This window comes from Leptodactylus fuscus, chromosome 6 (assembly GCF_031893055.1).
Source record: "Leptodactylus fuscus isolate aLepFus1 chromosome 6, aLepFus1.hap2, whole genome shotgun sequence".
Taxonomy (NCBI): Eukaryota; Metazoa; Chordata; class Amphibia; order Anura; family Leptodactylidae; genus Leptodactylus; species Leptodactylus fuscus.
This window is the reverse complement of record NC_134270.1, coordinates 37347969-37492147: the sequence shown is the minus strand read 5'-3', so window position 1 is coordinate 37492147 and position 144179 is coordinate 37347969. Positions and strand designations below refer to the sequence as shown.

Sequence of the window (144179 nt, the reverse complement as noted above, 5' to 3'; positions counted from 1 at the left end):
TAAAATTTGAGGCCAAGATATGTTGATATCTGTGTGAGGGCTCGGTAACACATTGATGGCAGCTGAACAGACATGGGGGAGATGGGAGATGCTCTTTGAAGCTCTTTAGAGATAGTTATTATTTTTAGGACATATTAATGTGTAGCGGATGGTACAGCATCTTACTGTGTGATCAGCAGACTGACCTGTCAATTCACACACCAGCTGGAAGTCCCTGGATCCTATGTAAGTCTATGAGCGCGAAACATCCAGGCTTTCATAGACTTACAAAGAAAAAGTGACTTCCAGCTGGTGTGTGAATAAGTAGGTCAGTTTGCCAATTACATGACCAGCCGGGGGAACATTCAGCAGCAGAATAACGTGAATGGTGAGTCCAGTGATTCACTGAACATTAGTAGTGTGCCCTGTATTGCAAGGCTAAAGAACAATGACTATATCCAGAGTGGGGCTTTAATCCAGGGCCAGACAAGCTCTCCAGGAATATACTGTAAACTGACACTTGTACAATAAATGAAGGAATTTGCTTGGTATATATAGGAAGCCTTGATGATGTCATCAACAGACGCAGCTAGGTTAAAGGGATTCTACCACTAAAACACTTTTTTTTCTAGTTACCACGTCGGAATAGCCTTTAAAAAGGCTATTCGTCTCTTACCTGTGGAAGTGATCTCCGCCGCGCCGTTCGTTCAAAATACCGGTTTGTACCGGTATGCTAATTAGTTCTCTCGCAGCGATGGGGGCGTCCCCATCGCAGGAGCAGCGATGGGGGCGTCCCCATTGCAGCTCGAAAACCGACCGCAGCGCCGCCTCTCTGGTCTTCGGTGTCCTCCCCTTGCCTCTTCAGCATCTGTCGGACGCCTGCGCAGTATGCTCTCTGTTCGGCAAAGCTTGCCGAACGTACTGCGCATGCGCGAAAGTGCGGTCCCAGCCATAGTGCGAGCACCGCACTTTCGCGCATGCGCAGTACGTTCGGCAAGCTTCGCCGAACAGAGAGCATACTGCGCAGGCGTCCGACAGACGCTGAAGAGGCAAGGGGAGGACACCGAAGACCAGAGAGGCGGCGCTGCGGTCGGTTTTCGAGCTGCAATGGGGACGCCCCCATCGCTGCTCCTGCGATGGGGACGCCCCCATCGCTGCGAGAGAACTAATTAGCATACCGGTACAAACCGGTATTTTGAACGAACGGCGCGGCGGAGAGCACTTCCACAGGTAAGAGACGAATAGCCTTTTTAAAGGCTATTCCGACGTGGTAACTAGAAAAAAAAGTGTTTTAGTGGTAGAATCCCTTTAATTCTGCATAGCAACAGAGCCAAATTTGGGAAGAATTAACCATATTAACCATTGCTTTGCTGGTGCAGAAGACTGTGCGTGAGCAGCAAAGGCAGAACCACCCAGGAGTAAGTCAGGAACCAATACCATTGAGTAGGCCATTAGGATCAAAAGGCAACCTGCCAGTGAGGGGAAGCTGAGTGTGTTATACATCAAATCCCTCATATTATTTCATCCTTCAGGGCAATAGATTAAACTATATTCATTTATATGCAGCATCCCAGAGTGCTACTGCTTCATGTGTTTGTCTGTTGTGCCTCTGGGTTATGTTGGTATATCCAGTCTTTTATGTTATGTCATTGTGTGCAGCTGTCCCTTTGTTATTCCCCTTCACTGTTTAAACCCTTGCCTTGGTTCAGCCCTGGCCAACCACAGGCCGCTGGGCAGGGTTGTAGAAGACCTGTCTCTATGAAGACTCTTGGACCAGAGCTCAGTTATTTCCAGTCTAGACCTTGTACAGTGGAGAGTGTTCCTGCATCCCAGCAACTGGACTCTGGGCCACCGGTGGGCCAATACAGCCTCAAGGAGGACTACTTTCTGCCCTAGGCTCACCCAGAGACAGCCCTGTGTCGAGGGAGCAATTTTCCTGGATCTTGCCAGCTGTGCCAGGAAGAACAACAGAGGACTCTGACAGGAGGAACCTATTTGGGCCTACAGTAATATCCAGGTACCCAGATCCCTGTCAGGGCTCCCTGTTCCAGTATTAGCCCAACATCCTCGGTAGGGAGTGGTATGAGAGAAGGAGTAGTTGTGGTGTTATTTGTGGAACCTGTAACATCTCTGGCAGCCTCCTAAAGCCAAGGATTGGACATTGCGCTTCTACCCCCATCTTCCAGCTGCTGTTCTTCCAGCCAATTTAATAAACAGTTACTGGTTTTCACTGCACATCTGGACTCCTGAGTCATGTCCGCTTCACCATCAGGGCCCTTCTGAACCCCACCACACCGGCTCAGAGAGTGCCTCGGGGGAATACTACAACTACCTCCACCATCCAGTAGAGCTGCAGGACCCCCCAAGACTGTGTCTGGCCCTGGAGTGGGATTGGGGTGTGTGATGAATGGCCCAGAGTTATGGTAGGGGGGGTTTCACTGCCTTCTCAGATAGATTTCCCTTTTGCCTTGTTAATTTACTTGACCTGATTAGTAAAATGCCAGAGAGAGTGTCCAATTGTCCAAGCCTAATTCCTCCCTGGAGGTAGCTTGGCTCATCCCTTTGTCTCAACCTGGGCATGGCATTATCAGGATTGTGCTAACTTCATTATTTTTAGCAGGGGGTGTCTGGGATCAGTGGACTGAGAGCCTTGCTATCGCTGAACTGATCGCAGTTTTACCCATGGCAAGGCCAGGTAGGCCAGAGGCTGGGTCAAAGTGGCTTTGGCGAGGCGAGATCCTTCACGGGGGGGGGGGGGGGGGGGGGGGGGTTGACCCTGTGTGCCATCCGTGGACATGCCATGCCTCCTCGATCCCTTTCATTAAATGAATAGGAGCCATGGAAGTACAGGCTGCAAAATAGGACAAGAATAGGACCTGTTCTATATTTTGCAGCCTGGACTGTGTGCCCACACACAGAAATGTGAAATTCACAGTTGTGTGTATGGGCCCCGTGAAATACACTGATAGCAAACTGACCATGGCCACAATCGTATGCAAAGGGCCTAATACAAATGGCACAGCACTAGGAGCGAGCTGTAGGCGCTCTGTGTACAATGTATGGTACAGTATGCCATCAGATATTATACATACCCTTAACAAGTCCATGAGCCTTTACTATATGTCATACTGAAATCGGGTGGCCATCTTTCTTTGAATAAGTAGTCCTAGCTGGTTGCTTCCTATGCCCACAGGCTAGTAGGTGAGCAATGTCACTGGTCTCAGTAGGCACAAGAGTATCACCCGCTGGCTACACCATCTGCAAATACATATCATGAAGAGATCAGGTATTAGTGACTATGATATACAGTCTAATGAATTATATTACCATGGGAAATCTGGATTTTAATATACAGGAGTTTCCATTTACAACTGAAGAGGAAAAATCGACACATATTAATTAAATGTAAAAAGTTTTTGCAGCGCTCACGTAAAACAAATACATTCACAGTGTAGCTCTTACTAATAGAGATGTCATCTTCAGCCACTTGTGTCTACGCTTTCATTGTAATGACAGCCCTGTTAATTATAGGTGAGGACCACAAAGATTGTAGAATTAAGCTCCACATAATACTGATTGCACATTAAGACTGATGAGCAGAGAAGAAACCTCAATGCCCGACGTCTACAGCAACTACTTCAACCTGATCTGTTGCCCTGTAAACAGTGCATTCGGTTCTGCAGCGATGTGCAAAAGTTTTAGGCAGGGGGAACGGCAAAGTAAGAATGATTTTAAATATAGAAGTGTTAATAGTTTCTGTCAGGGCAGAGATGAAACATTATATACATTAGGAGGACAGAGATGGGGCACTATACACATTAGGAGGACAGAGATGGGACACTATATACATTAGGAGGACAGAGATGGGACACTATATACATTAGGAGGACAGAGATGGGACACTATACACATTAGGAGGACAGAGATGGGACACTATATACATTAGGAGGACAGAGATGGGACACTATATACATTAGGAGGACAGAGATGGGGCACTATACACATTAGGAGGACAGAGATGGGACACTATATACATTAGGAGGACAGAGATGGGACACTATATACATTAGGAGGGCAGAGATGGGACACTATATACATTAGGAGGACAGAGATGGGACACTATATACATTAGGAGGACAGAGATGGGACACTATATACATTAGGAGGGCAGAGATGGGACACTATACACATTAGGAGGGCAGAGATGGGACACTATATACATTAGGAGGACAGAGATGGGACACTATATACATTATGAGGGCAGAGATGGGACACTATACACATTAGGGGGGCAGAGATGGGACACTATATACATTAGGAGGACAGAGATGGGACACTATATACATTAGGAGGACAGAGATGGGACACTATATACATTAGGAGGACAGAGATGGGACACTATATACATTAGGAGGGCAGAGATGGGACACTATATACATTAGGAGGACAGAGATGGGACACTATATACATTAGGAGGACAGAGATGGGACACTATATACATTAGGAGGGCAGAGATGGGACACTATACACATTAGGAGGACAGAGATGGGACACTATATACATTAGGAGGGAAGAGATGGGACACTATATACATTAGGAGGGCAGAGATGGGACACTATACATATTAGGGGGGCAGAGATGGGACACTATATACATTAGGAGGACAGAGATGGGACACTATATACATTAGGAGGACAGAGATGGGACACTATATACATTAGGAGGACAGAGATGGGACACTATATACATTAGGAGGACAGAGATGGGACACTATATACATTAGGAGGACAGAGATGGGACACTATACACATTAGGAGGACAGAGATGGGACACTATATACATTAGGAGGGCAGAGATGGGACACTATATACATTAGGAGGGCAGAGATGGGACACTATACATATTAGGGGGGCAGAGATGGGACACTATATACATTAGGAGGACAGAGATGGGACACTATATACATTAGGAGGACAGAGATGGGACACTATATACATTAGGAGGACAGAGATGGGACACTATATACATTAGGAGGACAGAGATGGGACACTATACACATTAGGAGGACAGAGATGGGACACTATACACATTAGGAGGACAGAGATGGGACACTATATACATTAGGAGGGCAGAGATGGGACACTATATACATTAGGAGGGCAGAGATGGGACACTATACATATTAGGGGGGCAGAGATGGGACACTATATACATTAGGAGGACAGAGATGGGACACTATATACATTAGGAGGACAGAGATGGGACACTATATACATTAGGAGGACAGAGATGGGACACTATATACATTAGGAGGACAGAGATGGGACACTATATACATTAGGAGGACAGAGATGGGACACTATACACATTAGGAGGACAGAGATGGGACACTATATACATTAGGAGGGCAGAGATGGGACACTATATACATTAGGAGGGCAGAGATGGGACACTATACACATTAGGAGGACAGAGATGGGACACTATACACATTAGGAGGACAGAGATGGGACACTATACACATTAGGAGGTCGGGGGTTACATGACATTCATCTATAAGCAGCCTTAGGGGGAGTTCACATGGAGTAATGTGCCACATGATATGGCACGTATACGGTGTGTGAGATTTTGAGCGCCTATACGCTCCCATTGATTTCAATGGGAGCCGGGATCGTATACGCGGCATTATTTTGCAGCGGTGATTTTGCGGCCGCAAAATCACGGCCACAAAATAGCGCCGCGTATACGATCCCGGCTCCCATTGAAATCAATGGGAGCGTATATGGCCCGCAAAGTCTCACATGCCGTATATGTGCCACATCACGCGGCACGTTACTCCGTGTGAACTCCCTCTTAGTTTGTAGCTCTATCATCAAGACTTCTGGTCAGAAAATATGCACATGATAGAATCTGGTTCTGATAAAGCTGTGTTGGTGAAGTTTTCATGATCCACTTATTGATGGCTTATTCTTAGGATAGGCCACCAGTATTAGATCGGCAGCATAAGACAGCCAGGACCCCTGCAGATCAGCTGTTCCAAGACAGTACAGATTTTATATGATTTGTAGCGACAGGTATAAGTACTGCAGCAATGACCCATGGACGTGTGTGCGGCACCCAACCCCACTGCTGCTTGGCAAGTCAATATCAATCGAGGAAAGTGGATAAGCCCTTTAAGGGATCCATGTCACCTGAAGTTGTCGTCAGCTGGTGTTTTAGAGAAACGAATATCAGAAAGGACTTTCAATAATGTTCAAACATTTCTTATTAAATCAACTAAAGCGTTACAAAGAAAAGCAGAAGAAAGAAGCAGTTGGCGAGCGATAACCCATATGATAAACAACATGAGGAGATGAATAGAACATATCAAAGCTTCTTAAACAACATGATATCTGTGCATGTAAGATCCAAGAAACGAGCACAAAACAAGGAAGGGGGAGCAGGAGGAAAACAAACGGAGAAAAAGTTACCCAGCAATTGCATGGAAGGAATGGAGGAAGATCTAGAACGTAACTTGACTTGTGGCGCAGCGTATTAACTCATTTGATCGGTTTCCACGACTTTGTCGTCTTCTGTGTTAAGATATCACGGCACAGAAAACGTCAAGTTAAACATTGCTGCACCTGTAAGAAAACAATATCTATGATTTTCAAAATTGTACTTTTTTTTTCTTTTAATTTCCAAATTCTGCAAAGATGATTGACTTGATGTAACCACAAATGGACTGAAGGTGACTCTTAACATAACTTTAGCTGATTTCCCCTTTGTAGGATCCATCTCTAATTTTATGTATTGCTGGTAGGAAAAAAATTACGGCTATGACATCCCATAGATAGCACAGGATATTCAGATGCAGAAACAACATGGAGGACTATATAGGGGACTCCTTAACAGTATTGATGTGAATAAAGCTATTGGGCTGAGATAAAAACTTACAGTTTAGTTGCAGTTGCATCTCTGCCCTGTCTGCCATTATCTTTCCTTCTCTCTCATTGGGCCACTCCCCCCTGCCCATAGACTTCTATAAACACATGCAAACTGATATTTCTTTTAACTTGCAGTCTGTCTTGGAAGAACAGAAATTTAGCAGAGTGAATGTCAATTTCGGAAGGAGGGAAGGGGACAAGAAAATAGTATGATAAGATATAAGATATAAAACACATTTTCTTATGTTCACTTGTACTAGTAATTTATACATTTGATGGAATTTATTGCCAAATTACACTACATACAGAATCGTATGCCGCCATTCGACCTGTTCATGTGAGGGTCGCTGCCTAATAAACCAGGCGCCTTTGCGTCCATCACATGACCAGGACAGGTTTTCACCCTTCAACATTGCACCTTAAAGGTTTCTATTTACAAAGATCTGAAACACTCTGATACATTATTAGATGTAGTATATAAGAAACCAGTATATATTTTTCCTCTACAATGAACAAGCTTCTTTTTCTGCGCTGACATCTTTTCCAAAATAATAATGCGAACACGTGCGAAGTGATACAACACAAAGATATGTGCGGGTAGATAGACAAACAACACAGCTGCACATAGAGGGAAACATTTTCATACAATGGATCTTCTTTAGACATGGCCTTCCTAATAAACACATTAAATAATAGCTTGGATTTAAGCCATCAACCAGCAACTAGAAGAAAGACAATCAAAATGCGGAGAACCTGTGCAACAGCGCCACCCACTGGTAACTTATAGATCACGCCGAAAATAAGCAGCTGCATATGGGGTGATATATCAACATAAAATCTGGAAATATGTCACCCAGGAGAGGAGGTGGAGGGACTATTTGCTGCTCTACATTTTTGACACTTGTGTATGACAATGTATAAGAATATTTTATATATGTCGCAAACACTATGCAAAAAAAATCTGAGCGGTGATGGGTAAGACAGAATTATAGTTTTTTAATTATAATATATATATATATATATATATATATATATATATATATATATATATATATACTCTAACTTGGGTGGTTCTAGATTTATGAATGAAAGGGGTTGCAAAGAGACCCAGGTAAAATGAATAATGATGATGGATCCACAGGATATGTCAGCAGTATCAGATCGATAGGGGTCAGATTCCTAGACGCCACACCGATCAGCTGTTTTGGCTGCTAAAAGCCAAATACAGGTGTACGGCCGGAAGCAGCTTTATCAAGTGAATGGGCGCAGAACTGCAGTTCCCAGCGTTAATGCTACAATGTACATAACTCCATATACTGTATACAGCTTCCTACACATACACTAGAGCACAGCCATGCTTCCATTCACTTCAATAAGAGCAGAACTGCTTCCAGACATATATATTGTGTATGGTTACCGGCAGCTTAAACAGGTTTTCGTTGTAGTGTAACGATCTGATACTGATGACCGTGACTACCATCAGTATCCATTTCTGCTTGGATCTTGGACAACCCCTTTAACAGTGGCATAACTACCGGGGTAGCAGCGGTAGCAGCTGCCACAGGGCCCGGGACATTAGAGGCCCGGGGACAGCTGCTACTGCGGTGTTTTGTTTTTTTCTAAATAGGTCCCGTCACCGGCTGGAGTAACTGCAGACAGTAACGGGCCCTATTCACTTACCAATCCTGGCAGAGGCCGGGATCAGTAAGTGACACTACGGGCCCCACAAACATCATTATTATACTCAGAGGTCTTTTCAGAACCCCGAGTATAATGATCAGAGGCCCAGGAGAGATAAAAGAACATAAAAAACCGTGTTACTTACCTTTCCACGCTCCTGCAGGCTTTCGTCTACTACTGTGAGGTCCCTGACGTCACATTACCGGGGCCTGCGTCCCAGGTCACGTGATGTCCGAACGTCAATGAAGATAGCCGACACCACCGAGGACTGCAGCAGATAGGTAAGTGGCAGCAGTTTTTTATTCAATTATTATACTCTGGGGTCTGAAAAGACCCCAGAATATAATAATTGTTCATGGGTGTACACAGTGGGACATAATACTGTGTGCAGGGGCCACTATGGGGGATAATACTGTGTGCAGGGGTCACTATGGGGGATAATACTGTGTGCAGGGGCCACTATGGGGGATAATACTGTGTGCAGGGGTCACTATGGGGGATAATACTGTGTGCAGGGGCCACTATGGGGCATAATAGTGTGTGCAGGGGCCACTATGGGGGATAATACTGTGTGCAGGGGCCACTATGGGGCATAATACTGTGTGCAGGGGCCACTATGGGGGATAATACTGTGTGCAGGGGTCACTATGGGGCATAATACTGTGTGCAGGGGCCACTATGGGGCATAATACTGTGTGCAGGGGCCACTATGGGGGATAATACTGTGTGCAGGGGTCACTATGGGGGATAATACTGTGTGCAGGGGCCACTATGGGGGATAATACTGTGTGCAGGGGTCACTATGGGGGATAATACTGTGTGCAGGGGCCACTATGGGGCATAATAGTGTGTGCAGGGGCCACTATGGGGGATAATACTGTGTGCAGGGGCCACTATGGGGCATAATACTGTGTGCAGGGGCCACTATGGGGGATAATACTGTGTGCAGGGGTCACTATGGGGCATAATACTGTGTGCAGGGGCCACTATGGGGCATAATACTGTGTGCAGGGGCCACTATGGGGGATAATACTGTGTGCAGGGGTCACTATGGGGCATAATACTGTGTGCAGGGGCCACTATGGGGCATAATAGAGCGTGCAGGAATGTGGGGGAGGCGGTCTGGGGGGGCCCATGTCAAAAGTTCGCCACGGGGCCCACCATTCCTAGTTACGCCACTGCCCTTTAAAGTAGATAGCTTACATAGGTAACTCCTTTCCATATACCCCATATATTAAAACAGAAACCAAGTATAGTAAATGATATTTTGCAAATCTTACCCATATGCAGTATAAATTTTCAACATGGAAAAAAACAGCTTATTGTGGATTTTCAATTGAGGAGATGCCATGTGTGAATAAAGTGGATTTTGCCACTCTCTGTTTAGCATCTACAGAAAAAAATCCATCATACACAGAAATAATGCTACATCTAGAATTCACCTTGGACATTACGTCATATCGGTGCCAATTCTATAAGAGTTATGGTGAGACATACTATCATGAGGATTCTACCAACATGCTCTTATGCGGTATTTTAGAATAGGGGTTTTTTAATGCCAGATAACATGGGCTTAAAAGGACTGGGAATGGGGGTCCTAACATACAAAATTACACCCCCAACAACTCCTGGGCCATATTGCTTGACACATAGGACATGCCTTGACAAGCCGATGTTGTAACCTAGTGGCCATCTGCAGGTATTTCTTCATGTAGTAGAGACTAGCGAGTACCTTGGCGGTGTCACAACTGGAGCGGCAGGGGATCAGTGAGAGGTAGATATCATATTCTTTATATTAGGAGTCAGATCTCTACTCTGACCACTAGTAAATATGCTAGAAGCCCCCTTTAAGATTGAAGTGACTGGTGGCATTCAATAGATAACTGCACTAAAATCGTCTGTAACAATAATGCCAGAGATGTAACTAATACAGGATAATAAATACAGTAATAAAGTATAACGCTCCATCATGATCTATTTTTAGGAACCATATTTAATAGCGTTTCTTCTGACATTGCTTTCATGGCGGGCCGGGAGATTTCCAGAGCAGTTAATGCTTCCTCTATAGGGAAAGCCGGGAGCTGTCCACCCTCTAGTGCTGAATTTCAATAGGTGCAGCCTGTGGGAGAGTAAATCATGTAACAAAGCTCGGAGGAGGAATTATAGTTCAGTGAGAATAAGTACAGCAACACGAGCCGCTGATCTGACAACAGATGCCATGGCGTCCCTCCATTGGCCAAGAAACTACTTTAAAATACAGCTGATTTATGGAGACTCCATTATGCGGAAGCTCGGTGCACGGCTTGGCAAACAATGAAGGGTTAAATCATAAATTTGACCATGGCGAGGTAGACTGTGAGAGGTTTTTGGCGGCTCAGTGAGTACATTTAATTAAGAGGTCTTTGACCTACTTGTCACGACAATGAAATACATTTGCAGTGAAATATCACCAATATTGTTGAATACTATTTAGGTACAGGGCTAATCTAGCAAAAGTGTGCAAAGGCTTTACCTTCTTGGATTAAAATGGTAAATCTAATAGACATTGAAGTGTAGTGTCCACAGGTCTGGTCTTAGGGGTGCACCCACTGGGGTGCTGTAAAGGTGCTGACGGGCAACCACCATTGAGTCAATGGCAATATGACTATTCCCTGTGGGCTCTGCTGTAGCCAACACTGCTGTCCTGTCTGCCCTCTCTAATCTGCCACCCAAACACTAACCTTCTGCATCATCAGAAGGTGCCCACCAGTGGTGAAGGCCACACAGGACAACGGGGTTCTCTTTACTGTATTAGATGCCGCAGAAACACCATATATAACTCTTCAGTGAAGTTACAGTTGTAAGATCAGGCTACAAGATTCCAGGCTTGGGCAGTGAACAGCGTACTTCTACAGATGTGGAGGATGCACTCCCCACCACCAGAGAACCCGCCCTCTCACTCATGAGTGTCCTGAATGGTGCTTTGGTTCATGAAAACAGTTGGTGTTTCCCCAGTTAAGAATCTGCTCCACTCCACAAGCTGCCGACCACCATCCAATCTCACCATATCTCAAAGAACAGACCATCAAGTTGTTCTTCTCTCCTACAAGCTATCCCTTGGCACAATGCAGAGTAATGAATGTGCATCCGAATTGCTATTTAATGGGGGATACAAGTATTTATTACAACAGACATGTCAGGAGAGGTGAGAGATCCCTTTTAATTATCTTAATAGATCTAATAAAGAGCATTTATAAGGAGCATCACCATGATAGCCCTCATCATCACCATGAGTGCCCTGAATATCACCATGAGTGCCCTGATCATCACCATGGGTGCCCTGAGCATCACCATGATAGCCCTGATCATCACCATGAGTGCCCCGAATATCACCATGAGTGTCCTGATCGTCACCATGATAGCTCTGAATATCACCATGAGTGCCCTGATCATCACCATGATAGCCCTGATCATCACATGATAGCCCTAATCATCACCTTGATAGCCCTGATCATCACCATGAGTGCCCTGATCATCACATGATAGCCCTAATCATCACCTTGATAGCCCTGATCATCACCATGAGTGCCCTGATCATCACATGATAGCCCTAATCATCACCTTGATAGCCCTGATCATCACCATGAGTGCCCTTTTAACAACATGAGTGCCCTGATCTTAAGCATTACCCCTATTAATGCCTAGGTCAAAAATGAACAAAGTGGCACATGGGTGCCGCCATGTCGGGGTGGATTGCTGGACCCTGGAACAAGATCCATGGATGATGGACGGGGGTCTATTGAAGACAGACGGGGGTCTATTGAAGGTTCCCAGGCTTGTTATTACATTACTTCTATTACAGGATGAACTATAGCAATTCTACAATGTATTGTAAAGCGTTAGCATTATATTGTATTAGTGTTCAGAACCCCTAGGGTAAAAAAAAAAAAAAAAAAAAAAAAAAAAAAAATGTAAACATTTAAAAAATATATTAAAAAAATAAAAAGTCAAAAACCAAATCCCATCCCTTTCCCTATAACATAATGCCACAGCAGGAAAAAAAAAAAAAAAAAAAAAAAAAAAAAAAGAACTGAACCAACTTTTTTTTTTTTTTTTTTGCTGTTTTGCTCTCCATTGTCCCTCAGGAAGATGGCAGAATATTTAATGTGTAGAATATAAAATGTTAATAAATATAGCAGATATTACTTTCTATAATAATTTATTAAAAAAGAGATTTAAAGAGACAGTATTAAATTCCGCTTTTAAAGGTCAGTCCCGCCAGCATGTCACTGTCGTACTAGTCATTAATAAAAGATAACCAATTATCAGTTCTGTTCATGCAATGTGTGCAGGGACTGGAGGAGACCGTAGAGCAAATACGTGGAAGACAGGGAAGAAAGAGTTAACCTAGAACTGAATTTTTAAAAGGAAAGAGTGCCTGCCTCATCTGAATATCTGAGGAGCCGCCTGAGATCTGCAAGGTACCTAACAAAGATGCTCATAAATCAGGAGAGCAGCAAACAACAGCAGAGAGCGGCAACATGGAGAGGTCTGTGTCAGGAGCAGAAAATCAGTGCACGCGATAAAGGAAGCGCCATCTAAACACCCTGCAATACAGTATATTCCTGCAAACCTGCACAGGCCTCTGTGTCCTCTACTGGAGAGGATATAGATTTGTGGCTACTGACATCTGCTGGTGACCATACCCAACTGCAGCAGGACTAAGAGAGGCCGCACAAAAAAGCTGCTTATAAAAATAATAATACGGGTTTTTTAATCTACAGTATATAGTGTCATTATGTTGTATTGTAGAGGTCATGTAAAGACAAAATGAGCTATTAGAGTAATAAATCAATTGGCACAATAGCAATGAGGACCCTGCTCACAAGAGCTTACAATCTATTACAATTTTATGCCCTTCACAGGTGGATATTTTTGCATTTGTTTTTTGTTTTTTTTTGTACCCATTTTTTGCATCTATTAAACAGATTTTCTGAATGGATGGAAAATATGTAATTCTTTCTGGCTCCAGCTATTTTACACTATTATATATAGTTATACTGTAAGATCTTAAAGGGGTTCTCCTCCCCAATAAAAGTGGTCCTGAGCCCTCCATTGCTCTTCACTGCAGATATGAGGGGTGACTGAGCATGCAGACACCCCGCCACTCCAATACAATGACCATGAAAGCAAGCAGATGGCCATAGCCGTAAACCCTCTCCCAGGAACCATCACTTACTTATCCCGGTTCGGGGCTGGAGTAAATGTTGTGTAATCTCTGACACCCAATTCTTATATATGAAAAGCTTCACCTTTGCAAGTAGTCTTAATGAAATGAGTAATATCCTACAATTTTATGTCTCCAGCTCCTTGTAGCAAGCCGCAGCCAACAAGCAGCTGCAGGACTTTTCAAAGAACGTCCACAGAGGTTTCGTCTGCAGGCTTTCTGTCCTATTATACCTATAGGGAAACCGCTGCGGATATTTTTCTGCAATGTGTGGATGGGATTAGCCAGAATCTCATCCACTTTGCAGGTATTGTAAAATGCAGCATTTTTGCAACGTGGGGCCCCGGCCTAAAGGGGTTTTCCAAGTTAATAGATATTAGGATATGTCATCAATATCAGATTGGTGGGGGTATGTCAATTAACCTCTATAGACTTTAGTTTAGGTAAATTGCAATAGCATACATTGGGAATACTCCACAAATTTTAGTGAGGATCCACTTACCCTGGTCACATTACTCTTCAATTTGAACACCAACTTTAAGGAGCTTAAAAAGGGTTTTTAAAGGGATTCTTAAAGGGATTTTCCAGGATTAAAATGTAGCTGACTTATTCTAAAATTACATCATTGCTAATACACAGAGAAGGCAGCAAGAAGCACACAGCGCTGTTCTCTATGTAGTGGTCAGATGAAGTACTGCTGATTATATGAATGGGATCTTAGCTGCAGAGATCTAGACCAGCCCCTATACACAGATCAGACCTGTCTGCTTCCGTCTTCATTCTCCGCATATCAGCTGATAAGTATAGCTAATGGATGGGGTGTCTGGTATTAGACCCCTAACAGATCTGATATCTGGAATCTGTGTTTATGAGCTATCATCATACTGTTAGCCCAAACAACCACTTTTTTTCTAGAGAACCCCATCCACACATTGCAGAAAAATACATGCAGCGGAAACGCTACAATTTCCAAAACTGTTGTAGTTTTGGAAATCGCAGCACGTCAATTATACCTACCGAAATGCTGGCAGTTTCCCTATAGATACAATGGAAGCAGAAAATCCGTAGAGGAAACCTGTGAAAAGCGCTGCAGAAAAAGTGCAATGTCTTGCCGCTGCGGTTTTTCCCACACTGCGGCCTGCTAAGTGGAGCTTTAGCCTTGCTTTGTTTTTTGAGCCAAAGTCAGGAGTGCATTTAACAGAAGGGAAACGTCTTAGAGATTCCTGTTTATTTCCCATTCCTTTTCAAGCCACTCCTGACTTTGGCTCACAAAACTAGTAAAATCTGCAACAACAAAAAAAAAAATACTTTTCTGCAACGTGGGACCTCAGGCTAATGCAGACATTGTAGAACTATTTCCATAAAGATTTATCATTAGTTGTTTTGTGGGAAATCCAAACCCCTAATTTCATTCAGACCAGATCACAATATTAGCTAAGACCCCAGACTTCTAAACTCTCTTCGACCCCGCATCACTGAACTCATTTAGACCCCAGAGCGGACCCCTAAATTAATACAGTCTTCAAACTAGACTCCTAAATTAATCCAGATTCCTGAAGAAACCTCAGAGCAGACCCCAAATATTAATTTAGACCCCTATGAGAAGCCAGGCCCCAGATGACATCTCTAAAATTAACCAGACCCTACACCAGTTTGTAAAATTTGTCAGATCCTATTCAGATCACTACAATTGACCAGACCCCAGACCAGATCACTAAAATGAATCAGTCCCCAAATTGGATCACTAAACTTAGGATGAGGGCCCACGTTGCGGACACACAGTGTTTCTTGTTGCAGATTTTGTTGTGTTTTTTGAGCCAAAGCCAGGAGTGGATTTAACAGAAGGGAAACACCTAAGAGATTCCTTTATATTTTCCATTCCTTCTGATTTATTATCATTATTTCTCCTAGTTTTCAGACTTAAGACTAAGACCCGACAATATAGAAAAGCTGCTTTTTTTGTTTCAGATTTTTGTTGCAAACCAAGGAATGGCTACAATAAAAACTGGAAGTATGAGGGTAAGTTCATACAGGGTTTTTTGGTCCGGAACCTGAGATTCCGGACCAAAAACCAGGTAGCTGCGACTGAAAGCTGGTGCACTGCTCCAGCATCCAGCCGTACACTCCACTCCGGATTAGGCCAAATGAATGGGCCTAGTCCGGAGGAGGGTGTGTCTTCAGGCCGAAATGCAAAGCGAAACAGCCTGAAGAATGAGCATCTCGCTTCTTTTTCCGAGAGCTGGAACAAACCAACTCCCAGAAAAAAGACCTGACCAGCTCCCATTCATTTCAATGGGAGCTGTCTTTTTAGTCAGGATTTTGAGGCGGATATGGCCTCAAAATCCTGACCAAAAAACTCTGTGTGAATTTAGCCTAAAGGTAAAGGTTCTTATACTTTTGTCTTCCTCTCATGCCCTCCTGGTTTTGGCTCAAGAAAAGGCAACAAAATCTACAACAAAAAAAGCAGCTTTTTCGCAACGTGGAGCTTAAAAGATTTCTGAAATATACGCAGCAAGGAGAAGGTGTAGCTTTGAGTACAGGGGAGGCCCTGATGAAGGATATATTATAATTTGCATCCTTCCCCGTAGCAGAGATTATCTACACTCATATGGAAACCCCCAGACTCGATGACTATGTGGGGTCCATACAGCTGGTGTCCCTGGTACAGATTTGGGTTGGGTACCATCACCTTACACACTGGAGACAGGTACAGCACTGTCTATAAGCAACCATGTTTATCTAATCCTGGGCAATCCTTACTTTGTTTAAGATGCAGATAAAAGGCTTTTTTTTTCTCTGTATAGCCGTCGCCTTACATCCAGAAGTTCAATTTTTCATGTTCCGATCGCTTTTTAGCATCTAAAACATGGCAGCAGAACAGACTTCTTCATCGGTTTTTAATTAGCTGGCGCTCAATGCGCCGCTAAGGAGTCTCTCGTCTCCCATTCTGAACCTGGGTGTATGTTTACAGCCTACAACAAAGAGCAAATAGAAAAATAGCAGCGCCTGCTCCCAGGTCCTTATGTTCTGCCGGTATCATCCAGGTATACGGCTCAGCTAAATGGCTTTCCAGCCTTGGGATGAGCCTTCTGTGTTTAGTTTCGGCTTTCCGCCTGTTGTTTTATTATTTGCAGCACTGTGTTCCACTATCATAAACTTTAACCAGTTGTGTTTTGGGGTAATTTCGGGATGTCAGAACGCCTGCAACCATATCTTCATTTGAACGCTGGAGTCGGAGTACGGCACCCAATGGAGAGGCGGATTATCATGACAAATCATGAGCAGCTCCAGCCTGTCACAATCCGCCGGGTCCCTCCACTGACAGCTGTTAATTACTTTTAAGCTAGTCCCTGCCTCCATTCACAAAGTGGAATCGACTGCCAAATATCCGTGTCAGCGGTTCCCAGCTATACCCACTGCAGCAATGCCAAGATGACTTCTTTCATAAGAGAGACATTTGTCTGTTTGGGGATTTCTTGCTAACATTTTGATTAAATTAACTTGGTCATAATTATTAATTACATTAAGGGGAAGGCTTCATATTAGTTTATTAATCCAGTCCAAGCTAATTAAGTCTAGGAGTAAGTGGCAAAATCTAAAGCTCAGTTCATACAGGGAAGTTTTGGCCATAAGTTCAATGGTGTGGGTCTTTTCTATACTGGCCAAGAGCACATTGTAAGTAAATGGTGATTTCTAATGACTTCCAGTTGCAGTCCTTTGTGTTCATACTACGGCCTAGTGTCTCAGTCCAAACCCACAAAGGGATGTAGTTTGGGTCAGCCGATCTGTGGACAGACTGGAACTCTGAGTCGAAATAAAGGTGCACAGAAGAGTACACAGAACACTCCGCGACTGCTGCTGATCCACTACTATATCCCCACCACCACCACCACCACTCCCTCGCTGTAATTCCCTATTCCCTATACAATTTCCACCGCTATTCTGTTGCACAAAACTTACATGATAATGGCGCAACAGGAACGCGGTGGCAATTGTAGATGAGACACCGATCAGTGCACCCTACATTTAGTTTGCACGGAACCTCTTCCTGATCTACTGTTACGGCTAATTCACACAGAGTTTTCTGGCAGCGGATTTTGGTGCGGAATCTGTCTGAAAAACCGCTGCCATTGACTTCCACTAGTTGAAAAAAGAAGCGAGCTGCCCTATCTTGCCGCAGATTCTGTGGCAGAATCAGCTGTGGCGTCCGCGGCATGAGGCTCTCTCCAGATTAGGCGCTTTCTTCGGGCCTAATCCGGAGCGGACTGCCATGACGGTATGCTGGTGCAATGTACTGGTATCCCGTCGCGTCTAGCCACGCGGAAGTATTCACACGCGGAATGCAAATTCCGCCGTGTGAATGTACCCTTAGTAACGAAAGCCATTGCCAAAACCTCACCACTCTTCTACTGCACCTGGACTTTGTAGATCTGTGACCAGCCAGGGACTACAAGGGGGCATTTTATCCATGTAACCCCCACCTTGTGTAAATCCCTGCTGGTGCAAAAACAGTAAAGCACTTGTGTGAAACTGGTCTATGAATGATCAAAGGGGGGAGTGGAAAATAAATGGAAACCAGGGAAAGAGGGAAAAGACAAGAGAGGGAGTGGATTCTAAAAACCGTAAAAGAAGACCAAGGAAAGGAGAAAAGACATGAGAAGGGAGTGAAAAACCAGAATAGTCATAAACTATTTCCATTCTGAACTCAGATGGTGCTAAAGATGGGGTAACTTTTGTCCAATGGCTTTGTCTGGTATTGTAGCTCAGCCCAAATGGAGAGATTGGGCTCCATTTCCAGGTTCAGTCCAGTTTCTGGACCAAAGAAGTCATACCCTGTAACGTCTTCCTGTCTGAAACACTTTCGCCTGTTCAGCTTGTGAAATAAAGATGAAAATCTCTTTTTTTGTTTTTTTTTAGGACCAAACCAATTAACGCTAGGTTTACACTAGTGTTCGGGTATCCATTTTTTGGTAACCAAAAAGCGGAAACCCTATCTGCTTAAAAAGCAGTTACCCATGGAAACTGCTAAATCCTATAAACTATCATGGGGTTTGCCGGGTGTCTTCCTGAAATCAGTCCAGAGGAAAGGCCTGCTTGCTAGAATGGAGGATGGAGTCCCCAAACGCTAGTGGTAACCAACCCATACATTTTGTGCACTTGCACGGCCTACAGATGAGTTTCCTAATTCAAGTGTTAGTGATGTTTTTTTTTCCATATCTAGGGAAGGTAAATATGTCATCGCTTATCACTATAAAGCAGCTCTGTCAACGCTTACACACCTGCACAATACACACCAGTCACATTATACGTTCTCATAGTGGTGCTATAGTGGTATATTCCATATTCATGTGCGACATTTTTAGATCTATATTGGCCATATATTGGTTCTGCTATCCCATCAATTCAATAACAATAGTATAAGAGCTGTTTTTAAGGACTTCACTTGGAACTTTTTTATTTATTTATTAAAGGGGTTATCAACTAAATCCTTAGCTCTTTAAAGAGTTTAGCCAGGAATTCTCTAGGTATGGCCTATTCTTAGGATAGGCCATCAATATCCAATTGATCGGGGTCAACAGGTGGCTGTTTCCTATAAACAACACAGGGAGGTTCCGACATGTCATTTTAGGGTCCCGAATCAAAACTATACTTTGGGACTCCTGTAATCAAAATTTTTAGACCACACTCCCTCCCCCCATTTGCATGGCAAAACATTCCCCTTTATTGGCCACACACAATATAATGCCCCATATACTGGTCCTCACAGTATATTACACTTTTACTGGCCTCCCTACAATATATTACTCCCGCTAAATTGACCCCCAAACAGTATACTGCTCACAAGTTTGGCCCCATACAGTACATCACCACAATTTTTGGCCCCCACACAATGATTATAACAATAGGTAGCAGCCATTATTTTACTCACCCTGACCCTGAAGAATGACAGGATGTTATGTCTGGAAATTCTTCAACATTGGGATGTACTGGACAGAAGTGGGGACGGGTGAGATACCAGATGAAATAATACAATAAAGTCAGATTTATTAAAATAATACCGTAATGCAACCCGGCATTCCAGGACACCACACGATTGGATTGCAATCCTGCCCCTAAGCACAGAACCTGAAACTGAAACAGTTTGCTCTATGCCCTGTATAGTGACCAGTCACTGGCTCTCTTATTGCCCTATTAGTGGCTGAGTGCTGGTACTCCATTAATTTCAGTGGGAGCTGAGCTGCAGTACCCAAGCTCAACCACTAATAGGGCAATAGGAGCAGAGCTGCAATACCAGCACCCAGCAACTATACAGGTCATGTATAGTGCGAGTATCTGAAACAGCCCAGAATAGTTGATCCATGCAGAGGACCGTCCAGGTTGTTAGACTCATTAGATAAAGTCACCACAGGTCCTTGAAGCTGAAACAACTGCTGCTAAGAACACTGAGGAAGGTAAAGGGGTATAGTGACTTGACTGTTAGTGGGGGGACAGGTATATGACAGGTGGGGGCTATGAGAAGGTGTCCTGCTATATCAGCCCCAGGTTTCTGACCTATGTGTGCTTCAGGGCGGGTCTGGAGTACGCTTCAGCCCAGGTGTGGGTCATAGGCTTGTTACTGGGCCATAAAAGACTGCAGAGCCTGCACTTCAGGGCAGATCCAGGGAGTGAGAGGAGGCGTCTGGGTCTGTCCTGTTACTCTGAGTCCGGTGAGACTGTATCGTGTTTGTTGGTTTGTTCATCTGGCTGTTAGAAAGCCACACACATAGTTAGTTTATTATTACTGTTTAGTTAGTTGCTCAGACAAGCAGGATTTTGTTCCTTATTGTTTTTCCTGAAGTTTAGGTTGTATTGTATTTGGCTTACTTTGTGCCTGAAGTCAAGGTTTATTTATTTTCCTGTTGTTTTCTAAATAAACCTATTTGCACCACATTTTGTGTCCCTGTCTTTGACTGGTTGGGTCTGTACCACTGCTTCAATTAAGCTAACTTCCCCACAGTGGCTATAGGTAGCAGACTGGATGAGAGGAGGAAGGAGAGCAGGGGGACATTCTGACAAAACATCTAGGGCAGAAGACAAGGGGTTGGACAACTCTGATGAATCTGAGGTCACATGGTAGCTCTGAATATTATTAGAGATGAGCGAACACTGTTCGGATCAGCCGATCCGAACAGCACGCTCCCTTAGAAATGAATGGAAGCATCTGTGACGCTGACTTTGCCGGCGGCCAGCCGACATCACAGGTGCTTCCATTCATTTCTAAGGGAGCGTGCTGTTCGGATCGGCTGATCCGAACAGTGTTCGCTCATCTCTAAATATTATCTGTGGGCAGTAGAGAGAGGCTTCCAGTTTACACAGAAACCCATGCTAGAAAAAGAGGTCACACTTTGATCATGTGACTTACTAAGGAGGTGAAAAGCAGAATAGTAAAAAGCATTGTGAATAGACAACTATTACTATTGAGGGAAATGTGTGCCCCCCAATGTCCCTTTCCTTGACTTTGGTTTTTCACTACACTGGAAAAGTTTGGTCCTTGATTGGTGCCACTCCAATGATATTAACCTCTCGTGTTAACCAGAGGTGCTCGATAGTGTTTTTTTAAGTAGTATCACACACCTGCACCTGCTTTTCCACCATAGTAATAACTAATGGAGCGAATGAATTACAGGTTACACTAAATCCTGTCCCACAAATTACATATATATATATATATATATATATATATATATATACATACACACACTCACAGGCCACTTTATTAGGTACACCATGCTAGTAACGGGTTGGACCCCCTTTTGCCTTCAGAACTGCCTCAATTCTTCGTGGCATAGATTCAACAAGGTGCTGGAAGCATTCCTCAGAGATTTTGGTCCATATTGACATGATGACATCACACAGTTGCCGCAGATTTGTCGGCTGCACATCCATGATGCGAATCTCCCGTTCCACCACATCCCAAAGATGCTCTATTGGATTGAGATCTGGTGACTGTGGAGGCCATTGGAGTACAGTGAACTCATTGTCATGTTCAAGAAACCAGTCTGAGATGATTCCAGCTTTATGACATGGCGCATTATCCTGCTGAAAGTAGCCATCAGATGTTGGGTACATTGTGGTCATAAAGGGATGGACATGGTCAGCAACAATACTCAGGTAGGCTTTGGCGTTGCAACGATGCTCAATTGGTACCAAGGGGCCCAAAGAGTGCCAAGAAAATATTCCCCACACCGTGACACCACCACCACCAACCTGAACCCTTGATACAAGGCAGGATGGATCCATGCTTTCATGTTGTTGACGCCAAATTCTGACCCTACCATCCGAATGTCGCAGCAGAAATCGAGACTCATCAGACCAGGCAACGTTTTTCCAATCTTCAATTGTCCAATTTCGATGAGCTTGTGCAAATTGTAGCCTCATTTTCCTGTTCTTAGCTGAAAGGAGTGGCACCCGGTGTGGTCTTCTGCTGCTGTAGCCCATCTGCCTCAAAGTTCGACGTACTGTGCGTTCAGAGATGCTCTTCTGGCTACCTTGGTTGTAACGGGTGGCTATTTGAGTCACTGTTGCCTTTCTATCAGCTCGAACCAGTCTGGCCATTCTCCTCTGACCTCTGGCATCAACAACGCATTTCCGCCCATAGAACTGCCGCTCACTGGATGTTTTTTCTTTTTCGGACCATTCTCTGTAAACCCTAGAGATGGTTGTGCGTGAAAATCCCAGTAGATCAGCAGTTTCTGAAATACTCAGACCAGCCCTTCTGGCACCAACAACCATGCCACGTTCAAAGGCACTCAAATCACCTTTCTTCCCCATACTGATGCTCGGTTTGAACTGCAGGAGATTGTCTTGACCATGTCTACATGCCTAAATGCACTGAGTTGCCGCCATGTGATTGGCTGATTAGAAATTAAGTGTTAACGAGCAGTTGGACAGGTGTACCTAATAAAGTGGCCGGTGAGTGTATATATATATATATATATATATATATATATATATATATATATATATATATATATATATATATCTGCTCAGCAACTCCAGACCTGTTAGCTTCCGGTCACAGATTGGACTGAATTTTTAATGTGACAGATTCCCTTTAAAACTGAGTTTTTATTTTTTCGTGTTGTTTAGCTAGTTGTATAATGTTGGTATATAATCCATCCTGACAGCAGACGTCATCGTGCATAACTAGCCATATGTCTGTGCTATATAAAGCTTTCAATAGGATTCTGTAACCCTTGAAATATTTGGAACTGCAGCTCTAGAGATGATATCACCGTCACGAAGAAAAGTCGCTATAACTCACAGGTCTCCATCACCCAAACTTATGTGACGTGCGTGAGATTTCATGACATACCGTAGAATGCAAGACTGCGCTATGAGCTAAAAACTGAAATTGTGGGGGAAAAAAATCTATAGACATAGATGAATCCTATTGACCTTTTGTCAGCTATATAAACCATGGCTGCTCGGTTAATTAATTGTCCTCCATTAATACGAGTATCAGCGGCAGGAACAGATAAGATGAAATGCATAGCGCTGCCTCGGCAGTAGTCATATCTGAAGATTTGTAGGTACACAATGCAATTGGGAGCAGAAGATGCGAGAACTCCCGAGTCTGGATAAATACAGTTTTTTGCCCTATCTGGTTTCTGTCAAGTCAGAATTTATCTGTCTGGAAGTGATAGTGATAAGCAATGAGCTTCAGATCCCAACTGATTGAACAGGCAGACGGTAAATTATTCACATGAATGTAATGAGGATCTGACATTAACGCATGGAAGGAAATACTCTACACTGCGACTTTGGAAATGGCGCCTCGGGATAATAATAGAAACAGACTAATATCAATGGAATGATTATCAGACGTATAGAGATATAATATACACCACCAATAGGATGTTCAGTATGGTTCATAGCAGTCAAAGGGATTTATATTATACACAGTGATATAGATTGTGTACTTAAAGGGGTTGGCCAAGATTCGGAGCAAACGCAGGTACAAAGAAAAGAAATAATCCATTATCTAGTCCCAGTTCCCTTTTACCCCCTGCCAGGGTGAAACCAGAGAGACTCACATGACCACTGAGACCAATCAATGGCCTCAATAGGCGATGGTAAGGAATCAGTGACATAGAGGAGTGACATCACCAGTCCCTTTCCTATGACCACTGATTGGTCTCAGCAGTCACGTGACCCTCTCCGCTCCTGGGACGGGAGTGACTGGAGTGCCAGTGATAGGTGAGTAGGTCTTTACAGTGACATAGGCTACTGTCGATTTTGGGTAATTCAGTTCGCTTGCTATGTCCCTTAAGGATCGACCATTTCTGTGGTACCCCACAATTACCTATTTCTCGAAATCAGACAATTCTGCACTTCATGGCATCTTGCATGCGACTAATGCCAATGCTATTTAATGGTAGAAGGTATGACGTACATAATGACCGCAGATATCTTCATTTGCATGGGTGTCCAAATACTTATTGGTAGACAGTGTATATCCTGGAAAACGCCTTTAGGCTCACGCCCCCATGCTGTGGAAACAACTTTTTTTGTTGCAGATTTTACTGCAGTTTTTTGTGCCAAAGCCAAGAATGACTATAATAGGAATTTATATATATATTTATATATATATATATATATATATATATATATATATATATATAAGAAAATATACTATTCCCTTCTTCTCTATCCACTCTTAGTTTTGGCTCAAAAAAACACAGCAAAATCTGCAACAAAAAAAGATGTATATGCGCAATGTGGGGCCTCAGCCTTAAAGGCACTTACTTAAAGCATAGATACTGGGTGCAAGCAGTTCTGCTTATATTACACCGATGAGGACACCCTATCTGTAAATTTCCAGAAGGACAAATTCAATATATTATTGCAACTTGCTAGCAAAACCCTTAGGTTAAGGCCTCATGTTGCAAAAATGCAGTTTGTTTTGATGCAGATTTTGCTGCAGTTTTTTGAGCCAATGCCAGAAGTGGATTGAGCAGAAGGTATATAAGAACTTCTTATATATTTCCTATTCCTTTTATAGCTGTTCTTGGCTTTGGCTTTAAAAAACGCAACAAAATCTGCAACAAAAAAAGCTGCATTTCTGCAACGTGGGACCTCAGCCTTAGGGTGCATGCACACTGAGTAACGCCGAGCGTGTATGAGAGCCGTACACGCCAGCATTACAGCAGACTGCCGAACACTTCCCATTCACTTCAATGGGAGCGCTCGTAACAGCGGCGTTTACGAGCGCTCCCATTGAAGTGAATGGGAAGTGTTCGGCAGCCCTGCTGTAACGCCGGCGTGTACGGCTCTCATACATGCCCGGCGTTACGTAGTGTGCATGCACCCTTAGACTGGTATATCCATCACAAGCATGAAGTATAGCCACTTAGATAAAGCAGCTCATCTTTTAGTATAGTACAGTAGTTTATTCTAGGATTAGATACAGAGGCTTAGTTCTATGTATGGTAGATTACCTTTATGATGGCAGATTTAGATACATCAGTTCAGCTCTATGTATAGTAACTTATCTCTATATGTATGGTAATATACTTCTGTAATAACAAAATCAGATACAACATATTAACTTTCGTATCGTTGTATGTCTCTATAAAGGCTCATGGTGGCTCAGTGGTTAGCACCGGAGTTCGGGTTTCAAATCCTGCCAAGGGCAACATCTTCGAGGAGTTTTATTTTCTCCCCGTGTTTGCGTGGGTTTCTTCCGGGTACTCCGATTTCCTCCCACACGCCAAAGACATACTGATAGGAAATATAGCTTGTGAGCCCTATATGGCACTATCATTTATTGATTTTTTTCCCATTTTTGGATTATTGTGTGCACTACTAGAGGAATAACCATTCAAGTCTACGATTAAATCGTATGCGTCTGCTTTCTCTTTAACAATATTGAATCCATTAGTTGTCTCCGCTACAACAGCTGTTAGACAGAGACTCCAAATATTGGAGCTGGAAAACATGTCATTAAAAATTATGCTAATAAATAGCTGGATTCCATTCTATCACAGTCACTTGTTACATTCCACAAACATCTGTTCTGTAATGGAGCAAAGAACAAATACTCGCTTCTGAAAATACTTCAAAAACTGACTATAGAGACGCACTTCTAAGTATACGGCGAGTAATTGTCAGACTGGAATGTAGGCTTCATGTTCTGAAACTTTACTGCGTCTTTTTAGTATAACACATCGTTGCAATATAGCAATACATTGTTATCATTATATGTATCAATTTATGTATTAAGGAATTAAATGGTTAATTTGTATTCAAGGACTGTAAAACTTTTGATACTCAACAAGGACACCATATAAATATCCATTAGGCTAAGGCCACACATTGTGGAAAAGCAGCCTTTATGAACACCGGCCTCTCCAAAAATAAGATGCACACCCGTGTACCAAAGTGGTGATCAACACCAATAAATATGTCGGTACAATGTGGCAAGGTAGTTGCGGTGTTCCCAGTCTTCCAGCTCTCCATTCTCCAAAGACAGCTTTTTGTAAAGTTATCTGCTCCCCTCCAGAGGACTGATCACTTTTGTACTTCACCCATGCACACATTGTTTACAGTATAAAAAGGAGGACAAACCCTCAATGATCTATGGGGTCAGGTTGAAGATGTAATGGACTTTTTTGGTTGATAAATATTTTCTGCTGGATTTCCTTCTATAGCCTAGTATTCCCATCTCAGCCACTACTTTCAAAGATAGGATTACTGTTATGGTTCTGTGTGTGTAGATATATATATATATATATATATATATATATATATATATATATATATATACACACATACATACACACACACATACAGTATATATATATATATAAATAATATTTTTCAAACTACAGAACCTCTTAGGCTGCAAGACACTGTAGCAAGGTCCACAGGCCCAATGGTGGGCGGCTGTATATCTGAACAGCATGCTATAGTTAAACTGAAAAGACACTGCAGCGAGGTACTTAATGTGAACAGTGTGCAACACACACTGGCTGAGGTGCAGCGCAGTACACATATGAAAAACTGCAGTGACAGTAGTGTGGTGCGATACTCAATGTGAACAAGGTGTAACAACCCTGCCAGTTAAGCTCACTGGCCAGGTGCACCAGTAGAAGTGAAACAAACACAAGGCTGCCAAGGGTTAACACTCACCCCAGGTCAGCAAACACACATGCCCCTGCAACAGCTAGAAGCCACCACAAAAGGTACAACATACTCCTGCACACAGCTTAGGAGTTATCAGGGGAGTTGCATGCTCCTGCTCACAGCTTGGAGTCATCAAACACCCATGCTCCTGCACACAGCTAGGAGCCATGAATGACGTTTGACAGTACACATAGGCTATCTCAGAGACCATACCTGCTGCAACTCCACAGGCTGGAACAGCGTCTATTGCTCCTAGCCCTAGTGCAGAGCTGACAGTTCAGGGTTTACAGGTCCTAACAGCACCCAGATAGAAGCAGAGAAACCCCACACAGAGGCCTAGTCTGACAACCTGCCTGAATCCTGCCTGAGCCTGTTCCTGAAACTACTGTCATTAGCAAAACTTCGTGGACTTTGAAGTGAAGTGTACGCCCGAGTGGGCGTCAGCTCACACTATTTAAAGGGAAGTCCCCGCCCAATAGGGGCAGAGGTGATGACCTCACCGCTCATGCTCAATAGGGGAGAAATGGCACTTAGCTTGTGAGCAGCTCCAATAGGTCTGAGCATGCTCAGTAGGGCGAAAGCTGGGCTTAGACTGACCCGCAGGTGGCGCTGTGTGCTGTGAGAGCAACCTGCGCGACCCAATCCTAACAATTACCCCTTTATGATCATCCAAGCCCTCCTATTTCAGTAGAACTGTGGAGATATACTGACTTTCCCCAATGTTGGGAAACATGAATTAGGCTTCTGAATTTTAACATGCCTGACTCTCTAGTTCTTAAGGGAGATGAGCCATGGCCAGGGGTGTCTAGCTGCACTTTACTCCACTTTCCCCATTCGGAACATATGCACACTCAACTGAGCCAATTTAGGTGTAGGCTAAATCTGAAGTGTATGGCCAGCTTTATGACCAGAGGATGCTCGGGTATTAAAGGGGTATTCCCATGGCGTTTGTTCACTAACCTGCAGGCTGTTGTGCTCTCTTCACTTCCTGCTTTTCTCGGCACATAGATAAGCGGGGTTTCACTTGCACGGGATTGGTTGTAAATGAATTACCACAGTGTGAAGCTGATGTAGCAGAGCTGGATTTGAGTCAGTTGCATTACATACAGAGGTAACGGACTCCCTATCACAGCCCTTATCAGCCAAATTCAATTAAACTGACTGATAAGAGCTCAGAAATCCCGGAGCTCTCACCTCCCCTATCTGAGAAGCTCCGCTACTTAAAAGACACAAACAGCTCAGAGCTGCTCCCAGCCCCTCCCTCCCCCCTGAGAGCAGGCAGCTACATCACTTGACAAATGAGCAGATAATCCCAAGGGCCATAGAAACAGAGTGTAAACAATGAAGTGAATAAATTAAGATAGCGGCCAAACAAAGCAGTTTTGATAAAGCAATGCATTTAGGAAAAGTCTTATATCCACATAAACTAGCAGTATAGATAGGATCCTTGTGATGGGACAACCTCTTTAAGGACTCCACTATCATATATACTTTGCAACCTCCAAGTTGCATGAAGACATAAAGTGGTCTATAAATGGGACCCTATTGTACATCCGTATGCACTGATCTTCATGTGAAGACATGAAGAGGTTTTCATAGAGGTTTTGGTTTGGCTCCATTAGATGCTGTATTATAAAGAGATTTTTTTCTTGAAGTACCTTATTGATCCTAGAAAAGAGTACCCTCATTACATGGCACCATACAGAGGCAGATGGCATGCATAATGTATTTGTATGAACCCTTTGAGGTTACACCCTCCACTTCAGCCTCCAGGGGACATTACATCTTAATTCTGAACGACACCCGGATATCTTGTTATAATGTAGTTCAGCATCTCTATATATTATGGAGCAACAGGCTTGAGCCGAAGTGCAAAAAGCCCTGGACAGAAGCGAGGATAGGGAAGTGAATATTGGTCATTGCCTGCTGAAGTAAACCAGTAGGTAGCAGCCTAAAGTCACTGGGTTGCCCTACAAGGTTCTTGATAAGAAAATAAATAACAGAATTCTATAATTCACCAAAAAGAATTATGTAATAGAATTTGCAATGGAGTACAGAGACTAAATAGCATATCAGGCACCAAAACTAACAGCATTGATTGCTCAGGAATGGTGGGAGCTAGAGAGAAAATTCCAACTGGGCCAGAATCAGTGGAGCAGCACTTATTAAAGGGATCCTATCATTCATATCGAATTTTTTGTGCCTAACACATAGGAATAGCCTTAAGAAAGGCTATTCAGATCCTACCTTTAGATGTCTTCTCCACGCCTCCGTACCGTAGAAATCCCGGTTTTCACCAGTATGTATTCACTAGAATCCCATCCATTTTGACCTTACTGTAAAACGTTGCGATTTTTCCTGCAGCGGCGTTTCCGTCCTGTGGGGCCCCGGCTTTAAAGATTTTCTCTAACCATCTTAGAGGTGACAAAAGTTATTACGCAGCATTTTATATTGTGGTTTTTCTTTCTTTTATTAAGGCTAAGTCCCCACATTGCGGAAACTCAGCTTTTTTGTTGTTGCAGATTTTGTTGCGGTTTTTTGAGCCTAACTCAGAAATGGATTGAACAGAAGGTAGAAGTATTTCCTATATATTTGCCATTCCTATTGTAGCTATTCTTGGCTTTGGCTCAAAAAATCACAGTAAAATCTGCAACAAAAAAAGCTTCAAGTGGTTTTACAAGATTTTTATATTAATATTATTGGAATAAGCCATCTTTATAAGATTAGTGGGGGTTCTACAGCCGGCACCCCTACATGATCAACTGTTTCAAGAGGCCACATCATTCATATAAGTGCTGAGGCCTCTTCACTGTTGACAGAGCACAGTACTGCATATCTTAAAGCCACCATGCTTGATATTACAGTTCAGCCCCATTGTTAGAGACTGAGGCCTGATTCACATCTGTGTTCGATATTCCATTCGGGGAGTCCGCTTGGGGACCCCCCGAATGAAATACCGAACGCATTGGCAAACGGTGAGCTTATGAAAGCCCATGGACCCCATAGACTATAATGGGGTCCGTGTGTTTTCCACACGGTGTCCGCATAGAACATTCGGAGAGAAAAGTACTTCAAGAACTACTTTCCTCTCTGCATGACTTGTGTAGAGACCGCGCGGAAAACACACGGACCTCATTATTGTCTATGGGGTCCGTGGGCTTTCATTGCTCACCACTTGTCAATGCGTTCAGTATTCCGTTCGGGGGTGCCCAAGTGGACTCCCCAAACAGAATACCGAACGCAGATGTAAACCGGGCCTGAGAGGCAAATAGACTATGTGGCCGATGCACGTTGAACGCTGCTTGAATAGCTGATATTGATGACTTATCCTAAGGAAATGAGATTTACAAGCTATTCAATGGATTCATGGAGACAGCAATACTACAGCGATTTGGCAATAAATCGCTGGAGCAATGTAGATGTAGCCCTGGGCTTACTTATCTGTCTACTAATACATGTTGTTTAAGGATCAGAAACCATTCCGTGTAACAAATATGCAATAAAGACATCAGGAAAGGAGCAAATACATTTTTTTTTATAGGACTACAATTTGGTTCACAGTTTATGTCATGTATAATATGTTTGGCTGAATAGTCACGTCTACCCAAACCCACCAATAAATAACCATGGCTATAGCCAGAGCATTGGAAGGGATTGAGCGGCGCTGCGCAATGGTCTTATTGATTCCTAGACTGAAATATTCCTCAATTTGTAAATGAACCTAATGAAATGGACCCATAGGGAAGCCTCATATGTTAGGTATAATAAATGACAATATGGGAAGAAATCAAGCCTGTTAATGTAATTGAAAAAGCTGATTGGAATTAGAAGCAAATGAAAAATGCAAATGAGAACTTGGTTGTATATAACGTAGCGGCGCCGATTTGTGCGTATTCTCCAGGTCTCTCTCCGCAGCCTTTCCTGAAGTGTAATATTCAGGTCCGTCTGCTTCCTCTATACATGACACCTTCATCGCCTGCAGATGTTCCAGCAGAGAAGGTGTTTCATTATACACATGCCGCTTCATGCTGTCTTTGGTGTGGCGGAGGCTTTATCAATAAAGACAAAGACTGGCTTTATCATTCAATCTGAATTTTTACCTGTCGGGAATTAATATAATAATAGGGGATGAGGAATACCGTATATACTCGAGTATAAGCCGACCCGAATATAAGCCGAGGCCCCTAATTTTACCACAAAAACTGTGAAAAATTATTGACTCGAGTATAAGCCGAGGGGGGAAATGCAGCAGCTACTGGAAAATTTCAAAAATTAAAATGGTTTTTGGGTGCAGTAGTTGCTGGGTGCTGGGGAAGGGGAGGGGGTGTTTTGGTTGTCTGTCTGCCCCTTCCCTGAGCTTGAGGACTGGGGGGTTTTTTTCCCCCACTTGGGATTCAGTCTGGCTGAATATAGGGTATCTGCAGTGCTCCTATTAACCCCTTCCTGATGGAACGGGAGCACTGCAGATCCCCTATATTCAGTAGACCGGGCACTGTCAGACACACGGACACCTAATGTGTATGTGTTTCACAGTCATTTTCTACTTTTCTAGCTAGAATCCCATTTACTTTTTGGTGCAGATTTTGCTGCAGTTTTTTGAGCCTAAGCCAGGAGTGGATTGAACTGAAAGGAGTGTAAGAGTTTCCTATATATTAATGATTCCTTTTGCAGCTATTCTTGGCTTTGACTCTAAATACCACAGCAAAATTTGCTACAAAAAAAAAGCTATATTTCCGCAACGTGGGGCCTCAGTCTTAGCAGGAAAAACCAGCGGGAAAGTATCATGTTTTTTCCCCTATGGACTTTGATTAAAGTATACCTATAAGGAAATTGCCAGAATTTCTCTAGGTATAATTGAAATGCCGCGATTTCCAAAACTGCAATGGTTTTGGAAACCATAGCGTATCCACTGTGCATAATTTTCCTCAATGTGTGAATGTGGATGGGGGAAGGAGGCCCCAACCTTAGAGACTTTTTTAAAGATGAATATACAGAGGCATAACATGAAGCTCTCATAGCTCTCCATTCATTACAGTAAGGCCCTGTTCACCTCTGCGTTCGGTATTCCGTTCTGGAAGTTTGCTTGAGAACCCCCCGAATGGAAACCTATATACATTAAAAAGCGGTTAGCTTAGAAACCACATGGACCCCATAGACTATAATGGGGCCCATGAGTTTTCTGTTCGGTGTCCGCACCAATCTTGTGGAAAGAAAAGTCCTGCAAGCACCACTTTTCTCTCCATATGATTCGTGCAGACACTGAGCGGAAAACACACAGAGCTCACTATAGTCTATGGGGTTCGTATGGTTTCTAAGTTAAACGCTTTTTAATGAGGGGTCCCCAAGCCACTCCCCGAACAGAATACCGAATGCAGATGTGAACTAGGCCTAAAGCCAAACATGTGTAGAGAAAAAAGATATGCTTCTTTAATTTAATAGTAAGGAGTTAAAAGGTTATTCTCATCTCAGCAAATTGATGTCACGATGGAAAGGAGAAAGAGGTGAAGTGGAGCTACAGAAACTGTGCAGGTCAGTATTGCTTGGCTATTCCCGTAGGTTCTCCCAATTTTAGAGTGATCTGTCAAGATGGGAATAACTTCTTTTTTTTTTTTTAAATAAATTCTTTATTTATAAAACACAAGAGCAAACAAAAAAGGGAAAACAGTTTGAGGCGATGAACAAGCCAGCAGCAAAACAAGGATGGCCCACAAACAAAATAAGGGCCCAAAAGCTAAAAACAGAACAAGGAGCGCGGGGACCGAGCCTCTACTCCAGCAATAAAGTGAGAGAGGCACTGGCACCGCCAAGGAACGCTAAAGAGGTAAAGGAGGGGTAGGAAGGGGAAAGCAGGAAAATAAAAAGAAGGAGAGGCGGGAAAGGGCAGAAGGCATACGAAAGGGATGAGGAGGAGACGAAAGAGGGGGGAGGGTGGCTCCAGGGCCGAGCTGCCAAGTGGAACGCAGACCTAACCCACGAGATCTCTGTAAGACTGGGACCCCTGAAAAAGGATCCACGGGGTCCAAGCCTGCAAGAAAGCCTCATGGGAGTCTCAGAGAGATGCCATGAGGTCCTCCATAGATTGGATGCCCTCTACCTTCCGAACCCAATGGCGGAGAGACGGGGGGTTGGGGGATTTCCACAACGCCGGGATACAGGCCCTAGCGGCGTTGATCAGATGACGGATCGCTGATTTACGGTAGGCTCGGCGGGGAATACTGGAAAGGTGAAGGAGAAAACAGGCCAGTGTATTAGGGAGGGCAGTTTGGAAGATCTGGGATATCAGGCAGTGGACTCCATCCCAGAAGTCCCTCAGGACTGAGCAACCCCAAAAAACATGAAGAAGAGTCCCCTCCTCCAAGCCACAGCGCCAACAGAGTGGAGAGGCAGACGGGAAGAACTTGTGTAAGAGAGAGGGGACATGGTACCACCTGGTAAGGATCTTGTAACCCGCCTCTTGATACTTACAGGCCATGGAGCTCTTATGGGCAAGTTCCAAGATCCTTGAGCATTCCACATCAGAGAAAGAGAGGGGAATAACTTCTTCCCAGCATGAAACCTTTTAGGAAAAACAACCAGTTACATGGAGGTGAACTTATCCATATCAGAAAGTTGGCTTACCCAACCTATTGCCAACTTATATTGAAGGAAAGGTTAGACCTGTTGGACTTCCAGTTGGCCAATCCTTTATTCTCCAAGGAGATAAGCCAACAGGGCCTCACCCTATTGAAAACATTGGGGATAGGAAGAATAGACAATGGGCCAATACTGAAGGTAACTACTGAAGGCCACTGTTCTCACCCTGATGGTGGTCCTTACTTTTCTATAGACCTGGATATTATGTTATGGGTGCCGAGTAGATATGACAGATCTTTGGGTGTTGCCAAGCGATACAGTCAAGCATTGAAGTAAAGTTATATATAAAGCCCATTCTATATAAACCAATTTTCCCATCACATAGCTCTCCCCTACATTGACATTTATTGTGTTCATTTTCTACACATCATATACTTAAACATTAGGTGATATTTTAATTGCTCGTATTTGTTGCCCAGGATGGATCCGTCTCGCAGCCCACATGGTTAACAAGCTGGAGCAGATTAAATTACTTCAAATTAGCATGAAAAGGGCTGCTTGTTATTTTCTGAAAGATTAAGATAATGTTTGGTCTCCATGGTTTCAATTAACATACTTTATAAGGTGAAACATTGCATAAATTAGAAGTGTTACTTAATAGCAGCTCTTTATATGTGTAAAAGAGTCCAAGTGCCTGCAAGGTAGGAGTCAGGAGTAGCTAACCCGCCATCCTATTCCACTGCCGGCTGGAGTCACTGTACATTGGCTTGCCAATGAATTAGGGGATGGATTCTCAATAGTGTATCGTGGCTCTTAGATGGATGAAATATATGATACGTAAATAGTCACTTTCATCTAGGTGAATGTTGACCAGCTGATGCTTGGAGGGTTCACTCTCTATATGTTGCAGTCTAAGAACGACACCTGTTCTGCTCTGCTGTCTTACAGTTTCTCTGTGTTTTTGCCAACTGTTTGAGGTTGCTACAGTTTCCCCTCCCTAGGGAACCATTCTGGCAAAGAATTAAGATCCTATTATGTTTCCAGAAACTCAAGTCTACGTGCCTACTATCTGACTGTATCACTGATATAGTGTATTACTTGGTGTTTTAGACTCTTGTCTTTGCTCTATCTCTATCCTAATCTTTACCTTTTTGTCATCTGTGTGATCCCTGGTCACAATGCCATATTGAGCTGCAGCTCTGACCTTTTGGCTATATATCAACCTCTAGTATAAAAAAAAGTGCACAAGGGTGTGGGATATGTATCTTAGGTCCTTTCCCAACATACTCTCTCCACCGCTCCAAACCAGAAGGCCACACTTGCGTTGGAATTGTCTCCCAGTTGCACCATAGAATGCACCAAATCTAGGTTGTAAAGAGGGGGAATTAAGGTTTGGGGGGAAAGCAACCTCATGGCCATACACCCCTTCCTAGACATTGAGACGGGCATTTCATAAGGGCATGATACCTTTTGATGTAAAAACACAGAATATACAGTATATAAATGTAATATGTACATTGACCACAATTTTTATCCTAGACAGGCGATACATGATAAGGTCAAAGCCGTGTTTATGACTAATTGATCTATAACCCTGGGTAACTGTCATCGTCCCTAATTAATTAAACTGAGTGCCAGACGGTAAAAAAGTCACACCACTCTATATGTTGGTATTAGTTCCTCTCTCAGCCGAGGAATGTGTGCTGATGCAGTTTTTATTAAAAACAACGTGGGGTTAAATAGTAGCAGAGAATGGAAAAGTGATAACAACAACGTAAGTTTTTATATTCATTCATGATTAGTATGGTACTTCTGAATCAAACAGAAAAAGTTTAAGCAGTGCCATATATAGCCAGCTACTCCCTGTCCTGCGTGATAACCTTGGGGAGCTGTCTTCTGGCAGCAAGCCAAGCATTTGTTTTTTTTGCACCCATCTTGGATGCAAGTGCTATCTTATCATATAACATTATACCAGTTACTAGCATAAGCAACTATATTTAGCATTCAGCTTTTAAGGATAACAGTGTTTTTCATACATTACATGATTATAAACTTCACATGTGTATGTGGCATTACTCAGTGATCTCCCACCTAAGTTCAGGGATTCCAAGGTTACTATTTCTGGGGTACTTTTGCACCTCAGACTTCTGGCTGTGAGTCGTCAGGTTAGTAAGAGCATTAGGAGTCTAACCATGATGTTAACCCTATAACCCCTCTTATGACTCCTGCCCTGACATGGCCATTAGGATATCACCACTATGAGAGCACCTAGCTCCCCTGCGGGACAGGGTTGAGCTGCCACATTTTTTAACCTACTTGTGAAACTCCATTCAATCTCCTGAGCAGTACCCTAGTATAGAGGATGAAATTCGGGGGAAGATTTACCATCAGTAGGGGAACCTAGGGATTGTTTTGGGGACTGCCCTTGTCAGAGCAAGAGTGATAAGAGGGTTGTATGGCTAACACCAAGGTAGGACGTCTAATGCTCCTACTAACCTGACACCTGTTCCCCCTTCGCCCAGTGTTTTAGATGCCAGTAAGACGGTTCCACTTTATTTTACGATTTATTGTTTTTATAGTTTAATTTACAATAAGTTATTAAAAGTTAAGTTTTAGAACCAGTGATCCGTGCTTGGTTGTATATTTGATGTCTAGAGATCTCATGAGTGGCTATCAGACTGTGACCACCTTTATAGCTGCTTTTTTTGTGGCTTTACTGGTATCTAACCTGTTCAGTAATGACTATGACAGCAAGGCCTTGGGGCAAATGAACAAAAATGTATATATATATATATATAATACTAAAGAGGAAGTGACTGCGGTAATAGCAAGACAGGCCAACATAATAACTGGGCTGCTAGAAGCAAGGTGGAATGTTACCCCTTGTTCACATCTGCTTGGGAGTCTGCTTGGGGAGCCCCCCCGAACAAAATACCAAACACAATTGCAAGCGCTGTGCAGTGAAAGCACACAGATAGATCATAATTGGGTCCGTGTGCTTGCCGCCAGATCTCCGCAAGGAACATGTGGACAGGAAAGTAGTTCACAATCTGCTTACCTCTCCGCATGATTCGTGCAGGCAGCGCGTGGCCAGCACACGGACCCCATTATAGTCTATGGAGTCTGTGTGCTTTCACTGCACAGCGCTTGCAATTGCGTTTGGTATTCCGTTCGGGGGGTCCCCAGGCGGACTCCCCGAATGGATTACCAAACGCAGATGTGAACGAGGGGTTACAGGTGGAAATTAATGACTTAAACTCTTCTCAAAGGGGTTTTCAAGGTTTAACATTTTAAGATACTGGCATGGGATCAATGGAGGATAAGCAGTGTCTGACATCCGGGACCTCTGCGGATCAGCTGTCTGAAGCAGTAGCGGCGCTCCCTAAGCAACACTTCCATTTCATAGGCGATGTGATGTCACATTTTTTGGTCACATGGCCTGTTCACAGTTCAGTCCCATTCAATTGAAAAGAGCTGAGTGGCAATACCAAGTGCAGCCACTCTATAATGTACAGTGCCGTGCTTGGCTCTGTAAGAGGAGGCCGCAACAATCTTCCAAACGCTGCAGTCTCTTCTAACAGTTAATAGTGTCAGAACCCGCTGATCTTCAACTGGGGCCCTATCCTATATAAGAATAGGTCATCAATTGATAAGCCCAGAAAACTACTCTAATGGGTTATTTCAATCCATAGAGGAAAATGTTAGTAAAGCACAGTACTGCTTCTGTGGTTCCCATTTTGCTCTACGAGAGTTATGGGAACAACGCAGAGCGAAAAAACCTCAACCTCAGGCCATGGGCAACAGGCGGTAGAGTGCAAAAAACTATAGAACAGGATGCATACAACAACTCATTGTGCTGCACGTTGTACCCAAAAACTGTAATCCTTCCTTGCATCAGGCTCCTCAAGCTCAGGCAACCATTGTTGTGTCTTCCTAATTTTAGTTAGTTGGACGCTTTTGGCCCATCGCTATTACATAAATGCAGAAAGGGAGTACAAGCTAGATACGGGGAAAGGTCTAAGGGATAAATGCCCAGCAGCAGGGTGCAGGGTGTTATTAGGTCATAGAACTCTGCAAGTGGAATTAGGCCCTAAAATCAATACAGCATTCCTCTAACATTACTTATTAATACAGAGGGAGCTAGCTGGACATACACAAGAAAATGACTACTAGGATCTATTATGACAGGCTAAATGACTTTGTGCATTGTGTATAAAATAGGCACAGGGATATATAATATGTGCCCATAGATTTGCAGGACTGCTGTAAGGGAATTGCTAGAGGAACAATTCCCCAGTAGCTGCTGGTGAACCCTGGGGGAGGGACACAACAAGACAATGAGCCCTAAGCTGAACCCCCTTCTGTCTCTGTCTACTTGCCTAAACTGTCCTAGGCGACAGATGACAACTGGGCTGCGACCCCTTCTTAGATATAGGTGATGACACAGAATGCAGACAAGACAAACAACAGGAGGAGTCCTGGAGGTGTTGATAAAGCCCCCACAGAGCCCTGTGCTCAACACCATCCAGGCTGTCTGCAATGTCGCACAGGGGTGCCTAGGGTCCACCAGTGAAAATAATTCTGGGGGTTACTGTACAGCTACGTGCAAATATTACCTGACACTCGTTTGTAAGTTTCGAATATGACGCTAGCCTAGCCCTTGCATCTGATTGTTTCTGTCCTTGAGACTTCTCAGTAACTTGTAGCCTGACTCTTGCCATGTACTAAGGTCCCCAATTATAGGGTTATAGGTGACCAGTAGATGGCATTCTCAACTTTGGGACCAGGACCTTTCTCCAGGATTTAGGTCCGACCTCTGTTCAGCCTGAAGAGGCGCGGTAGCCTTAAAGGGGTTGTCCCATCACAAGGATCCTATCTATACTGCTTGTTAATGTGGATGTAAGACTTTTCCTAAATACATTGCTTCAGCAAAACTGCTTTGTTTGTCCACTATATCACTTTATTCAATTCATTGTGGCCACAGCCCTGACTTAGCTGCTCATGAGTCAAGTGATGTATCTGCTGCTCTCAGGGGGGAGGGAGGAGGGGCTAAGTGCATGGGAGCGAGCCTGTGTTTCTAGCTATTCCTGTGTCTACACCATGTGACCTAGCTTCCTGCTTTCAGGTAGGGGAGAGGAGCTGCTTTCATTTCTTCTGTTCTCCCAGTTATCAGGCTAGCTAATTCAATTGTGTTCACTATGGCAGAGACAGGCAGTTTCTGTATGTAACACAGAATGGAGTTGCTGCAGCCTGTACCTCATAGTCCAATATGGGTGGGCGGAGCTACACACTAATTTGGGGGGGCGGAGCTAAACGGTAGGTTGCATTTGAAACCCCGCCCACCAAATGATGCAAGAAACCAGGAAGAAAGAAGATTTTACAGCAGTGAAGACTGGTGAGTATGCGACGTGGGAATACCCCTTTAACATCCAGATTTCTCTTCATTCACATCAGTAAGTAAGTCACACGTCCCATATTTATCAGTCATTTATGGCTTATCCTATGAAATACCCCTTTTACAACTGATGATCCGAAGGGAGAACTACCGTTTACTATGTTGAAACAATATTGCGACATTTTTAGCATTCTCCCCCTACCATGATGGAAATGGTGAACTTTGAAGATTTTGCAAGGAATATTACTTCCAGAATTTCCTGCTCGGTGTTATATCTATGTATATCGGCAGAGGAGCTGGCATTCAAAGAGGCCTTTTGCCACTACCTGCGGTGCGGCAGACAAGCCAGTAATTGTAAATGTAATGTTAAAGCCATAAAACACGAAGACCCGTTAGTAGCGGATCTTACCAACCGCAGAAAGGAATCGAGGAAGATTTCTCATCTCAGAATAGATAATAAAGTATATGCACCATGCAGCAGGTTAAAAGGAGAGACACGGGAGCTTTTTGTAAAAGAGACCTAATAAAACGGCGACCGGGGTAGAATGGATGCGTGCCGTGTTAACTCTGACAACATGAACTTAAGCAGCAGAACATACAGTCGCAGAAGCCGCTTATGTCTATTTTGGGATTCATAAAATGTTTTTTTGCTATATGGTTATACAAAACGAAATGTCAGCAGCCAAATATAATTGCATTTTGGCAGGAGAATGTGATTATTGACTGCGAAAACGCGAGTGAGACGCGGGTTGCCATTTGGTGACAACAAAATGTCATTTTATTTGCAGACTAAAACTGATTCAGATTCATTTTCTTATTTGTGTACTTTATTTAGACATCAAAAAGTCTTCAACTTTCACGGAACAAAGTGATTGATCTTTCCCTTTGCTGAATCGGCCCTGAGCAGCCATAATATTATAGCCCGAAAAGGTGGGGTGAATAATGTAGATTATCTGGGGATATGGCGCCTGGCGATAACTGGAATATATAAGGGCATGTTCACACAGAGCAAAAGGTCACGGAAACCTTTCCCGCCATGTGAACCTTCCACGCGGCATACCGCTCCTGATTATGTCCGAACAAATGGGCCTAAACAGGAGCGTGTCTCGAGCCACGGACGCCGTGGCTTATTCAGCCGTGGAATCCACAGCAAGATAGGTCATCTCGCTTCTTTTTTCCGCTAAAAAAATAAGCGACTCCCATTGAAGTCAATGGGAGCCATTTTTGCAGGTGGATTTTGATTCCACGTCAAAATCCACCTGCAAAGAACTCTGCGTGAGCTAAGGCAGCAAGGGAAGCAGAAAAACTGGACTGATGAATATGGGAAGGGCCAAACTATAAGGGATAGGACACTGGGTCGAGCACCTCAAAAATGGCAGGTCTCGGGGGTGTTCCTGGTTGCATTGGGGCTACCAAGAGTGGCACCTATGGCTAATCCCTATCCACATGTATGTGTATATGCTGGTGCACATGACTTGCTATGCTCCATGTCCATCGCAACACCACCAACATAGCCTGCAGGGCAGAGCTAGGCAGACTCCCCCTATGGCTCACCATACAGAAGAAGGCGCTAGCTTTCCAGGCACACATCCAGGGGAGCAAGCCTGACTCCTACCACCACCAAGCCTGGCTAAGCCACCCGAGCAAACCAGACATTCACCAACCAAACAACAGCCAACCACCAAACCAAAAACCCCAACAGATGATAACCAAGGCCGAGATAAAGGCGACCACGGAGGCAAACAAAGAGCGGTACATTGAAGAATGGAGAAACGAAATAAATAACTCCAAGAAACTCACCGTGTACCAATCCCTACAAAGGGACTACACCATGGCCACCTACCTGGAGAGAATACGCCACCCCAAGCACAGACAGACCCTGAGCCGGTACAGACTGAGCGCCCACAACCTAGAGATAGAGACGGGGCGATACAGACAGACGTACAAGCCACGGGAGAACAGACTGTGCCAGCACTGTGACCAGGGGGCCCTAGAAGACGAGACCCACTTCCTGCTACACTGCACCAAATACTCAGCTGTGAGGGCCGTCTACTACCAAAGACTCTCTGCCCACATCCCAGACTTCATATCTGCAGACGAGAAGAGGAAACTCTACATCCTACTGGGAGAAGAAGAGGCCACTGTGGAGATCGCTGCCCAATACGTGTCCAGCTGTCACCAAACCAGAGGAAGATGAGACTCCACGGACTGTTATATTTATCCCAATACACCCGCCCCACTCCCACCTCCAACCCCCCCATATAGCAGTCACCAACGAAGAGGAAGATGAGACTCCATGGACTGTTATATTTATCCCAATACACCCGCCCCACCCCACCCCCACCTTCAACCCCACCTCCCCATATAGCGGTCACCAACGAAGAGGAAGATGAGACTCCATGGACTGTTATAACCCAAACCATCCCCCCATACCCACCCAACCCAACTCCCCCCCCCCCCCCCCGCCCACTTTACTAGCTTTGGCAATGCCAAATACCTATTCGGACGTGCCAATAAAGCATTTTTTGATTTGATTTGCTATGCTGACTGTTCTAATCATGGGCGATTAACCACTTACATGCCAAGGTCAAATGTGAGTGGTTAGTTTTACTGTCCCCATAATGATTGGTAACAGGATGCCCCTCCATTGCCCCAAGAGCTCCCAGGCCTGCACCAGGCTTCAATGCTTACATAGAGAATCTGCCATAGTAACATATCTGTCCCGTCAGTTTCCTCCACACAGTAACTGTGCCATCAGTTTTTGGGCCACTGCCTCCCTCCACAGAATCCCTTCGTGACTATATACTGCTGACAACTGTTCCTATTGGCCTTCAAAGGTTAATTTTCTCTTTTCTATCAAAGGTTGTCTATCATAAATCTGCTTCACCTTTCTCGCTCCAGAACACCAGAGGGTAGAAGTGATAAATTTACAATGCACAGACGACCGCCATCAAAGAAAATCAAAAAGAAGGTCAAAGAAGTTTAACCAGCCATACCTTAGGTTCACACTAGCACTTCTTCGTCCAGGTCCAGATCTAACGGAGAGGCCGGCAGCTAATACTGCAGTTACACCAATCCTATATAATGGGGTGCTTCGGTTGTCCATTGTTTTGAAACTGAAAGCAGCTTTATATCCACACATGTCCACATTCATATCAATGTCTGTCAATGGGGGCTATTCACATGACCGATATTTTGACATTATAATGGATCCTCCCATACATTGTGACGTTTGGTGAATACGGCCAACCCAAAATGCAATGGCCATGAAAAATGTATATTTGCACAGTTATTTTACACTACAGTCGTGTGACTAAAGGCTTAGTGAGTATGATGTTTGGCCCCCTCCTCTGGCTGAGCCCCTAAGACTCCAGGATCCAGGCATAACTCTGCATCCCCTCTATCTATGCCCCTGAACAACAGATTACATTCAACCGTGTGTCAATAGCCGAAAATATGGATTAATTGACCTATTCCTTCTAGACGTCCTTCCTCTGGTATGAATAGATCACCATCTAAGGGGGCATTCACATGGAGGAAAATGGTATTTGGTGTGGAATTTCAGCGCTGAAAAAAAGCCTCCCATTCATTGACTTCAATGGGTTCCGTTTTCTGCTAGCAATGTGGAGTCAATGGGAGGCCTTTTTTTTAGCGCTGAAATTCTACACCAAATTCCTCGCCATTTTCCTGGTTCATTCACACAATAATGTCAGGTTTGGTTTTTGCCACCATTTCTCCATAATAATGGCAAAGCTTCAGCGGTTTCGCCTCAATTTCGGAAAAAAAGCTGTAAAGCACATCATCCATTATACAGATAAAAAGAATGAATGCGCAAAAAGAATCATAAAAATCATTGTCTGAGGTAAATAAATATATAAAGGGTTTATGGAAGTAGAAAGTCGAATAAATTTCCGAGCAGCAGATTGCAGTAGAAGGTCCCAGGGTTATGAAAAGTAAAACGTGTCCACGCCCTGTTGTTTTGCATATGATTTGTCGCCCGTGCATTGTACACAGCTCAGCTCAGTGGAAATCTTCTTGCAAACATTAATATAAATATCTAAATCCAGCAATGCAACATAATAAGACGTGACGGGGGGATTGTACCCCGCTGGCCCACCACGGCCCCTGCTCTTTCTATTTGGCTGTGTCCTCTGCCTGCCTGTACCATTGTACTTGTCACTGTTTGCTGGGAGGTTGTCAGGTACACAAACCACAGGCTCCCGGCCTCACAATAAGCCGCCTCAATCTCCACTGGTAAAACCGGCTTTTATGTTCTAAATAGAGAGGGGAGGAGAAGGCGAGGGACCATGGAAACACTAAACAGGGATCCTGCAGTCACAATAAGTGGACTTTAGGACATGGATCCCTCATCAGTTACTTGCATCTGCGAGCTGTGCGACTGTGGGTGAGCTATATACAGTATATATGTCTATATACCCAGTGAATGTATTCTAGAGTACAAGGCTCTGTTATATACAAGTCCATCAGTGCAGCACAGAATAGGCCTATATAATCTACCTATATAATCTATATATCACACGCAAACGTTCCAGAAGTCATACAATGCCTGTAAAATCTGGTTATAACAAAGCAACGTTTTAGATGTAGTTTGTTACGAGAGGCAATAAATACCCCCGTATGGCTGTAACAAGCAGAGAGCAGCTGGATGGAAGATGGATACACCCATGGTCACCACATCTGTGTATGTCATCGCTTCTTCAACCCCATAACTTTTTGGATTACTGCTGGTCTGTGACATCATTGTATGTTTATTTATACTGTGATGTCACAATCTACATGATGACCTTCCTTGTGTGCCTTATTTCTGTGCTATCATATCACGTTGTGCATTATACCCGTACTGTGACATCACTGTGTGTATTATCCCCGTACTGTGACATCACTGTGTGTATTATCCCCGTACTGTGACATCACTGTGTGTATTATCCTGTACTGTGACATCACTGTGTGTATTATCCCCGTACTGTGACATCACTGTGTGTATTATCCTGTACTGTGACATCACTGTGTGTATTATCCCTGTACTGTGACATCACTGTGTGTATTATCCCTGTACTGTGACATCACTCTGTGTATTATCCCTGTAGTGTGACATCACTGTGTGTATTATCCCTGTACTGTGACATCACTGTGTGTATTATCCCTGTACTGTGACATCACTGTGTGTATTATCCCTGTACTGTGACATCACTGTGTGTATTATTCCTGTACTGTGACATCACTGTGTGTATTATCCTGTACTGTGACATCATTATGTACATTATCCCTGTACTGTGACATCACTGTGTGTATTATCCCTGTACTGTGACATCACTGTGTGTATTATCCCTGTACTGTGACATCACTGTGTCTATTATCCCTGTACTGTGACATCACTGTGTGTATTATCCCTGTACTGTGACATCACTGTGTCTATTATCCCTGTACTGTGACATCACTATGTACATTATCCCTGTACTGTGACATCACTGTGTGTATTATCCCTGTACTGTGACATCACTGTGTGTATTATCCCTGTACTGTGACATCACTGTGTGTATTATCCTGTACTGTGACATCACTGTGTTTATTATCCCTGTACTGTGACATCACTGTGTGTATTATCCCTGTACTGTGACATCACTGTGTGTATTATCCTGTACTGTGACATCACTGTGTTTATTATCCCTGTACTGTGACATCAATGTGTGTATTATTCCTGTACTGTGACATCACTGTGTGTATTATCCCTGTACTGTGATATCACTGTGTGTATTATCCTGTACTGTGACATCACTGTGTTTATTATCCCTGTACTGTGACATCAATGTGTGTATTATTCCTGTACTGTGACATCACTGTGTGTATTATCCCTGTACTGTGACATCACTGTGTGTATTATCTCTGTACTGTGACATCACTGTGTGTATTATCTCTGTACTGTGACATCACTGTGTGTATTATCTCTGTACTGTGACATCACTGTGTGTATTATCCCTGTATTGTGACATCACTGTGTCTATTATCCCTGTACTGTGACATCAATGTGTGTATTATTCCTGTACTGTGACATCACTGTGTGTATTACCCCTGTACTGTGACATCAATGTATGTATTATCCCTGTACTGTGACATCACTGTGTACATTATCCCTGTACTGTGACATCACTGTGTGTATTATCCCTGTACTGTGACATCACTGTGTGTATTATCCCTGTACTGTGACATCACTGTGTATATTATCTCTCTACTGTGACATCACTGTGTGTATTATCCCTGTACTGTGACATCACTGTGTGTATTATCCCTGTACTGTGACATCACTGTGTGTATTATCCCTGTACTGTGACATCACTGTGTGTATTATTCCTGTACTGTGACATAACTGTGTGTATTATCCCTGTGCTGTGACATCACTGTGTGTATTATTCCTGTACTGTGACATAACTGTGTGTATTATTCCTGTACTGTGACATCACTGTGTGTATTATCCCTGTACTGTGACATCACTGTGTACATTATCCCTGTACTGTGACATCACTGTGTGTATTATCTCTGTAATGTGACATCACTGTGTGTATTATCCCTGTACTGTGACATCACTGTGTCTATTATCCCTGTACTGTGACATCACTGTGTCTATTATCCCTGTACTGTGACATCACTGTGTCTATTATCCCTGTACTGTGACATCACTGTGTGTATTATCTCTGTACTGTGACATCACTTTGTGTATTATCCCTGTACTGTGACATCACTGTGTGTATTATCTCTGTACTGTGACATCACTGTGTGTATTACCCCTGTACTGTGACATCACTGTGTGTATTATCCCTGTACTGTGACATCACTTTGTGTATTATCCCTGCACTGCGACATCACTGTTATTAAATGCAGCTGAAAGACACGAAAAAAAACACTTTTTTCCCCCACAATGTTTTTTTCTCAGTTTTTGCTGTTTTTCTCTGCAGTTTTCCCCTATTAAATGTAAAGTGACAGTGCTCGTGGTTATGCCGCTAATATTACCATGCTGCGATTTTATAGAAGAAATGAGTTTTCCAAAAAGCAGATTTTCCGCAGCTTTTTTCCCCCCTCACTGTGTGGATGAGATTAAATGAAATCTCATCCATTTTGCTAGGACAATAGAACAAAGCGTTATTTTCCACTGCAATTCCGCAGCCGCCAGCCACATTGCATTTCTGCAGCGTAGGGCTTTAATAAAGACGCATACGGTATTTTATGTCATTATTTTTTTTACTTTATACTTTGCTTTTTGCAGTATAAAGCCCTGGCACAACCATCCCCCCTGAACTAGTGTTTCCCAATTTTGTAGGGCACTTTGCCAAATCATAGTGAGAATGATATGACTGAGGATACAGAGGTGACGTGACTGTTCTCGAGTGCAATGGGCACAATATGTTCACGGTCTCTAAACTTTTATGTTTTCGCTTGTTCTATAGCCGGCACAAACATCACAAGGACTGCAAAAAACAGCAGCGTGTTCAGCGCAGACGGACAAATGGCGAATGCTTTATCTCTCACTATAAGGCCACGTTCAACCTTCCAAAAAGTGAGTGATGATTTTTTTTTATTAGATGAAAGTATGATGGATCAAATTTATCCTACAGTATCAGGATTATACAGAGCAACATGTCTCACAAGTGTCATATATACGACTAGCAACCCTTGTTCCTAGAATTTACAGTCAGCTAAGCTTCAAAGTGCCTATTGGAGGTCTATGCCGGAGGATTTCCCATTGTATACCTCCGATGGTTGCCTTGGTATAAGTATGTAGTAGCATCCATTATTCATAAGCTTCTATGTTAGAATCATCACCACCCTGTTCCAGAAAGTCCCAAACTGAAGAAGGCGAGATCACTCAGTAGCAAACGGTTATAGTGACAGTGCCATGTCACACAATGAAATAGGTTATTGGCGTATACATAGCAATGAACGGACACAGAGTCGGACATGCAGTACTCTGTGTCCAGTTTAAAAAAACGTTTTTGCCGCGGAGAGCATAAAACGCTCACCGGCGCTCACGGCCGGACTCGGCATGACAGGTTTTCGTCTTCTGCATGCAGAAGACGGAAACCTAAGAACGGACTGCCGAATGCTAGTGTGAACCCAGCGTCAGCCATCTTTTTCAGTGTGGCCTGTTGGGGGAGCAGTATATCAGCCAGGGACAGAAATAGACTTGACAGGCTGATCAGAAGGGCCAGCTCTGTCCTAGGGAGCCCTTTGGACCCAGTACAGGTGGTGGGTGACAGAAGGATACTGTCTGTGGTGAGCTCCATGCGGGAGAACAAATCCCACCCCATGTATGGGACCCTGATGGCACTTGGCAGCACTGTAAGTGACCGTCTGCTTCACCCCAACTGTGAGAAGGAGCGCTATTAGAGATCCTTCCTCCCAACCGCAATCAAGCTGTATAATCTACATCAGACCAAGCGAAGAGAGAGAGAGCTAAATGATCCTGAAGACTTCCTTCCTTCCCTTCCTTTCCCTCCCTCCCTTCCCTTCCCCTCCCTCCCTTCCCTTCCCTTCCCTTCCTCCCTCCCTCCCTCCCCTTCCTCCCTCCCTTCCTCTCTTTCGTTTTCCTTTCTCAGCCTATATGTGTCTCCTTCTGTAATATATTACTGTGTATTATCCTGTATCTGTAATACTATGCTGCTGTAACATGCTGAAATTTCCCCACTGTGGGACTATTACAGAATTATCTTATCTTACCTTAAATTAGGACTTGGTAGATGGGAGTTATATTGTCTTATATAATGCCCAGTACCGGCAATGCCTATGAAATATAATCATTAAACTCCAAATCTGTAAAGGACTTTTTATGCTATTTCAATAAATCAATGTAGCCCAAAATCATAATAGATTCATACCTAAAGACGTCAGCGGATCAGAAGACAAATGTTGTAGATGTATTGCCAAGTAAATAGATTGGGCACCTTAGGCCACACATTAATATGTATTATATAGTGGTATTATTTCCTGTAATTCTTCCCGTCTTGGCTATAACATTAGGATGTCGGGCATCTTTAATACAAATGTGTACATGAAATCTCTTACTGTAGCTGCCAATGATTAAAATTCCTGGCTGGTTGGTGTTGTAGCTAACATTCCCGGCCTAGCCATACCAATAGGCCTTAGGCATAACACATGGCTGTACTATGGATCTGTGCTGTAAATATATGTCCTACAGGCCCATAAAGAACCTCTGTGAGATTTTGCTTTCATATGGCATGTACCAAGGCATTTGTTCTGATGGTACCATCACATCCAGGCATCATATGGCAGACTATGAAGACCCCAATGCTCCACAATAGTAGACAATCAGTATGCCGCCACCAAGGGTCCTGGCACATGGTGAAGGCCAGTCTTACAAGAGCCTGTGTTTCACGTCATATGAATATATATAAATTCTCGATAGCAAAGCTATTCATCACTAGAACTGGGGTCCTAAGCCCCCTGTTCATTCTCGCTACAGGACCACAGTGAGGAGGAGGTGAAATAGGGCATGAGCCCTGCCACTCCGTTCTAAGTCTAGATCACTTAGCTTTTGCAGCAAAATTTATGATACAATTAAAAGCGGAGAAGTCCATGGACTACATAGCTGAAGAGGGGTGAGGTATTTTGCAAGGAACCTCATTTTATATAATGCAATATTTTACTAGGTTACCTTATTTTTGTTTTTTGCTGCAACAGATCCTGGATCTCAAGTTTCTTAATATATGACCGTGTATCACTACAGCAAATACTACCTTAGGCTGAAGCCCCACGTTGCAGAAATGCAGCTTTTTTTGTTGCAGATTTTGTTGCAGTTTTTTTGAGCCAAGGCCAGTAGTGGAATGAAAAGAAGGGTGAGGTATAAGAACTTCCTATATATTTCCCATTCTTGGCTTTGACGCAAAAAAATGCAGCAAAATCTGCAACAAAAAATGTTGCATTTCCACAACGTGGTGCCTTAGTCTATAAGTAAACAGCACTGTTTCTTACACAGATGTTCCTCCGAGAAGCAGTAAAAGACCCCTCCATACCCCTGTCCCTCGCAACCTACCGCCCATGAACTTGACTACCACACAGAGGACTGAATTCATACCGAGGCCCTTAGAGGGAAAGCTCAAGCCATATATACCTCCTGTAAGTCTGATCATTGTATATACTGTATAAATGCATCCCAAACTATTTCCTGTATACTAAGAAATCCAATATACAGTCCTATGAAAAAGTTTGGGCACCCCTATTAATCTTAATCATTTTTAGTTCTAAATATTTTGGTGTTTGCAGCAGCTATTTCAGTTTGATATATCTAATAACTGATGGACACAGTAATATTTCAGGATTGAAATGAGGTTTATTGAACTAACAGAAAATGTGCAATATGCATTAAACCAAAATTTGAGCGGTGCAAAAGTATGGGCACCTCAACAGAAACGTGACATTAATATTTAGTAGATCCTCATTTTACAAAGATAACAGCCTCTAGTCGCTTCCTGTAGCTTTTAATCAGTTCCTGGATCCTGGATGAAGGGATTTTGGACCATTCCTCTTTACAAAACAATTCAAGTTCAGTTAAGTTTGATGGTCGCTGAGCATGGACAGCCCGCTTCAAATCATCCCACAGATGTTCAATGATATTCAGGTCTGGGGACTGGGATGGCCATTCCAGAACATTGTAATTGTTTCTCTGCATGAATGCCTGAGTCGATTTGGAGCAGTGTTTTGGATCATTGTCTTGCTCTAATATCCATCCCCGGCGTAACTTCAACTTCGTCACTGATTCTTGAACATTATTCTCAAGATTCTGCTGATACTGAGTGGAATCCATGCGACCCTCAATTTTAACAAGATTCCCGGTGCCGGCATTTGTCACACAGCCCCAAAGCATGATGGAACCTCCACCACATTTTACAGTGGGTAGCAAGTGTTTTTCTTGGAATGCTGTTTTTTTTTTATGCCATGCATAACGCCTTTTTGTATGACCAAACAACTCAATCTTTTTTCATCAGTCCACAGGACCTTCTTCCAAAATGAAGCTGGCTTGTCCAAATGTGCTTTTGCATACCTCAGGCGACTCTGTTTGTGGCGTGTTTGCAGAAACGGCTTCTTTCTCATCACTCTCCCATACAGCTTCTCCTTGTGCAAAGTGCGCTGTATAGTTGACCGATGCACAGTGACACCATCTGCAGCAAGATGATGCTGCAGCTCTTTGGAGGTGGTCTGTGGATTGTCCTTGACTGTTCTCACCATTCTTCTTCTCTGCCTTTCTGATATTTTTCTTGGCCTGCCACTTCTGGGCTTAACAAGAACTGTCCCTGTGGTCTTCCATTTCCTTACTATGTTCCTCACAGTGGAAACTGACAGGTTAAATCTCTGAGACAACTTTTTGTATCCTTCCCCTGAACAACTATGTTGAACAATCTTTGTTTTCAGATCATTTGAGAGCGGGCTGTCCATGCTCGATGACCATCAAACTGAACTGAACTTGAATTGTTTTGTAAAGAGGAATGGTCCAAAATACCTTCATCCAGGATCAAGGAACTGATTAAAAGCTACAGGAAGCGACTAGAGGCTGTTATCTTTGCAAAAGGAGGATCTACTAAATATTAATGTCACTTTTCTGTTGAGGTGCCCATACTTTTGCACCGCTCAAATTTTGGTTTAATTCATATTTCACATTTTCTGTTAGTACAATAAACCTCATTTCAATCCTGAAATATTACTGTGTCCATCAGTTATTAGATATATCAAACTGAAATGGCTGTTGCAAACACCAAAATATTTAGAACTAAAAATTATTAAGATTAATAGGGGTGGCCAAACTTTTTCATAGGACTGTATGTCTGTCTTGTGTGAAACACATTGCTGCCGCCAGGAAAATAACATAATATTGTATGAAGATCCTACATGTCTGTATAACTGTATACTTCTGGTATGAAATATACTCTTTATCTTATACATAGGATGGCTACTATCAGAGGCCTGAGGATCCCCTGCTGGACCAGACAATTTACAGCCTTCACTATCCTCCTAAAGAAACAGAAAGGACTATGGCCATGCGTCCCCCAGATAACCTGCGACCATTACCCCCCTCAAATATTCAACATAGCACAACAAATAAGGAACAGTACAAGGAATGGAAAGCAGAGCGACAACTACATTATGGAGAACGACCGGCTCTTGCAGGTACCAAGATACGAGGGTTCTATGACCAGGACATACCAGGCAAAAGATCACAACACCATGAAGTAGTGGCAGGTTCGTAGCTATAGGGGATGCAGATTTAGCTGTTACTACAGGGCCCTGCTGTCTGAGGGGGCCCAAAGACTTCATTACAGCTTAATAAGACATCAGCATTATACATAGCTCATCTGGGGGCCCTGTTACAGATTTTTTTTTTATTAGCGTCCAGAAGCTTCTAGGTACACCTCTGACTAGAGGATAGATAGCAGCTTCATGAAAAAACTGCTCATAAGTCGTCTGCTTCCAATTCAGATGGTGATCACCTTAGTACTATAGGGATTATATGCTGTGCAATATAACGTATACACACAGTAAAGAATATGGATTATTGCAATGACTTGATAGGGTTGAGCCGATCTTGAGATTTCAGGATCGATTTTAAAATCCCATTTCTGATCATTTTCCTGTGATCGTGAAATTTGCTCGAGTGCCGATCGGGATCCGATCTTTCACGATCCTGATCGCTCAACCCTAGTCACTGAGTGTTATAACTCCAGGGCTACTATCTATCAGAAGGATGGAGGAACTGAGACCTTCTATGTACAGAAGAAGCCCTATGGTGGCAGCAGCATCTAATATACATGGAGAGCCAGCTGTGCATGTGCAGTCTTTCCATTATAGACTACGGTTGAATAATAGAATAGCAACAGAGACTAAAATGATAGCACAACTGGACAATTGCACATATTATATTTTTGGTGCATTGTCTTCTTAGAGAGTCTGTATGGAATATCCCTGACTTTACAAGATGGCATGGTGACTAGTCAGTGTATATGTTCACAGTAAACCAACCTGTTCACCCTGTCACACAACGCGTGATAGATGCTGTTCTGTAAAAATTTAGAAAAACCATACATATTGCATGCGAAAATGGTACAACAAACTCCATGGAGGAGCAAGTCACCAGTTCTCCTAAACACCTACAATGACACCATAAATCATCACGTCCCCTGTCGGGCTCAGTAACATGGATTTGTCTAATAATTAAATGACAGAGATTTTTCCATTCATTTCTGATACGTGGCAGGTTCTTTGCTGTTTCCCGGGGATATTTGTGACATGAAGACGACAACCCAAGATCATTTTGTAGAGAAGAAATTGAAGAGGGTGGAACCAATAAAAGCTTCACAAGATCATCTGGCCATGGAGGGTGAATACGATCTACCCACTAATATTAATATTACAATGCTGTGTTATGTTATGATCTGAAACCAATGGCTGCTATGCTTTCCAAAGGAAACTTTCCAAAAAACACTGTGTGATTCAGGAGACCCTATACAACAGACTCCCTTTAGCAGCACAAGGATTGGACATGTTGAAATCCAACAGCCCAATCCTTCCTTTTCCCCTACATCTGTTCCGGAGTAAAGTTAGGACTCCCCCATACATGTTATATAGTTTGACAATTTTGCCTAAATTGGGGGTTTGGAAAACATTAAACTAATATATATGGCTGCCTTTCGCATACTTACCAATGTCTGTGTGTGATAGGGTTACCATTTATAGGAGAGTAACCGAATCCTTAAAGATGCAGAAATTGTGGCCCCAGCTGTATATTTTAGGCACAGAAGGACAGATTTATTATGCCTTGTACGTCAATTTTCTGGCATACACTGCATTAAAAGTCATTAAAAAAAATTGCGCAATTTTTTGCACAAAATTAGCAACTTTTTCTTTTTTTTGACATGGTGAGGGCGTGAAGTGGGTTGTGCTGATGATACTGGAAATGATATTGGAAATCTATGCCAACTATGAGATGGCGTAATATTTCTCCAGGCACATGGCAAGGGGGTAATGAAGACTGGCACTTAGTGCTGTACTGTCTGAACATGGCTGGAAGATGAATCAAAGATCTTTGGTCCATATCAGACCAATATGGAAAGCGACACATGATAGCTGAGAGAGCCTTTTACAGATATTGTCAGGGGCCAAGATACTGTTCTGCTGATTCCTATCTTTTAATGAGTTGTCTTTTTTGTAAAAAAGCGAAGAAACGTCAAATGTTGCAGTGAATAAGTTGGCAATGGTCACATGCAAAAATCGCTGGGACCACCCTCAGTGCCGAGCATTCTTGAACAATCCCTTTAAGAATAAAGCAAAAAACACGAAAATAATCTTTTAACCAAGAGACAATACAAAGTCAACGTGTCCCAAATCTTATCTGTATTGTCAATATCCCAGTATTGTAATAAGAGAACAATATTGGCAGCTTGTTTCACACCACACCTGTAATATTCACATATCTGCTGCGACATAACTGCAGGACAAGGTTTGTACCAAGCTGACAACTCATAAGCCAGTCGCAACGCAGACACAATATCTACTTGTGCCATAGGTGAACACTATATGACTACAACCCATCAGTCTACGTATCATCCTCTGCCACTGGAAAAGAAACAAATGGCCAAGGAATCTCTTCCGAAAAATGTCATGAAGCGATTTCCAGTGGAACTGGTCACCAAGTACCAAAGTGACTTTTCTGGCAGCCATACCATTGAGCCCAACAGGCCAGTTCGTCCACCCGCTGACAACCTTACTGTGAACCCATTTTACAGGTAACAAGGTAAACCAGGCATGCAACAAATAGGGCAGAAATGAACAATCTCTTATTGCAATTCCTCTTTTTCATCAGCAATGACTTTCAGACGGTTCAAAGAGTAACTTACCCTGGCTGGAATCCATTGTTGCATCCTCGGCCTGAGCCAGCTCAGTTAAAGGAAGAGTTGACCGCCATGGATAAAGAACGGGGAGGACAGGTGGATGGAAATACCGTAACAAAGGTTGGGTCTTCTGCTTTTCTTAAATAAATTTCATTCTACGTCTTACATTAGAATGCAGTAGATAATCTGATTCCTCCATATTCCTCAATTCTCCAGATCTGTACATTCATGGAGATCTTGGTAGAGCATATCCATAAAGGGGTTCTCCAGTTTGCATGGTTAGAAAGGTTCCTTGACAATAAGCTGATCACAAAGTACCCCTGTGCTAGGATTCCCAATGATCCTGGGCCCCAGACTGCAGAAACTTTATACATGTAATAGAAATAATATCCTAAATAGCCAAATTTTGATTCTGGTTAATGGCGATCCTTCTGTCTAAGGCTTTATTAACCTTGTTTGCATCCCATATGTAATTCTGTAGCTTGCATTTCTGCCTCATGAGCTGCAGCCCAAGGAACCAGTAAAACGACCGCGATCAGTTCTCCGCCCAATAAATGCTAAATTTGATGGCACCACCCATAGCAAAAGTGTGTTCAAGGATTGGGGCATTCAGCCACGGGAGCGTTACGGTGACCCCATGGATGGTGTCTCAATGAGACCTTTGGTGAGCCTACATCATTGCATGTAACACGATTACAGTGTATGAGGTCCTGATTCTATATATTGTAATCCACAGCATCTTGTTACCGTCTTTAGGCAAAGCTTGACTCAGAGACCACGACAGGGAGCACGTTCATAGCTAAAAAGGGAGAACCTATGAAGAAGCATAAGCCAGCAAAGGACAACTTAGTGTTAACTGGAGACCAGGACTTCTGTACTGTGCACAAGGAGACGTACAGGTATAAAGATGGACATCAAAGAGGTTGTACAGCAAACATGGCTCAGCCCTTTCTGTATATTGACTTAGAATATATGCCATAAATGTCTGATAGATGGGAGTCACACCTCGCCCATAGGACTCGCACCTATCTCTGAAATGGGAGTCCCCATCTCCCCGCCCTGTCTGGTTCCTTGCTTGCTTGGCTCAACATTTAAAATTCCCATAGAAATAAATGAAGGGAGCTGAGCATATGCGACCACCTCTCCATTTACAGTGCCCAGTGGAAAGGAATGGGGACCCCCCTTCCGGAGATAGGTGCGGGTTCAAGAGGTACAACCAACATCTATCAGACATTCATGGCAGATACAGTTGAGGACATATAGGGGGAATTTTTTAAGACTCGCGCTTCCTACCCCAGTCGTAATCTATTTCCCTGCAGACGAGAGAATTATTAGGAGGCTTTGGCCTCTTCATGTTTCTCTTAATGGTGCCTTGTAGCAAAACTGAAATCTATGCCGGCCGGAGACCACAGATATCAGCTATAGATCACACCAATTTTATGGTACAAGTTACAGTAAAGCATATGGACAGAGGCGCCCCCTTCTGGCCCACTTTGATCCCTGCCCCACTGCTCCAACTTTTTGGAAAATGCAGCAGGACAAAGTAGTGCACTGAGTTTAATAAATTCCTTGTGGCAGAAAACTCAGGTGCTGAGTTTAATAAATTCCCCTCATACAATTACCAGCTTAGACTGACTCCATCACTAGACTGAACTCAGGGTTAGGGGGATATCGTCACTCCTTGGGGAGAGACCATCATTTAGGTGTGTGGAGACTTATTAAGCCTTTAGCACTCCACTGTGCAAGGGACCATGGGAAGAATATGCAAATCTGTCTTCCATGATGTAATTAGGAAGTCAGGTGCCTCAGTGTTGCAAACCAATAGCGCCCTCTATTGGTTTGCAACACAGAGGCACCTGACTTCCTAATTACATCATGGAAGACAGATTTGCCTATTCTTCCCACAGAAACGGTTTACATACTCCCATTTACAACAAGCAGCGATCTTGAAGATATGTAAGAACTATTGTGTGAATATTTACCAAGGACTTATTCACATGGCCATTTTATTTTTGAGGGCAAACATCCATGAAAAATAGGTGTATATGGATTTTGTATATGGATGGTTTTTTAAGACCATTTGTTCCATGGCCGAGTATCCTCCATCTTGTATCCGCTTGATGAATTCCAGATGGATGAATTCTGCCATTGTTTCTTTTTGACCCTACCCATGGATGTAACTCAGATGTCCATCCATTTTTATGTCTGTTAAAAAAACGACCTGTTCAGTTCTGTTGGGTCTTTGAATCCATCAAAACATGTCTATTTTTGTTGATCTGAATATTTTTTCTGTCCGTATATTTTCAATACACTCATTCACTCTCATTGTTCTTACAAAGACCATGTCACATAAGCCCTAAGGGTCAAACTTTGTATAATTTTTAATTCTCGTGTCTTGCTCGAATAACACAAGATATCTTGTCCATCTCTAACGCAGAACTCCAGAACTTCCTCCGTGCCGGATGCAGATGTTTCTAGAGCAACAGATGGCAATGAAGTCTTCTCAGCCGCAGAGGAGCCATTGAAGGGAAAAATAAGAAACCTTCCGTCATGTCGCCACTTACATTGTACCGTACATATATTTCAAAAACTAACGTGACCTCTGGAACCTGCACCGATCCTGAAAATGAAGGGGCCACAGACTCAGTGCTACATTCCCTTCTGCGGGGGGGTCCTGTGACAACCCAGCTGTGGCCTGATCTATTCACTTGTGTAGAGCTATACCAGTACTACAGCCCCTTCAGTATCAGGATCACTGGGGGTCCCAGACATCTGACAAGATGCCATCATTTCACAAGGTGGGATTAACCCTTTACATGTGTGTGGCTCTGATCAGTTGCTACTATGACTAAATATTAACATATCATTGCTCAAGACCCCGACCTCTAATATTATAGTACTATTGTTATATTATTGGATTGAAGTCGTTTCACCTTTAGATTTGCAATGAATGACACATCGGATAAGGAAGAGTTGTCTAACTTCTGGGGGGCCGACTGCTGGGACCCCAGTGATCACAAGAGTCTATAAATGCCTTATGCCAATGGGGTAGTAGTGTGTATACTCAGTCATGAATCCATTTACTTCCATGAGACTTCCAGAGATAGCCATCCTGGAGGACCTATGGGACCCATAGCACATGTTCTACTAGCCCGTAGCTATGCCCCTGGGAAAATCGGAGCCTGCTGGTAGGAAAATGTGCACATGAATACAGCGGGAAGCGGATCTTCATATGTGAACTAGGTGTGAGGTTTATAGAGCTAGAGATCAACCATAGAAGGAAAAATAAAGTCACCTATATCGTAAAATGATATATAAATCCGGTATTGCTTAAGAAGAAGAAGCTTGAAAAATGGGGTTTAATGTTCTAGTTTTCATGGATAGTCAATCTCAAATTCTAATCTTTTCACACTGTCATTTTGTGATGTCATTCCATCGCACCTCTTTTGCTAGAGATCCATATTACGTGCTTTACATTCTGTCTATAACACCTCCTATATGACTTCCTTGCCAGTTTATGTGCTGTCCCTCTATATCAGCTACATGTGCCAAGCTTAGCGTGATCTCTCAACAGCGCATGCGCAATCTGTCATTCACATGTATGCTGTGTTGTATTTCAGCACAAGGGCCAGACAACTACTTAGAGGTATCTGGGAGAAAAAAAAACAGAATGGGAAATCACACAGAAAGGAATATGTGAAAGTTCAGGGCTAAACAGCACGGCCCAGCACCAGAGCTGGTGATGAACACATGCGCTGTGCAGCAGCAGAACATAAAGGCAAATAAAGCATAGCAAATCTTTATTCTAGAAGAAAACATGTCTACTAAGCTTAAAGGGGTATTCCCACGTTGCATACTCACCAGTCTTCACTGCTGTAAAATCTTCTTTCTTCCTGGTTTCTTGCATCATTTGGTGGGCGGGGTTTAACATGCAACCTGCTGTTTAGCTCCGCCCCCAAATTAGCGTGTAGCTCTGCCCACCGCATAGCGTGATCCTATGGGGCGGGTGAAGGGCCTGTGATGTCATCAAAGGTCCTTAAACACTATATGCACAATATTGGACTATGAAGTACAAGCAGTAGCTACTCCATTCTGTGTTACATACAGAGACTGCCTGTCTCTGCCATAATGAACACAATAGACTTATAACTGGGAGAACAGAAGACGTTCAGAAATGAAAGCAGCTCCTCTCCCCTATATGAGAGCAGGAAGCTAGGTCACGTGGTGCAGACACAGGAATAGCTAGAAACACAGGCTGGCTCCCTGCACTTAGCCCCTCCTCCCTCCCCCCTGAGAGCAGTAGATACATCACTTGACTTTTGAGCAGATAAGTCAAGGCTGTGTCACCAATGAATTGAATAAAGTAAGATAGTGGACAAACAAAGCAGTTTTGCTGAAGCAATGTATTTAGGAAAAGTCTTACATCCACATTAACAAGCAGTATAGATAGGATCCTTGTGATGGGACAACCCCTTTAATAGGGATGTCAGAACTCCCACAAAACCTTTTAGTAGGATATTGTATCCCAAAGTTATCGGCCTACCAACTTTTCAACTTGTTATCTATTGTCTTTGGCCAGATTGATGCTATAGCAATACAATAGAGATCTATGGATGTATCACAACCTCATTGCGCGCTATAAGGACACACGTAAATCAAGTGAAAGACCCCTTTAAATAATCTTCGCCATAAACCAGATGGAGGGGAAAATATTCCTTTGGTCATGTATAACTGATGTGATTGTGACAGCTCGCTGTAAGCGCCAACTATTAAACACTGAAAATCAATAAAAACAAAATTGCTTTAAAAAACTCATTATAAAATAGAATGCGGCTGGCAGTAACAAATATGCCTATAAGGTAGTGTAGAGGCGGAATATAATATATGTGTGTATTAGTACCTAGAAGTTATGTAGGCAGCAGAGTCTGGCACATAGACAAGAAACTCCAACAACTAGGAGGCAATGAGATTTCTGGTCTATGTAGTAAGTGCAATGTAAATCAAATCAAATCAAATCAAAAAATGCTTTATTGGCACGTCCGAATAGGTATTTGGCATTGCCAAAGCTAGTAAAGTGGGTGGGTGGGGGGGGAGTTGGGTTGGGTGGGTGGTGGGTGGGTGGTGGGTATGGGGGGGGGGGGTTCGGTTATAACAGTCCATGGAGTCTCATCTTCCTCTTCGTTGGTGACTGCTATATGGGGAGGTGGGGGTGGGGGTGGGTGGGGCGGGTGTATTGGGATAAATATAACAGTCCATGGAGTCTCATCTTCCTCTGGTTTGGTGACAGCTGGACACGTATTGGGCAGCGATCTCCACAGTGGCCTCTTCTTCTCCCAGTAGGATGTAGAGTTTCCTCTTCTCGTCTGCAGATATGAAGTCTGGGATGTGGGCAGAGAGTCTTTGGTAGTAGACGGCCCTCATATCTGAGTATTTGGTGCAGTGTAGCAGGAAGTGGGTCTCGTCTTCTAGGACCCCCTGGTCACAGTGCTGGCACAGTCTCTTCTCCCGTGGCTTGTACGTCTGTATGTATATACGCCCATACAGGTAATGTGTGGAAAACCGAATTTCTAATGTGGAATCAAAATCTGATGATCAGAAGTATCACTATAATGCTGGATACACAACTGCAGAAATGTTATGCATTGCTAGAATGGTCTAGGTCACAGCTCATCATAATATAGCAAATTTTTTGTGTGTTTTTTTTCCTGATGTTATACTTGTGTGCTCAGATCTTAAAGGGGTTGTCCAAGATAAGATAAACATAGACATGTTTCCATAAGAACAGCTGGTTGGGGATGATATTGTAACTCGGCTCAGTTGCAGCAATGTGTCCATTTCTCATCCCAACCCACTTTTTACAAAAGCATCTAAAACCTGCAGCATGTCGACTATTGCTGCGGGTGCAATACAAATGTTGAATGTCGGGCCGTATCTTTCAATGGAAACTAGTCAAATTTTTTTTAGTTTTCTGCCACAGGTGAGTTCGCTGCAAGATGTCCCATGGGTTTCCATAGTCTTAAAGGTGTTTTCCGGGTAAATATTTTTTGAAAAAGTGTCTGTCAGTGCTATTAATGGGTTAATAAATGCAGCCATGTACCTTTAGCAGTATTTTGAGTGATTTTTGGGTGTTTCTGGGAGCTCCTGGTATCTCTGCTTTTGTTTACATGCTCTGCTTCCTGCTATGTAACTTCCTCGCTGCCCCCCCTTGTCCCTCTAGCTATCCCACCCCTCCCTACCTACCTACTCAGCCCAACCCCAAACCCATATTACATACTTACCCTCCACGCGTCTTCCTGTGAGATGGCACCTCTACCTCCTATACCGATTCAGTCTTCTCCTCCAACAATGATCCACCTCTACTGTGCATGCACAGTAAAGGTGAATTACCGGCAACGGTGCGCAGTGAAGAAGAAGACGCACCAAATCATTACAGAGGGAGGAGTCATCTTGCCAGAAGAAGCCTGGATGGTAATAAGGATAATGGGGTGGATGGGCGTTCGGAGGAAGAAATAGTATTGACTATCCGTTTCCAGAAATGGGGAAACTGATTGTCACCAAGGGTCCGCAAGTTCTCCAGAGTGTTCCACGTGAATGGATTGGTGAACTAGGACAGTCCCATAAAAGTGGGTGGAGAGGTGACCATGCATGCGCTCTATATGACATTGGAGTAAAGTCAGGACTCCTTACCTATACATTAGATGGTCCTGCCAAGATAGTCATAGGCTTTAATGCCAATAATCTAAGGTGTGTGACCAGCTTTGGAAACTAGAGCTAAGGGATCGTTCACACGGGGCAAGAGGGGGCGGATTTTGGAGCTGAATCCACCTCATAATCCGCCCCCTCACAATGGAGGTCTTTGTAGACCGCTAGTTTCCTTTTTTCCGTGAGCAGTATGTTCCCGCTCACGGAAAAAGAAGGGAGCTGCCCTTTCTTCAGGCGGATTCTGCAGCTGATTCAGCCACAGCGTCCGCGTCGCAACAGCACCCTCCGGACTAGGCCTATTCATTTGGGCCTACTCCGGAGCGGGAAGCCACAACAGTCGCGGCAGGTGCATTTTGGTCCTATTCTGACGGGGCTTCCTGTGTCCCAATCAGGACCAAAATACGCCATCCCGTGCCCCGTGTGAACAGGGCCTAAAGCTTCCAGAGTAAAATAAATTGAATATAAAAAGTCTGATAAAAGTGCTACAAAGGTAAATATAGTAATGTACACATTATCGGTGATCATATCCCTAATGCCTATGCCCCAAAGCAAAGTGATAGTTCCACCTTATAGGGGCTGTGAAGGTGACAACCAATATGACTGCACTTGTGTAATTTTTTTACAAAAAATAACCTCCAAACTACCAATATAGCTATAAGAAAAAGAAGTAAGCTTATGAAACTTTGTTGTCTGATTTACCAGTATTATAGGGAGGATATGTTCTAAGTTTACCGGAAAGTTATCCGTCTAGGACATTTGACTATAACAACCATGGAAATTATTTCACCCCTATGAAACGCATTGAGCGATTCACATAACTAACGCCAACCACCAATTCTATTATGATAAATCTGAGGCAAGAATACATTAGTGCACCTAAATAAGATTTCCTCCTTCACACTACAAAGAGGCCACTGACATCCCCCCGCTAGATTCTTGCAGTCATTTTATGGTCGAAGTTTTCCAATTCAGCTGTAAGTATATTAAATCGTATCACCCGGTATAATCCATTCCCAGGTGCAGATAGGTAAAATGTTTCCAGCCCTGTAAATGATCCCATCCTGTGTAACAAATCAATCCCGTGTTATTTTCATGGTGCATTATACATCACTGTAGCTGGAGAGGACTGAAGTAAGATGGTGGAAATTAACCCGACACAAGACGGATCGTCGCTTCGCTCATACCAGCCGTGACTAAGACTGGAATATCAGGCCGTTCTGAAGCGCCTTCAGTTTAATTTGTGATAACCTTCTTGGTCACCGTGTATTAGTATAGCAAGCAGGGGACGTATCATTGTGCACTATAATACTTCAATATTTCCACATTTCCTAGATATCATCCTGGAGACTACACATAAAGATGTTCAACTTTTTCTGTTCTGCAACAAAGTGCGCATGAGTATGCAAGGTGACAGATTTTACAGCACTGGCCCCCAGGATGCAACATTTGTTACCCATTTCCGCCATCATTTGATTGCTTGTGTAATACCTTGCAAATTTTTGCATTGCAATGTATTGCACATAGACAGGCACTGTATAACGCCCTGTAATAGGTACACAAAGATGTCTCTGTTGTTGGGGTCTTGAATAACAGAAGCGAACCACTAAAATATTGGTTACACATGGAGCTGAGAAGATCCCATCGACTATAATGGGGGCCCTATGGACCTATTAGGACCCTCATTTTTAAACAGAAACCGGTGGCGGAAACAGTCCTCTGTGCAGGACTTTTTCCTTCGATAAATTTTGTCAGATACTATGATGATGAATTTGGCGCAGATGTGAACGTAGCCAATCACAATGTGCAAAAACTACCGGCATAGGAGCAAGTATGAGTGCTGGAAAGATGCAAAGGAGTGTCTGATTCTTTAGAAGCTGATGCAAACAATGAAGAGAATGTGGCATTTGGCTGAGAAGTGCAGGACCAACTGAAAATTGGTGAGCCACGTTGGACACCCTCTAAATCATGAGAAAGGGGCCCTGTTTGAAAAAAGTTGTAGTTGGACGTGTGCCGCCACTGCCCTGTTCAGAGCCTACTGGACTGGTAGAGAAAGCAAAATATAGCATTAGACTGTCTTCTTCAGTAACTTTGAAGGGAGCAGCAGCTTGCATTCTGGACCACCACCCCATTTAAAGGGGTTGTCCCATCTCAAGGATTCTATCTATACTGGTAGCTTATATAAATTGAAGACTTTTCCTAACTATATTGCTTTAGAAAAGCTGCTTTGTTTGCCTGCTATGTGAACTTATTCCGCTGCTATAACCACGGACCTGTGAGATAGGACAAGCAATGTCACTCACCGCTCTGCCAGAAGGACAATCAGTTCAGATAATTGCAGTTTGCCGATAAAGCCAAGTCTGTTATTTCTCTATGTAAACACAGAGATAACACTGAGTAATTCAGTGCAGGCATGTGCATATTATCTGATCCACATAAGTATTGTGATACTTCAGTGTCCTGTTGAGCATGAATTGGGTGGGGTGGGGGATGGAAAAACCCCTGTAACTGGTGGACACAGGACCCACAGTGATCAGACATAGCAACCTTCCTGTTAATAAGAGTTGACCCTGGGACAATCCCTATAACCAGTCTCACTGCACTTGCTGTAAAGAATCCACATTTGGTATTCCCTCTAAATCAGGGATCAGCAACTTTTGGCACTCCATCTGCTGTGGAACATCCACCCTAATCCTCAACTTCCCAAAATCCCTCTGTAATATTACAGTACCCTCCACTGAGTGCAGTACTTTACAGAGCTTTGTACCAGTGTGTTATTAACATGAGGAGACATAAGTCTACCGTTTTATAAAAATTTATTTTTTATGTTTTTTTTTCTCTCATTAAAACAAGAAAAATAGAAATTTGCAGGTGAAGAATACTGCTGCCGTGTACCTACATATAACCATCATAAAACAAGAACGCAACTGTACAGGAACAAGAATACAAACATTTAACTTGCATAATAGAAATTCTCATCTCTTCCCCATGAAAGAAAATTTTTTGGGAAAAGGAATTTGGCTAAAATACTTATTAAAAAAAAAAAAAAAAAAAAAAATCCTGGATTTTCTCCCCTCTACCGAATGACATCCTCTTGGAACTGAGAGGAGCGCATGTAGTGATGCGTACCCATGGGGTAGATAAACCACAGCTCTACAATAGTCCATCAGGTAATACACATAATAGAAGAGTCCATCACATGCTTCAGAGGTAAGACGGAAACTGTATACTATAGGACCGCTAAGAAACGCAAGAGCTGCCGAGTCAACCAGGAGGATATTCCACCACATGAACAGTATTCACACCTCGCATTCAGTGAGGGCCCCTATAGGGAGCTAATACAGAAAAGATAAGATAAATATACAGGATTTAGAGTGTTAACGTAGGACATGGTCCTGTCCAGTGCTCTGACCAGTGACGCCATGTGACTTCACATATCTTCTACGCTCCACTTGTAAGCAGCCTCCTGTACAGCTTTCTTTTCTGCAACCCTTGCAAAATGCTGGTTCTCAAATCCATTGGACCTGGAGGGAAGATAAAAGACCGGCGCAGTCAAGTCACATCCTATTCAGAATTTAAAGGAGTGTCCCAGTTATAGCAAGTTACCCCGTATTCAAAGTTATTTGGCGTTCCAGTTTTGAATGGAGCGGCTGGTCGTACAGCGTGCACCGCTCCGTTCATTTGAATGGGGACTGCTAGATATACCAGTCACTAGGCTAGCTCCGGCAAATGGAAAAAGCGGAATGTGCTGCATGAGCATTCAACACCTCCGTTCTCGAGAAATGTGGGGACCCAGCAATGGAACACCCAGCATTCACCAAGTTACCCATTATCCTTTGGTTAGATGGTAACTTGCTCTAATTGGAATATCCCTTTAACTTTTGACATTGATGGCCTATCCTTAGGACAATTCAACCATGACAGACTGATGGGGATCTTATTTTTGGCACACCTACCATTCATTTGGTGCGACAGCTGCAGCCTCATCATTACCAGGCACAGTGCCATCCATTATGTAGTGGTTACCCATGGTACTACATGTAGCTTTGTCCCATTCACACCCTCATAGATGTGAGGTATTTTATACAGCTAGAAGCCAACAGTGTATTGAATTCAGCGCACTGTTGGCTTTCCACCCTGCAGCCATGAGCCGCAGATATCATTCCCGTTCTTTTCAGCATTGATATGTTCCCATTGTCAGAAGGGTGAGTCTTACAGCCTAGCATCAGCGATGGGCTATGAGGAACGATTACCCTCTCCCCCCGACTGTACTCTAACATAGCCTTGTACTGTCCGTGGGGCGCTCCTCAAAGCACAGCGATGGACGCAAGATGGACAGTGCAAAAATGGCAGAGCACCTGTGTAGCCTGTACTTTCCCATGTAGATTTCATCAGAGGTACCTACCTCCAAACCTAAAACCATTTATGATACATTAATATGTATACCTTAATAGGTGGAAGTTCCTTAGGTAACACCTTAACTGATGCTGATGGTCGCTATTCAAAGACCGTCCTCCACTTTGGCAGAACCATAATCAATAGCAGTCAAAAGCAGAAGGGTTTAAATATTGGGTAAGTGCGGCAGAGCTTATGAGCCCACTTTCATGGACGTGAATGAGAAGCAGAACATACACTGGAGTTGTATGGTGGCAAACCCCCAAAACACAACATACACCCAGAACATGTGAACACAGCCTAAATACTGTGTGGGGTATCAATACCATCCAGCACTCGCCTGGCCAAGGGAACATGGGGGAACATCTCAAATACCCCAGACCACCAAATTACTTGAGATATATAATCCCCACGTTATGTTACAAATTGTATAGGCAAGATAAACTATGACCTGTCTGTAACAGTGATAATGAATTAGCTAATGTCACTTACCTGTCCAGACCATCCCAGCGGTACCCGGGCCATATATTGAATCTGTTGGGTGGAGGATTAGGACCCTTGTATCTTGGGCGCTCTACAAAAATAGATTTCAAAGAAAGAGTCACAATATGATCACACCGCTATAACACTACACAGTTCTGCTAAATACCCATGGAATTATCCTTTTACCTTTCTTCCCTTTGCTTTCCTTATCCATCTTCTTTTTCAGGAACTTTGCCATGGGGTCTCCCTCTCTCTCCTGTTCGCGCAGCATGCGGTCCAGGTCTTCATCATCAATGTACCGAGCAAGAGGTTTTGACATCTCTAAGGCGGCATCTTCCATATTCTGACGGTGTTGTTCCTGTTGGGCCAAGCTAAGGAAAAAAAAGAAGCATATCATCACCACATAAAGCATGGCTTCTAAAGCAAGTTTTACACTGAGAACATTGAAGATGATAGAGATTCTGAAGAGTCACAACGGATAAGAATTCAATGTGAATGAGGCGTCTGTACAAAGCTCTAGTAGCTGGACTTCTTGGGCTCCATGCTGCAGTCTGAGAAGGAACTTCTCAAATATGAACAAGTTCCAAGAGCTAAAAAGCCAGGACGCCAGACTGGGACCAGCAGAGAGCTTTAAGAAGCTGAAGCTGATGTGTTCAGCCCAAAGAGTATGGTGGAGACCAGGAGTGTCAAAGTAATTTTTGCCAAGGGCCAAATCAGCCTTATGGTTGCCTTCAGAGGGCAGTTAGTAATTCAGTGACTGTATAAATGGAGCCAAGCTAGTTAGGTGTAGTTACATTTATAGCTAGTTCAATGCTTAGGGGAACATATTGTCCACATGGTCCACAGTATTCCCCAGCTAGAGAGTACTGGACACCATCCAGCTGAGGACAGACCAAACGGATATCACATGACATGGTTTACTAGCCCCTAACACATATTATGGCCCCATTGTTTTTGCCTCCACAGAGTATATGACCCCCTTTATTTTTTGCCCTCATACAGTATATGACTAGAGGTTATCAATTTACCATATTTTTTCAGACTATAAGGGTGCATTCACACTAAGTATATGCTGAGCTGATTCTGAACGTAAAGCACGTTCAGAATCAGCACGTACAAAGCAGATCCCATTCATTTCAATGGGAGCCGGCATACGAGCGCTCCCCATTGAAATGAATGGGCTGCTTTTGTCCCTATTGGTTTCAATGTGATACGCGACTTAGTGAGTTAGAGGATGTTTACGGTTCTGACTAATAATGGTTGCCAGCCATTTAAGAAGGAGTCGTAGTCAGGCTGTGGAAAAATAGAGGCATCGGAGGATTGACCTACTGACCGCACAGCTCTAGTTGTAAACGAAGCCTTTCACACATTTCTAAACTAAAACTTTTCTGCAAAGGCACCAGAAAAGTTAAGAGAAAAAGTGCTGTGGAAAACCCCTTTAAATCCAATCATTTTCAATTATACGTTTTTACATCTCTGGGGTTATTAGGGCTCCGGTCCATTTTGTAACTTACCCTTTGCCCCATTTGGCATACATCTGATCCTTCTTCTCCTGTTGGGCCTGTTTCTGCAGTTGCTGTTCACGTTCAGAGTTTAAGTCTCTGCGTTTGCCGCTTTTGTCTCGAAACACTGTCTCTGTATTCCTGGAGTCATCTGAAATATGTATTAAAGAAGAGTGTGTTAGAACAATCCTACACATTGTGCTGCACCCCCAGTCCACACGGCAGGAAACAAATGAAGGTAAGAGGAGGGACCTCTTAAATGTTGCTTCCTGTCCCTGGGGATGGGGGAACCTTTGTGTCAGAGCTGCTGTGGAGGTGTGAGGGAAGAATATGTATTAAAGAGAAGAGTGTTAGAACAGTCCTACAAATCAGACATCCATGGCTGTACATTCATGAATACAGTATACCGTTCTGGTAGGAATTCAGAGCATGCAAGTACAATATATATATATATATATATATATATATATATATATATATATATATATATATATATATATATATATATATATATATATGTCTGGGGGAATGCCAAGAAAACCTTTCCCCCGCCATGACCCCACCTTCATGAGCCTAAACTGGTGACACCTAATAGGAAGGGTTAATTGATTTATATTGCTTTTGCTAAATTCTGACCCTCTCATTAACATGGTGCACCGGGAATCTAAAATACCCCGACCCCGCAATGTTTTTCCACAGATGGGTGGTACTATTACTGCTCCTCTGCCTACTGGAGACTTAAGGGTTTTGGCTGCAATTTGCTTGACTGTGCTCTGGCCGTTCTTTAGACTGATGCTAGACATCCTCCTCCGACTCCCTTCATTGAAGAGTTGTTTTCACCCACAGGACCATTTTCAATGGATTTTTCTTTCCCTCGATCAGACCATTCACCACATCGCTCAATTTTACCATTCTAATGTGGATTCACACCAAAACTGATCCACGAAAAGTTGCACAAATGATTTTATGGTGCACTTGGGGATCACATGCCTGTTGTACTAAGAAAATCTCACTTCTGCAACACCCAAAGTATTCAAAGGGACAAATAGGGATTTCTGCCAGTTAGTAAAAACCTGGCATCAACCTCAAGAGACCCCTCGGAAACAGAAACCACACAGAATATTTTCCACTTACCCTCCAAATTCTTGTTACTTTTCTCTGCTCTCCTCTGTTCTTCTTTCTCTTCTCTCAGAACCTTTGCAGACACCAGGCCAGCTCTGCCCCCTGACAGCATCTAAAGTGGAGATAGATAGATATGGGATGGATGGATGGATGGATGGATAGATGGATAGATGGATAGATTAGTGATGTCAGCTGAGATATATATATACTAAAGAATATAGACTAAAGAAACTGGCACTGCTGGAACCTGGGACCCAGGAAGAGGTACGGCCTTATTAGGTCTATGTCCCACTAGCAGGGCTATTAAATAACCAAAAAATAGAAGTTGGACAACGCCTTGAACCTTTCCCTGACACAACCAATTTGTGTTTTTGTACTACTTTTTTTCTCCTTGACTTTCAAAATTTTCATTTACATAGGCTTATGAAGTCTTGTTTTTTGCAGGACAAGTTGTACTTATTTTTTTTGTGGCCTTTACCATTCCAATGTATTTCCGCAATGTGGGGCCTCAGCCTAAAGGGGTTATCCACTTTCTAATACTGATGGCCTATTGACAGTCCTAACCTTGTTGTCTGCCAGGTTTCCCTACAGGCTGGAAGGCCAAGCAGGGAAGCTGCCAATAATCAACTTATTGAAAAACCCTTCTAAAGCCTTATTCATATCTAATTTTTTTTCCTTGGAAAACATGGAGGATTTCGGCATTTAAGGTCTATGTTTAAAAAATGGAGTCCAAATATCTACTATAAAAAGTCCCATTCAGTATGTTTATACCTGGGATGTGTTGCCCCTTTTTTCAGGTTCAGCTCTGCGTCGGGGTGGCGACAAATCTGAATCAGAACCTCTTCTTTGTACTTGACGAGGAGGAGATAAGTCAGAATCTGAACTTTTTGGTTGAGTACGCCGAGAATCTTTCTGTGGTGCTGCTTGAAAACAGAAGAGGGACTAATGAAACTGTAAGTCAATGCAGTCAAAGCTAAAATATAAAGAAAAATCAAAGTAACTAAAAGCAAGATGGAATCCAACAGATCCCAACGCAAGTAAGTAGAACTCACTGGTCGCCACCACGGTCTGTCATGTGCAGATCCTGCACTGCGTTGTGATTTACGTTTATAAAAAGACATAACCATCCTTCTATAACTTCTAGAAATAATTCATACGCACCTTTTCTCCGACTATCTCGTGGTGGTGACAGCGCTCTCTTTCGAGGAGGAGAAAGGTCAGAATCAGAATCATGTCGCAATGAGGAATGTGGAGAATTTCGATGAGATTTCTTTGCATTACGTTTTGATCCTGTGGAATAAGTGTCCAAAATTTTGTCACGCCTTTCTTTTTGCTCATTTGGGGAGATATTTCTATTTCTCCGAGAAGTGTCTGTATAGTAGGAATTGCTGTTTTTAGAGGGATTGAGATGCTTTTGAGGAGAAGGAGAATCTTGTCTACCTTTCCTGGGTGGATAAGCATCTGAAGAGTCATGCCGGCGCCTTCTTGGTGGTGAATCATCGGGGGTGTTTCGTCTACCCCTCCTGGGTGGGGAAACGTTGGGAGAGTCCCTTCTGCCCCTCCTGGGTGGATAAGCATCTGGGGAGTCCTGTCTGTTCCTCCTAGGCGGCGAAGCATCTGGAGAGACCCGTCTACCTTTCCTAGATGGAAAGGCATCTGGGGAGTCTCGTCTGCCCCTCCTGGGTGGGGAAGCATCTGGGGAGTCCCGCCTGCCCCTCCTGGGTGGAGAAGCATCTGGGGAGTCCCGTCTGCCCCTCCTGGGTGGGGAAGCATCTGGGGAGTCCCGTCTGCCCCTCCTGGGTGGGGAAGCATCTGGGGAGTCCCGCCTGCCCCTCCTGGGTGGGGAAGCATCTGGGGAGTCCCGCCTGCCCCTCCTGGGTGGGGAAGCATCTGGGGAGTCCCATCTGCCCTTCCTGGGATGTGAGATGTCCGGGGAATCCTGCCTGCCTTTTCTGGAAAGCAAGGCACCGGGAGAGCTACGTTTTCCTTTCCTGGGAGGCGTGGCCTCTGGAGAACCTCGTCTGGTTTTCCTCGGAGGCGAGGCATCAGGAGAGCCACGTCTGCCTTTCCTGGGTGGGGTGGCATCTGGAGAGCCCCGTCTGCCCTTTTTGGGGGAAGTCTGTAATCTTTTTGGTGGAGGGGAAGAGTCTGAAGAGTCATGCCTGGCTCTACGGGGTGGAGAAGGGTCTGACGAGTCATGCCTGGCCCTGCGAGGTGGAGACGGGTCAGGAGAGTCATGCCTGGCTCTACGTGGTGGAGAAGGGTCAGGAGAGTCGTGTCTGGTGATTTTTGGAGAATGGTCTGAATAGGCAGGAGAACTACGACCAGTCTTAGCCAATGTAGAGACATCTTCTCTGGCCCTATAGATGGAATGAAAATAGGGTAATTAATGTAATGTGTGGCACAGCAATGCAATTTTATGGCATAGCTATAATATTTCTTTACCGCAGCACCTAGTGGTAAAGAAATATCATGGCTATGTTATATATGTGTGACTTTCACTAAACCAAGTAATAATGATCTATCACTAACATATAAATGATAACTTACTAAAAACTAACCAGTTTATTGCTAAACCTTAAAATAAAAAAATAAAAAAAAGATGTAGAAGTCTGTGCTCACATATCTGAATAAAGAGTGATGTACACAGGAAAACACCATTTTGTTCTTATGTATCTCATCGCCTCAGCTTTATACTTTGTAATGTAGTAACTGGCTATTTTGACAAGTGTTCTCACTAGTATAAGCTTCTAATCTTAATAAAGGCCCCATCAGGCACATGACATGCCTGAATTATCAAGAGGCTTTAGTTTCTTATTAAATCAGGCGCATGTCGAGCGCCAGAATGGAAGTCTATGTCAGGAACTGGTATAGAATTCCTGTCTAATTCATGCTAGAAAACTGGTGTGAGTTATAATAAATAAGTCGCCCCTTCCTGTTTTCCACTCACAATCAAGTGAGGTGCAAAACAGGGGGGTGTAGTGCACCTTTGGTGTAACAAAGAGCCAAAGAGGAGTCACATTTACAAATATCCATGCCAGAAAACTGGAGTAAAGACGTTGATAAATTCCTTAATTGAATTAAAACTGGAAATCCACACACAGCCACCTTACATGCGGAGGTTATATTTGATTTATAGATGTACAAAAGTATTCAAAAAGTGGAAATATGATTTGTCCAGTCCGAAATATCTCCCATCACCAACATTACTTGCTATGCTACTCAAGGAGGCCAAGCCATCTCAATCTAATCATAGTATAGCCCTATACTAAGAAGAATTTATTGGCTATTTCATTTTGGTTTTACTAACTATACGTGTTTCATAGAAGAGAAATAATAGAGAAGACAGACTGATCCTGTTTAGATTCAGTATAGACCTAAACTAGACATCCTACAGACACACTATGTGATCAAAAGTATCCAGACTCCCGGCTGAAAACGACTTACAAGTTCGTTGCGCCCTCCATCGGTAATGGAGGGGGCTTGCACCCCTTGTTGTTTTGCGTGGCACTATCACAGCACAGGCCTACATTGCTGTTTTAAACACCTTCTTGCTTCCCACTGTTGAAGAGCAATTCGGGGATGGCGATTGCATCTTTCAACACGATTCAGCACCTGTTCATACTGCACGGCCTGTGGCGGAGTGGTTACACCACAATAACATCTCTGTAATGGACTGGCCTGCACAGAGTCCTGACTTGAATCCTATAGAACACCTTTGAGATGTTTTGGAACGCCAACTTCGTGCCAGGCCTCACCGACCTACATCGATACCTCTCCTCAGTGCAGCACTCCGTGAAGAATGGGCTGCCATTCCCCAAGAAACCTTCCAGCACCTGATTGAACGTATGCCTGCGAGAGTGGAAGCTGTCATCAAGGCTAAGGGTGGGCCAACACCATATTGAATTCCAGCATTACCGGTGGAGGACGCCATGAACTTGTAAGTCATTTTCAGCCAAGTGTCCGGATACTTTTGATCACATAGTACATGTCAGATTTATCACAGTGGCTGACACTGGATGATAAATTTGACACATGTTAAGTTACTTTCTCGAACTTTGCACCACCAATTGTCTCTGCTCATGCAAAAAGTCTGGCATGTTACTGCATCTTCCACTATACCAACTTCCCTGGTCAAGTCACACATATATTTAACCATGTCGCCCTCCCTTGTAGAGTAAGGTGTACAAAATTCCTGAAACATATAATAAATGCCGTGCACGCTAGTTATATAGCACAGACTGAACCAGAATTCTGTTAGATAAAGCTCATTCAGCAGCTTATGCTGCATTACCTTGAATCTTCCTCCTGTGATCTTTCATCTTCAGGGGACTCATCACCTACAATAAAACAGTCAATTGTAGTCAGTCTCTTCCTCAACACTTATAATTGTAGGATAAGTGCGGATCCACAGTACAGATGAATAAATGTACAGTCACTTGGAGTCTAACTGCTGGGAGTCATTAGGACTGACAGAGATCATGAGAGCTGTATTTGGCTATCCACACCGGTGCTACACTCATTAAATGCATTGTTTTTACATGCATAACGAGATACAATCAGACCAAGGACTTGGATCCCAGTCCTCATGATCGGTGAAGGTCCCAGCACCTGGAGCACCACCAATGGCGCTCCTGATAGATATAGCCGCTTTCTACTGTCTAATGCTGAAAAACCCCAACAACTGTATGATTGCTGGGATACCCACAAATCATGAGAAGAGGAGCAGCATAGTCAAATATGTAAATGAAGCATGTAGTACACGTGTGATGAACACTCCATTCACTTCTATCAGAATAACAGAGAAAGCTGAGTACAATAGTTTTTCGGTCCTACAGAAGATTATGGTGGTCATGCATGCATACTACTGCCTATATACACAGAAGAGACTTGGGGACCCCTGTCAAGCAGTCAAGTCAATGTGTATAAATAATAAAGTGTTTGGTAAGGAAAAACCCTTTAAAGCAGTGGTTCTTAACCGGGGTTCGATCGAACCCTAGGCCATATGCACATTCATTTTGTGTACTAGTTAAAAAACATATACCCATGTCTTGAATTTGGAAAAAAAAATCATATTTAATTTATCATTAAAGAATGGTTCGGTAATGTGAATATGAAACTGGTGGGTTCGGTATCTCAAACAAGGTTAAGAACCACTGCTTTATAGTAAAAAATGATCTCAAAGATGCGTGTCCTAAAAGCCCCCGATCATGTGACTCCCAGAAATCATCTATAGGCTGTGGGAAACTGGGCAGCCCTAGAGCACTACCAGGCTAGCAATACACAGTTAACACTAAAATCAATGGGGCTTCCGTAGATTAAGATGATGCAAACATAGTACGTAAATTGTACCTTTTATCACTCTCCACTTATTGCTGTTTCTGAATTCTTCCATGCGCTTGATCTCCTCTGGACGTTCATCTACAAACTCTGCCACCTGTTCAACAGAGGAAAGTATCATCTGATCAATAACTTCAACAGGGGGTCTTCAGATTTTTGATGCAATTTATGAAGCCATAAACATTCTCTCCTTTCCACACCTTGTTTTGACTTATATCACATGCAGTAAATCTGCTGCAGAAATTTCTGTGATCGTTCCATGCATAAGAATAGGGCTTGCAGAAAGCCCTGTGTGAGCTGCAGAAACAATCCGATTCAGATGCTGTATTTCCTTAGGGCTAGTTCACACAGGGCACGGGAACGCGTATTTAGGTCTTGATTTTGATGCGAGAAGCCGTGTTACAATAGGACCAAAATGCGCCTGCTGCAACTGTCTCGGGTTCCCGTTCCGGAGTAGGCCCAAATGAATAGGCCTAGTCCGGAGGGTGCTGCTGCGAGGTGGACGCCGGTGCTGGATCAACCGCGGAATCTGCCTGAAGAAAGGGCAGCTCACTTCTTTTTTCCATGAGCCGGAACATACTGCGCACGGAAACAAGAAAGCTAGCGGTCTATATAGACCTCTATTGTGAGGGGGCGGATTCTGAGGTGGATTCGGCGTCAAAAGCTCTTGCCCCGTGTGAAGGAGTCCTTATGGATGAATTACAGGGACTTACCACTGGCTGGTCATCCTCCTCTTCCACAGGTTCTTCCTTCTTTACAGGTTCCCTCTTCCAGTCTTCTGCATCATCATCTACTATCCGCATCCTACACATAAGAAGAGAAGTTACTGTAGTAACAGAACAGAATTGTGCTGCTGACTGTAAAAGCCAGTCCTAACTAAACGTTTGATTGTCAGGTTACGGGTTTTAGATTTTTGGTTGATCCAGGGTTTTATACTGATTACCGAATTTGGAGTCGAAAATTAATTTTTTACACTGACATGAAGCAATGAGCATCAGTCTTATGGGTTTTTTTTTAGCCTTCCTCTGGATCAACTTTATAGGGTTATAGGTTGGACTTGATGGACCTGTGTCTTCATCCAACCTCATCTACTATGTAGCTATATAAGATCCACACACTACAATCCTCCTAGTGAAAGTAGTGTGCAGCTCACAATAGAGAAACATAGGGAAAATAAAGAAACAGAATTTACATATGGAAGAAAGAAGATATTTCCGAGGAACGGTGGCGCGGCTCAGAATAATAAAGGTAAGAGAAGGATAGCCTTTCTTAAGGCTATTCCTTAATAAGTAAACAAGTTCTATGGTGTAATGAAGGCATTGCTGCTTATGACATTTGAGGAACATCAATGGCTTCATTGCTTCAAAGAGGTCATTTACATAGACATTCGGGTTGATATACTGGGTTCTAGTGACAGAATTGCAATTATAATATAATTACAGAACAATTAAAGGGGATCTGTGTGGGTCATATAAAATAAGTCACTCATCTTCTCTTTCCTCCAGGTGCCAGATCACAGTGGTCAAGCACCTGCACTGGTTTTACAATGAAAGCCAATGTCATGGTTTCTCATTCTTGTTCTCTTATTTGCAATGAACTAAAACCTATGATGGCTAGGGCCACATGGCAACTTTGGCCGCAATCCTGTTGTGTGACCAAAGATCGCCAAGCGGCTCCTTCACCAACAGGTTTATAAATGGAGTCGCATTGTGACCCTCAATGTGCTGCAATACAACTTCAAGGTTATGCTGCCCTAATTTTTTTTTGACTTGAAGTTGTTGTTGTGGCATCATCAGGACCACAAGGTGACCCCAATCACTAATGTTAGTGAAATGAGGCAACAGGGGTCATCTAGTCAGCGTGTCACCCTAGCAATGTGTACTAGACATATACATGGTCTGCGGAGTTAGAGAGGGGGTTAGTTCTTTGGGGAGAGGGGTCAGAGCTCCCTATAGTCTATGGCTATGATATAGATCCGTGACAGCATCACTGACAATGAATGAGTCCACAGGAAATATACCTGACCAGTACCACAATACAGCCCTAGCTGGTGGGCAGATCAGACCCCACAAACCTACCCAGCCTACAGGGGGCAGAATACAAGGAAATTCTCCCAGTTCAGTCTCCCCCTACTGGTGACATGTATAAGCCACATCTCAGTGACAAGTCTGACAACGGGGGGCGGGAACACTGATACTGTAAAGCATGTAGTGCCATCGGCCACAGATACTAGGGGATAAGTGGTACTGAACTACAGGTCTGCTGGGACTTATAGTACCACACGGAGGGCACTACAGCCCGCTCTGTCACTGAGGGAGATCTCTCCGTACACAATCATCATCTTACCCCTTCCCCTCCGGCCTCTTCTTCTTTTTCTTCTTCTTCTTGGCCGGTCCATCATCTAAACTCCCGGGGTCCAGATAGCGCTTCAAGTATTCGGCTTTAGAGAGTCCCTGCAGATTAGTTGCGGGCGCAGCCATGTTACTTGGGGCGGACGTTCAGGCTAGCAATCACTTCCGGGTAAGTTTTAACAAAGTAGAACTTCCGGTACAGCAGAGTCGCGTGTGGAATGGGGCGGTGCCTGGCGGGTATGATGTCATTGGAAGGGGTGGAGCGGTTACAAAGAAGGGGCGGGGTCTTGTGGTTTATAGTTCGGTGCTCAGCTGGGGCAGTGCAGAGGCAGCGTGTGAGTGGGTACAGGCTGGCATAGAGGGGGCAATATATAAGAGGTATCGCTAGGCTCTATGCTATACCCGAAAATGCCAGAGGCTCCGGGTGTGTAAGCTGTGATGGGTTGGCGGGGCGAGGACTGCATACTCCCAACTAATGAAGAGCAGAAAAGAGGGGCAAAAGGTGCGCAGCCCGCGGAAAATTTGGCTCCGCCCACTTTTATGTTGACTCCGCCCATTCTCGTTCATTTTCCATGTGCCCCCCCACACAGTATAATCCTCCTACAGTCACCTGTAAATTATATGTCCCCCCTCTATCTCTCCCCCAGTTTCATATACACCCTTCATCTGCCCCCAGATTCATGTTCCCCATCTCTGTCCCCAGATTCATGTCCCCCTCCATCTCAGCCCCCAGATTCATGTCCCTCCATCTCTGCCCCCAGATTCATGTCCCCCCTTCTCTGCCCCCAGATTCATGTCCCCTCCATCTCTGCCCCCAGATTCATGTCCCCCTCCATCTCTGCCCCCAGATTCATGTCCCCCTCCATCTCAGCCCCCAGATTCATGTCCCTCCATCTCTGCCCCCAGATTCATGTCCCCCCTTCTCTGCCCCCAGATTCATGTCCCCTCCATCTCTGCCCCCAGATTCATGTTCCCCATCTCTGTCCCCAGATTCATGTCCCCCTCCATCTCAGCCCCCAGATTCATGTCCCCCCTTCTCTGCCCCCAGATTCATGTCCCACATCTCTGTCCCCAGATTCATGTCCCCCCTCCATCTCAGCCGCCAGATTCATGTCCCTCCATCTCTGCCCCCAGATTCATGTCTCCCCCTCCATCTCTGCCCCCAGATTCATGTCCCCTCCATCTCTGCCCCCAGATTCATGTCCCCTCCATCTCTGCCCCCAGATTCATGTTCCCCATCTCTGTCCCCAGATTCATGTCCCCCCTCCATCTCAGCCGCCAGATTCATGTCCCTCCATCTCTGCCCCCAGATTCATGTCTCCCCCTCCATCTCTGCCCCCAGATTCATGTCCCCCCTTCTCTGCCCCCAGATTCATGTCCCCTCCATCTCTGCCCCCAGATTCATGTCCCCTCCATCTCTGCCCCCAGATTCATGTCCCTCCATCTCTGCCCCCAGATTTATGTCCCCCCTTCTCTGCCCCCAGATTCATGTCCCCTCCATCTCTGCCCCCAGATTCATGTCCCCCCTTCTCTGCCCCCAGATTCATGTCTTTCCCCCCACCCCCCTTCATCTGCTCGCAGTTTCATGGCCCCCTTCATTATGTTCCCATCAATGTTTAACACAAAAACCACTTATACTCACCTTCCAACGCTCCCCCGCCGCTCTCTCCGCGGTCACTCACCTAGTTGTAGGCGCGATGTGATGTCATCACATTGCGTCTACACATGCAGAAGCTGGAGTGCAGCGGTAAGGCAGGAGCTGAGCTGTGACAGCTCCTGCTTTACTCGCTTATGTGTTCAACTTATCGTCGTCATGGGTTGCCCATGGATGTGTTGGGTCTTCTAGAACAAGAGGCTCTGCTTTTAGCCTTTTTCCATTCTGGGTAATAGTTGGGGGTCCTGGCTGGAGGAACCCCCTCTATTGCCTCAGAATTCCCTGGGGCAGTATGAAAATGGGTTTTCTAAGAGAGACGGCAACTTTATTGGTTATGTCATAAGCAGTGAGGGTTTGTTACAGCGTATAAACCCAGGTGTCACGCTGTGTTCACACCAGCGTCCGGTCTCCGTACTCAGGTTTCCGTCTTCTGCCGGCAGAAGACGGAAACCTGTCAGACCGGGTCTGGCTGTGAGCACCGGTGAGCGTTTTATGCTCTCCGCAGTGAAACCGTTTTGTTTTTTTTAAACCGGACACAACATCCTGCATGTCTGACTTTGTGTCTGGTTAAAAAAATTGGTTTCGCCACGGAGCACATAAAACGCTCACCGGCGCTCACAGCCGGACACTTTTCAAACCCATTCAAATGAATGGGCTTGAAAAATGCCTGCATAGTGCAGATCGGGCGCTGATGTGAACGAGTCCTCACCAAACTTCTACAAACTCGTGAACAGTAAATCTGTCCGGTTATGTGGTGACATATCCTCTGCTCCTAGAAGGGCGAGTCCACTCTGCTTCACCATATGGCCCGTCTCTGATCCCGGTGTCTTGTGAGCAGTCGTTGCAATGTAGTGATGTCACTGAAGTCTCCAGGAGCAGAGACAGGAGCGACCACAGGGGGATCCGGGAGAGGTATTAGTTTTTTTGTGTGATTGTTCAATACTGTGGTGCCACACGAAGAACGACATAATACAGTAGGGGAACCAAAAGATACACATGATACTGTAAAGTACTCGTATTGTTTTCTTCAGGCGGATTCTGCAGCTGAGTCTGCCCCGGCGTCCGCCTCGCAACAGCACCCTCCGGACTAGGCCCATTTAATTTGGAAGTCGCAACAGTTGCATTTTGGTCCTATTCTGACGCAGCTTCCCACAACAGAATCAGGACCAAAATACGCTGTCCCGTATGAACGAGGCCTTAGGATTACACTGTCGTTCGGCTCCTCATGGGGACTTGAAAGACAGATAGCCTATCCGTTAAAAAAGCGGTTACCCACAAACCCCGAGGAACCCATAGACTGTAAAGCCATGACAGACTTATCTAATGCAAATGTGAACCTCGCCTAAAACACTTAAACATACCAACAAACTTTTGAAGAACAGAAAGAGGGACAAAATGTGCTGCACGCATAGCGCGCCGTGGCAGATTCAGCTCCGCCCACTTTTATATTCATTTTTCATGTACCCCCAAACAGTATAATCCTCCTACAGTCACCCGTACACTATATGTCCCCACATTATAATGTCCCCTTCCAACTACCCCACAGTATTAGGACCCTCTCCTGGTGCCCCAGTTTAAACTGGCGGAAACTACAGGAGACATGAAACTGGGGCAGCTGGAGGGGGACATTAAACAGTGGGGGTAGTTGGAGGGGGACAATAAATTAGGGCAGCTTGAGCGGGACATTAAACTGGGGGCAACTAGAGGCAGACAGGTCCAGCTACCTTCACGATTTAATGCCCCCTCCAGTTGTCCCCAGTTTAATGTCCCTCCAGTTTAAGTGCCCCATTCATCTACCCCCAGTTTCATGTCTCCTCCCCCCCCCATCCTCCATTTCTCCCCCAGTTTCAAATCCCCCTTCATCTGCCCCATTTCTTGTCCCCACTCCATCTCTCCCCATTCTGGTTAAAAAACAGACAAAGGGATTTCCATTTTTTAAGTGGATTGGGTTTCTGTTTTTCAAGTCCGCAAGTGACCCAAAGAACGGAAACCCGATCACTGGTGTGAAGCTAATGTCCCATTGTACACCACATCCATACATCTAATTCCCCTACCTTTCACCTGCCTATACACATACTCCAATACAAGGGGGCATTCACACGGAGTAAAGTGGCGCTGATTCTGCCATGATAACTTGCGGCAGAATCAGCGTTGATAAAAAGATTCCCATTGACTTCAATAGGTTCCATTTTCCACGCGGATCACATTGAAATCAATGGGATTCCTTTTATCAGTGCTGATTCTGCCACGAGTTATCATGGCAGAATCAGCGCCACTTTACTCCATGTGACTGCCCCCTAATTCCCCCGCACACTACACATGTACAACTTCGGAATCCGCATCAAAATCCGGCTCAAAAAACCACCTCCTGTTGAATTCAATGGGTTCCTTTTTCCGTGAGCGGTTTGTTCCCACTCGATCAGAAAAGAAGCAACATGCCCTTTCTTGAGGCGGATTCCACGGCTGATTCAACTGCGGACGTCCGCGGTTCGACACTCCCTCCCAACAAGGCCCATTCATTTGGGCCTAGTCCGGAGCGGCATGCCGTGACTGGATGCCGGTGCACTGTATACACTACACCGACATCCAGTTGAGGCTAGCCGTTTTTTTGGACCGGATTCTGAGTCGGCCTCCGCGTAAAAATCCGGTCCAAAAACTTCCCATATGAATCCAGAAACATTTTTCTAGGTGGTATACAACTGAAGATACCATCCCCCCCCCTTTGGTAAATTCTTCACCTAAGCATATTTACAATATAACTGCGTACAGATTTAGGGTTACAGCCTGTTTTATAATAAAAAGGAATTTAGATAGGCTAATAAGGTATATTACGAAAATGGCCACCAACCAGCCACACTCCCAACACAATGGTGTAGATATGGTAGGGACAGGAGATCAGAAAGACCCTCACTCTGGTCAGCAATTGGTTAAAAAAGTGATTGATGACAATCAGGGCGGCCCATTCTAACCAAGACTATGTGCTCCACCCATTTCCAAAACATTAAGGGGCCACTCAAAGAAAGGGGCAGTTGAGCCGAAGCTACAGACAGTTATCTTCATCCTGTATGTTTATTTCATTTACATCATAATGCTGATCCACTAATTCTGATATATTTCTTATCTAGCCCCCACCACTCCTGTGCAACTAGTGCTGTTACTTTCAGTGCCTGATATGCTATTTAGGCTCTCTACTGTCAGGAGGGAGGAGTCAGGAGGGAGATCTGAATCACGCCCCCTTGTCTGACACAGACCACCTGACATTACAGAGACTAAACAGCACATCAGGCATCAAAACTAACAGTTCTTGTGGCTCAGGAATGGTGGGGGCTAGAGAGAAAATTCCACCTGTGCTGGATTTAGTGGAGCAGCTCATATTAACTCTTTAAATGGTGTATATTATGATAGAGAAGAAAACAATTTACTTCAGTGTACTGGTAAGTTTTGATCATCTCACCACTTTTGAGGAAAGTGAGCAGGGCTAGGTTGGACAGGAAGACATCACCACCCATCCAACAGATTTACATTATTATTATTATTATTATTATTATTTATTTATATAGCACCATTAATTCCATGGTGCTTTACATGAATTTACACCATAAACTGAAGAAGTCAATTCTGTTGTATGAACATCCAAAATTTATTAAGATTAGAGATGAGCGAGTAGTATTCGATCGAGTAGGTATTCGATCGAATACTACGGTATTCGAAATACTTGTACTCGATCGACTACCACTTGCTATTCGAATGGAAAAATTAGATGCAGAACCAGCATTGATTGTCCGAATGCTATACAGTTGGCCAATCAACGCTGGTTCTTCTCCTACCTTTAGAAGACTTCTCCGCGCAGCGTCCCCGCAGCGTCTTCCGGCTCTGAAATCACTCTGCCAGGCATCGGGCCTGGGCAGAGCCAACTTCGCATGCCCGCGCTACAAGAAAATGGCCACTTTGACTGTAAGCGGCCATTTTCTTGTAGTGCTGGCATGCGCAGACTTCTCGGAGGATCCAGCCCGACCCTCACTCATGGACTTGGTAAGTTCAATTTGATTGAATGTTGCCTACCCCTGTAATGAGCATTTTTCCCCCATAGAGTATAATAGGGTTCGATATTCGAGTAGTCAAATATTGAGGGGCTACTCGAAACGACTATCAAGTATTTAACTACTCGCTCATCTCTAATTAAGATGTATTTGCCTTTCTGTTTTGTTTAATTTTCAATGCTAGAGCTACCCCTAGTGGCCAATGCATGCAGCCCTGTGGATATTAAATTCATTGGCAAGGTGCGACCCAAGGACTGGGCAACCTGTGTCGCTCCTGTATTGGCCTGCCGGTGTGTGGGTTTGTGTCAGCATGTATATCAGTCTGCCCAGAAGCAGTCAGCTTGTGACTTTGGATTTGCCCAGGAGCAACCAGCTTGTTTATGAGCCTGCTCAGGTGCGACCATTTTGTGTGCGGGTCCAAAAAAACGATTTCCCCCATGGAGAGGCTGCATACGGGCACTGGCAGTTTGCTTTAAAAACTCATTCAAATGAACGGGTTTTTAAACTGACCAATGGCAGTTTAGGGGATTAAAGGCGGAAACACAAAGGGCGGACTGCGGGGCGAGTGTGAATGCCGCATTAAAATGCTATAAAACGACAGAAGTGATATCACCCTTACCAATCCCCTTGGCTAGTCTCCTCCAGTAATAACTTATCAACATAACAGATGATCACTGTAGTCAATCACTGGCCGCAGTGGTGACGCCATCAACACTAGTGACATCGCATGTTATTGGTAGAACAGGAACAACAGAGACTGGCAGGGGGATCAGTATATTACAAAAGACATTTTCTGTTATTTTTTTGTTTAGGCCTAGTCTCAGCATAGGCCATTAATATCTGAATTTGGGAATGGGGGGGGGGGGTTTGCACAAAAGGCTGACACTCACCCTCTACACCAGTTAGGTGCTCAGGACTGCTGCCAGGCCCAGTAGCATAAGGGAGCCATCACACGGAATTACACTCCGCTCATTCTGAACGTAAAACTCGTTCACAATGAGCGCATAAAAAACAGCTCCCATTGACTTGAATGGGTGCCAGCATACGAGCGCCACCCATTGAAATCAATGGGAGGCCGCCTCAGGTTCCGGACCAAAATATGGGTAGCAGTGACTGGATGCCGGTGCAGTGCATCGGCATCCAGTCGCGCACTCCTCTCCGGATTAGGCCCAAATGAGCATGCCCTAAGGAATGAGCATGTTGCTTCTTTTTCCGGCAGCCAAAACAACCGGCTCCCATTGATTTCAATGGGAGCCGTCTTTTCAGGTCAGGATTTTGAGGCAGATATGGCCTCAAAATCCTGACCAAAAACCCCTGTGTGAACTTACCCTCAAGTGTATGGAGCTACAAACAGAGGGCTCCATACATTCTATAGTGTCCAGGTGACCTTAGTGCAGCTGCTGTTACCCTTGCAGTGAATGGAAGAGGTTTACCCATATAGGTGTACTGCCAAAAAACTACCAAAGAAATCTGACACTCGAGTCCTAAACGTAAAAGAACACATTCATTTTATTTGAAAAGAAACTTAGAACCTTTTCGTACATGTATATTACACCAGCTTTGCTTTTCAAGAACAAAACAATGTCAGTAACAGATTCATCTTCCACAGGAGGATAAACAGATCGCACTTGGGCAGGATCCCGCTACCAACCCTGGTACCATGCAACTTAAATAAAGCTTTAAAAGGCAGTGAGCCATAATGACACGTATTCCCCCTCTACAGGATAGGAGGTAAGAGTCAGATCGCTCAGGGGAACAGGGGCCCCAAAATGCTCCTTGTGAATAGAGCACTGGTGTGCATGCATGTCAATGACTCACTTCTATGAGGATATTGGGACAACGACCTGCAGCATTCCCATTGAACCTTTGCCCCCAACCACCCCCCCACCCCCAATCACAGCTCAGACCCCCTAGCAATCCAATCGTATCCCCTATCCTGTAATTGGCGACAACCCCTTTATCATTCATTTTAGTGAATCGTCAGCACTCCCCCCTCCCCCGCCACACATTTACTTGCAGCAAATTATAAGCACAAATTTTATTGATATCATTTCATCCATATCTTGAGTAGCTTCATAATGAATAGAAAGTAGAAGATCTTCCTTTTATACTTCTCCCTTTTTGATTAACACACTCCTGTATTTTTCTCAAAAACCCAACAGCAAAAAAACCCCAAAACAATAAAATAAAAATAATGCAGGTATTCCACAAAGTGTGGTCTCAGCCTAAAAACCAAGACAATGATGACGTGGCTTCAGGCACCCCCACTGATCAGCTGTTTGAAGAGACCGCCGCATTTGGATTAGTGCTGCAACCTCTGTACAATGCCACTGTGCTTAGTATTGCAGTTCAGCTCCTTTCACTTGAATGGGACTGAGCTACACTCAGGCCATGTGACCAATAAACATGAAGTCACTGGTCTGTAAAGCAGTAGCTGATTTGTGGGGGTCTCGGATGTCAGACGCCCATGATATACAGATGACATTCTTGGATGAAGTCCCAGAAACCCCTTTCACGTCATGCTGTAAATTTTAAGTGCGTGGTCTGTCAGTAAATATTCTTACATGTGGAATCCTCCAAAGATTGTGTTCCTTCACACAAACAATAAAAGTGAATACATTGCCTTAAAAGACATAGTGAGCGATCAGAAGATGTCCGAACTGCGGGGGACTGCCCTGTAGACCATGAAGAACGCAATAGAGTAGATTTTGGCTTCCCAGCACCACTGGTAGTAGCCTGAAGACACAGCAGTCAGACCCTTGCTGATCGGACATTAGAGTCAAATCTAGTGATATTCAATGTCTGTAAAAAGACAACCGCTATATGGTGACTCCTCTTCTCAAGATAACCCTGTGGGTTGTGATTTAGCTCTTTCATAGTATGCATTGTAAGGCTTGGTGCACACTGTGACTAAGTCTTGTATATATGCCAGGAAAAAGGTCTTGATAAATACATAGTGCGCCATACACTAAGCAGATACCAAGAGAGCTTCCTTCTAGTCTCCTTGGGGTGGTATATACGGTATGAGCTAATCATATTTTGTAACAGTACAGCAAAACCCAGCAGCCTGTGCTCTCCCATACAGAAGGCCTCAGTAAAGATTCTCTGTTTATATAGGTTTTTTTTTTTTTTGGTTTTTTTTTACACAATGGGACGCTATGGGCAATGTATATGCATAGTGGCTAATGGCAAAACTTTCATACAGAGGTATATGTCAAGAAATCACCCCAATAATAAAACATTCAGACGCAGTGTGAACAAAGACTTAAAGGGGCTCTATCACTGGATTTTCGCTATTTTAGATAAACATATAACAAGGCTATTCAAGTCCTGCTAATTGTTTGTTAAAAGACCCCCCCATACACACGTTTTAATGAATTACCTTTTAAATGTATATGTAAATGAGCCCTACCGTGCACCCCTCACGTCATACTCTATTCACGCCCTCCTCTCTTGGTTCTTGTATGCAAGTCCCTCCTTCTGCTTTCGATTCACAGCCTCTGTCTCTTCCCTGCTAGTGGCACAGGACCTGTGATTGGCTTGTCCCTGTGATGACGTCACTACAAGATCCTTCGTCGTCTTCTAAGTAGTGATCTATGCAGAGAACGGCTGCAGCTCCCTGTGTCTATCATAGATCTCCATGTGCACAGTAGATCTATGCTATGATAGACACAGGGAGCTGCAGCCCCTGCTCTGCATAGATCAGTATTTAGAAGACTACGAAGGACCTAGTAGTGACATCATCACAGGTCCTGTGCCACTAGCAGGGAAGAGACAGAGGCTGTGAATCGAAAGCAGAAGGAGGGACTTACATACAAGAACCAAGAGAGGAGGGCGTGAACAGAGTATGACGTGAGGGGTGCACAGGAATGCCCATGGTGCACGGATGACTCATTTACATAAACGTTTAAAAGGTACTTCATTAAAACAGGGGGGTCTTTTAACAAACGATTAGCAGGACTTGAATAGCCTTTTTAAAAGCTATTCAGGCATATGTTTATCTAAAACAGCGAAAATCCAGTGATAGAGCCCCTTTAAGCCTATAGCACTACCTAGTGCACTGCTCAGGAACAGAGCTATCTAGTTATTCTGAGGCTGGAAACCTTTTATATGTGATAGTTGTATTTTATCTTTAATATAAATATGAAATAAAAAGAAATGCAACATATTTTTGTACATTTTTCCATTAACTTAAAATACTGGTGTTCTGCCAACATAACCCTCCCCCCCAGCGCCATGGGTATTTTACACTCCATGTCCATGATCTCCCTCTAACGTTACAAAAGATATGAAAAAGGTCAGGAAAAAAAATGGTGCACCCAATCCTGAGAACTGTATAGGTGAGGGATGTAGAGGATAACATAATCCAATGGGTGCCAATAGCCTCTCTGATGCCAGTACAGAAGGGTAGTCCTCATCCTATCTGGCACCAGGTGAGGTAGTAGTTGGACGTTTATCATCGGAGTAGATCACGGGAAATATCATTAACCCCTTGAGTGACGCTTGGATCATGGACCGCTAACAACCCTGTTCTTCATATCCTTCTGTTTTCATGTCGTTGAGTCCCAGGTCTTCATTCTGTTCAAATGATCGCTCATACTTCTCCACCTTCATCTCAGGATCGTCCTCTGGAGCGTAAACGTTCTGCAAGGACAGAAAGGAATACGTCGAGAAAGGTACAACCCAAAATACCAAGCTACTTGTGTTTCTTGGGCCAGTCCATAATATAGCTTTATCATATGGTCCATATTATGGCTGCAAATCCCATCCCGACTCCAGGTCTAAGGACCCAAATCAGTATCATCACAGATCTGCTGCCGATAGTTGCAGTCAATAGACACCCTGTCAGGCCAGGATTTGCAGCCATAAAACAGATGCCATAATTTGGCCTAGGGGAGATTTTTGGAGATACCTGGAGATAGCTGTTTCCTGCTGGATCATCCAGAACAAAATGAGCTTTCTTGTGTCCCTCTAAGATCTGCAGGAAAAGATGAGGAATAAATAAAATCTTTGTTCACATTGGGATAATGGTCCAGTTTTTGTGCCCATGATAAATCATAGATCTGTTGCGTATACTTCACTTACAATTATTCTGCATATTTTTTTTTATTGGCAAAAACAATGGAAACCAGAAGAAACAAATGAATGTGAACAGAGCTGAAGGTTTTCTAAATAGAGGCAAAGCCACTTCTCTATTGGCAAGGTATCAAAGGAGAGAGAGACCCCATTATGGAGAGAATTGTAAGTTGTGGGACCTGCATATGTCAGACATTTATGGCTTATCCTGTGCATATGCCACAAATATCTGTGATGAGAATACCCCTTTAACCTCTTCCTGCCACCGCATTTTTTGGATTTTCATTTCTGACTCCCTGCCTTCCAGAAGCCATAACTTTTTTTATTTCTCCATTCACAAATCTGCACCAGGGCTTAATTTTTCCAGGACAAACTGGACTTTGTATTGGTATCATTTAATATTTCATACAATGTACTGGTAAACTAAAAACAACAACAAAAAAAATGGAGTGGAGTTAGAAGGAAAAAAAAAAAAAGTGGCTCTCTTCACGACTTTCTTACAGCGTTCACGGTGCAGTCACAGATTCGCTCTTTATTTGTACCACTTTGGGGAATGTCCATGGTTTTGATCACTCCATTTGGCTGCTTTGATTGCAATATATTAATAAATACCTATACTTCTATTATAGGCTGCCTAAAACTAATAGAACTAATAAAATGACAAGACTGGGAGCCTGTATAATAGAGATTACCAGCCTCAGATCTCATTCCCAGGGTTAGGGATCCACCCAAAAATGGCAGAGGTGGAGCAGCTGCTATATTTAAAGAACCCCTTCCAGTACAGCGGATATTGAGTAAGAATGATAACTGTTCGTAATAGCTTAATCTCAGAGCAAGTAAGAGCTGCTCCCATAATGATATAAAATGACTCATTTTGTTAATACGATGATAAAAACAGTATCACCAGAGCCCGGCGTTTTTCCCTTGTGAATCGCTATATAGGCACAATATGCAAACAAACACTTTGGAGAAATGAGGGAATTGCCGTTTACCTCTTTGGGGTAAAAGACTCACCCTTGTGGAACCAAAGAGCTAATCTGTATATTGACAGCGATATCTCAGCAACGGTGGTCAAAAGAAAGTGGACATGCACAATGCTTAATTACCTGGTCAATTTTTTTGCCAAATTCTTGAAGTTTCTCCTTCCTGTCTGATGTACTGCTGTCACCAAGAGTGAAGGGATTTTTGTCCACCACCTGTACAAAGCAAAAACAATAAGAAAAATCTGTAAAATGACTATAAACTTGTGTGTGTATATATATATATATATATATATATATATATATATATATATATATATATATATATATATATATATATATGCATACACAAGAAGCAGACGCTATGACTACACTATTTGATCAAAAGTATCCGGACACTTGGCTGAAAATGACTTAGAAGTTCATGGCGCCCTCCATCGGTAATGCTGGAATTCGATATTAGCCTTGATGACAGCTTCCACTCTCGCAGGCATACGTTCAATCAGGTGCTGGAAGGTTTCTTGGGGAATGGCAGCACATTCTTCACGGAGTGCTGCACTGAGGAGAGGTATCCATGTAGGTCGGTGAGGCCTGACATGAAGTCGGCGTTCCAAAACATCCCAAAGGTGTTCTGTAGGATTCAAGTCAGGACTCTGTGCAGGCCAGTCCATTACAGAGATGTTATTGTCGTGTAACCACTCCGCCACAGGCCGTGCAGTATGAACAGGTGCTCCATCGTGTTGAAAGATGCAATCGCCATCCCCGAATTGCTCTTCAACAGTGGGAAGCAAGAAGGTGTTTAAAACATCAATGTAGGCCTGTGCTGTGATAGTGCCATGCAAAACAACAAGGGGTGCAAGCCCCCTCCATTACAGATGGAGGGCGCCACGAACTTGTAAGTCATTTTCAGCCAGGTGTCTGGATACTTTTGATCACATAGTCTATGTAGGATGATTGAGCGTCGACCATCTACAGGTCCTATTTCTATAATATGGCTAACAATTTTACATTTTTTAAATCACTAACTAGTTTTCCAAGTCAGATTTTTTTAATTTATTTATTTATTTAAACAAAGTTTCTGACTGAACTCCTTCCCCATCTTAAACATTAATGGCATGGAAACAGCTGAGCACAGAACCAAAGTATTTAAGAGAAAGGCTATACACATGGACAGCCACCTCTAAGTGGCTCTGGAGATATCTACAAGCTCCTAAAGGTGGGTCCCGAATCTATTAGACGCTCATGGCATATCCTATGAATGGGAATACCCATTAAACCTTCTGAAGAATCAATCATATAGCATTACAGACTGAATCATCCATTACCAGTTCTCGGATGTCTTTCAGGAGTCCCTCCAGAGTGGTAAACTTCCCTCCTAGAGCTCCCATTCCCAACTCAAACTCCAGCTCTGGAATGCTGACACTGCAAGTCTCCGACTGTCAGATAAAAATAGCAAAGTCATCCTCTTACCAACGCTAAATCTATGGAACAGCGGTAAAGAGATCAATGCAACTGCAACCAGTACACAAGAGACAAGTTAGGAGAAGTGTTCAAAACAGCTAAAAATACTACGAAAGAAAAAATAGAAAATAAAAAGTATGGCGGAATGTAGATGCAGCACAATCTGACGGATAAGACACTATAGGAACATTAATACTTACTTTAAGAACATCTCTGGTAAGATCAGACGGATCTGTTATGTGCAGTGTAACTCTAGTACCAAGAGGTTCAATAGCTCCTCCAGATTTGACCTATAATAAACAGCATGCAGTACAGTTATATCAGGCTACAGACCCCTCCATATAGACCACCAAAAAGCAAACTATGACCCTCCACGTGCCCTAAAGATAACTACATTATATCGTACAAGTGTCTGAACCTGCTGTCCAGGGGACGGGGGCTGAGAGTTCACTATTGAAGCAGCAAAGAAACTGGTCAGTTGAGTATCACCGGCCTACTGAATGCAAAGTAATAAATGATCTAACCTCTGACACAAGATTCACACTAGCTGTCTGTCCGTTGTTCTGCTCCGTTGGGGGAACCAAACAACAGAGAGAGATGGACCGATAAAAGAAGCAGTTGCACATATATCGCAGCAGACCCCATTGACTATAATGGGGTCAGTTGTTTGCAAACAAACTGGCAGAGGAAAAAAAAAAAAAAAAAAAAAAAGGAGCAGGACTTTTCCTGCACCAATTTTCAGCAGACACTGCTTTTAAAATTAAATACTGATCAACAGGTAAATGAGGAAAAAAGGAAATTGCTTTATGACCAGTTTTATTCACCCTTTATATATAGGTAGACTATGATATAGGACTCACCTCATTGGTCCTGTGGCCGCAGGAATCGCAGTTGGTGGCCATGATAATAACTTCTTTAAAGTGAGGGATTTCTGAGTACCAGTTAAGGAAGTTATCTGTATGTATGACTAGGTACTAGGTAACAGTTCACATTGTACACACTTCAGGAACTGTCAGTTCATATGCCTCAAAATCCTGACCAAAAAGATGGCTCCCATTAAAATCAACGGGAGCCGGTCAGTTCTTTTTTCCGGGAGCAGTTTGTTCCGGCTCCCAGAAAAAAAATTGGACCTGCTCATTGTTCAGGCAGAGTCGCCTTGCGAATCCGCCTAAAGACACTCCCGACGAGGCCCATTCATTTGGGTCTAATCTAGAGCAGAGTGCCAGACTGGATGCCAGAGAACTGCACCGGCACCCATATTTTGGACCAGAACCTGTGGCGGCCTCAGTTTCAGGTTCTGGACCAAAAAAAAACCATGTGAACCCGGCCTTATACTAATGTATTTCATTTAATTGTATTAAGCAACAGACTGCAAGCAAAGGTATAAATAAGATTCACAAAGGAAGCATTAATTAAAAAAAAAAAAAAAAAAAAAAAAAAAAAAAAAGATAAGGACAATAACAAGAATATTCAGGGGATCAATATAACAAGAGATCAAAAGCAACGAATATTTCCCTGAAGGAATACAATAGATGAGACTTGGAACAAACTTCCAGCAGATGTGGTTGGGAAATCTATAGTAAGTGAGTTTATACATGAAAATATGTCTATCCTAAGATAAAATGGAGATAACATAAGGACAGACCAGATGGAACATGGGGGTCTTTTTCTGCTGCAAATTTTCTAGGTTTCTAAGTGGCCAAACCCTTTAACTCGACACCAAGGTCTGTGATCAGAGACAGCTCCAATTACAGAGAATTAACCCCTTGGGCCGGATTCACATCTGCGTTCGGGGAGTCTGCATGGGGACCCCCCAAACGGACTACTGAACACATTGACAAGCGGTAAGCAGTGAAAGCACACAGACCCCATAGACTATAATGGGGTCCGTGTGCTTTCTGCGCGGTCTCTGCACGAGTCACGCGGAGAGAAAAGTAGATTATGAAGTACTTTTCTGTCCGCATGTTCTGTGCAGACACCGCGCGGAAAGCACACGGACCCCATTATAGTCTTGCAATGTAGTAATCTTACCATCGACTGCAATACTAATCATTGCTCAGATGAAACCCATTGAGGAACCAAAAAAAAAAAAAAAAAAAAGGCTACATGATGTAGGGGGTAAATAATCCTTGACAAATAGTGCACTTTTCTAGAGGAGGACGTACAGCTGTAAAGGATACGCACTATCTTCATATTGGTTGCTGCAGGAGCATTACATTCAGGACAGTTTGTGTGGAACTGAAGAACCTGGAAGAGAAGATGAAGGATCAGCCAATCTATCAGTATATTATACAAGTACAAGAATTAGATGTAAGCTTAGAAGTCAACTATATTGCATTTTATGCCTGCACAACATAGACTACTTGTAACTCCAGCCAGTTGTCTTACCTCATCCCTCAAATCTCCTGGTTTCTCCTCAGGATCCTTCTGACCGTCCACACTCTAATCAGTAAGAAGAGATTTGTTTTATTACTGAGCCTGAAATAGCTTAATACATAGTAATTCTATAGTGCCAGGGCGTCTCACCTCTATTCCTACTAAGGAGTCCTGCTCTCTGCTTCTCTTGTAGTGTGTGACAGTGAGCGCATCATCTTTCTGGGGAGCAAATGGATTTTCTACAAAACTGTTCCCAGAAGGGTCGTCTATGATCTAGGAAGAGAGGGGCAAAAAAAATTACATTAAATATTATCCCTCTGCAGATCAGACACCACGCCGATTGGATGAGCCGACCGCCGGAAGCTGTATATAGTGTGTAGCTCTGTCTGTAGCACCCGAGAACTGCAAATATGCTCTAATTCACATGAGGGGGTTCTGTGTGTGAACACATTATATGCTGGTTAGAGTGAGGTCTTGGAGTTTAACCCCTACAAATCAGATACTTATGACCTATCTTGCAGACGGATCATCAGTATCCAATATACATAGGGTATTTAAAAACCCCTTTAATGAGACTTCACCCTTAAAGTGTGAATGTCAGTAAATAAGTCACTTACAAACGTAAAGGGAGTCTCCCCATCCTTCAGGCGCTGAAGTTTTGCGATGAACTCGTCAATTTTCTCTGCAACTTGTGTATTCTCAGCCTACAAGAGAAACATCCGCCATATGCGTCACTTATACAAGAGTTACCAGGTGACTGACAAGGGGTCATTTAATGCTAGCACTAGCCACATCAAGACTGCGACTGAGCCCTACATTGGTGGAAATCATCAGGAGGATTCCCCACCTCTGACATAAGCCATTGTATAGGCAGTACAGTATGTTGCTCATAATTTACTATTACAAGAGCACAGTATACACTTCTTTATGGTAGTGCTTTATATAGGGCAGTCTGCAACGCTTTCCGATACAGTTCAAAAAGTATACTGACACGTCTCACCCCCAAAAGGCAAAAGGACCTTAAGGACACATGATGTCTATACCCGGCATATATGCCAAAGGTAGGACTCAAACAGATACCAACGACACCTACAGACCCATCAACTCGCAACAGAGCATTTTCCTTTAATATATACCCATCTGACTTCTTACCCGTCGCAGGGGCTGCTCCTGCTGCAAACCCATAATGGTCCTTTCTAGGATCCCTTCAATGGTCGTGAGAGCTGGTAGGAAACAAACAGACTGTAAGCCCTGGCTCCTCTGGTCCTGCACCATATACATAAGCCAGACTATGGACCTATATAGGGTACATACCGCCTTTCTGGGTGCAAGCAGGAATCTCAAAATCAATCTCAGGGATCCGTGTGACTGCAGTGTCTGTTTTTATCACTTCACGGTTCACATCCTAGACATGAAAAAAAAAAAAAAGTGATAATTTTACATAGGAAAAAAGCATCTAATTGTGTAACACCAAATACTGAGTAAGATCACAGGATAGGGGATAAGTGTCTGATCGTTGGGGTTAACCCCACAGATCATGAGTATAGGTGCCCCATGTAGCCCATCTGAATGGAGTGGTATATCTATTGCAATGGTTTTATTTTTCTTACTTGAATATGCAGTATATATTTTACAACACTTCACAGACAGTCATTGTCCCATATAGGGCTCACAATCCGTTCCATAGGTGGTGAATGGATAGGCTGCGGAAACATACAAAAGGCATTTCGCCCAAACAGATGGCACAGTTTTCCCATGTTGGATATGTGATAAGTTTTGCTCACGGGACAACCGCTTTAAGGCCGGGGCCCCACTGGGCATAAACGCCGCAATTTGCCCGCGGCAGAAACGCTGCGGGAAAAATCGCAGCGTTTTACAGTGCAAGCAAAGGGGATGGGATTCATGCGAATCCCATGCCCACTTTGTGGAAAAAAAATACAGTTCGGACACGCTGCGATTTGCAAAGCCGTTGCGGATTTGTAAATCGCAGCATGTCAATTATATCTACGGAAACACTGGTGGCTTTCCCATAGATATAATGTTAAGAGAAAGTTCGCAGAGGAAAACTCAGTGAACTCTCTGTTGAAAGCGCTGTGGAAAGAACCGCAATGTGTTCACGCCGCGGTTCTTTCCGCAGTATTTTAGCGCTGCGTTTACGCCCAATGGGGCCTCAGCCTTAAGGGGTTCTCCAGGACTAATATATAGATGTCAAATCCTTTAATAGGTCATCAATATATGATTGGTGGGGATCTGATACTGGGGACCGCACATATTAGCTGGTGAACAGGATGCAGCGATTGGATGAGTACTGTGAACCCTTCACTGAACACCGAGAGCAGTGCCGTACATTGCGTAGGAGCGGTGCTTGGGTTTGCAGCTCAGTCTAATTTGTTTGAATGGGACAGAACTGCTACTGTACCACGTGAATGACTAACATGAGCTCTTAAAGTAGCTGATTGGTCTAACGCACAGTATGCTCACTATATATTGACAACCTATCCTAAGGATAGACCATCAATTTGCAAGTCCCAGAAAAAAACCTTAAGGCCAAGGACCCACAGGCTGCAAAAACGCCACACTAAAGCACTGCAGCAATGCATTGCGGTTCTTCCTTCTGCGCTTTCAACAGAAAGAATCGCAGAGTTTTCCTCCGCTGACTTTCTGTTACCATTATATCTACGGGAAAGCCGCCAGCGTTTCCATAGATATAATTGACATCCTGCGATTTCCAAAACCATTTCCACTTGCTTTCGCACAGATCCTCACCCTCTTGTTCCTGACACTTAGTGAGTATCGGACCCCCTGTTCCTGGATGCGGCCGGCGGACTGGATCTCAGTGTTGCTCCAACCACAGGAGTCACATGTGAAGGAACTGACAATGATCTCCTTGAAGAAAGGCACTTTGGTCAGCAGAAGTCTTGTCATCCCCTGCGGAGAGAAAAGTCATTGCACATTATCATCTACACAACGCAACAATCAGAGGTATAAACGATCATATTGGAATCTGACCAAAGCGTCACAGTGCAGACCACCAGGAACAGCCCGAACATGACACATATATGTACACACATTGTAGTTTTGTGTCATGGACAAATCCACTTCTATAAGAGCTGGAATTTGTGACCTGTCCATGGTATTACATAAGGCTGCGTTCACACTGCAGTTATTTATTGTCCTTTGACAGATGAGAGCAGGTGCAGAGGGAGTCCTCTCCATCAGGCCTCTGTCTGCCTTTATACTAATGTATAACACATGACCGGAGCTTTCTTCTATCGTGTTTTTTTTTTACATTTTCTGACGGAAGAAAAATTTGCACATGGAGACTTTTCCTTGTTATGAAGGTAAATGGACATGACGGATAAAAGACAGAAGGCGGCGTCCGCCATGTTACTATAGGTAATGTCCACTATGACAGCAATGGGCATTAACAATAGTAGTGTGAACACAGCCTGACAGAACAGATGATAAGAGATAACCGGCTTACTAAGGAGTCTCCATGAGCAGATAGGAGCGGTCATGTGTTTGGTCACCTTTCAGACCTGTCACCAGTGGTTGCCTTTCCCTTTCGGTCAATGTTTGCATATGTCAGGGGTTATGGGGCCCTCTAGTACCGGCAGGGGCCACATGCTCAAACATCAATGGATCTAACTGAGCAAGAATGGCCCCCCCATGACAGGTCTCCTTGGCTGACAGTAAGTGTTCATCACTGATATTCAGGAATAACGTGCAACACTGCGTGCAGCCATGAGTCATAATGTGAACAGATCCCAACCCTAACTTTCAGGCTTTGCCCCCAGCTCCATGCGGCTGCTCCAGAAAGTTCTCCCCCTATAACGCACTCACATTCTGGTAGCAGTTCATACACAGGGACTCGATCTCCTCCGGCTGCTGCTCCTCATCCTCAGCGCTGATATCCCGGAACACCGGGGCTGCTGAGGGGAGGACTTCGGTGGCGTGAAGAAGTGACATGCTTTACGGCTGTACACGAGAGCCTTGCTATCCCGTCTACACCACGGCAACGTGACTGCAACCCGCCGGTCACCGGAACGTGATGGAGGAGACGCGTTCTCCGATAGTCACATGACCCGGAACTAGCTGTCACCCCCACGTGTGCGGCTCCCTCCCAGTATTATGGCGGCGTGGTGCTCAGCAGCGCCTCCAGTGGTGACAGTGGATAGTGCTCGGTTATAGAGCAACCAACCAGACTCCAGATAAGGTTAGAACTCGCACTGCTGACAGTATTCCTCCAAACCTGCCCCTGTGCCTGCTCCCCCTGTGTAGAGGGGGTCTTATACTTCACTACTGACTTACAACTTACATCTTGGGGAGAAAAGGAATAAAAAAAACTGCACAAACAGCACAATGGAAACAGGGATCTATTAGGGAGACACGCGTGGATTTTTGCAAAGTACACATGTAAAAATAAGACTCCCATTGACTTCAATGAAATTTTTTACATGTGTAAAAATACGCCCGTAAAATATAATTGAAGTCAATGGGAGTCTTATTTTTACACGTGTATTTTGCAAAAATACATGCGCGTTTACCCAGTGTGAAGGCTCCCTAATCTTATCCAAACATTGCATAAAAACGATCTGTGGCGATACGCAGCATGTTTATTGTAGTTACAGAATCGCGAGCACTATCCCTATAGATTTAATAAGGGACCAAAGGACAAAAATATGCAGCAAAATCTCCCAGGAAGGCCCCACGTTGCGTAAACGGTGCGTTTTACCGCACATTGAAGGAAAAAAAAGATGTGTTTTTCAAAATCACAGTATGTCAATTTTAGCTGTGGAAATGCAAATGTTTACCCTATAGATTTACTAAGGGAAGAAAAGCCTCAAAGAAAAACACAATGAGAAATGCTCCGTTTTGTGATGTGGGGCTTAAAGGGATTCTACCACTAAAACACTTTTTTTTCTAGTTACCACGTCGGAATAGCCTTTAAAAAGGCTATTCGTCTCTTACCTGTGGAAGTGCTCTCCGCCGCGCCGTTCGTTCAAAATACCGGTTTGTACCAGTATGCTAATTAGTTCTCTCGCAGCGATGGGGGCGTCCCCATCGCAGGAGCAGCGATGGGGGCGTCCCCATTGCAGCTCGAAAACCGACCGCAGCGCCGCCTCTCTGGTCTTCGGTGTCCTCCCCTTGCCTCTTCAGCGTCTGTCGGACGCCTGCGCAGTATGCTCTCTGTTCGGCGAAGCTTGCCGAACGTACTGCGCATGCGCGAAAGTGCGGTCCCAGCCATAGTGCGGGCACCGCACTTTCGCGCATGCGCAGTACTTTCGGCAAGCTTCGCCGAACAGAGAGCATACTGCGCAGGCGTCCGACAGACGCTGAAGAGGCAAGGGGAGGACACCGAAGACCAGAGAGGCGGCGCTGCGGTCGGTTTTCGAGCTGCAATGGGGACACCCCCATCGCTGCTCCTGCGATGGGGACGCCCCCATCGCTGCGAGAGAACTAATTAGCATACCGGTACAAACCGGTATTTTGAACGAACGGCGCGGCGGAGAGCACTTCCACAGGTAAGAGACGAATAGCCTTTTTAAAGGCTATTCCGACGTGGTAACTAGAAAAAAAAGTGTTTTAGTGGTAGAATCCCTTTAAGGCTAATGCTTCATGTAACGGACCACAGCAAAAAAGCGTTGTGGGAAAAATCGTGGCGGCAACACATCTTGGTTTTTCCTGAAGCGCCTTTTGCTTCCATTATACCTATAGGGAAACCACTAGTGTTTTTCCGTGGGTATAATTGACATGCTTCAATTTCCAAAACCACAGCGGTTTTGGAAATTGTAGCGTGTCCTCTGTGCATATTTTTCTGCAAGGTGTGGATGGGATTCACTAAAATCGCATCCACCTTGCAGTGACTGTATAACGCCATGTTTTTTTCCGTGGAGTTTCCGCTGCTTCATTCACACCACATGGGGCCCCCGGGCTTAGTCTTTATTGACACAGATGATTTTGCTCTTTAGTGCTGCTAATGAGGCTCTGCAGACGTGCAAATATAAGGGTAATGAGGAATGCCTCTTCATTTTCTGACAATATATTTGGCTGGGTTCTAGCCACGATGGGATGCAGGGCATTGAATGGGTCTAATCTCCAGGGGGTCTTGAGCTGTGGAATGGTGAAGATGGAGCAGGATTTTTTTCAGCGTCCTGTTGCAGAATTGTGGGGCTCTGACTGCTCAAACTCCAGGGAAAGTATAGAAAACAGAATGGTCATCAGGCGACGTGTGCACTGCCCCATTCATTTCAGTGGGAGTCCCCAAGATAACTGCACTCCATTCATTCTCTGTAAAACTGCCAGAGAGAACCAAATACAGTACTTAGCTATTTCTGGCAGACTGCTGATATGTGACCAGAGTCTCTACAGTCAGAACCTCAGCCATCACCAGCTACCCCCTCGTGCATTTAAGGATACCCCTTTAAATATTTAGAATTTTTTAAAATGTATGAAATATACTATACATACACTATGAGCAGGTACATTAAAGTGCCCCCTATCAGGGCATGTTATATCCTATTCGCAGGATAGGGCTTAAATTCCAGATTATGGGGGTCAGGACAATCAGACCCCACCGATAAGGAGAATGGGGGATTTTTTACCCGTTGAAGTCTGTGGCCATTCTTAAGATAGTGGTAGTCTCACCGATCATTAAATATTTAGAATTCTATAAATTTGTAAACTATATAATACATATATACTAAGGGAATATGCATTAAAGGAGTCCTGCTATGTGAACAAGTAGCATAAGGTGCAGATTGGTGGGGGTCCTACTGTCCTACCAGACTTTTACAGATCAGGAGAATGGAGAAATTTTGTTTCCTCTTCTGAAAGGAGCTCTGGTTGTGCAGACTTTGAACCACTCCTTTCATTTCTATGAAAGTAATAGAGTGTCCACATATGTATGACCAGGTGCTGCATTTATTTAGGGGTAAAAATTTATCACCCCCGCCCCCTGATACAAAGGACTGGGAATGTATATGATACACGGCCTTCCATTGTCAGAATGGAGAAAATTAGCTCTATCAGGTAAAAATATTGGTTGGTTAGCAGTACATTGTCAAGTAGGGATTCTGTGGGACTATCCGGGGGGACAGGGGACACTGATGCCGACAGGGGATGGGAATGATGGAAAACGTGTATGCAGAGACTTGGTGAACAAGACATTGTGGTGGTCTGAGCTGAGATAGAGGAGGAAAATGAAAGGCTGTTAAAATATGTGGATGGGGAACAAAGACAGTGGTAGTTGGGCAGGGAAACCCCAGACTGAGCTATTGCACAAGGATCCAGGAATTATGGTGAAAACTCCACAAGGCATATGATATACCTATCTATAGGCCTTCATTCATTCAGTGGAGGGCAAAAGATGTGTAGTAGTCTAAGATTTCCTATACCCAGGGAAACCGTGGACAAAACATTCTTGTGTGGTATACGTTTTTTTTTTTTAGTTTTTTTTTTACAATTGGACCTTATAGTTAATGGATGCCATGGTATAATATTCACCGCAGGCCTCCATCAGCCATATACTTCAGAATCGCATGCGACTTACCCAAGGCTTTGTATGTAGACCTTTATTTCCAGAAGGGATTCACCTTTATCCAAAAGTTGCTAAATAAAATGTCGGGTTTGTTACTGTGAGTATACATCCAGATATAAAGCTTTATTTACAACAATAATACAATTTAAAGGGGTCGTCTGCATTAAACAACACGGATGACATTGCAGGGTGGTCATGAAGGCTCTCAGGAGGGAAAATACAACACGTCCTCCAGAGCTCAGAGTCTTGTTTTCCCATAGAAGCCTTTACTGGTGTTTTGGAAAACCTTCATAAAAAATGGAGGAGCTGTCCAAAATATCACAGTACGGTATATGCAACCCAAGTCCAAGTGTAAATCTAAAATAAGTGCTTTTTTTTCTTTTTTTTTTAGAATGGAGACCCATTTTCAGGTAGAACTTTCTGGTTGTGATCAGCATAGCTACCGATATTTTAGTCAGTGACATTGAGGCATTAAAGTCCTGCCTCAGGACCCCCCACAGTCCCACCATTTAAGTCCTTCTCTTTCATGCTGAATTTACCAGGATTGTTCCTGAATATTTGGACTATCACAGCAAATTTGTGTCCGGTGGCAGGTATGTATTAGTGAGCCCCAAGTTTACATCGGATTATTTTAAGTTCAGCGATATCTCTTTCCACAGTGACTCCAGTTTCTCCTGTATGTTCTCAATGGAAGTCACTGTGTCATGTAAGTCTGTTGTGGCAGGAGACATCTTGTACTTCATCTCCTCCATTTCCATATTAACATTGTGAGTAAAGTGTTCAATCTGCATCTGAGTATTTCGGTGAAACTCTTCCACTTCTCTCTGTACCTGAGCCGCCATTTCTTCCACGTAGGGCGCTACAGGCTCACTGGGCTGACTGTCTGGAAATCTCTCTCTGAAACTTACGGGATATGTTGAAAGTTGTTCTTTCAGTGCATCCAAGTTTTTATGGATCTTCGTATGCAAGTTGTTTGCATTCTGGGACAGTTTTTGAGATAGTTCTTGGACCTGAGCGGTTAGTTTTTCTTGGGAGGTCAGAGCATGAGGAGATAGGTTTCCATGAAGTTCTTCCACCGCATGATGGATCTCCTCCAGAAGCCTCTCGCCTAGTGGGAGAAGTACTTTTCTTACTTTATCTGTATGCAGAATGATTTGGTCTTGAAGGTTTTCTGCCAGCCTGTGTGGTACCCCATGGCTTATCTGATCCTTGCTCAGGGTAATCTTCTCAATGAGCTCATTTGCCCCCCATCTCATATGATATTTGAGTTCATCCGTGTAAGGCAGCAATCGGTTCTGTACTTGTGCGAGATTCTGGCTTATCCTCTGGTGCGCTTCGTCTATATAGGGGTAAATCTTCCTTCGGACTTCCTGCAGTTCCCTACGTATCAGTTTGCGCAGCCCTTCCGAGTCTTCATACAAGTGTTTCTGGAGTCCACTCTTCAGCGGACTGAAGATATTGCCTACATAGCTTACTCCATTTTGGAAACTGTTTCTAAAGCCGTAAGAGAATAAAAAGGTTAATAAAATCTCCATTAATATATCATCTTAATCCATTGTTTTACTATTCATTTTAATTGTAGATCCTGAAGTGTAACATTTCTTAAAATGATTGCCCGTTTTGACAATATCTTTCCATCAGGTGTATTTGGGACACTATACCATATGGACCAGTGACTTAGCAGCCTGGATATACTGTATCTATTCTATGTCTGTCCGTTCCCTATATACTAAAAAAAAATCTATGAGTCCTTCAATGAAGCAAATACAGTGCACAAGTGCTGGATGTTGGGCACATGTGCAGTAAAGCTGACGTGTTCTGCCCCGGCGTCAGGGTCGTAACTTGAGGAGTGCAGAGGGTGCAGTTGCATCAGGGCCTTAGGGGGCCCATAAGCACTGGCATCAGTATAGCTATTGCAGCTTCCATGTGGCCCATAAGCCAAGGAGACCACAGATTACCCTAACCAAACTAAGGAGGATTAAACTCCTTAGCACCCGTAATCATCACTATCAAGAATTCACTGTAGGGATGAGGTAGGGGGCCCCAGACAAAAGATTGCATCGGGGCCCACGAGACTTTAGTTACTCCACTACCCAGCATCAATGAAGAACTGTAAAGTTGCCAAGAGCACTAAAGGTGAGTCCAACATTGTGCTACCCTTATAACGCAAAGACATACTGTGTCTTTATACAGTAGTATGTACAGTGGATATCAACAATTTAAATATGGCCGCCACTCAGAAGCAGAGATGATGCCATAACAGCTGATTCTACACTGTTTTATACAACGGAGACCCAGCAGTAATGCCTATGATCACAGTCAGCTCTGACTCTAGGCATTAAAGCCTCATTCACATCTACGTTTGTATTCCGTCTGGGGAAGTCCGCATGAGGACCCTCCCGAACGGAATACCAAACGCAACTGCAAACGGTGTGCCAGTGAAAGCACACGGACCCCATTATAGTCTATGAGGTCCATGTGCTTTTACTGCACACCGCTTCCAGATGTGTTCGGTATTCCGTTCAGGGGGTCCCCATGCGGACTCCCCGAACGGAATACCGAACGCAGATGTGAACGAAGGGTTAACCTGTCAGAATGTCCCCATGCCAGTGAAAACCTCCCCACCTGGGACAACTCTGACCTGTCATCATAACTGTATGCCTCAGGACTGTCATAGCTTGATATCTATTAAGGCTTGTGGAAAGCCTCAAATAATTACATAGAAGTTTCTTCATAGTTAATGGTACAAGCGATCTGTGGATCACAGGTTCAAGCCCCATGGGGGTGTGCTAAAAAAAGTTAAAAAAAAATATGAACAATATAAAATGTAAAATTAGTCCATTTTCCCCTAGATTAAAGATAACTACACAAAAACAAACATCAACAAATTACATATCCCCTTGTCCAAAAATGACTGAACTACAAACATAAAAATATTTTTTCCATATGGAAAAAATCCAAATCTTTAAAAGAAAAAAAAAATCTTGGAGGTGTTATATTCTGACATTTTTGTTATTCCAGTATACACTGTGAGATTGTTTGCGGGCCCAGTTGTTCTTTAGCTCACCCTATATACAAGCAGTCTCTGCTTGGCCGAGTGTGCATGAGTCCGGAATGGGGCGGGGGGTGTAAACCTCTGGTGGTAGCCTCTTTTCCCAGAGAGTCGGGTCTGTTACGCCTTGAATTAAATTTTGCCACCATAAATAATTTTTTTTTTACCACTTTACATGTGTGTCTGATTCTGTTTCCTTCTGTATGTTTTTTGATAAACCCACCTGACTTCGGTTGCTGGATTTTTATGAAGAGTCCATTCATTCTTCTCAGTGGCTAGCTGACTGATATAGTCCCAGAACCCACTTTTAGTTTGCTCAGCATGGCAGCCTGGCAAAGAAAGAGTCACATTAGGAAGTTGTATGTAAAATATAAGAAGACAATAAACAGTCTGCTTATAGGGGTCCTCTAACATACAGTGAAAGCTCTTTGTGATGACCACCTAAAATTGCATGAAAAAGTTTTCCAGGAGGTGGTCTATTCAAAGAAGTTGTCCAGTATGTACAGTATATAATATATGGTGAAGCTGAAAAACTGTCATAGGAATTCTGGTCTGGATAAAGGGGTGGTCTTTTCAAAAGTGGAGTCTTTAGGGGGAGACTTTGCTGTTTAACAGTACTGTATAGGAGCCATGAATATAGAGTAGTAGAGGTCATTGTGCAGTATTATTTATTGGGGCCTTCCATATATGGTATAGTTAAAGGGATCCTATCATTAAAATGCTATTTTTTCTGACTAACATGTAGGAATAACCTTAAGAAAGGCTATTCTTCTCCTCCCTTTAGAAGTCTTCTCCGCGCCACCGTTCAGTGGAAATCCCGGTTTTCTTCAGTATGCAAAATGAGTTCTCTCGCAGCACTGGGGGCGGTCCCCAATGCTGCAAGAGAAATCTCCAGCGCTGCCTCCATCTTCGTCTGGAACAGCCTCTCAAACTTCTACGCAAGCATAGTCGACTCTGCCATCGAGCCTCGGGCAGAGCCGACTGCACATGCCTGTGGCCATTTTTTTGTGGCCACTTACGCTCTGTACTCTGTTGAACTACAGGAGCGTACTGCGCATGCGCAGTACACTTGCGGAAAGGGCCACAAAAAAATGGCCACGGGCATGTACCCGAGGTCTGATGGCAGAGCCGACTGCACATGCGTAGAAGTTTGAACCCAGCGCCGGAAGAAGACGCGGGGAGAGGTTGTTCCAGACGAAGATGGAGGCAGTGCTGGAAATTTCTCTTGCAGCATTGGGAACACCCCCAGTGCTGTTTCAGCGCTGGGGACCGCCCCCAGTGCTGTGAGAGAACTCATTTGCATCCCGAAGAAAACCACGATTTCTTCCGAACGGCAGCGCGGAGAAGACATCTAAAGGCAGGAGAAGAATAGCCTTTCTTAAGGCTATTCCTACATGTTAGTCAGAAAAAATAGCATTTTAATGATAGGATCCCTTTAATATTTGTCTTGGCATTGTGTGTCTTGTTCAATAACTATATGGACTCTATGTAAATTAACAGACTGAGTGAAGATAAGAAGGAGGAAAGCAGTCTAACAAGTTGAGAAGGCAACAGATTTCCTTAATAAGATCCATTACAAATTTTCTTACATTTGTGTGTGCTATATAATTTCTATAATTGGGGGGAAGGTTTAGGTCCCTACTCATGTTGGAAGTGAGTTGGCTTTGCTATCGATGGGAGCGGCTGCATAAACTTTTGCATCAAGTCCTATAAGCTTTCATCTACTCCTGGGCACAGAGCTTTACCACTTTGCAAGTATTAGGGGTAATTTATTAAGACTGGCGGTTCTTAATGAATTGCTCCCAATAGGCACAAGGTCTCTTAGTAGTTGGTGTGCATGCAGATGTGCCTGATTGAAAATATATGCCAGTTAGGAACTGGTATAGATTTGTGATATAATGCACATCAGTTTCTGATGTAAAGATTGAGAGTCCTCAGTAGTTGATACCTTTTTTAAATGGCTAACAAAATATGATGACATATTGCGAGCTTTTGAGACTACTCGGGTCTCTTCATCAGGCTGGTATAACACAATATCTGAAGGCAAGCACATTTATACAGGAATAGAGTGTTAGGTGTACAATTGATTCCTGTATAATGTGCTTACCTTCAGATATTGTCTTATACCAGCCTGATGAAGAGACCTGAGTAGTCTCGAAAGCTTGCAATCTGTCATCATTTTTTGTTAGCTATTAAAAAAGGTTTCAATCTTTACATTTCATATCCACTGGTACAGATACGTTTTTCTTATACAGTTTCTGATGGGAGGAGATATAGTAAGTCCAGCCCAACCCCGTATCTGCGCACTAACAAAGTGATGAGTAGGACGCAGGAGCTGAGATGTACCAAAAATACATCTAGGAGCAGCTGCCTTAGTAAATCTGTGCTATTACCTCTATAGAGAGCAATACAGTATATTTTTTATGTGATTACTTACCAGTAAATCCTAAGATCAGCAGCAGACACAAGACCTTCCCACTTGCCATTTGGGAGCCACAGACTTAAATTTTAATATTCCAGGATATGAATGGTAAAAACCTTGAAGAAAGATGATAACGTGTTAGTATATGTTACAGGAGTGCACATGTGTCAGGTCAAATTGAAGCCAGATGATATAACCCATAGCAGTCCCAAGGTCATAAGATATGAACTTGTACTGTGCAAGTAGATATGTACTTAAAGGGGATGTCCAGGAATTTCTATCCTTAGAATAAAAATAATTATATTTATATTATATTATTATAACATATTCCGAACAGACAGTATTAGACATTACAATGTGACAACTAAATAAATATATAGATAATAATAGGAGTGAGGGCCCTTCTCGTAATCCTATGAGGAACTAGAGGTGATACAGGAGGTCAGAGGACTTGTTTGGTACAATGGTCCAGCCATCTTTCAATATCCATCTGGAATAGGAGATAAATATCTGGTTGTGGGGGGTCTGATTTGTAGGAATGACTCAGAGTACCTGTTTGGAGCTATTTCCAACATGGGACTTTACTATTAATCCCATTACTACCCTAGACCACCGGGAATGTCATGAAAAATCAACTATTATGCTGAAAAATGTTTTTAATATTTAATTAAATTTTTGGTTTAATGATGAAAAATGTAATTTACAAATCTGTGCATGGAAGGAAACCCACACACATTGTGTATACAACATGATGTATTACTATGCAGACAAATATTCTTAGCATAAGTAATGAAGACAATGAAAAGTCAAATATAAGGGTTTGGGATATATTAATGTAAGAGTAAAATTAGCGTTTCCGTTTGATCATTTATATTATAAAATTCACTGCAAATAATCACATACAATAGTTTTCTATTATGAAATATAAATACACCTAGTGGCCAATCCACGTCATTTGCTATCATGTAATGTATACGATATATAATAACAATCGACTACATGTGTATTATTTGTAGCATACGGATACATTGATTCTATATTGTAATATCACTATATGAAGGGATTATCAGTCTATTCTTACCTGCAGGTCAGTCTAATTCTCCCCTGGTCAGTGGTAGATTGTGGAGCGGATCAGAGATATCATTGGCGTCATGCTTTCCTATTCACATTTTAAAGCACCTGTGAAAGGTGAGCAGACTGGTGCCGCCTCTTCAGCAGTGGTGTGAACACTTACAAGAGGCGTCGTCAGCAGAGCTGATCTTAAGGGGAATATACAAATGACTATCGCTGTTGTGATAGACATTACATATTGGCCACTAGGGGGCAGTAGCTCCTGTGTCGCATAATATTCATATTAAATCACATTATAGTTTAGCTTCTTGAATTGAGAATCCATGTAAAATGGTAATACTTAGTCCTAATCTAGTGCTGTTCTTAAAGGAGTTGTGCCATTACAGACACTTATCTCCTGTCAACAAGATAGGCGATAAGTGTCAAAATGCGGAGATCCAAATACTAGGAAAATGGGTCCCCCTAAAGCCCCCTGTAAGTGATGCAGCATTGCATGAATGACCTATGTTCCATTCCAGAGATTGCAGTTGCGGCAGTCCCATAGCAGTGATGGGGCGCCAGTTACGTAAATGCACTGGTTCTTTATTCATAGAGAGGCTGTAGGGAAGTTTCGGGTCCCCATTTTCCTGGTTGTCTCAGCAGTTGGGACTCAGTTAGACCTCAACTGTGGATAGGGAATAAGTGTCTGCAATGATACATCGTATATAGTGGGATTATTTGTGTATAACATATAGCGCTAATAGAGGATATGGCTGCATTATGTATATCTAATTTGCATCTGTGAATGATTTCTGTGATATTCATAATGTTGTATACAAGGAGATTTTGTTTTTTTGTTGTGTAAGACACGTTCTTTTTTTACATTGGGAAATTATAGGTTTCTTCATATTTGTCTGTATGGATGTGTTTACTATAGGTGTGCCTGAGGGCACCCAAACGCCCCTCTCAATGGTGTGATTAGCAAAGACTGGGCCCCCCAGCAAACTTTTGACTTGTGCCCCCCCACGCATAGTGTCCTCTTTCCTGGCCCCCACAAAGTATAACACCTCATTTATACACACTATAATGTCCCAAAGTGGCCTCCAGACAATATAATGTCCCACAGCAACCCCTTCAAACAGTATAATGTCCCACCATGGCCCCTCGCACAATATAGTGTCCCACCATGGCCCCTGCACACACACACACACACACACACACACACACACACACACACACACACTATTATGCCCCACTGTGGCTCCTGCATACAGTATTATGCCCCACCATAACCCCTGCAAACACACACTATTATGCCCCACCGCTCCCCCCGTGCCCCCCCACACTATTATGCCCCACTGTAGCCCCTGCACACACACTAATATGCACCATAGTGGTCTCTGCACACAGTATTATGTCCTATAGTGGCCCCTGCTCACAATATTATGCCCCATTGTGGACACCCATGAACAATTATTATCCTCTGGGGTCTTTTTAGACCCCAGAGTATAATGATCGGAGACCCAGTGGAGGATACAAACATAAAAAACACTGTTACTTACCTCTCACTGGCTCTGTTACACTCCCTGTTATTTTCGGGTCTCTTAAATGTTGAACCAGACGTCACGTGAGCCAGGTTGGCATCGTGACGTATAATGACGCCGGCCTGGCCCACGTGATGTCTGGGACGTCACCAAATAGACCCGAAGCCTGCCGGAGAGAAGGAGAGGTAAGTAAAAGTGTATTTTTATGTTCCCTCACCTCCCCATGCCTTTCGGTTATTATAATCTGAAGTCTGAAAAGACCCCAGAGAATAATGATAGCAGTGTTTGTTGGGGTTTGCGGGCCCGCGGCCTCACTTACCAGTCCCCACTCCTGATCACAGCCGCCTCCGCTTCCCGTGAGCAGGAATAAGTAAGTAAATAGGTGCCATTACCTGCTCGGGTTACTCCAGCAAGTAATAGCATATTAAAAAAAAAACAACAAAAAAAAACAACAGGGGCCCCTAATGTCCTAAGCCCTGTGGCAGCTGCTACCGCTGCTACCCCGGTATTTGCACCACTAGCCCCTCTGCCATACAAGAAGATACTGGTATTATGAATTTCTTTCCCCTTTATTAACCTGAAGTGAATCCCTCAGCAGACCCCAGCATATCAACTCAGTCCCGCAGATAGATAGGTTATGGTCACCTGAACCCTTTTGAATCGGGGCCAAGATATTACCATATGCAAATGAACTATTTAGAGGAACAAGGGTGTTGCAGCCAAATCCCTCATTGCTCCAAAATGCTCCTTTGCATATTGTCAAAAATGGAGATAGGTGACCCTAACCAATCTATATACCGGACTGGGTGGAAATGCCGAGTTCTGATGACACAATCTACAACACACAACTTAACCTATCGTAGCCTCACTACTGGGGTCTCACAGCCACTGGTCGGAGAACACTTGGTATGGGATCCAGGACATTGAGGCCATCACGTACTAGTTTTTTGTGTACAAACATTAAGAACTGGGCCAAAGGTGATGGCTGATGTGCTGGTATTTGTGGTGTTTATTATGTGCTGTTGTCCTTCTGTCTGCAAAGTCTGTCACTTAGATCAACAGCAAAGTCCAACGTGCAGCATTAGACCTCCAACTATACAGAACTGGCTGATCCTGAGTAAAGTCCACCTCCATTGCGTCATTGCCGGCTGCGTAGTCTATTGTGTAATGCTGATGTGCACTGACAAAGAGCTGAGCAATTAAAGGGAAACGCGTCTTCTGATGTATGTTAGATATATGGGAGAAGGTCAACACTGACTTCCAGGTGGAAATGGTCTAACCAACATTGGCAGGACTCAGAAGTTATTGTCACCTAATTCATATGACGACTGCAACAGCAAAAATGTCACCTGTACAGTAGAGATGGGGTAGTAGTAGTCATATGGAAATAACCATACCTCCCAACTATCAGACAGGACAGTAAGAGGGAGAGAATGAGCGGGATGGTGAATTTAGTCATACCCACTTTAACTCTGCTCATTCCCAGCCATTTCTCTTTGCGTACCCACACAGCATAATGCCCCTACAATCACCCTATTATGTCCCCATATTATAATGTCCCCTCTAGTTGTCCTCACAACATAAAGCCCCCCTCCAATTGACCCCACAGTATAAAGTCCCTCTCCTGCTGCACCCACAGTTTTCTGTCCCTCTCCATCTGCCTTAACAGTATAATGTTCCCCTTCAGCTACCCACATAATATAATGTTCCCCTCCAGCTACCCACATAATATAATGTTCCCCTCCAGCTACCCACATAATATAATGTTCCCCTTCAGCTACCCACATAATATAATGTTCCCCTCCAGCTACCCACACAGTTTAATGTCCCCTCCAGCTACCACCACTGTTTAATGTTCCCCTACAGCTACCCACACAGTTTAATGCCCCTTCCAGTTGCCTACACAATTTAATGGCTCCTCCAGTTACCCCCCAGTTTAATGCCCCCCTCCAGTTAACCCCACGTTTTTATGTCCCTTCTCCATTCCCCCACAGTATAAAGTCTCCCTTTAGTTTTCCCCACAGTTTAATGTCACCCTACATTTGCCACCAGTTTAATGTCCACTTCCAGCTGCCCCAATGATTTAATGTCCCCCTCCATCTGTCCCCAGTTTAATGACCCCTCCAGCTGCCCCACAATTTAAAGTCAGCCTGCAGTTGTCCCCACAATGTTATGTCCCTCTCCAGGTAGCAAACAAACATAAGAACCCTAATAGTCACCTCTCTCCACTCTTCTGCCGTGTTTCTGGGTCCAGTTCCTGCAGGTACTATTAAATATTTAGTATGTTGAATTTCAACATGAGAGATATAAGCTTTGGCCAGTTGTGTTTAATAATGGCTTATTACACTCCTTTCTTTGACAAGACATGCATGCTTAGCCAAACCAACAATGCAAATTTAGATGTAGCAAACTGTAACCTGATTCCAGTGGCATAGCTATAGGGTATAGGGCTATACAGTAGTAGCAGTTGCTACTAGGCCCTGGACTCTAAGAGAGCCCTTAACACCCTCTGCCACATAAAATATACCATTACAGGGGCCCTATTACAGATTGTGCATTAGGGCTCAGGAGATGGAAGTTACTCCTCTGCCTGAATCCAGGGGCGTAACTACCAGGGTAGCTGCGGTAGTGGCTGCCACAGGGCCTGGGACATTAGGGGGCCCAATGACAGCCACTACTGCTGCGTTTTTTTTTTTGTTTTTTTTTAATAGGCCGTAACAGGCCCTACTTACTTACCGATCCTGGCAGGGGCCGGGATCGGTAAGTGATGCTGTGTGCCCCACAAGCACTATTATTATACTCGGGGGTCTTTTCGGACCCCTGAGTATAATGATTGGAGGCCCAGGAGAGGTAACGGAACATAAAAAACAGTATTACTTACCTCTCCGGCCAGGCTTCGGGCCTACTTGCGTGACGTCCCTGACCTCACATGACCAGGACCTGCATCCATATGCATCGCGACGCAGGCCCCCCAGTCACATGACGTGCCGGACGTCATTGAAGCTGGCCGACAGTGGCGGAGAGTGCAGCGGAGTCGGAGATAGGTAAGTAACAGTGTTTTTTTATGTTTTTATCCCCCTGGGTTTCCGATTATTGTACTCTGGGGTCTGAAAAGACCCCAGAGTATAATAATTGTTCATGGGTTTCCACAATGGGGCATAATACTGTGTGCAGGGGCAACTATGGGGATAATACTGTGTGCAGTGGCCAATATGGGGCATAATACTCTATACAGGGGCCACTAGGGGGCATAATACTATGTGCAGGGGTTACTATGGGGCATAATACTGTGTGCATAAATTTGTGCACAGAAATGGGGTGGAGGGTTGGTCAAGACCTTTGGCGTAGGTCGGGGGGGGGGGGGGGATGTCGAAAGTTTGCCATGCCACGGGCCCCGCCATTCCTAGTTACACCACTGCCTGAATCTGATAACTCGCTGCACTGTGATAATTCATTGGAAACAATGGAACAAGGTTAAGTTAAAGTTAGTTAAGGTAGCCTGTGCTAAAATATGACTATGAAAATATAATATGTATACAGGAATAAGAATTTGCAAAAAACTTTATTTAAATGTTTGAAGTTATTTGACAAATGATTATATAAGATACAAGAGAATATATAATACATAAAGCAGGTTCTATATATTCCCTGCCTATGAGTCCCATTCCCTTTACCCAAGCAACATATTTCCGGCTACCTACTGCTATAAACACTACACCATGAATCACTGCTGATCTGGATAGACATAAACCTATAGGAATTAATAATTCTATAATAAAACGATTACTAGTAAAAGAATAAAAGATTACTGCGGAAAACATGTTAGGTTTTATATATCAGAGTGAATACAACAGGTTATACCAATATGTTCCTATTGTGTAAGTAAATGGCATCAAATGTCTTAAATTTAAACTCCACCTTAAAAGGCAATGTCATTTTCAGGTCCAACACTCTGCACTGGTTAATTTCTTCATACCTAACAGTGACCAAACATTAATTTTTCTCATGCAAAACACATAAACATAAAGTTTAAAAATAAGTCCTCCTGTGTGTAGCTAACACTAGGGGCAGTGTGGTAGCTGACTGCATACTGTTATATTATGCAGTTGAAGGTGTAAGCAGTATACAGTTAGACCCTAAGCTCCCTCTAGTGGTAGCTGCAGGTATCCAGAATTCATGTCTATGTAGCGTATATACAACTCTATTTAGTGATAATTTACAGAATAGTATCTGAGTCTCCGGAGTGAAAAGTCCTGCAAGGAGGATTTTTCTCCCTGCCGGTCTCAGTAGAAAATCATTGGAAACCGAGAGAAACCTGGCGGACCCATTATAGACTATGGCAGTGGTAGGCAACTTTTAGCACTCCAGTTGTTGTAAACCTACAACTCCCAGAATGTATATTTGCTCTGCTGTTCTTGGAACTCCTATGGAAGTGAATGAAGCATGGTGGGAGTTGTAGTTTCATCGCAACTGGAGGTTGCTGACCCCTGGTCTATGGGGTCCTCGGGTTTCTGCATTTAGCCGCTTTTTAAGCTGACTAGTGTCTTTAGGGACCCCATGAACGGAAACCCGAACGCGAGTGTGAACCTAGCATAAGCTGTATACCATTGGGGTAAAGTTGGGAAGCCTCCTTACATATTCAATGATCGGGCGCTCCTATAGAAATCAGCAGCAGCACTTGACATGTATCTAATGCATGTAGCAGTTTCAGAATTTTTGCACCGTAAGCACATCTCCTTCTTATTTACTTATTAACTTTTATATATCATGTATATGTATAAAATATTTTTTAGACGTTATAAAGCAATACATGTTATAAAGCAAAGCTCTAGTGTTCTGCTAGATATTTCTTAAAGAGAGTTGTAGTTGTCTAAATCTAAATATCCTAAACGTAAGTAGTTATCCAAATACCCTGACCAAGGTAAAGTGGCTTATTAGAAACTCCCGGCAGCCATTTTTGCACAGACCTGTGCCCTCCCAGCCCCCACCTAGGCTAAGCCCCTGTATTAAATGTGTTACATAAAGATTTTATTATATTATTCTTCTATTACATTATACTATTTGTTAGAATTATTGCTTCACTGCGATCACTCTGTAACTGTTCCTGTCACGGTTGTCAGTAAGGTATTATTTAATAGGTCGCTGATCTTGTCTAAAATACTCTTCTCTAGGTAATCTTTCTTGGGGTCTGGCAGACTCGCCATTGCAGATGCCTCCAACTTGTTCTTCATGTTCTCGATACGTAGCACGACTGACTTGGTGAGAGTTTCTCGATAGGTGGTCACCACGGCTTTATACACATTGATCTTCTGGCTCATGTCAAACAGGCACAAAGCGAGTGTCTTTCTTACATTGCCAAAAAGCAGACTGTCTTTCTCCTTTAACAAAGAGGTACAGAGAGTGAGATCCTTCTCCAGGATGGTGGTGGTCTCCAGGATCTTACTCTCAATCAAGGCGACGCTCCTTTTCATCAGAAAGTTCAGGTTCTCCATCTGTTTTCTCAAAGGATCTTGCATGTCTTTCACAAATGGAGACAGACCTTGATACAAAGCCAGAACTTGCAGATCTATCTTCTCTTTCACCTTCTCCGTACATGTTCCTACCACTTTCCTCAAAGCATAAAGACATTCAGCCAGTTTGGCTTCTAGTTGCTGTGCGTACAGGACCAGCGGCACCTTCACACTTTCATCGTATAGGAAACTGTTCAGATCCAAATTTATATTTTTCAACTTTTTGATAAATTCCAGAGTGATCTTTTCTACCTCAGTCTGAAGTTCCATAGAATAGGGATTAAGCGTTATCTGCATCTCTTCTGTGGTTCTCCTAAACAGTGTAGTCACTTCTTCTGAATATGGGGTGAGCTTGATCTTCAGCTGTTCCATCTCGAATTGCAGTTTCTCCGATTCTTTTGTTGCCTGTTCATAGATTGCTTTGGCAAAAAAGGAGACCTTGTTCAGTAGCTCTGCGTCTACGCTTTTGTCTTCATCCAATGTTAGAGCGCTGCTGAAATAAAAAACATAAGGAAGTTAGTACTGTTATACAAGTACATTAAGGCTGGAGACTCCCATAGAGAGGAACTCTCGTATTAAGACTGGCATTTACTACACTGGCTTCCTAATTACATCATGGAAGTCAGATTTGCATATTCTTCCCATGTTCCTTTGCACAGTGGAGCGCTCATGGCTTAATAAGACTCTACACACCTAAATGGTGGTTCTCTCCCTATGGAGTGACGATATCCCCTCAACCCTGTCTAAGCCTCTCACCTCTGCCAGGTCAGTCCTCTCTGCGCTAAGCTGATGAGATGCAAGAACATCGAAACAGCTGCCCTTGGCTGAGAGACTGTACCTGGTATAATCCCAACATCATTGCAAACAAAGGCCACTGAGAAGGTCGGCATGATGTTAAAGGGAGCGCCCGCTATTGGTTTGTTTGACTGAGACTCTGTCTTCCTAATTACATCATGGAAGATAGACTTGCACATTCTCAGTGAGCGCCCTCTATTGGTGTGCATTCTTGAGGCACTGACTTCCTAATTACATCATGGAAGTCAGATTTGCATATTCTTCCCATACACTAATCTTAGTAAAGGCCACGACTCGCCCAAGGTGCGCCTGAATTAATAAGAGGCTCTTAGGGCTACTTCACACGGGGCAAGAGGGGGGCGGATTTTGGCGCAGAATCCACCTCAAAATCTGTCCCCTCACAATAGAGGTCTATGTAGACCGCTAGCGCTCATGGGAAAAAGTAGTGAGCTGCCCTTTCTTGAAGCGGACTTCCACCATGGCGCATCCGCGTCAAGACAATCCCTCCGGACTAGGCCCTATTCCGGAGCGGGAAGTCGCAACTGTTGGAAGCTGCGACAGTCACAGCAGGCGCATTTTGGTCCTGATTCTGAAGCACTTCCCGCTTCAAAATCAGGACCAAAATATGCGGTCACTAGCCCGTGTGAACTAGGCCTTACTAAATTAGATGTACACCAATGTGCAAGAGTGTAAAGCTGTGCTATTCAGGAACTGACGTAGTTTACTAGCATGAGTTATAATAAATATATTGGGCTGAGTCGCCCCTGCCCCATCCAACATGGCCCTCCAACCCACTACGTCACTTTCTCATAAAATGGAGAGCAAGGTACAGTACAGCGGATGTGGCACATCTTTGGTACACGAAAGGACCTTGTGCCAAAGATGTGCTAGAAAACTGGAATAGATGGGAAAATAAATGACCCCCATAGAATTTCTGTTGCTTTTTGTGCAGATTCTACTACAGTGTTTTGAAGGAAAGCCAAGAGTGGATTCCTTTACATTTCCCATCCTTGTTGAGTCCACTCTTGGCTAAAAAAAAAACACAACAGCAACAATAAACTACGGTTAAATATGCAACAAAAACTCAATGTGTGTCTTCACAAAAAATAATAAAAAAAAACATTATTCCTCCATTCCAAAATATTTTGTAAATGAAAAAAGTAAAAAATAAAAACATGATTGCCGCATATGGAATGACCCAAGCAACACAGCTGTAATGTTATTTCACCCGCATGGTGAACAGTATAAAATACAAGAAAGTTCAATCAAAAAAAATAAAATCAATAAAAAAATATCAGGTCTTCCAAACAGATTTATGGTTCCTTTAACTTACTAATACTAGGGTCACACTAACATTGCCTGTCCGTTGTTCTGCTCCATCGGAGAACCAAACCAGCAGAGAGGCGGACTGCTAAAATAGTTGTTACACTTGGAGTCTGATGGACCTCATTGATAGTAATGGAGACCATCGAGTGTATGTCATTGTAAAATTGAGATAAGGCAGACACTGCAGAGTCTCCAACAGTGTCTGTAACGCCAGTGTGAACGTAGCCTAAATCAGCCCCAATCCCTACATTTAGTTTGTTTGTTCTATTTTCTTCCTTTACTCCAAATAGCATACTGATAGGTAAATTGGTTTCTTCTGAAATTGGTTCTAGATTGTTTAGAAAGGGAAGTTCAGACTGATAAGGCGGTGACAATCTCTGCACAGCGGTTCAGTATAAATTGGTACTAAATTTTTATTCATAATTATAGCCTGCATTAAACATTGCAGCAGAAAGAAATGAAATAAGGCAGTCATGGCATCCAAATTAAGAACCTCTCTCACAATTTATTTTTTTTTACATCTAGTTAAAGAAAAACAAGTTTTGCTGGTTGTTGGGTCCCTTGTTTGGTTTCCAGAGATACAGACCATCTGGACTATTGGGACCAAATCAATAGCTTTTTGCAATCTGGTTGCAGTTAGGGTGCATTCACACTGAGTAAACGCTAGCTTATTCTGAACGTAAAACACGTTCAGAATAAGCGGCGTCTAAAGCAGCTCCATTCATTTCTATGGGAGCGGGGATACGAGCGCTCCCCATAGAAATGAATGGGCTGCTTCTTTCACTCCGTGCAGTCCCATTGAAGTGAATGGAAAGTGCCGGCGTATACGGCAAGCTCTGCTCATGCCGGAGCGTACACGCCGGCACTCCCCATTCACTTCAATGGGACTGCACGGAGTGAAAGAAGCAGCCCATTCATTTCTATGGGGAGTGCTCGTATCCCCGCTCCCATAGAAATGAATGGAGCTGCTTTAGACGCCGCTTATTCTGAACGTGTTTTACGTTCAGAATAAGCTAGCGTTTACTCAGTGTGAATGCACCCTAAGAGCGCTGATCTTGAAAATTATAATCTAAAAGCAAGTTTGGCCTGTAGAGGGCGTACAATTATAGGGAATTTTGAGTTAAAAGTTGAAAATTTGCAGAAATAGAAGTGGTGTCTGTAACTTAACTTTTAAGATGACTGTCTAAGATTTAGTTTAATACAACTGAGCATATAAAATCGTGAAATGCTGTAGGCCGCATGTGCAGAGTCCTATATACCATCGGCAGTGTATCCCAGTCTGCCACAAACCTAAGGAACTAGAGGGGCAGCAAAATATGAATAAAGTGCAAGCATGGCAAACTGGGAAACGATGTAATATACAGCGGGAACCGTGCAGGATATCAGCGCCATAATTGCCACTGTTCTATGAGAGCAGGTGCTTCCTAGGTTGGTAGATGCTCTTCTGTTGCCACAATGGTAATAAATACCCTAAGCACAATGGAAACTCCCACACCAGTAACACATATGGACACTATTCCAAGCATAGCCATTACATATACAGTATAGTCTATTTATATCCCTGTATGAAAATAAATATCCTCTAAGGCACCCGATCCATTGTGGTGCCTAAATAGCAAATTTAGCCAGACCTGCCATTTCCAATGATATCAGAAATTTCATTATGTTTGATTCTTTGATTTTTGTTACTTCCCTCTCTCTATTGAGGACACATGCACAACTGACCGCAGTGCAGTGTGTAAAGACAGCCTTATAGGAAGTCTGTCACTAAACCCAGATATTAACCCCTGAAGATAGGTACATTAGGGTCACCTGAATCAAACACTGAGTTCCCCTTGTGAATTGGGGCCCCCATTACTAAGAAATCAATATTTTTATCAATATGCAAATGAACTTTGTGGAGTAAAAAGTGTGTTGTGTAGTGTGCTGCTGCTTCCTTCTTTAGGGCAAGGTCATTGCTCCAAAGATCTAATTGGCATATTGACAATATGGTGATATCTTGACAACGGAATCAGCGATTCACAAGGAGAAACAATGCTTTGTGCAGATGACCCTAATTTCCTTTTGTAAAGGCTTCAATAGTTGTCCAGCAAATGTAAACAAAAAACCTAAATAAACACACAAAATGTAGTCAGGTTATTAGAAGAAGCATTCATCTAGTTGTAATACGACTTCCTCTTAGTTCCAGTTCCAGCTCACTTACTTTACTAGTTTGCTGATGTCAGACACCAGGCCTTGTTCGATGCTGCTGTCCTTGGTGCTGCTTGGCTTGTTGAAGGAAGACAACATGGCGTCCGCCAGCACGTTAGCGCTCACAGAACCTACAATACCTAAAAAAAATTACATTGAATTATATAAAAAAAAATAACTCATTTGTATTATTATTGTGTCAGTCGCTGTTTATCTTCTTCTTCCTACAGCTCTAACATAAATAATTAGCCAGAAAATCTCTTTAAGATTTGAGGAAACGCAGTTTTTTGTTGTTACAAATTTTATGGCTATTTTTGAACCAAAGTCAAGAATGGCTACAAAAGGAATGGGAAATATATAGGAAGTTCTTATACCGCTACCGCCCTCCACTCCTGCCTTTGGCCCAAAAACCGCAGCAAAATCTTAGCCTTAGTTAATATTACCCGTCAGAGCTGTGTTGTTTCGACATCCAGTGCCCCAATTGATCAACTGATATGGAGAACCTCTTCCGCCATAACTAGACAGTGAACAGTGCTGAAAGGAGACAGTGCCATCCACTGTCCAGTGGCCATACCTGATTACTGCAGCTCAGTGAAGGTAGATGAGCCACAGTAACATGGCACAGCCATCTGCTCTGCATGCTTCCAGCTACATACACTGTATACTTTTCGAGGTTGTGGCTCCTCATATCAGCTGATCAGTAGAGGTTGCAGGTGACCGACTCCAATCTCATACTGCTGACCTAGCATAAGGATCAATATTCAAAGCCCTGGAAGACCCCTTACCATGTAGAGCCAAGTATTTACTCTGCAACCTATCCTATTTAGTCACTTGCCACAATTTTTTCAATCAAAATGTTAATCTTTTTTTTTTTTTTTTTTTTTTTTTTTAAAGGGACAGAATAAAAATTGGAAGAATAATGGCCTGGATGTCATTAAAGGGCTTTTCCATCTCTACAACATTGATGACCTCTCTATTGTTTTGAGTGCTGTGGTCTCTTCACTGAACACCTAGCACCACCACTGATCAGTTGGTTGAAAAGGCTGCAGCATTTGGGTGAGTAATGCGGGCTCTTCATTGAACACCTAACACCCCCACTGATCAGCTGGGTGAAGAGGCTGCAGAATTTAGGTGAGTAATGCGGGCTCTTCACTGAACACCTAGCACCCCCACTGATCAGCTGGGTGAAGAGGCTGCAGCATTTGGGCAAGCGCTGTGATCTCTTTGCTGAGAAGCAAGCAAAGCCCCATACATACATTGGATAGCAGCTGTGCTTTGTTTAGCAACACAAGCCCATTCACTTTAAATGGGGCTGAGCTACTGACGGGTCATGTAACCAATAGGTCATCAGTCATATAAAGCTGGGACACTCAGGATTGAATTCTTTAGAAAGGAAGAAAGCCAATTCTTTTCTGTATCTACTGATGAACGCCATTAACTGGACCCCATGATGTTGATAATCGGTTCTGTTTTCCAACAATTGAACAGGAATAATAACTCTGTATGCAAATCTATTTTTTTCTATTCTAGCCACTGACACTCCAAACAGAGATCCTGATGCCAGAGTGAACAGAGCCTACTAACACTGTCTTCAGTAAGCTATAAGCTCCCCCTAGTGGAAGCTGCAGACATCTAGAATTTTGTATGAGCCTATGACTGTTAAAGTTTTGTGCTCTGCATGAAAAACAGATCCACAACCCATATAAAATTTATAATCCTTATAGAATATTTAACCTTAAAGAAAACAAAGCAATAGATAATTGTCAAGCTAATGTTAATCATGCTAAACATATAATCTCTGATATTATGCATAAGGAGCCGTGTACTGACCTGCAATGGTGCACATCACGGTGATGGTTACCACTTTAGCCAACATTGTACTTTATAGTCTGTGGATGAAGTGTTAGATGTTAATATATATATATATATATATAGGCTTTCCATTACATTAAATAAGCATGTACTTTAACATCAGATGACATTTTCCTTTAGCTCAAATTGTCTGCTGTGTACGAAGACATATCTATCTATCTATCTATCTATCTATCTATCTATCTATCTATCTATCTGTCTGTCTGTCTGTCTGTCTGTCTGTCTGTCTGTCTGTCTGTCTCTCTCTCTGTCTGTCTGTCTGTCTATCTATCTATCTATCTATCTATCTATCAATCCTCTATCTATTCTATCTATCTATCTCATATCTATCTATCTATCTATCTATCTATCTATCTCATATCTATCTATCATCTATCTATTCTATTTATCTATCTTTCTATCTATCTATCTATCTATCTATCTATCTATCTCATATCTATCTATCTATCTGTCTATCTATTCTATCTATCTATCTATCATCTATCTATCTATCTCTTATCTATCTATCTATCTATCTATCAATCAATCATCTATCTATTCTATCTATCGCATATCTATCTGTCAATCATCTATCTATCTATCTATCTATCTATCTCATATCTATCTATCTATCATCTATTCTATCTATCTATCTATCTATCTATCTATCTATCTATCTATCTATCGCTCTAACACAAAGCCAAGAAGTCCCATAGAAAAGATCAGTAGCTGCTTGACCCGACCACCTGTATCAGGAGACCCTTCTGCCCCCATCCTATCCTGCAGAATGGACATGAACCTGCAGTCAGCTGGTCTGTAGGTCCAGTATCATCACCTCTGTCAGATTCCTTACCTGATGCCTTCTTCTTCTTCAGGTGTAGATCTTATGTTGGTGCAGTAAGCTGATATTTATATGCGAGCACATGTTGTCTGGCTGTGTGTACTGCAGCTTATATTACAGCGTACAGTTCCTGATGCTTCTCTGATTTCAGGGTAACGCTGGAAGCTTCATGAAATCACAGTTCTGCTCATTGACTTTGATGATAAAGTCATAAACAGAATATTAAGACTTTGTATCATATAAAGTTTATATATTACCCATGTATGTTTTTAACCCCATATGACCAAGGAATATTGGACCTTAATTACCAGACACAGATTAGGGATTTGGTAAACTCTGGTCACACTAGAATCACTTTTTGGCCTTCAAAACCACAGCAATTCATTGTTGCATACAGTGTCAGACTAACTTATCTCAGGGTGCAGCCATATTGTTAATGGAAAGGGGTACCGTGTCATGTGATGTATGTACACGCCACTGGGCTCCTTTCCGCTAGAAGCCCTATTGAGGTAAGAAAAATAAGACTTATACTTACCTCTCCTGGGCATATGGCGGTCCCCAGTGTCATCCTATGGCCTCTCCGTGCTGATGTCACACACCAGGGGGTCGCTGCTGAGGCCTTTGATTAGGTCTTGGATGCTGATGTGTATGGCCTACTGGGCGTACGCTGGTTCCCATTGTCATCATATGGCCTCTTCTGGCCTACGGCTGAAGTCATACACCATGGGGTTGCCGCTGAGGCCCATGATTAGGTCTTGGGCCATACTGATGTCATGACAGTCGAACGCTACTAGGATTCCCAAGAAAGGTGAGGCAAGGCGAGTATAACTATTTGCTATTTTTATTCATCTTCCCTGGGCCTCCACTTATTATAGTCTGGGGTCTGTAGAACGAATCAGAGGGCCGAACCTCACAATGTCTTACTTGAAATTTCAATTTTATCCTAATCCTAATCCTAATTTCCATCCTAATTGTTAGAATAAAACACTGCACTGCTTTTGCACAACACACCAGCTTCCAATGACCACATGGTGGGGGGCATTGATGGGGCACCGAGGGAGTCCTTTTAACCACTTACATGCTGCTGTTGTTGCTGATCATGGCAGATAAGGAATAAATAACCAGTATCAGAGCCAGCTATATGTCATAGCTGACACTGCCTGCAGGTGATGTGGACTATGATCCTGAACCTGCACTCACTGTGCACTCTGTACACTATGTACTCACCCGGTTTGCAGGGCTTTCCTCCAGGCTTTCTAGTTTCTTCCCGCACTTCACAAAACATACTTATAGGTTATTTTTCCATTTACATTGTGAGCCCCAATGGGACAGAGAATAATGTGATTGACGACAATCTCTGTACATAGCTGCAGAATATATACACACTATAAATAACATGGTGGAGTTTGGATGCATTTTCTTAAAATATGTGCAGTGTAGATGAAGCCTGGCATAGGAATCTCCGGTCTTAATAAAGGTCCTGCATGTATGATTCCAGCCTTATACAAAAGGTTCCTCAAGACCAATATAGTTGCAAATTAAGACAAGGAAATAGTTTATATACATGGAATACATTGTAGCTAGTATTCATGATGCTTATGCTGTTTCAGTTCATTTAGAAGCTTCTCTTTCCCAGCCAGCCTTCTCATATACCAGTAAATAGAGCGGTCGGGTCACTTACTGACATTGAGGTGAACTGATGTTTGTTGCTTTGTAAGGCTGGGAACAGACACACAGGGAGTAATTGCAAAGGGTTATCTGCCATTAACTCAGCGTTGCGAACATGCAGTGATTTACAGTAGAAGTGTATGGTGGACAAGGTTTAACCCCATCCGCATACTCCAAACCATGCTGCTGAATTTCCATGAACAGAAACAAGAATGTGTTCATTCAGTAGCAGAAATCTAAAAATGGCGAGGAAATGGAGAATACATTATAGTAGAAAGCTGAAGAATATTTCATTATAATACCTTAAGCTGCATAATTCATAGATCAGGCATATCCTCCGGTGGACCTGGTCATAAATAGTCATAAGTCTGATGCCACACCTCTCGTCATGCCCCCTTCATGGAAAGAGGTGAGGGCAGCAGAAAAGAGGAAAAGGGTGCAACTTTTTTTTTTGCAAAATCCGACTTGTACAAAAGATGCAACTTTTTTTATACCTTGTACAGGCAATTAATAATAATAATAATAATTAATTTCACCCAATGTGTTTATGGCCCTTGCATTATACAAAGGAGCATGGTCATGATGAAACTATGCAGCCCCCCCTTTTTTTAAATGTAGATTGTGAACCTCCTACAGGGATCACAATGTCCTTTTTTTTCCTATCCGTATATCTTTGTAGAATGGGAGGAAATCCATGCAAACATGGGGAGAACATACAAACTCCTTGCAGATGTTGTTCCTAGCAGTATTCAAACACAGGATTCCAGCGCTGCAATGCTGCAGTGCTAACCACTGAGCCACTGTGTTGCCCCAACTATACACCCCCTTTTGATTCTCAGCTGTGTCATAACATGCCTGACAATACTGGTATAACTTATCATTATCCTTTATATTTTTCTGGTGAGAATTCCATTATTTTTGACAAAATTGTGCTAAATTATTGTTAATAGTGCAAAGAAAATGAGGGTCAAAAACTAGTTATAGTAGAAATGGACCTGTAAAGTGGCAGAAAATGGAGGAAATTTATCAAGATTACCTTCTCTATAATTATCATCATATACCCTTCTCATGGACCAGAGAGTAAGGATATTTATAGGAGTGCAACTTAAAGAGGACCTTTCATGGGTTTGGACACAGGCAGTTCCATATACTGCTGGAAAGCCGACAGTGCGCTGAGTTCAGCGCACTGTTGGCTTTCCCGATCTGTGCCCCGGGTAAAGCGCTATTGGTCCCGGTACTGTAGCTCTTTACAGTCAGAAGGGCGTTTCTGACAGTCTGTCAGGTACGTCCTTCTTCACAGCAGCGCCTATAGCACTGTACAGTGTGAGCGGGGAGGAACGCCCCCTCCCCTCCTAATAATACTCGTCTATGGATGAGCACTGTAAGAAGAGGGAGGGGGTGTTCCTCCCCGCTCACACAGTACAGCGCGATAGGCACTGCTGGGAAGAAGGACGTACCTGACTGACTGTCAGAAACGCCCTCCTGACTGTAAAGTGCTACGGTACTGGGACCGATAGTGCTTTACCCGGGAAACAGATCGGGAAAGCCAACAGTGCACTGAATTCAGCGCACTGTCAGCTTTCCAGCAATATATAGAACTGTCTGTGCCCAATCTGATGAAAGGTCCTCTTTAAATGCTTGAGTTACTTCTTTTGCAACCCTGTCTTAAGATTCTCATTCCTGATTCTACTATCATGTGTATTCCAATATCCATCTAGATCAGGGGGGGCATTACCATTAAGATGTGACCCTAGGGCAATACTACTACCACAATAAGACACCCAGCAGGCCTCCTCCGCACTGCGCCAGATTTTGCAGAGCATCAGAGGATCTTTTAGAGATCCTTGCCATTGTGACCACAACACTACTACTCCAGATGGCCTTCTTCTCAATAAGCTGCTGCACTTTAATGCAGAACGTCTTAGTATTCTTCTTAGTATTCTTCATAGAACTTCTTACTATGTTATGAATTTGAAAATGTCACATTTTTTTGGTTCCTTGTGAAGATACAGTATGAGCCCATATGGTTATATGGGTACTATATTACCCATCTATTTACTACAGATCCATACTGTAGGTCTTATTCTTATTATCCTGCTTGACTTATAGGAATCATGAAGCACATTCTATTAATGTCTGAATTGCACATTTTCGCTGTTGTACTCCTAGTTATGGATACTATGTGGGCAACAAATATGTCTTTATAAGCAAAGTTCTAATTTTCTTTGTTTTCTGGGAAGGATTACCTACCTGATACTGATTTTATCTGACTGCTTCACACTCCTATTAGATTTAATGGATGTCATGAACTCTAGCAAAATCACAAAACCTCAATAGTACATAGTCAGCAAATCTGATTTTATTACCGGGATTACTTCTCTTTTTTCCAATATATTAGTTGTGCCCCAGTTTTCAACACGTTTTATAAAGTTGTTAATTTGCAATGAATTCATTGTTGATGATGTTGTTGCAGATACTGTAATTCATTGAGTGTTACTTTATTTACAAGAGGTGGCCCCCATTCCCTCCAGCTTATTGCAGCTGCCAATTATGACCTCAGTGATCCTTATGCGCAACAGCCCATCCATTGAGATGACAGAATCCTGTTGTGCCATTGACAGGCTTAGTTTCCTGCCCTAAGAGCTGCTCCATGACTTGGCATCCAGATAGTAGCCATAGCCCCGGGAGGTTAACATATGCTTACACTTCTTTTCATGGAGGCTCTCACAATTAGGCAACGACTTAGAATTAACGCTACACTTATACTATTCTATAATACTATTATATTATTGAGAATCTATACTAGTAGATGGCATATATGTTAGCTATAGTTTATGCCAGTTTGTGGTGTAAATTGTAATAAATTTGTCAAGTTGCTGGAGACCAGTCTTCCTCCCCTTATGTCCCGCTCTAACATGCTACGTTTTGGAAAATAATGTCTACAAAAGGAATGGGAAATATATAGGAAGTTCTTATACTTCACCCTTTTGCTCAATCCACTCCTGGCTTTGGCCCAAAAAAAACACAGCAAAATCTGCAACAAAAAAAACTGCGTTTCTGCAACATGGGGCCTTAGCCTTAAAGAGATAAATATTGATCACCTTTTCTTAGATTGGTTGCCAAAGAGGCAGTGGTGCTTGGGTGAGCACCATTTACACTTCACAGGCCAGTGACATCCTGCTTATTAGTTATGTGTAGGGATGAGCCGATCTTGAGTTTTCAGCATCAATTTAAAAATCAAATTTCCGATCATTTTCCAGCTAATCCCGATCGTGAAATTTGCTCAATCACCAATCAGGATCTGATCTTGCCCAATCCCGATCGCTCAACCCTATATACATGAATAGGGTTGAGCCAATCTTGACATAACCTCTGACCTCGAACCTGCCGGAAATTATCGTGATTGGAATTCTGATCTCGATCGTGAAATTTACTCGATCGCTGATTGGAATCCGATCTTTTCCGATCCCGATCGCTCAACCCCAGTTATGGAGCCTGATTGCAGTTCAGTCCCATTAAAGTCATTAGAGCTGAGCTGCAATACCAAGAGCAGCCTCTATGCAATCTATGGCGCTGTGATTTATTTTACTGCAAGAGGTTGCAGCACTTGCCAAAACTCTGCAGCTTTTTCAAACAACTGGTCTGTGTGGGTCCTATGTGTCGGACCACCACTGATCAGAAAATGATGACTTATTAGCCTCTTCTGTTACATCGTTGACTTCTCTCTACTCCTGCTGCTTGTACATATATTATAGCAGAGTCAGTCATGTGACTAAGACTCATTGTTGCCACTTCAGAACTCTCCAGCACTTTGTTTCCATCCATTTCTGTTTTTTTTTTAAAGTATGTTTCTGGTCATTGTCCTGCTGGAAGACCCATGACCTAGGATGCAAACCCAGCTTTCTGACACTGAGTCCTACATGGCGACCCCAAATCCTTTGGTAATCTTCATGACACCTTGCACATATTCAAGGCACCCAGTGCAAGAGTCAGCAAAACTACCCCAAAACATCTTTGACCCTCCACCATTTTTGACTTGTTCTTGACGTGTTCTTCTCTTTTTAGGCCTCATTACACTTTCAGTAACAGTAGAATGATGTGCTTTACCAAAAAGCTCTATCTTGGTCTCATCTGTGCACAACAAATTTTTAAGTGGGACCCTATGAGGTCCACAAATGGACCCCAAGGATGGAAACCCGGATGCTAGTATGAACCTATCGTAACTTACATGACTGTCTGAGACCCACTTTGAGGTCACAAAAGCTTACCTGTTAGAAAACCAATAGTGATGTCATGATAGTCTGCCTTGTACTCATTTTTGATGTCATAATAGTATACCTGCCTTAACCTCGCTTGTGATGTCACAGTAGGCTTACTTGGATAAAACTGACTTCTGATGTCATATAGTAGTAGATATCACATCGGATGGATAGATAGATAGATAGATAGATAGATAGATAGATAGATAGGCGATAGATAGATAGATAGATAGATAGATAGATAGATAGATAGATAGATGGGTAGATAGATAGATAGATAGATAGATAGATGATAGATAGATAGATAGATAGATAGATAGATAGATAGATAGATAGGAGATAGATAGATAGATAGATAGATAGATAGATGATAGATAGAGGGTAGATAGATAGATAGATAGATAGATAGATAGATAGATAGATAGATAGATGATAGATAGATAGATAGATAGATAGATAGATAGATAGATAGATAGGTGATAGATAGATAGATAGATAGATAGATAGATAGGAGATAGATAGATAGATAGATAGATAGATAGATAGATATCATGTGGTCTCAGTAGCACTTTCTACTCTTTTAGCGCATTGTTTTGTTACTTAGAATTGCTGACAGTTTAATGAATGTGTTAATAAAAGACATTAAGCCATTTCGATACTCATATACAAAATATAAAACAATGACATAGATGATTAATTTCAATATTACACAGTCTACAGAATATCCAAAATGCATTAGTTTATCTTTTTACAATAGTCTTACAATAAACATTTCTGTTTATTATCTTGTCATTAGGATGCTATGCATTATTAAGTATTGTCATTATTCCATCACCATGCCATTATTGGGAGGACTCTCTATATACTGACTATTTATACACGTCTGCCACCTAGAGTCCTGACTAAATAGCACAGACTAGATGAGAAAGCTGTAACTTTATATTATTGTAAAGCAGTGTAAATGAAGGCATAGCTTTTCTTCCTGCTCGTAACAGCTGGATCCCTGACATTGTTTTCTGTAAGCCGGGCAATGCAATGCTGCATCCATTTATCGTATAGTGCCCTGATATTAAACTATACCGTACCCTGACGGACAGGGCCACGCAACATCTAGGGAAATAGTATAATAGCTCTATTATCTAGGACCCATCACTTTCTGCCGAAGTTGGAGGGATCTCTGATTTTCTCTGCAACATTTTAACCCCTTAGTTATTATGATCAATCGTGATCTTGGTATCTAAGGGGTTACAGGAGGCAGTCACATGACCATGACGTTTTTGACAGATCTAACTTCTGTGAAAATCTATCATACATATACGTTTTCGATCCGTTTTGATATGCTGTACATCCATTTTGCATCTGTTCCGGCTGACAAAACCTGGCACCACATCCTAACCTGTAAAGATGAAGCATCTCTTGTCCAAGAGTCGGTGCCTTATCCAACAGCTGATCGGCAAGGATGATAGGTATTTTGACCCCCAACAATCTAATATTAATGGGCTAACCTGAAGTCATCAGTATTAAGATGCTAGAGAAGCCCTCGGCGCCAGGGCCGGCGTCAGCACACGGCATAGTCGGGCAAGTGCCGGGGCCCACAGAGCCTCTGGGGGCCCCCCGGCATTTGCCTGTCACAATTTCAGCTCATCGGCGTCCATCCGCCGATGAGCTGGAATACATACGCGATGCAGGAGCTGTGAGATCAGCTCCTGCTTTAAAGCTCCGGCCCGGCTTGCGTGTGTAGGCGCGATGACGTCATCGCATCATGCCTACACACGCAAGCCGGGCCGGAGCTAAGCAGGAGCTGATCTCACAGCTCCTGCATCGCGTATGTGACTGGAGAGAGGAGCGTCGGGGGAACGATGGGAGGTGAGTGTTAGAAGGTGAGTGTAAGTGTTTGTTTTGTATTACATATTAAGGTGAAACATAATGAAGGGGGCCCATGAAACTGGGGGGCAAATGAAGGGGAGGGGGGGAACGGCATGACACTGGGGAAGATGAAGGGGGTGGGGAGAGAACGGCATGAAACTGGGGACAAAGATGGAGGGGGCCCAAAGAAACTGGGGGGCAAATGAAGGGGAGGGGGGAACAGCATGACACTGGGGAAGATGAAGGGGGTGGGGAGAGAACGGCATGGAACTGGGGACAGAGATTGAGGGGGCCCAATGAAACTGAGGGGGCAAATGGAGGGGGGGGGGAACGGCATGACACTGGGGAAGATGAAGGAGGTGAGGAGAGAACGGCATGAAACTGGGGACAGAGAAGGAGGGGGCCCAATGAAACTGGGGGGGCAAATGAAGGGGAGGGGGGGGAACGGCATGACACTGGGGCAGAGACGGGGGACATGAAACTGTGGGCAGATGAAGGGGGAGAACGTGATGAAACTGGGGACAGAGATGGAGGGGGGACATGAAACTGGGGGCAGAGGAAGGGTGTATATGAAACTGGGGGAGAGATGGAGGGGGGGCATATAATTTACAGGTGACTGTAGGAGGATTATACTGTGTGGGAGCACATAATAAATGAATGAGAATGGGTGGAATCAACATAAAAGTGGGTGGAGCTAAATTTGCAGCGGCGCGCAGAGCGCGCCGCACATTTTGCCCCTCTTTCTACTCTTTAAAAGATTGGGAGGTATGGCGTTAGTGACGCCACACTCCTGCATGACGTCACTCGCTTCATCTGCAACGCACAGTGTCTCGACTCCCCCACCTCCTTTACAAGGGGGCCCACTGAGGCTCTGTCGCCCAAGGGCCCATAAAAACCTGGAGCCGGTCCTGCTCGGCGCTTAGCTGTCTCTGGTAGTGTCTACTTCAATGAATGTGGTAATGTGAACACTGTGCTACTAGCTGCTCCATTCAAAACCAGAGTATAAAAAGTTCTTGAGTTCGGTAGGAGTTGCAGAGGTGGGACACCCACCAGTCAGACCCTTACCCCATATCCTGCGGATAACAGATAAATTGCTGCGGCTGCACAACCCCTTTAAGTGAAATATGGAAATGTATTAATTCTTTTTTTTTTTAAATGTAGATTGTGAGCCCCACATAGAGCTCACAATGTACATTTTTCCCTATCAGTATGTCTTTGGAATATGGGATGGAAATCTATGCAAACACGGGGAGAACATACAAACTCCTTGCAGATGGTTTTTTGCCCTTGGCGGGATTTGAACACCAGGAATCCAAGCGCTGCAAGGCTGCAGCGCTAGCCACTGAGCCACCGTGTGGCCCCTGGAAATGTATTAATTCTCTACATGTTATTAGAGAGAATGTCATTTTATCATTGTGTCTATTTTGTGATATATACCACAATGACCAGGGACTGGCAGGTTGACCCTCAACAGTCCCCCCCACACCCACCACACACATCTGGCTGCAGCAGGAGCCTCTCCCCACACCCTTTTCTATAGTTCTAGGTTTAGTGTTCCGTTACATTTTTATGGCTTGGATTTTATATGCTTATCATGCACATTATTCCATACAACACACCATAGCTTGGATCTCAATGTTTATTTGCTTCCATTTGTGTGTTACATACTATTCAGATATTTCTAGATAAGATGATGAAACAAATTTGTATCACACTAACTGTCCTTGGTCTTCCAACATAAGTCTACGCATCAAAAACTCATTTTTCATCGGAAACCCCTTGGGTGATGAAGTCTCGGATTCTGTCTTGAATGTCTTTCTCCAAGTATTCCATTTGATCCTGTACACTCAAGGTGTATTCTCCTAACATCTTTTTCATGTCTTTCACTCTCTTTACAAGCGCCAAGTTGAGGGCATCTGCAAAAGGCATCATGGTCTCTCTAAACTCTTCAATCTTCTGGTCCATTTTCTGGTTCATCTCGGTAAGATATGTCTCCATGGTCTGTTTGACATTTGTCCTATCGCTTCTCAGCTTGTTTCTTAGTTCATTGGCATAAGGGTAGAGTTGCTCTCGCAGTTTTCCTGTGAATTCCAATATTTTGCTCTCCAATTGTTCAGTGTTCTTCTTCATCTGAAAATCCATGTTCTTGATGTGTTTGTACAGCTCATCTTGCATGTCCTCTGCATAGGGCATCAGGCTTTTATAGAGCATTTCCATTTGTTGATCAATATTCAGTTTTACTTGACTATTGATGACTTTGAGTTCTTTCTCTAGCTGACCCACATTGTCATCTACTGCACTTTTCAATTCCTGGGAATATGGGACCATTGATGTTAGTCCATGGTCAACATTTTCTTTGATCTTGGTCTCTAGGTTCTTTCTTATAAAGTTCAGCCGTTCACTAAGAACCTGAGTGCTTTTATCCAATTGGGCTTGAAACTCCTTAGCATATGGCTCCAGTTTCTCCTGAAGTTCCTCTGCGTTCCTGTTCAGCTGCTTTTGTACCTCGTCTGTATAGGGAGTCAACTTGACCCTCAACTTCTCCAACTCTTGTCTGATTTGTTCTCTCAGTGTTTGAGAGTCTTTTGTCAATTGTTCATGGAGTTGCTTAGCCAAAGGAATGAGTTGGCCCACTAATTCACCATCAAAATGATTTATGCTGTTCAGGTTTTCTTCAATAAGAGCACTATGGAGAGAAAGACTGAATCAATAGCAACACTGGAAGCAATGTAGACTGGCGGAGTCTAAATGCCAACAAGTAATCATTTGTAGATGTCTATGGTAAATGTGTCCGTATACATAAGTCAGTCTAAATTGTCACTACCATCGGGACCAGACAACTATGTCATGTGTATGGAGACCTGTTGACACGACATCATCTAACAGATCTGTCAAAAATTTGTTTTAAAAAACACACAGATTTTAAAGGGATTTGTTTTGTTGTCCATCAGCATCCGATTTCATCAAATCCATCACACGTCCGTCATTGCAAGACTTTGGGCAGTGTTCAAAATGGCAGACTTATGATGGAAGTGAAGTGTCCATTACTTTTGTAGCATTAATGTCTGATAATTAGAGATGAGTGAGTAGTACTTGTTCGAGTAGGTATTCGATCGAATACTACGGTATTCAAAATACTCGTACTCGATCGAGTACCACTCGCTATTCGAATGTAAAAGTTTGATGCAGAACCAGCATTGATTGGCCGAATGCTATACAGTCGGCCAATCAACGCTGGTTCTTCTCCTACCTTTAGAAGTCTTCTCCAAGCAGCTTCCCCGCGGCGTCTTCCGGCTCTGAATTCACTCTGCCAGGCATCGGGCCTGGGCAGAGCCGACTGTGCATGCCCGCTTGTAGTGCGGGCATGCGCAGTCGGCTCTGCCCAGGCCCGATGCCTGGCAGAGTGAATTCAGAGCCGGAAGATGCTGCGGGGACGCTGCAAGGAGAAGACTTCTCGGAGGATCCAGCCCGACCCTCACTCGTGGACTTGGTAAGTATAATTTGATCGAACGTTGCCTACCCCTGAAACGAGCATTTTCCCCCCATAGACTATTATAGGGTTTGATATTCGATTCGAGTAGTCGAATATTGAGGAGCTACTCGAAACGAATATCGAACCTCGAACATTTTACTGTTCGCTCATCTCTAGTGATAATCAGACAAGTGACGGATGGTAATGGACCGTCATCCATTGTACTGTCCATTATTTCTGTCTGTTTTTTCTGCACATACTCGATAAGCAGAACAATAGAGACACAAAAATGGACGGTATAATAACGGACACTAAGACTCTAACTGATATTACGCTAGGTTCACACTAGCGTTCTGAGATTGTGTTCTTCATTTGGGCGGAAACTGGGAAGGAACCCAGCGGACCCCATTATAGTCTATGGGGTCTGCGAGTTTCTGCAGGTAACCGCTTTTCAAGCAGATAGGGTTTCCATTTTTTGGGTCCCCAAATGGATCCGAAGGAGATAAACCTGAACTATAGTGTGAACCTAGCATAACTTTTTTCTTAAAATAATCTATTAAATGGACACGTTAATATTAAATAGTTTCTATTATGATAGCTGTCCATTCATTAAGGCAAGGCTGCCACTAGTTGGACCGCTCACTGGTCCCTTGCAGACGACCATGGATCCCAAAACAGTACCGTGTGTGGGTCAGCAGTCCAGGCTACAAAAAAGTCAGGACAGGTCCTTTTCCTGTCTGGTTTTGCGGCTATGCTTCAGCACTCCTATTCACAGGTGACACAGGACCTGCGGTGACTCCATGGTCATCTGTAAGGGGCCTAAGCAGAAGTTTATATACAATATGTATATCAATCTTCTTAGCAAATCCTGCTATATAACATACGACCCACAGATCAGACTGCATTTTAATGAAAGGCAGGAAATATGTAAAAAGGTTAAGGCTCCATGTAGCAGGTCACAGCGAAAAAGCACCGCAGGAAAAGCCGCAGCTGAAACGCAGCGCTTTTCACAGATGGTCCATAGAGGTCTACCATTCTACCTATAGGGGAAACCGTCAGTGTATCCGAAAGTATAATTGACATGCCTGCCGCAATTTCCAAAAACACAATGGTTTGGAAAATTGCAGCATTCCCACTGCACATATTTGTCTGCAATGTCTGGATGGAATTCGCTAGGACTATAAAATGCTGTGTTTTTTGCCACGTGGCAAAAGGAATTTTTTGTGAATAAAATAAATACAGGAAACACTGAGTAACCTACTACGTGGACCCATGCGTAGGCCATATCCAATTTTATTGTTGATCAGCAAATTCAGCAAACACTGACTTCGAAAGTACAAAAGTCCATCTCTCCCTGTGATATAAGAATTATCAATCTCTTACTCCATTACTGATCACTTACTTCAGCTGTTTGCCAATATCGTATTGCTGGACGTTGTCCGCTTTCTCCTTAGCACTACTGGATAGCTGTGTGAGGTAATTCCAGAAGACATTGCTTATCTGGTCAGTGTTGATGTCAGCTCGATATCCTAACAAAGTACAGAAGATATCATAACTCATGTAAATATACAAACCTGCCAAATGGGTGTGTACTCTAAGTCTATGTAGTTAAAGGGGTGATACAAAGTACGGAGAAAAACATTTTACTGGTTCATGGGGTTGTACAATCACAGACACTCATCCCCTATCTCCAGAACAGGGGATATGTTATAATACTGGGGGTCCGACCTCTGGAACCCCCAGCAATCAGGAGAATGGGGACCAAAAGTCCCCCTGCATCCTCCCTGTGCCTGAACAGCGCCCCAGTTACTGATATGGACTGGAAGATATGGCATATACATGACTGGAACATTAGTCACATCATCACACGAGGACTTTTGATCTCCTGTTCTGATCTCTGGGATTCCCAGGTACCAGACCTAGAGTGATGTGACACTTAACCCTTGTCCTGTGGATAGGAGATGTGTCTGCAATGGTACAACCCATTAAATAGTTGAGGATGTTTTTTAATCTGAAGAACTTGAAAAACTTGTCTCTTAATTTAAAGTACACTTTAGGCTATAAATCTCTATGTGTGGAGGCAGGTTAATCAGGACTCTCACTGTCAATCACTATGTGTGGGTGGGGTCATCAGTACTATCACTGTCAATCACTGTGTGTGGGCGGGGTCATCAGTACTGTCACTGTCAATCACTATGTGTGGGCGGGGTCATCAGTGCTGTCACTGTCAATCACTATGTGTGGGCGGGGTCATCAGTACTGTCACTGTCAATCACTGTGTGTGGAGGCAGGTTAATCAGGACTCTCACTGTCAATCACTATGTGTGGGTGGGGTCATCAGTACTATCACTATCAATCACTGTGTGTGGGCGGGGTCATCAGTACTGTCACTGTCAATCACTATGTGTGGGCGGGGTCATCAGTACTGTCACTGTAAATCACTGTGTGTGGGCGGGGTCATCAGTACTGTCACTGTAAATCACTGTGTGTGGGCGGGGTCATCAGTACTGTCACTGTCAATCACTATGTGTGGCGGGGTCATTAGTACTATTGCTATCTATCAAATTAAATCAAATAAAAGAAGCTTTATAGGCACGTCCATAAATAGAAATTTGGCAAAGCAAAATTGCCAAAGGAAGTAAAGTGGGTGGGGGGAGTGTTGGGGTTGGGGGGAGAATGGTGGGTATGGGGGAGTGGGGCGGGTGCTTTAGGTTAAAATAGTCTTTGGGGTCTCATTTTCCACTCGGTGGCAGGTGGACACGTATTGGGCAGCGATCTCCACAGTTGACTTCTCTTCTCCCAGTAGGATGTAGAGTTTCCTCTTCTCATCAAATCAAATTAAAACAAGTCAGAAGAGCTTTATTGGTGCCAAAGGGAGTGTTTTGAATGGTGGGGGGGTTAGAACATGTAGGGGTGGGTGATTAGAGGTGACAGCTGGATATATATCACTGTGTGTGGGCAGGGTAATCGGTACTATCACTGTCAATCACTATGTGTGGGCGGGGTAATTGGTACTATCACTGTCAATCTGTCAGTCTCAGACTTTTATGATATCCTGTGGATATTCTAGTCAGGGGGAAACAAATACAGGGAGAACTCCCTCCTGCTCCCTTTGTTTCCCTGTTCCTTGGCATGATGTACATTATGGGGGAAGTCAGACTTTCTTGATGCCAGTTCCTTATCTGTTGTGCGTCCTTAGAGACAGAGAAGGGGATTGGCTGTTCTATTACAATAAGAAAGTCTGCTTGTCCCCACAATATATGCCATACTATATACGCCGGCATCTAGAACCATCCAAAACTCCTAAGTTCCGAACATACAGAACGCTGGCTGCAAACTGGTAAGATTCAGTCCCGACATAACTCCTTTAAGGATAGGCAAATAATGTCCACATAGTATCACATTAAACATGGAATTATGCATAAGCTAGAAATAAACATACTGACCTGTTATGCACGCGACTAACACAAGTATTGACACTTTCGCCAACATTCTGAGTCGCAGGATAAGTCAATGGCAATCCGTAAAATTCCTAATGCCTTTAATCTGTGCAAAAAACGACATGTTTCTGAAAATCACATTACTGAAAGAATAAAGGATAATGTTCTATTCTTGTTATTCTTGATGATGAGTTTTATATATCTTGAGAATAGTTCTCTGTTCTGTTTTTTAGGTTGCAGTTGAGCTGGTTCCTTACCTGATCCTTCGGTGTTTGGGTCAGTTTTGAAGCTGGCATAAGCCAGTCCTTTATATGAGGTCATTTTGGACACTGGCTATGCTCCAGGGCAGCTCTGTGGGCTGGATATCTGATTTACAATGGGGAATCATTGAGGCGTCCCTCTTTTCAGAGTGATGTTCGTTTGAAGAGCTTTGTGAGTCCATGAGTCATAATCGTGAAGGAGGAGAAGACCTCGCGGAGTGGTTTTATTTAGTAGCTGCAGCTGACATTGAAATAACAAATGGGCCCCATCACATATGCTTGTGGTGTTTTAGTAGTAGGTTATTGCAGGTCGTACTGGGCTTCTACACAATAGACAGCTTAAAAGGATACAATTTAGGCCAAGCAATTGAGAATCCAGTGAGCTGTTATTTTATTCGGCTGATTTGCATTTGTTAGTCATGGGAAAGTACTTAGTGGGTCAAGATTACTATAATGTTATTTCCTTTGGGTAAAAACATTGTGGAATCTAGAACAAGAAGTATCAAACCATTGTGCTGGTTGATCATAGGCGTTACCATACTTTCTTCTCTCCAATACAAGTTATTTCTTTTGTAAAGTCTTCAGTGCCCAAAGGATTGGCGGCTAAAGACACTTCTAGGCCTTCCTTGTACTAAACTTGAATTTGGGGACCTACCTGAAGCCATCATTGGAGTACTTCAATCTTTACACTTTTTGGTATTCAGCCAGTTGACCACCTAAAAACCTCACATCAAGTATCACAATTAGGGTTGAGCCGATCTTGACTTTTCAGGATCGATTTTAAAATCCAATTTCCGATAGTTTTTCATTCGAACCCAATCTCGATCCCAATTCCGATCCCAATGCAAGTCAATGGGATTTTTTTTTATTAATCGGAGATCGGATTTTAAAAGCAATCCTACCCCCTGGTGTCCACTTACCTCCAGAGATGGCTGGTCCTGTGCCCCGTGCCTTCATTCTTTGCCTTGCTGCTGCTCCACGCTGCTTTTCTTCCTTCGCTGCCCCCTCCCTGCCAGGTTAGGAGAGTGTGGGTGGGTTAGGAGAGTGTGGGGGGGTACTGGTAGGGGAGGGTACCGGAGCAGCCATCTCTAGAGGTAAGTAGCTGCTAGAGATTTAGTTTAGCCTTCCATTCGAATTAATGGAGGCAGCCGGCGCGCAGGGGGTTAAGGCTGTGTGTCGGCTGCTTCCATTCATTCCTATGGAACTGCAGCGGAGCTTTCACACTGAATATACAGCGTATACTCAGTGTGAAGGCTAAGCAATGCATTGTGGGAAAAATCACCAATCTCAATCCCACATAAAAAGATTGTGTTCGGAATTCCGATTAAGGGTACTTTTGGTTTTCCCTTGTCTTACAACATCAAGAAAACTTCCAGTTCTCCCTGTGCTTACCAGGGAAGCTTCTTGCCTTTTATTTTTCTTACTAGATATAAGCACCCCTGGGAAAGTGTAGACTGTAGCTGCCAAAATAGTGCTGTCTATGAGTCCGGGAAATGTGCAACCTGAGGTCAATTCACTTTGACGAGGGGATTGGTAACACCCAGTTGTCAATTATTCAATAAATTTCTAGTAGCAGTAAAAGAGGAACAGTGCAGTGAAGAGTTATAAGAAAAATGTTCCAAAACTGTTATTTGGAGAGCACAAGGGGAAGTAACATGTCCTCTCTGACATCATAGGCTGAGTTTTTCAATGACCTTGTACAGACACTACAAAGTGGCAGCTTCAGACTCTTTTCTTGCCTGGTGCCACTTTAGCTTTCAGATGAACAGAGTTATTTGAGAAAGCCGGGGTGGTGGGGTACAGATACTTCTAATGGGATGTCAAGTGATGACCATTCAGTCTTAGGGTAAGTTCACATGGGGTTTTTGGATCAGAACCTGAGGTGGAGGCCTTCTCAGGTTCCGATCCAAAAACCGGGTAGCCGCGACTGAAAGCCGGTGCAGTGCACTGGCATTTGGCCGCGCACTCCGCTCTGGATTAGACCCAATGACTTGGCCTAGTCGGGAGGAGGGGAGTGTCTTCAGGCCGGATCACGAGGTGACTCGGCCTGAAGAATGAACATCTCGCTTCTTTTTTCCGGGAGCCGGAAGAAACGGCTCCCCGAAAAAAGACCTGAGCGGCTCCCATTGATCATTGTCTTTTTGGTCAGGGTTTTGAGGCGGATACGGCCTCAAAACCCTAACCAAAAAACTCTGTGTGAACTTACCCTTACATTACTGAGGTCTTCACCTCTAGGATAAACTGGCTCTGAAAAGGAGTAAGAAGGGTTTACACTACTCAAACCATATCATCTTTAAGGAAGCCAGGGGACAAACACAAGTTGCTGGAAAAGTCTGCTTTTGGTATGTTGCATATAGTGATATGTGTGATTATTATTTGTAATATTACTTTATCATATCACTTAGTAGGAGATGTGTAGTGATTAGAAATGAGCGAGTAGTATTCGATCGAATACCTCGCCGCCATAGGAATGCGTGTAAGCAGCTGAACACCAAAGGGTTAAGCACATGGAATATTCAATGCACTTAACCCCTAGGTGTTCAGCCGCTTACACGCATTCCTATGGCGGCAAGGTATTCGATCAAATACTACTCTCTCATCTCTAGTAGTGATGTATGTACATACCCTGTGATTTGGTCACATACTTACAATATAATACATGTGTTTGCCTATGTTTGTTTGATTTCTGAAGATCCCACCATGGGACCCCACTAAATACAAAAGCGGGGCCCTGTGTAGCCTTGTTTCTATAGAGAAATGGGCATACATTGGTTTCCTAGAGAGAGCCAAAAACTATACTCAGCTTCTCTTTGGCAGTACTATAGAGATATATTCCGAATATAAGTTATAAGGGTGAACTGCTTGTCATTTTTATATGTTCTCCTTGTGTATCACAGATAGAAAATATTGCATATGCTTTATTAAATATATTCCCCAACTATTATGTTGGATCAGGGATATACTATATGTGCTGAACATTTTGCAATAAAATATAATAATTCTTGGATTTTTAATATGGCTATAAATGGAGTCACTTGCTTAAGCAGACTAGGACAGGATATGCAGTGCCGAGTAGGATTTTATTGAACAGAATGCAAATAGTACAGTCACAAGTATAAATGATGGAAAGATGACATAGAAAATGTAATATTCCAATAATACAATCATATGGGTAACAAAAAGCATATTTTGTTTTCAGTTTCCATATAGGCAGAACACCTGTACCATTTTAGCTCTAACTTAGAGGAACATATTACTATCAGTACTATAGGGGTGAAATCTATTAACACGTAAATGTCCAATGACAGGAATGTAAACAAGTTGAAGAAATTTCTACGGTAAAGATAGACCTTCAGATTGTAAACTTATTTAAAGAATGTGTGAGGATAGTGCAAGCTCCTGAAATATAGCAGTTGAATAGCACCACTAACATTACCATAGTAGCACTATGTGATATCTTAGCAGGCGACCATGTTCTTTAGGAGAGAAGAGAATTCAGTTTTCGGTGGCAACACCCTTGTTGATGAAATCTCGGATCTTTTCTTGGACATTTTTTTCCAGGTACTCCATTTGATCCTGTGCACTTACAGTGTATTCTCCCAACTTCTTCTTCATGTCTTCTACTCTCTTAACAAGGTCTTTGTTGAGGGTATCTGCATAGGGGGTTATGGTTTGTTTGAACTCTGCAATCTTCTGGTCCATCTTCTGGTTCATCTCAGCAAAGTAGGGCTCCAAGGTCTGCTTGGCATTTGTCATATCTCCTTCCAGCTTGGTTCTTAGCTCATTGGCATAAGGGGAGATTTGCTCTCTCAGCTGTGTGGTGAAGTCCAAGATTTTGGTTTCCATCTTCTCAACATTGTTCTTCATCTGGAAATCCATATTCTTGATCTGGTTACGCAGTTCTTCCTGTACATCCTCTGCATATGGTTCCAGACTTTTGTATAGCTCTTGCATTTGTTTATCAACATTATCCTTGATTTTATCCATGATGGGATTCAGTTGCTTTCTGAGTTGTTCCACATTGTCATCTATGGTAGCCTTGAGCTCCTGGGAATATGGGACCAGTACTGCCTGCGCACGGTCTGTATTTTCTCGGATTCTGGCTTCCAGGTCTTTAGTTGCAGCCTTGATTTTCTCAGTGACTATCTCAGTGTTCTTCTCCAACTGAGCTTGAAGCTCCTTGGCATAGGGAGCAAGTTTTATCCGAAGTTCCTCTTCAGTTGTACTCAGCACCTTTTGTACTTGATCTGTGTAGGGGGTCATCTTGACCTTCAACTTCTCAAGCTCTTCACTTAGTTGTTCCTTCAGTTTGTCTGGGTCTTGGGTTAATTGGTCATGTATCTGCTTGACTAGGGGAACAAGTTTTTGCTGTAGTTCTCCTGCATAAAGATTGATGTTCTTCAGGTTTTCGTCAATTAGAAGACTGTAGAGGGAAAGAAAGTATTAGGAATGACCTCTAAACATGCATAAAATATTCTGGACATATCTTGGAAATTTTTGTGGACATGTTCATGTCCTTGCCATTTGCTAAAGGACCCAACAGTAGAACACCTTGTGATCAGTTTAGGACTCTTTTAAGAAGAAGAAGAGAATGTCCAAAACAGGAAAAGTGAAGTGGCAATATATTTAGAAAAAGAACAACAAGATGAAAATGGTTCTACAAATATATATGAACATGTATGGTCCAAGCAGAGAAGATAAACATAGACTGATGGATACTTGAGTAGAGACAAACCAAGAAGCAAAAGATAGAGATAGAAAAGACAAAATAAAAAGATGAACAATGGACATGCAAAAGAGAAACTGTATATATAAAAAGAAAGGGTGAAGTCAAAGAAAGGAAAGAAATTGGAAAGCAATTAAATAAGAAAATGATACAGAGTCATAAATAAATTCATATAAACACAGGACTAATGGGGTGTTAAGGTAATAACCGGATATAAATCCGCTGAACTAGTAGATCAATGGAGGTCTGATCATTGGGATTCACACCTGGGGTCCCAAGTCCTCCATTTGTAAGGAGTGGTAGTCAAGCTTGTTCCCTACATCTACAGTCACTGTTTATGGGACTAACGGAGATAGCAGAGTACAGTGTTCACATTGCTTTGGCAGTCCAATGGAGCAGTAGTGCATATGCTGAAAAAATATTCTATTTAAAGGGGTTCTTAGGATCTCCATACAAGTGATCTAGAAGTTATCGTCTATTCTGTGAATAGAGCATAACTTGTTGTTATTGGAATACCTTTTTAACCTACAGCTATGATCTCTGTCCTGAGTCTCCAGGAGACCTGGTCAAAGCTCAGCTGACACCATTGTGACGCAAATATGCAATTGTTAGAGATGAGCGAACAGTGAAATATTCGATATTTGTTTCGAGTAGAGCCTCAATATTCGACTACTCGATTGAATATCGAATCCCATTGTAGTCTATGGGAAAAAATCTTCATTTCAGGGGAAACCACTATTTGACTAAAGGAGAGTCACCAAGTCCACAAATAGCAGGAGGAGAGTGTTTAGGAGTTGCGCTGATAAAAAGTAAGCTCCCTCATAACCGCAACCTGCCAGCTCTCCAACTAGCAAAGACGAGCCTGCGGAAAATCAACGCTGGTTCTGCAGCAGGCTCGTCCTTGCTAATCAGGAGAGCTGGCAGCTTGCTGTTACGAGAGAGCTTAGTTTTTCTCATAGGAATGAATTGGCCAGCGTTGATTGGCCAGTGTACAGCATTCGGCCAATCAACACTGGTTCTTCTGGAGGCTCGTCTGTGAGGCGGCAGAGTCTAAAATCAGACCACAATGGAGACTGCTGTGGTCCGATCTTAGACTCCGCCTCCTCACAGATGAGCCTCCGGCAGAACCAGCTTTGATTGGCTGAATGCTGTACACTGGCCAATTAACGCTGGTCAATTCATTCCTATGAGAAAAAGTAAGCTCCCTCATAACAGCAAGCTGCCAGCTCTCCTGACTAGCAAGGATGAGCCTGCTGCAGAACCAGCATTGATTTGCCGAATGCTATACACTGTATAGCATTCGGTCAATCAACGCTGGCTCTGAATTGAATATTTACTGCGAATAGCTAGTAGCATTCGATCGAGTACGAATATTTCGAATACCTACTCAATTGAATACTACTCGCTCATCTCTAGTAATTGTATCTCCAGGGCTATATAAAAACTTACAGGATGACTCTCAATTCTGGCTTATAGAGGAGGCTACAGCACCTTGTTATTATTATTAACAAGCAGAGGACTCCCTTCCTCATATGAAGTTTATGTGTCCCAACATTGTACTTAGATACAATCATTTATGATAAGTACTGTAACTACTCAAGAAGTGTAATAACACATGTACTAGGTCAGTGATCACACTAATACATTTGTGGCTATTCAGACACCTACGTTAGCTGTTTGCTGATGTCAGACTGCTGTATCTGCTCCACTTTGTCCTTGGCATTGCTGGTCAGCTGGGTGAAGTAATTCCAGAAAGCATCACTTATCTGGACAGTGCTGACCTCGGATTGAGATCCTAAAACGTAAGAAGATATAAAAGAAAGTAGTATGTTATTTGCCATACAGATGCCAGGGGCGTAACTTGAGGAGGTGCAGAGGGTGCAGTCACACCAGGGCCCAGGAGCCTTAGGGGGCCCATAAGCACTGGCATCAATATTGAGATTGCAGCTTCCATCTGGCCCATAAACCAAGGAGACCCACAGCTTACCCTAACCACACTAAGGTGGATTAAACTCCTTCGCCCCCGTAACCATCACTATCAAGAATTCACTGTAGGGGTGAGATAGGGGACCCGGACAAAAGATTGCACTGGGGCCCACAAGACTTTAGTTACTCTACTGATAAATGGTGGCTTACATGTAATATCTATTTCACTGTAACTTAACAGGAAGTAAATGCATGATCTAATATACTGTATACAAATAATATGTGCCTAGGACTTGGTATAAAGGGAACCTGCCACATTGTATATCCAGTTCCGTCTATGGGGAGGACAGAAGGAGTTTAGTTGGAGAAGGTTCAGTATCAGGCTACTCTCACAAGACAAAGCTGTGTATAGGACTTCCCAGATTGAAGTCGTCTGTGGGCATTGAACTCACTGCACCATTGTGAGTTATGACAGTGAGTTCCTGAATGGCCAATGAGATAGCGTATCCTACAGACATAAAACTGGTGGTTTACTGCACTAACAATTTGGCCATTCGGGGCTCATTGCATTATAACTGACTGTGATGCATTGAGTTCAATTCAAATATAGTTCAGTCTGGGATATATGGCCGCAACAAGGGCCACTTTTCCTGGACAGGACTTGGTTTTTGCCTCTGCTTAGACACCATTCATTTAGCTATATACTGACCTGTGACTGTACACACGACTAGTGCCAGAGCTATGACTTTCACCAACATGTTGATTCTCTAGATAGGTCAACCTTGTCCCAGTGGTGAAAATCTGTATCAAAGAAAGAAATAATGTTGAAGAAATGATGCTAATGAATAATACATTATATATATATATATATATATATATATATATATATATATATATGATATTGATAGTAGTATTGACCAGCTAGAGACTATGAAAGCTCTTCCTATATACAACTTCAAGAAGAATGGAAGAAATTGCTTCTTACCTGATCCCTTGATGTTCGGGACTGAAGATGAAGTTTATGCTACAGCCTGTCCTTTATATAAGAGCATCCCTACTTGGCTATCCTCCAAGACAGCTTTATGGACTTTAGATCAAATTTACAAAGTGGAGTTTGTGACGTGTCTTTGTTTTTAAAGCGATGCTGGAAGTCTGAAGAGCTCTGTGAGCAATGATCTCTGAGTCACCATCGTGATGAAACAGAAGACTGCTGAGCTTGTGTTCTTCATCCATAAGTGCTGAAGGGATCAGAACATGTCACCACAAAAGTTTGTGATCTTTCAATTTCATGGCTATTGAAGGTCATTTTTGGACCCAGTCACAGACCCAAGTAACTATGGGTCAAAAGAAGCATCAAATTGAGTTTGCTGGCTTGTGGTTGATGCCCTCATGTTTGTCCTTTTCTCTCAGTTATTTGGATCAGCCATAAAGCTAGCTATGCAGAAATTACAATAAGGTTGGCAGATTGTGTACATGCTAGACAAGGGTCAAATGGCTGGCTAGACAACTGAACCTGAACATCTCCAAAACCGCACATGTTCCAAGTCACATAGTAGTTACACAACGTAGGCCAAAGAAGGACAATTGATGAACTAGCAAACAGAGACATGGACACCAAAGGCTCATTGATGTTGGTGAAGCAGTGGCTATTCTAATTCAATCCCTCAGAAGAGATACTGGAGGGCACATTTTTGCAATTGTAATATTTGCTATGGGGAAAAGTTATCAGAGCACACAGCACATTGCAAGTTGCAAATAGATGGCTGACACTGATCCTTGTCCACCACTGAAACCTGAACATTACAACTGGACCATGAGGCAATAGAAGGAGGTGATCAGAATTGCTGAATCTGTTTTACATCATTTAGATAATGCATGTATACATTTAGAACAAAACAAGGACCCAGAAGGTCAGGTAAGGATAACACTCAAATGGAAACAAATCCAAAAACACATCATTGAAATGGGAAAATACAAAAATAGCTAACAGGTCAAAGTGAATAGGAATTAGCATGAGGGCTTACCCATGATGTGACAAGTGAAAGAGTTCACAGTGGACTAGTGAATGCAGGTCGGACCTGGCGCGCGTTTCTGTAGGTGAATACCGCGTTGGGTCCGACCTGCGTTCACTAGACCACCATGAACTCTTTCACTTGTCACATCATGGGTAAGCCCTCATGCTAATTCCTATTCACTTTGACCTGTTAGCTAGTTTTGTATTTTCCCATTTCAATGATGAGTCTTTGGATTTTTTTTCCATTTGAGTGTTGTATTTACCTGACCTTCTGGGTCCTTGTTTTGTTCCATTGTTTATGGTAAGAACACATTGTTAATAGGGCTTCTATATTTACAAATAGGGGACTAACTTTAGGTTGTACTTGGACTATCTTCTCCCCTTGCTGTTGTTCTATACTTGTCTTTGTATGTATACATTTAGGTCTGGTTCATATCTGCATTCGGTATTCTGTTCAGGGAGTCTGCTTGGTGACTCCCCGAATGGAATACTGAACGATTGACAAGCATAGACTGTAATGAGGTCCGTGTGTTTTCCACGCGGTGTCCGCACGGAACATGCGGAGGCAAAAGTACATCATGAACTGCTTTCGGTATTCCATTCAGGGGGTCCCCAAGCGGACTCCCCAAACGAAATACTGAACATAGATGTGAACCGGGCCTTATATTGGAAGAGATAACACCAGAACGCACTATGGTAAGAAGGCAAGCTGGAGAGCATACGCCATACCTTGATAGGGTTGAGTCGATCTTGAGTTTTTAGGATCGTTTGTAAAATCCGATTTTCGATCATTTTTCAGCTGATCCCGATTGTGAAATTTGCTCCATCATCAATCAGGATATGATCTTTTCCGATCCCCATTGCTCAACCCTAATGTTATCTTTTCCCACAATGATTGGCCAGTAGCCAAGCATTGTGGGAAATAACCTCCGACCTCAATCCCACCGGAAAAGATCGGAATTCCAATCGAAATTTACTCAATTGCCGGTCGGAATTTGATCTTTTCCAATCCTGATCGCTCAACCCTATACCTTGAGCATCCTAGCCTGTGGCCTTCACCCTTAAAGATACTGTGTACTTACATCATAATATATATAGGAGTTTCCACACCAC

At 43.3% G+C, this 144179-nt stretch overlaps 7 protein-coding genes across 7 annotated transcripts; 1 reads left to right on the top strand and 6 right to left on the bottom strand.

Moving 5' to 3' along the window:
* The first annotated feature begins 43221 nt into the window (after positions 1-43221).
* On the top strand, positions 43222-56411 carry LOC142209484 (uncharacterized). The gene is made up of 10 exons (XM_075278478.1): positions 43222-43331; positions 46387-46496; positions 48933-49072; positions 50896-51118; positions 52203-52325; positions 53511-53730; positions 53808-53955; positions 54317-54499; positions 54592-54734; positions 56273-56411. The coding sequence occupies exons 1-10, from the start codon at positions 43285-43287 to the stop codon at positions 56358-56360; spliced, it is 1425 nt and encodes a 474-aa protein (XP_075134579.1). The 5' UTR covers positions 43222-43284; the 3' UTR covers positions 56361-56411.
* A 7188-nt stretch (positions 56412-63599) lies between these two features.
* On the bottom strand, positions 63600-75867 carry BUD13 (BUD13 spliceosome associated protein). The gene is made up of 11 exons (XM_075279753.1): positions 75723-75867; positions 74090-74180; positions 73389-73473; positions 72331-72376; positions 69198-70396; positions 68808-68956; positions 68049-68148; positions 66927-67065; positions 65599-65783; positions 65422-65503; positions 63600-64058 (listed from the first exon to the last, which is right to left on the bottom strand). The coding sequence occupies exons 1-11, from the start codon at positions 75854-75856 to the stop codon at positions 63965-63967; spliced, it is 2304 nt and encodes a 767-aa protein (XP_075135854.1). The 5' UTR covers positions 75857-75867; the 3' UTR covers positions 63600-63964.
* Positions 75868-85112: 9245 nt separating this feature from the next.
* Positions 85113-95400, bottom strand: ZPR1 (ZPR1 zinc finger). Its single transcript, XM_075278477.1, has 14 exons — positions 95158-95400; positions 94081-94242; positions 92629-92719; positions 92467-92537; positions 91932-92018; positions 91465-91587; positions 91327-91380; positions 91119-91185; positions 89799-89869; positions 89139-89228; positions 88803-88913; positions 87604-87693; positions 86334-86399; positions 85113-86065 (listed from the first exon to the last, which is right to left on the bottom strand). The coding sequence occupies exons 1-14, from the start codon at positions 95281-95283 to the stop codon at positions 85940-85942; spliced, it is 1335 nt and encodes a 444-aa protein (XP_075134578.1). The 5' UTR covers positions 95284-95400; the 3' UTR covers positions 85113-85939.
* A 3568-nt stretch (positions 95401-98968) lies between these two features.
* On the bottom strand, positions 98969-105488 carry APOA5 (apolipoprotein A5). The gene is made up of 4 exons (XM_075278476.1): positions 105410-105488; positions 104344-104444; positions 102130-102235; positions 98969-100348 (listed from the first exon to the last, which is right to left on the bottom strand). The coding sequence occupies exons 2-4, from the start codon at positions 104390-104392 to the stop codon at positions 99481-99483; spliced, it is 1023 nt and encodes a 340-aa protein (XP_075134577.1). The 5' UTR covers positions 104393-104444; positions 105410-105488; the 3' UTR covers positions 98969-99480.
* Positions 105489-112009: 6521 nt separating this feature from the next.
* On the bottom strand, positions 112010-118619 carry LOC142209970 (uncharacterized). The gene is made up of 3 exons (XM_075279005.1): positions 118574-118619; positions 116757-116883; positions 112010-112925 (listed from the first exon to the last, which is right to left on the bottom strand). The coding sequence occupies exons 1-3, from the start codon at positions 118617-118619 to the stop codon at positions 112010-112012; spliced, it is 1089 nt and encodes a 362-aa protein (XP_075135106.1).
* A 10234-nt stretch (positions 118620-128853) lies between these two features.
* LOC142210533 (uncharacterized) lies at positions 128854-134519 on the bottom strand. The gene is made up of 4 exons (XM_075279752.1): positions 134398-134519; positions 134147-134246; positions 132103-132229; positions 128854-129914 (listed from the first exon to the last, which is right to left on the bottom strand). Exons 2-4 carry the CDS (start codon positions 134190-134192, stop codon positions 128987-128989), a joined length of 1101 nt encoding a protein of 366 aa, XP_075135853.1. The 5' UTR covers positions 134193-134246; positions 134398-134519; the 3' UTR covers positions 128854-128986.
* A 2942-nt stretch (positions 134520-137461) lies between these two features.
* Positions 137462-142146, bottom strand: LOC142210532 (uncharacterized). The gene is made up of 4 exons (XM_075279751.1): positions 142038-142146; positions 141762-141853; positions 140795-140921; positions 137462-138823 (listed from the first exon to the last, which is right to left on the bottom strand). The coding sequence occupies exons 2-4, from the start codon at positions 141808-141810 to the stop codon at positions 137896-137898; spliced, it is 1104 nt and encodes a 367-aa protein (XP_075135852.1). The 5' UTR covers positions 141811-141853; positions 142038-142146; the 3' UTR covers positions 137462-137895.
* Between the last annotated feature and the right edge of the window lie 2033 nt (positions 142147-144179).

Excerpts from the sequence above, each read along its gene's own strand:
- LOC142209484 (XM_075278478.1), top strand. The coding sequence starts at position 43,285 with ATGGATCCCTCATCAGTTACTTGCATCTGCGAGCTGTGCGACTGTGG. Across the intron at positions 53,956-54,316 it reads ATGGAAATACCGTAACAAAG|CTTGCATTTCTGCCTCATGA; the intron begins GTTGGGTCTTCT and ends GTAATTCTGTAG. Across the intron at positions 54,500-54,591 it reads GTGTCTCAATGAGACCTTTG|GCAAAGCTTGACTCAGAGAC; the intron begins GTGAGCCTACAT and ends TACCGTCTTTAG.
- LOC142210532 (XM_075279751.1), bottom strand. The coding sequence starts at position 141,810 with ATGTTGGTGAAAGTCATAGCTCTGGCACTAGTCGTGTGTACAGTCACA. Across the intron at positions 140,922-141,761 it reads AGTCGTGTGTACAGTCACAG|GATCTCAATCCGAGGTCAGC; the intron begins GTCAGTATATAG and ends CTTACGTTTTAG. Across the intron at positions 138,824-140,794 it reads GACATCAGCAAACAGCTAAC|TCTTCTAATTGACGAAAACC; the intron begins GTAGGTGTCTGA and ends TTCCCTCTACAG.
- ZPR1 (XM_075278477.1), bottom strand. The coding sequence starts at position 95,283 with ATGTCACTTCTTCACGCCACCGAAGTCCTCCCCTCAGCAGCCCCGGTG. Across the intron at positions 89,870-91,118 it reads AACCAATATGAAGATAGTGC|AAATCCCTCACTTTAAAGAA; the intron begins GTATCCTTTACA and ends ACTGGTACTCAG. Across the intron at positions 86,066-86,333 it reads CAGGAAACAGCTATCTCCAG|AACGTTTACGCTCCAGAGGA; the intron begins GTATCTCCAAAA and ends CTGTCCTTGCAG.
- BUD13 (XM_075279753.1), bottom strand. The coding sequence starts at position 75,856 with ATGGCTGCGCCCGCAACTAATCTGCAGGGACTCTCTAAAGCCGAATAC. Across the intron at positions 70,397-72,330 it reads TCACAGGAGGAAGATTCAAG|GGCCAGAGAAGATGTCTCTA; the intron begins GTAATGCAGCAT and ends TTCCATCTATAG. Across the intron at positions 68,149-68,807 it reads AAAGGGGCAACACATCCCAG|ATGCTGTCAGGGGGCAGAGC; the intron begins GTATAAACATAC and ends TCTCCACTTTAG.
- LOC142210533 (XM_075279752.1), bottom strand. The coding sequence starts at position 134,192 with ATGTTGGCGAAAGTGTCAATACTTGTGTTAGTCGCGTGCATAACAG. Across the intron at positions 132,230-134,146 it reads GTTAGTCGCGTGCATAACAG|GATATCGAGCTGACATCAAC; the intron begins GTCAGTATGTTT and ends GTACTTTGTTAG. Across the intron at positions 129,915-132,102 it reads GATATTGGCAAACAGCTGAA|TGCTCTTATTGAAGAAAACC; the intron begins GTAAGTGATCAG and ends TTCTCTCCATAG.
- LOC142209970 (XM_075279005.1), bottom strand. The coding sequence starts at position 118,619 with ATGTTGGCTAAAGTGGTAACCATCACCGTGATGTGCACCATTGCAG. Across the intron at positions 116,884-118,573 it reads CGTGATGTGCACCATTGCAG|GTATTGTAGGTTCTGTGAGC; the intron begins GTCAGTACACGG and ends AATTTTTTTTAG. Across the intron at positions 112,926-116,756 it reads GACATCAGCAAACTAGTAAA|CAGCGCTCTAACATTGGATG; the intron begins GTAAGTGAGCTG and ends TTTTTATTTCAG.
- APOA5 (XM_075278476.1), bottom strand. The coding sequence starts at position 104,392 with ATGGCAAGTGGGAAGGTCTTGTGTCTGCTGCTGATCTTAGGATTTACT. Across the intron at positions 102,236-104,343 it reads GCTGATCTTAGGATTTACTG|GCTGCCATGCTGAGCAAACT; the intron begins GTAAGTAATCAC and ends TTTCTTTGCCAG. Across the intron at positions 100,349-102,129 it reads AATCCAGCAACCGAAGTCAG|AAACAGTTTCCAAAATGGAG; the intron begins GTGGGTTTATCA and ends TTACGGCTTTAG.